General features: G+C 35.6%; 4 protein-coding genes across 5 annotated transcripts; 3 read left to right on the forward strand and 1 right to left on the reverse strand.

Annotated features, from left to right (window-relative positions):
* Positions 1-2,342: 2,342 nt before the first annotated feature.
* On the forward strand, positions 2,343-74,154 carry DNAH12 (dynein, axonemal, heavy chain 12). The gene is made up of 73 exons (XM_010573668.1): positions 2,343-2,416; positions 4,624-4,714; positions 5,000-5,026; positions 5,977-6,166; positions 8,041-8,116; positions 8,979-9,137; positions 9,840-10,035; positions 11,222-11,410; positions 12,493-12,643; positions 12,753-12,844; positions 13,110-13,288; positions 15,306-15,441; positions 16,293-16,418; positions 18,112-18,246; positions 19,243-19,436; positions 20,327-20,567; positions 21,729-21,914; positions 22,276-22,476; positions 23,586-23,780; positions 24,026-24,147; positions 24,276-24,558; positions 25,187-25,306; positions 25,694-25,850; positions 26,086-26,258; positions 27,731-27,883; positions 28,299-28,538; positions 29,607-29,852; positions 30,158-30,277; positions 31,016-31,125; positions 32,048-32,231; positions 33,364-33,504; positions 34,417-34,500; positions 34,584-34,772; positions 35,455-35,574; positions 36,433-36,621; positions 37,302-37,453; positions 38,719-38,857; positions 38,945-39,111; positions 40,191-40,446; positions 42,603-42,902; positions 44,099-44,277; positions 45,871-46,063; positions 46,154-46,315; positions 48,291-48,485; positions 49,300-49,433; positions 49,776-49,938; positions 50,392-50,472; positions 51,666-51,842; positions 52,684-52,815; positions 53,262-53,351; positions 54,905-55,045; positions 55,181-55,422; positions 55,765-55,912; positions 56,769-56,914; positions 58,270-58,484; positions 59,442-59,634; positions 60,490-60,682; positions 61,609-61,781; positions 62,291-62,431; positions 63,391-63,549; positions 64,573-64,717; positions 65,550-65,700; positions 66,029-66,282; positions 66,850-66,990; positions 67,831-67,968; positions 68,887-69,120; positions 69,546-69,731; positions 70,207-70,310; positions 71,414-71,618; positions 71,814-71,951; positions 72,422-72,513; positions 72,770-72,837; positions 73,964-74,154. Exons 1-73 carry the CDS (start codon positions 2,343-2,345, stop codon positions 74,152-74,154), a joined length of 11,787 nt encoding a protein of 3,928 aa, XP_010571970.1.
* Positions 74,155-77,297: 3,143 nt separating this feature from the next.
* On the forward strand, positions 77,298-87,807 carry ASB14 (ankyrin repeat and SOCS box containing 14). Its single transcript, XM_010572525.1, has 9 exons — positions 77,298-77,425; positions 77,936-77,986; positions 79,946-80,082; positions 80,180-80,338; positions 82,213-82,458; positions 84,116-84,287; positions 85,234-85,777; positions 86,641-86,794; positions 87,601-87,807. Exons 1-9 carry the CDS (start codon positions 77,298-77,300, stop codon positions 87,792-87,794), a joined length of 1,785 nt encoding a protein of 594 aa, XP_010570827.1. The 3' UTR covers positions 87,795-87,807.
* A 4,105-nt stretch (positions 87,808-91,912) lies between these two features.
* On the reverse strand, positions 91,913-120,902 carry APPL1 (adaptor protein, phosphotyrosine interaction, PH domain and leucine zipper containing 1). The gene is made up of 22 exons (XM_010572535.1): positions 120,715-120,902; positions 115,935-116,033; positions 114,793-114,852; positions 112,783-112,854; positions 111,868-111,955; positions 110,232-110,273; positions 109,342-109,400; positions 108,705-108,851; positions 107,138-107,220; positions 106,873-107,031; positions 105,333-105,521; positions 104,794-104,836; positions 103,006-103,062; positions 101,130-101,221; positions 100,362-100,544; positions 97,958-98,007; positions 97,400-97,574; positions 97,260-97,296; positions 95,604-95,750; positions 95,300-95,350; positions 94,845-94,934; positions 91,913-94,266 (listed from the first exon to the last, which is right to left on the reverse strand). Exons 1-22 carry the CDS (start codon positions 120,766-120,768, stop codon positions 94,117-94,119), a joined length of 2,127 nt encoding a protein of 708 aa, XP_010570837.1. The 5' UTR covers positions 120,769-120,902; the 3' UTR covers positions 91,913-94,116.
* Positions 120,903-123,688: 2,786 nt separating this feature from the next.
* HESX1 (HESX homeobox 1) lies at positions 123,689-130,679 on the forward strand. Of its 2 annotated transcripts, none has more exons than XM_010572546.1 (5): positions 123,689-123,792; positions 128,351-128,609; positions 128,722-128,927; positions 129,240-129,341; positions 130,310-130,627. In XM_010572546.1, the coding sequence occupies exons 2-5, from the start codon at positions 128,396-128,398 to the stop codon at positions 130,406-130,408; spliced, it is 621 nt and encodes a 206-aa protein (XP_010570848.1). In that variant the 5' UTR covers positions 123,689-123,792; positions 128,351-128,395; the 3' UTR covers positions 130,409-130,627. The 2 variants fall into 2 exon arrangements, with proteins under 2 accessions (XP_010570848.1, XP_010570856.1); XM_010572554.1 differs by having other exon boundaries at positions 123,695-123,792; positions 128,527-128,609; positions 130,310-130,679.
* The last annotated feature ends 7,588 nt before the right edge of the window (positions 130,680-138,267 follow it).

A 138,267-nucleotide genomic window follows, 5' to 3' on the forward strand; every position in this document is an offset into this window, starting at 1 on the left:
CCGCGCCGCCCGCCCTCGGCTGCCCGGCAACCGCCTCGTTGTCCTGAGCCGTCTCCGCGCCGCCGTCCTGCCCGGCGGCCCCCGGCCCCGGGACCGCGGCCCCGGGAGAGGTGAGGGCAGCGTGGGCGGCGGGGCGGCCCTCCGTGGGGCTGGGGCGGTCGCGGGGGTTGATGCTGCTCTTCCCCCCGCCACACACCGGCAGGGCTGCGGTCCCCGGGCCTTGCTGGGCTGAGGGAGCCGGGAAGGCGTGATACTGGCTCGGCTCTCTTTATCCGAGCTGTATTTCTCTTGATGCCTCCAGCACCACCCGTTTTAATTCATTTCTAGGACGTTCGGCTTGTTTAGGAGGTAGCTTTGGCTTTCTGCTCCCCTGTGAGAACCTATTGAAATGCAGGTGTGAGTTTGTGCCTCGTGTTTCCAGGGGAACCCTGGCGTCCATCTTCTGGGATAGCCGTACTCAGCCACGAGCAGGACTTAAGCCGCTATAAAAGGACAGTCTTTTAGTGAGCCTGAGCCCAGTCACACAACAGGGTTTTTTCTTTATTTCCCCTCTTTTTTTTTTTTTTTCATTTTTCTGTCTTTATACCAGTTGATTATCAAACTTTTGTTGCCAAGTATCTTTAACCACGGTTACCTAATCATCTGCTCCACATCTTCATCCTGCCCCCAGACTAGGATTATTATTTCAAACCCATAACTGTCGCCACTTTCATGTTGCAGAGCCCAGCTACCCACAACTGTGGTCATAACCAAAACTACCATCTGCTTAGCTTGAATCCCATATCTACCCCCCACCAAATTACAAGCCTTCTTTTCATTGGGAATCTGCATCCACAAGCCAGGGTTTAGCCACATCCCCTCAGCCACATTAACATCTTGCTTGCCTCTTCGTTTCAATAATCTCAGTTTAGTCCTTGCTCAGTTTAGCCTTGCTTCTGACGATGAGCACCTTGGCATACTGTAAGTGAATATTATCTAGAGAGCTCGGAGTTGGTGCAGTTTAAAAGAGTCAAGTACTGTCAAGCACCTGCTTGGTATTTACAGAGGCACTTGTTCTGGTAGCTCAGATAAACATTTCCAGACAGGCAGTTGAAATGACATTGTGCCCTGCTCTGCCTCAGGTAAATACATAAAGCACTATCACTAGGGCCTATTGATGGAATACATGTTTATATGCAAGATAGGGTTCTTAAGCAGCCGAAGTTCACCACAAGACATTAAGCACCAAAAAATTATTTCTGAAGTCTCCAATTTTACACTGCTTTTTACAAGATGATCATGCAGTTTCTTAACCTTTCCATGTATGGAACAGAACGTTTAATGTCTACTTTGCACATAAAAGATAAGCCTAATTCTTTTTTCCCTTGAGAAACATGAAAAGAAGACTAGGGTGCTGTTTTTACATAAATGCTCTCTTGATAATTTCCTGCACTTTGTCTCTCTCTAACAGTGACACAGTGTCTAATGAGTAACTTTCTCATAATTTTGCTCCCATTTGTTTGACACTGTGGTGAAGCTATAAGTCTATGTTGATGTCATTATGATTTTGTTTCTTTTCCTTTAAAGACTGCCTCTCACTTCAGTAGAATTCTAGGATCTTGTATTCGAAAATTTGCTGCAGCTTTATCTTCACAGTAATACCAAACATCCAGGATGCTTTCGGGCATTTTTTTTTTTCCTCAGAACTTTAGAGGCCATTGTTGTCTGAATTTGTTCCACGTTATCTAGTATGGGTGGACTTAATGAGGCAGTAACTTTTTTTTTAGTGACCAAACAAGAAAGGAGTAGTTAGTCACCTACTGAAGCCACAGGAACAGCAACGCTGTCTCAGGCCCCATCAGAACAGGAAATATGCCTAGAACAGGGCCAGTCAGGTGCAGCCTGCTGGGGGGTTTAAGAGGCTGCTTTTCTGGTGTCTTCTGTGCTGTGTACAGCTGGTAGATAAGCACTTAAAGAGATTTGTAATAAAACTTGACTTTTATGCAATGTGCTCATCTTGAGTTAATAGAACTGTACCATCATTTTTTACTATTGCAGACTTTGTACACGCTTTACGTTGAACTTTACCATTTTAACACATACAGTATTTTTCTGTTTTCTGAAAGCTAAACTTTCATACCTAGATTGCGGAAATCCCCGAGACTTCCTCATTTTATATCTTCTGTACATTCAACTTAATACATGCATCTGTTAAACTGCTTTCTCTACAGGATTAATTGTATTCTGGAATCTTGGCTTTGTTATGGTTTTAGATGTCGCACTCAGATGGAGCACCTTCCAATAAAAAGACTTTGAGAACTTCGTTTCTTCCCACTGTTTTACCTTCGTCAGTCACATCTGATATGTCACCATTACAGAATAAACTACTGACATACCGAAGATGCAACGAACAGCAAAAGATGCTTAATCAGTTACTGTGAGTTTCATGTCATTCAAGAAATGTTGAAGTTCAAATGAAAGAAACATTGCACATTTGACATCTGAGAAATAATAATGGTGTTTGTTAATTTTAGAGGTTTTTGATGTCACTATTGCAGTGCTGAATACTTTCAATCTGAAATCATTAATAATAGAACATTTGATAGAATCTCTGATGTTTTTTCTTTTATAGCAGCTAAAAATCTGCTTGAGGTATGTTTGTTGGGGTGAGTTGTGAGGAGAAAGTGACCTTCACGTTTTGAATGTTGTTTATGATAGACTGAAAAACAATCCTTTCTCTTTATGAAAGCCTTTTTCAAAGAGAATCAAAGTCTGGATTACTTGCTTGATTTTGTATGAATGATCGAAACGTGGGTCTACTTCTACCAGGCTTCTCTGTCACCATCTTAATGCATTTGCTGCTGAGCTTAGTGATCTGTGTTGCTGCCAGAGGAGCACAGCTGCCAAGATGATGGGTAAATTCACATAAAATTGTCTTTCAAGATTTTAATTTGCAAAGGAGGAAAGACAATAGGAAGGGGCTGCTATCATGTAATTGTTGTAGGTCTAATAGAAAATTAAGTTCTTTTTTAAAAGTTTATTATTTTGATAGAAATTTTTTCCTGAAATACCTACATTATTTTCAGGAATTTACTGAAGAATCTCTAGACATGTTGATTATCTTAGCCCACATAATCCTTTCGTATTTATGCCAAGGTTGCATTGTTTATAGTAGTATTATGAAATATATAGCAACTTGCATTTTCATGTAAAAGATTAAAAAGATAAGGAAATCTAGTGGTATTTGAAAGGATTAAAAAGCACAGAAAGAAATTGTTTGGCCCTTCAGAAGAAGAAATGGAAATTAAAGACCTACATACAGTCCTAATTTAACCCATTTTAGATACTGTCACTGATGTAAATAATTTTATTTTTGTTGGTGTGGGTTTTTAGTGATTCCGTTTGCTGCGACTAGATTTGGTGATGGTAACCAGTTATTTAACTAATTCCTATGCAATTGATGTTCTACTTCAGTGGCTAAATTTTTAAGTGGCCAAGTATTACAGGTTTTTTTTTCTCGAAAGATACCTGTATGTGTCCCAAATTGTTGGCTTCATTGGAGGTTGGCAGTGGTGTAAAACTAAGTTGAAAGATCAAAGTCTGAGAAGAATTGATCACAGGAGCAAATCTGATTTGTGCCAAAGATAAGTGAGGGGGGTGTTGCGTTTTCTTTTTCTCTTCTCTTCTCTCCTTGTCCTCTGTCCTTGTGCTCTCTCCTCTCTTTTATAGTTATAGAAAGCAGTTAATCTATATAGAAGTTAAAAGCAGAGAAGGATGTTTCTTTTAACAATTTAAATGCTGTTATAGTACAAATCTAACAAACAAGACGACTTTTAATTTTAGCTCTTGGAAAGTAAATCCTGACTTTTCAATGATACCTCCAGTGGCACAGTGCAGTTTTTAGAATGCAGGTGTTCAGTATGCTGAAAATGTGAACTATGTTGTAGTGATAACTTCTGTGCAGTAAGGTGACTGCTGACCAGCCACCTCACAAACAGTGAATATTCTGCTGGAACATTGATTCAGTGACATTTTTGTACGAAGTGAACTGAAGTAATGATTTGAGTGTATACTTGAAATTGGCAGTCTAACTTACACTTGGGAGTTTTTAGCTGAGTTATATTGAGATAAGGCTGAAATACTCTTTGCAAGATAGGTACAGAGTGCATCCCAAAAGGGTGGACTGAAATGTCTTAGTGCGTAAGGTCAGCAGGAGATGCCGACATTAACAGTTTAAAGTTTTCTGATAGTTATTTAGCAACTTATAACCACAGGCAGTAAAAAGGAGCTGGTGTTAAAATAAACATCTTTAGGAATTTTGTTCTGCACTTTTTTTTTTGTTTTCATAATACAGTTGGACAAGAACTGTTGCAGTTGTTTGAGGTGAAGTAAGGTATAATCCTAACAGGAGCACTGGGCAATTGGATGAGGTGAATCAAGGCATGTATACATTGCGATTGTGGTCAAGACAAATGTGGCTCTTTACATAAGAGAAGACAGAGTATGCAAAGGCAGCCTTAGCTTTTAGTGATCAAAGAGTTGGTAAACATGACAAAACAGGTTGCATCAATTAAAATGATAGCGTTATTTTTAATATATTATTTGTAGTTTTTCTGCACTTCTGACTTGTATGTTTTACTTTAGAATTGATAGAGCTTTAAAAGTTTGTCGTGTATCAATGGAAGAAAAATATCACAGAGATCCTGTACCTACTATCCCGGAACTGCCTTCCACTGTGAGAAAGTATTTCTTTAATATTTTAACTGTTGCCTGTTTTGTTCTTTGTTATTGGGGCATTTATGCCTCTTATTTCTTAGTATTTACTTAAAGATACTTATCTCAATCCTTAGTAATTCATAGATGTATTTGTATGCTGAAGTAGTCCCATTGAAATTGATTCCTGCATATCTACAGAATAAAGTCTTTATTTAGGAATAATATTTGTTAAATTTTATATTTCTGATTTTTTTTTGTTTATACATTCATAATACATTATGATTTTCTGTTCCTTTTTATACAGATGAACAGTGAGCAAAAGCAACGAAGAGTGAGTTAAATTCTTTCTTCTGCTTTTTTAGAGTAGAAGAGTGAATGGTCTCTATTCAGTGGGGTTGAGTATGTTATGTGGAATTGATGGTGGTTAAACAGGAAAAGCTTTTTCAGTAGTCTTGTTGGGGAAAAATGGAATAGGAAGCAAAATAGGAATCTTTTCTTGTGGTCCAATAGAAGGAAAGTATTTTTCTGTCATAGAAAGTATGTCCATCAGTAATTTCAGTTTTGATCTAAACCTTAGCTAAAGATCATTACTTAGAAAAAATTATAATAGGCTTTAGGATTTTTTCAGTTGAGGTCATAGATCATACTTTAGCCTGTACAAAAAGTAGTCTTTGACATTGATCACCTGATTTGAGGAACATGTACAAATCCTGGAATTTGTGTATAGCTTTTAAAATAAGACTTTATCTCTGAGAGCCACTTTAAACTCAAATTAGCATTGAAATATTAAGTAACTTAAGGGAATATCTGTTTTTCCTAGCCAATGTTAGGTAAACTCATTCTGAAGACTATAGCAATTCAGATCCTTTTTTGTTTTATAGCAAAGCCATCACTCAAAAGCATAAATACTTATTTCTTTGCCCCCCCCCACCCCCCGCCCCCCATTTGTGCATTCTTTTTGCCAGATAAATGTTTGTCCAAAGAACAATAACAGGAACCTTGAACTGTTTTATCATCATTCGTAAACTTCAGCAGAGAACCAAGGAAAATGCTGTACTAAAAAGTACAGTATTTTGTATTTAAGCATTGAGATAAGGAGACCATTTTACCCACCATAGAGTAGCTTTTAGTGTAGTAGTCAGTAAACGCTAAAAAGATTAGATTATGTTGCCTGTCCTTAAGCATAAGAAATGGTGAATAAAAAGAGACTTCATTGTCAAGCCTAATGCAAAAATACTTACATAGCCAATTATTAGACCTCTGACGATATTGTCCTTTCAGACAAACTATCTCTTTATGAAGAAGTGCGTGCAAAGTAATCCGGTGGTTCCCATTCAGCAGCAGTGGCTAATGTCCGTGCTCGCATTGGTGCCACAGTCGCTTATGGAAGGCAAAGATAGACAGCTGCTAGCTGAGAAGCTTTTAGGGGAGATAATAAGGGATTATGAAATGAGCATGAGAAGATGCGTGGGTAAGTACCAGAAACTACACAGTAGTAATATTAGTATATTAATGTGTATATATATGTTATAAGCTGCTCCATGTTCTCCCACTGAAAATATTTTTTTCTAGATTGTTCTTTCAGCCAGGCATGATCTTTGTAATTAACCACTGATTTATCTTTTTCTGCCTCATCAAATGTGCATTTGCCATAATGTTTAAGGCAAAACTTGCTGACTTTATTTGGACTAGTAAAAAGTTAACCAGCCAAAGGTATAGTTCAAGCAAAAACAAAGGCAACTGTAGACTTCATGAGAAAAAGGTTGATTGCTGATGACCTTATTTCATCAAGTTTTTAACCTGTTTAGTTAATTTGATCCAAGAATATATTGCTGTTTTCTACTAAAGAAGGTAGAAACTTTTTATGTACTAGTCATTCTTTTTTTTTTGCCTCTTCAGGAACAGCAGCTTTTTTTAAGCTGTTCATCCACAAGCACATCCATAAGTTTTCTGATGCTGCCTTCTATGCATGAGGAAGCTTGCAATAAAAATCTGCAAGGATAATTAGCAGTTTTCGGATATCACTCATACAACTTACTTTGATTTTTAAACCTTTTTTAAGAGAGTCATGAACTGGAATTTTGTTCCTGTGAAGTCATGTATTACTATCTTTTTTATTTACATTTATAGTATTTGAAATCTGAAATTGAGCCAAGTTATATCAATATTTTGGTGGATGGCTGATCTTTTTAAAAATGCAGATTAAAAAAATACACAATTTAACATGGGACTAACTTCTTCATAATGTCATCAGCGGGATAATTATGGTATCCCACTATAATTATGGCAATTTTGTTCAATATAAATACTTAGAATTGTAGACTATCTCAAGGAAGGGACTGTCGTGGTTTAATCCCAGCCGGCAGCTAAGCACCATGCAGCCACTTGCTCACTTCCCCCCTGCAGTGGGATGGGGAGAGAGCATCGGGGGGAAAAAACAGGTAAAACTCATGGGTTGAGATAAAGACAGTTTAATAGGACAGAAAAGGAAGGGAAAATAATAATAATAGAATATACAAAACAAGTTATGCACAATACAATTGCTTACCACCTGCTGACTGATGCCCAGCCAATCCCTGAGCCACAGTGCCCCCCAGCCAACTCCTCCCAGTTTATATACTGGGCATGACGTAATATGGTATGGAATATGCCTTTGGCTTGTTTGGGTCAGCTGCCCTTGTTATGTCCCCTCACAGTTTCTTATGCACCCCCAGCCTCCATTGGCAGGGCAGTATGAAAAGCTGAAAAGCCCTTGACTTGTTGCTAAGCAGTGTTTATACTAACTAAAACATCAGTGTGTTATCAATACTATCCTCATCCTAAATCCAAAACACAACACTATACCAGCTACTAAGAAGAAAATTGACTTTATTCTAGCCAAAACCAGGACAGGGACCTATAAGGATCATCAAGTCCAACTCCCTGCTCCTTGCAGGACTACCTAAAACTAAACCATATGACTAAGACCATCGTCCAGATGCTCCTAGAACTCTGACAGGCTTGGTGCTGTGACCACTTCCCTGGGGAGCCTGTTCCAGTGACCAACTATCCTCTCAATGAAGAAACTACTTAACAAAGTATTTAATTATTTAAACACTAGTCTATCTGAAAACCTTCAGGAGCAGGGGACAGAACTGGAATTAAGCCACCTGAATCTGTATATATATTTAGCAGAAGCTGTGATTTTGAGTTACTTTTGAGAGAATGTGTTTTGAAGACTTGGATGATAGTTACCTTTCTATCCTAATATGTGCTTGATTCAACCTGGAGAAAGACTGAGGAAGTACAGTGCCTATTGAATATGGCTTAATTTTTTTTTTTTTTTTTTTTTTTTTTTTTACCTAGTGCGAAATGTTCTTATTAAGCCAGATGTAAAAGGACTTGAAGATGAAGAGGAGGCACCTTTGCCTTTATCACCTCTGTGAGTGGATTAAGTTAACAAAAAACCCACTGGCAAAACAAACTTGCTTGCATGAGTGAAATTCTCATTGAGCTGCATGAACAGAGTTACGGCACAATATTAGTTCTGGAGTCCCTTAATGAGACTTTTTTTTTTTCTCTCTATAGAGGATTTTACATTTGAACATCTTGTATTTGAATGCTTTACAAAGTTTTAGCACTGACAGTGTTCTATTACTGTTTTTACAGTTACATAGAATAGCACTAATGACTGCAAATGAGACTTCTGGCTCTGAGTGCCCAGACACTAAAGTCGTATTGCAGCCACCTCTGGAATGAAGTGTATGTGTACAGGGCAGCTTACTGGCAGACAGCAGCATTGTACAGTACTTTAACATGCTAAAACTGCATCTAATGCCAAGGTTTCATAGGACTTTGGTGTTATGAGGTGAAACCTTGAGACCGAAGGAAAGGCTATTATGCTCTACTGAAATAGAAGAGGAATTCAGGTAGACGGAATATAATTATCTGAATTGCACAATTTGCTGAAGCATCAGAATGTGTACCATCTAAATACTGATGATAAACGCTTCCTGTTAGCGGTTGGTGAAGTTAGAAGTTTACATTGAAAGAGCTTCAGAAAGAGCAGGTGACCTGAAAATACTCTGGAGTATAAAACATTGTTGATCAGACAGGGTATCTTTATGGATTCCACTGCGTCATATTGAGGATATGTGTATGGCACTTAAATTTCATGTTAGGGAATAAGCTTTTTAACTCTACTTCTTATATGTAAGAATGTTTTACTCAAGTATTACTTGAGCTCTTAACTTTTGTTTGTTTGGTTGGTTTGGTTGGTTTTGTGTGTTGGATTTTTTTTTCAGAGGCTTGGATTTTTCTAGACCATGGCATAACAGTTTTATCCAAGCAAAAAATAAAATCCTTTCCAATTTGCATATTCTTCACCCCACAATGAAAACTCTACTGGATTTTGGTTATGCAGCATTCTCTACCTGTCTCATAGTAGATTTCTCAAGTTTCAGGTAAAGTCTGTTTTGGTGAATTATTAACCCATATAGATTTTTGAAGCTAGCAAAGACGAGTTTGTTCGATTCTGTTATTCATCATAGGTTTTTTTATGTAATAAATTTCTTCAATGTGTCATTTAATGTTCTTTGAGTAGGTTACTTTGTGTCATGACACAATTAACTTTTCTTCTCTGTTAGGTATAAGTATTTTATCAGTGCTTTAATTGCCAGTAGTATCAGCCCTTTTGATTTATGTTTTGCCTTTAATTCTGTAAAGGTTATGTTTTGCCTTTAATTCTGTAAAGGTCTCATTATTTATTTAATCTTAATGCCATGATCCCCATAGAAGTCTGGTTGAAGTAGCATTTGAAAAATTGACTTCTAGTAGTATTACTATCTGTAGGGACTTCTACGCTAACCCTAAAGATCAGATTCCTTGCTGATTTTCATCAGTTGAATTTTATTTTTAATCTTGGAACTTTTTGGTTTCATAATTTTCAATATCTTTTTCCTCATTATTTCTTCTGGTAACTGTTCTTTATTTTCTGGGGTATGGGGTATTTTTTCCTCATTTAAGTCTACAGAAGTGATGCTTAGGTTCTCACTGTGCTTTCTGCTAAAAAAGAATGGGTTTGTAATACAGTATATATTACTATTACTTTACTCCATGGGTTTTTAAATTTTGTTTATAAAGTTGTCTGTAACTTTCTTTTCTAGATTGAAAGGGCCTGTTGACTGTGAATCTTTAAAGACTGATGTCTCTCTAAGCTGTTCTAAAGCAGAAGAGAAGATACTGAACACGTGGTATCAAAGAGTTATCAGTCTCTTTAGTCAGAAGGCAGCATTGAATGGTGTAAAGTTGGATGAGGTTGACTCTTTTTATAACTGTGTGGCTATGCTTATGTCTAATCAGGTAAAAATCTTTCTTCTCCGTGATAAACTTAATGTGATATTTAGGTAATTTTAATGAGTCAGCACATTATGTGATATGGGGCCTGTTTAATTAATCATTGTTAGCTATCTGTTGCATATAATCCAGTAAAGTATTCAAAGTATTAAATGTTGTCAACTTCCCTCATTTAAAATAAATACGTGGTCTTGTCTACTTCTTTTTCTTCTAGTTTTTTAGATGCAGAAAATTTATTCATTCTACCAGCTGCAGTGTAATTAGCTTAAAGAAGGAAATATCTCAGTATTCTCAGGACCCTTCCTATCGCCAATCTTGGCACTACAGTTACGTCATATATTAGCAAAATGAACAAAACCTGGTCTCTTTCCCTTGAGAGTAAACATACTTACAAAACCAGACTGAAAGTCCAGCTCTACCAACGTGTGTGCAAGTGGCTATAGTTCTGCAAAATTTCCAAACACTTTTTTTTCCAGTGGAAAATGATACCACAGTGCTTTGCGAGTTAATTTTTTTTTTCTCCCTGATTGTTTATATCAAGATGGAAGTTACATGAAGTGTTTCTCAGTTAATTTTTTTTGTTTTAAGGAATTTCCAATTGTTTTATTTCCTAATAATAATAAAACGAGAACATTCAAATGAAATCACTGATTTCAGACTGAGACAATTGTTTTTCAAAGTTCTTGGTTTACTGAAAATTAAAAATCCATTAACTTCCAATTAACTTAAAGCATTTAACAATATAATAGTCAGTGGGAATATGTATGTTCAGCAGTTTGAGAAGGCAATAATTTTTAGGATTAAACATTTATTTACTTAGTAGAAAAATAATAGTACAATAGTCTAATGAAATCATTGTCATATTAAAAAAAAAAAAAGTAGTCAGAGGAAAATGCATTCCATAAATTTCATTTATACTTAAAGCATGTATTAGTAATAGATTTACTTTTGTAGCAAAAATAAATGCATGGGCTTTACTGAAATGTTTGTTTACTTGTTCATTAGTTTACATCTTTTAAGGGTTGGGACTAATACCCACTGAAGTAATCAGAAAAATTCACACTACTTCAGTTATCCATGAATCAGGCCACAAGTACTAAAATGAATGGAAATCCTGGCTAACTGAATGAAGGGAAAGCAGGATGGGGCTTTCTGTTCTTTCAACTAATATGTGATATATGTTAATACCTAGCTGAAAGAATTATTGAGAAGAACACTTGAAGCTTTCGTGAAACTTTTTGATCCTGAAGACAGAAATTGTCTACCTTTATTTAAGATGGAATTGATTCTTGATGAAAAGAAAATGGAGTTTTATCCAAGCTTCCAAGACCTAGAAGAAGCAATTCTGTTTATAGTAAGTCGTATAGGACAGACTCTCCAGGTATGCTTTTGTCTTTATTTAAATATGTAACTGCCAAGTTGTGCAGTACATGAAAATATTAGTAATTTAGGACTCTGACTACCACGGTAATGGGAAGCAGAATGAAACTTTAAGTATTTATTTTTCATGAGCATTCTGCAGGTCGCATCATGAATCTTGATGCCCAGCGGAACTCCAGGCTCTGAAACTCATTCTGTTACTCCTTATTCATAAAAAAAATGGTACATCTGCTGCTGATTGGTTTAGTCTGCTGTTTTAATCTGCAAATCTGTGTGTGTGTCTACACACTGATTGTCTGCTTGTTCATTAAATAGAATTCAAGCTGAAAACTTACCCAGGACAGAAAATTAGCTAGAAGATAACCTTTTTGTTTTCTTCTGTGGTAATTTTAGAAAACCTGAGAGTACTTTAAGTATAAGTAACCACATATTCTAATTTATTTATGTATTTATTTTTAACCTTGAAAATCAAGTAGGTTTGCAGTGTATACTTCCTGTGAACTATCATTTTGCACAGAAATATAATTAGCACCTTATTTATATGTGTGATGATTTACAATAAACTTGCATTAATAGTTAAGATCCCCAGAGAAAGACAAGGAAAATTAGAGCTGATAGTCCTTTTCTTTCTAAGAAAAAGAAAAGCCTCAGATCTCTAACAACTAATATATACAATATCTAAAGACTTCTGTCTTGGGAGCCAATCTGTGACTCCAGGGAAGACAGCCTTTCTGTCAGCTTTAGATGTATCCCTGTGGACTGAGTATGGGCCTTTAATCGTACATGATGGCACTTTCAGAGAAGTGTTTTGGATTTAGTTTTGTGTGTTTGCACATATGATAGAATTTAACTTTATATAAGATTGGATAATTATTTTTTGTCCGTTTTACGTGCTTCCTGTTAAACTTTTTGAATCCGGAAGAGTCATTCTAGGTGTGTATGAAGCACCTGGCCTTGGTCACGATTAGGGTCTCATGCTTTTCTGATACAGTGTCTTCTGCAGATTGCAACTTACTTTTAAAATATATGTATCATTGTATTGCTTTTTAAAATTCAAATAATCAGAACTTGCACTTCTATTAGAACATCCAAACGGTACGTTCTTGGCTAATGGGAGACACTACAACTCTGGACACTGAGCTTCCTAATCATGTCATAGTATGGGCCACATCTACACTGAGCAAGTCTATCAGAGACAACTTAGAAGGTCCAAAGGAATATTTTGAAAACTATGGTGAGTGATAGAAGAGTGTTTAAATAATTGTTTAAATACTTTGCCATAAGTAACTTACTGTACAGTGTATGTGTTATAATAATATTAATACAATACAATTGAATTCTAGTTGAAAGGTATGGCTGGCTTGTAGATGGAACTGCACAGGCACGGATAGAAAGATTTGAAGCAGAAGAACACAGTTTTGATGAATATACTGCTGTAAGTTTTAATTCTATGTTTTATATGTATTTTTTACTATACATACAGCAATAATAAAAAGGGAACAGAGGATAACAGGTGCTTAGCCTTTAGCTAAAAATTATGCTAACTACCTACAAATCTACAACATAAGTGTTTTCTCCCTTAAAAGACTGTGGTAAATAGAAAAAAAACCTATTTATTTTCTTCAATGTGTAGTACTTATTCATGTAGCCAAGTATTTCAATAACAGCTCTGAAGTGTAAAATCTAATGTTTTTCTGAAGTTCATAGATGAATTCTTCACCCACAAGAAAGAAATTTTGAGTTTACCAGAGGTGGCTCATTTCCCTATGATCTGTTTGAATTGTGAGGATTTAAAGCAAGGTTTGGCTAGTAAGGCAAACACCTTTGCAAAAGTGCTAATGGACAGAATAGTTGCAAATCACAGAGAGGAAAATGAAAAGTAAGTAAAATTTTCTGCTTGTGAATGCTGTATGTGTTAAATGCATAGTAGAAACATGTAGAAGAAATGCAATTACACCATACTCCTGTTTAATGAAGACTTTTGGCTAACTAATGATCTCATGCAAATTGCACCAGCTGATGTATTTTTTTCCTCTGTTTTAGACTCAAAAACTAGTTGGGGACCTTACTAATAGACTTGGATACAGAGGAGCTAAAAGATCAAAGAGCTTCATTACCATTCTGGCTTTTTAAATGTGAAATACAGTAATACTGCACTGTCAAAGGAAAGACTAGCTAGAATCTCTTATTATATGATAGATACCTCTAGGTTTTCATAGATAACGGCAGAAAATAACACTGATCAATTAGAATAGAATAGACTATTTCAGTTTGAAGGAACCTGCAATGATCATCTGGTGCAACTGCCTGACCAATTCAGGGCTGACCAAAAGTTAAAGCATGTTATTGAGGCCATTGTCCAAATGTCTCTTAAGCAGTGACAGGCTTGGGGCATCGACCACCTCTCTAGGAAGGCTGTTCCAGTGTTTGACCACTCTCTTGGTAAAGAAATGCTTCCTAATGTCCAGTCTGAACCTCCCCTGATGCAGCTTTGAACCCTTCCCACCATTCCTATCACTGGACACCAGGGAGAAGAGATCAGCACCTCCTTCTCCACTTCCCCTCCTCAGGAAGCTGTAGAGAGCCATCAGGCTGTGCCTCGGCCTCCTTCTCTCCAAACTAGACAAGCCCGGAGTGCTTGGCCATTCCTCATAGGACATGCCTTCCAGCCCTTTCACCAGCTTTGCTGGCCTCCTCTGGGCACATTCGAGTACCTGAACATCCTCCTTAAATTGTGGGGCCCACAGCTGCACACAGTGCTCAGGTACACCAATGTACAGCAGGATAATCCCCTCTTTTGTCGGGTTGGTCGTGCTGTGGTTGATGCACCCCAGGGTGCGATTTGCCCTCTTGGCTGCCAGGGCAGGCTGCTGACTTCCACTGGGCCTGCTGCCAACCATCACCCCCAGGTCCCTTCCTGCAGGGCTGCTCTCCAGCCGCTCCTCTCCCCATTTATACTTGTGCCCAGCATTACTCCATCCTATGTGCAGAATCTAGCATTTCAAGTTGTTAAATTTCATCCCATTAATCATAGCCCAGTGCTTCAATCTATCTAGATCCCTCTGCGAGGCACCCCATCCCTCAAGAGAGTCAACAGCACCTCCCAGTTTGGTATCATCAGCAAACTTTCTAATCATGCATTCAACTCCTGCATCCAGTATGTTGATAAATATATTGAACAGAACTGGCCCTAGAATTGAACCCTGAGGAACACCACTGGTGACTGGTCACCAGCCAGATGTAGCCCCATGCACTACAACCCTTTGAGCTCTGCACTTCAGCCAGTTCTTCACCCAGTGCACTGTAAACCCCCTCGTCCCACAGTCGGACAACTTGTCCAGAAGGATGCTGTGAGGGACAGTATCAAGAGCCTTACTAAAATCCAGAAAAACTACATCCACCACCTTCCCTTCATCCACTAGGCGGGTGAACCTTATCATAGAAGGGTATCGAATTAGTTAAACAGGAGGTTAATTTGGAGGTATGGATTAAATATGAGTGAAGTCATATTAAATTGTTTGGTTAAAATGAACAATTACAGTCAAGTTTTATAGTGATTCCCCATTACCAAAATGGCAAAATATTTACTAGGAAAGTGTTTGCGTGTATGCTAATGATACTGTACTTAAGTTCATGTACTTACCAAAAGTAATTGAAGCATTTATTGCAAAAGAATACCCCAAAATCCAAACAAATCAATTATTGCAAGTTAATAAACAGTATTTTTCTAGACTGACTTAGTCATATTCCCTATTTAGTTTCATAAAGTAATAGAGTTAGTGCGGGCATAATACTTAGAGAAGTAATTTGAACTTTCAATTCCATTAAATCTGTGCTTGAAGCTAGTCAAATTAAAATCTTAAAATTTTGATATTTTATGTAAAATAAATTTATAGGATATGCAGGGAATTTGAAGCGATTAAGGAACGTGCATTAAAAGTTCCTGAGACAACAGAAGAAATGGTGGAAACAATAGCTTACATAAAGAAGGTCAAAACCAAAGGTATTCAGGATCTGTTGTTAAGGATCAAGGTAAATGACTATCTTTTAATTCTTAATCTTTTACCAAACATGCTGGCCTATACAAATACAGAATTCGTTCTGGAGCGCAGAGTCTTTTGTCTGATCATGCTGCACGTATGAATAAACTGTACCCTCAGTGTTACTTCAGACAAGTGGGAAGTCCAGCTCATTCTTTGCCATATGCCTTTCCTTCTTATTCCCCATTCCTATGTGTTCTGCATGTCAGTGAGGAAATGCAGCTTTTAATAAATCATAGCAGATTGTAAGACACTCAGTTTATTGTTTGTACCTAAACACTTCAGGGCTGCTTAAAAAGCTACTTGTGAAAATGTAACACACAAGTGTAAAGAGAATTTTATGTGTAAAAAGAGTCATGACTTTGAACAAGCAAGAAGCAATTTACTCTGAGCAGAATATAGATGATGTTACATTAGCAGTAGTACTTGTGTGCGCTCAGAGAACAAAACTGAAAAACTGTGTAAGGTGTGGGTCAGCCAAAAACATTACTGCATAAGAAGCTTTTTGCTATTATATTATGATATGTATCAGATTTTCTGTTCTGGTAATAGGTCTGTATAACACACGTTTATTTTTTATATTTTTAATAATATTAGGATTTTTGCATGTAGATTTACAGACCACAGGAGTCATATTTAGAGAAGTAAGCTCACGAATGGGGCAGGGATTTGAATAACTTTTTATATGTACTTTGAATATTAATATTCAATTGGCTGAAGTAGCTCTGAATTCAGAAAAGTCCATGAAATGTAGACTATTTTATCTTTCTAAATAATATTGTTCTACCCTATATTTTAAACAGACCTATGATACCTAAAGTTTTGTGAAATCTCTTTTTATAGGAGTCCTGTCGGCAAATGAATTACTTCTTAGATGTTTTTTTATTTGCTCCTGAAGACATCGCACTGAATGCAGAAGTTCTATTATGGCCAAAGAAGATTAACCCTATTTTTGATGAGCATGATGATGTAAGAGCATTTTCTTAATTTACGGTATATTTTTCCGTGTTAGACTTTTCACTTTACTTGAGCTCTTTATTTCCTCAGCAGGCTAAATGTCTCTACACATATAACATGAACCATACTAATTTAGACATGCATAAATAACGTATTTCCAGATTTTTATATCAACAGTGGGCTTTTTGTGGAGTAATTTAAAAATTTTCACTGTAACTTTAAACCTTCAGCAAGTCTTATTATCTATAATTTGTTTGTGGTCAGTATTAGGTAATTAATTGGAAGGTGAAAATTCACTACACTGCGGTTGACTAGTACTGAAAATGTAACTGGCAGGCCCTTAATAAGAGTTAGTGCTCTGGACAGAAAGTCATTTTTTTTAAATGATATTTTGTTCTGTTAATAAAAGAACAGTGGGAATTGTGGTTTCTAGGTAGCAATCGTTAATAGAAAATATGCAACATCTAATTTTCTCTGTGTGACTGTAGATTACTCTTTTCTACTTGTCTGTATTCTTCTTGCTAGCATTCTTTCTCTCTGGCTATGATACAGTAAGTCAAGCCTCTTGGTGTTCTCTTGCCTCTCTATAGTAATTTAGCGCAGATTTAATAATTACTTCTAAAAATGTTTCAGAATTAACAATTGACATTTTTTAAAATAAAAATACCTATTCTTTAAAAATCACAATTGAGGATTTCTCTTTCACTAAGTCTTATTTAAATACTAAGGAGTATGTCCAAGGGCAGTAAATATGCCTCTGACTTAAAACATACCCAGCTTTTGGGAGACTGCTATGTTTGTAAAATATTTTGTTTGCATGTTATCATTCTTTTAATCCCCAAAAATGAATGAGTGAAATTAATTTTCTACTTGTACACAGGGAGTCCATGATGTTTATTTAAATTCTTTTTAATGAAAATGGTAGTACAGAGTGTATCTGACTTAATGAGAGTCCCTCAGGAGTATCTCTTTGTAGTTGACTATCTAGCAACTTGCATTGTGCTAGAGCTTGAGGACAAGAATAGTTTCATATCAAATTTTTTTGAGTCTGCGTATTCTCAGATACGAGTCCATTCATATTCTAATGCAGTAGGAAAAGACAGGTTCCTCCTTTGGAGAAGTTCTCCTTGTCTGCTTCACAATTTTTGCATGTCAGTAGGTGTCCTTGTCTTAAGAGTTCTTCTCTGCCTCAGTTGATTTCTTGTTTTGTACCTTAAAAATAATTCCTCTGTGTGCAGACCCTGTGCTTTGGAGTGGTCTTATGTTCTAGAATTTCTGCCTTTTATAGCAGTAGATACATGTGGGACAGCATTGGCTTTCAACAACTCTAGGTGTCTTCTTCTGGCAATAAAACACTAAATCCCAAAGATGAGAAAATCTCTGTTTTTTTCTGTAATACTTTCCTATTTTTTGTCTGATTGCTGAAGAAGGCCTTTAAGGCACTCCTAACTGCTATGATTATTGAGGTAAGGGTTCCATGTTAACATATAGAGGTTGCAACCACTTAAATGGAACATATAAAAAGCAAGTCCTGAAGAAATTTCTGTTACTGTAAGGATAATTATTTATCTGTATTGTTTATTTTCTGTCTGTTTGTGCTAAATGTTTAATTTAGGTGTGTTGTGTATATTAATCATTGAAAGGAGTTACAACCACTTTTGCATTGCTTTTTTCCGTTTAAAAAAATAAATCGATTGTTTTGTAGCTGATTGAACAGTCTAAACGTAAAGGAGAGCAAGAACTAATACATAAATGTGAGAAACTGATGGTGGAATTAGACAAGCTGACACGTTCTGTGATGGAGTTTGAAGAATACTCAGAACTGGACTGCATGCAACAGGTCTCATTAACACTCAGTATAAAATGGGTAGAAATGTTTTTTTATGTTTAATACACAGGGGTCATGGAAGAAACTTAGAATTAAAAGTAATTAGTTATTTTAACATGTGAACTAAAACGTTTATTATCCTCTTGCCACAATGAACAAACTCATAAAATGACCCCTGCCCCCGCCCTTTTTGTATTACATTGGCAATAACATTTGACTTAAAGGAAAGTTTACTGTAAAGTTGTGCTTAGATTAGCTGATAGGTAATCCCAGTAAGGACTGAGATACTACAGATGTATAAAGTGAATGATTTTTTTTACTCTGGTTTATATAAAGCGTGGAATTCTGGCCCCAGTGACATTATTTGTAAGTAACTTCAGTGAGATCAGAATTTCCCTCCCTGTTTTTGATATATTGAGGAACTGAAGGAAAAAATAGCAGGTTCGAAAGGCTGATTGGTAGCAATTTGATTTTTTTTTTCCTATGAGCCTCAAGACTTCATTTTTCTGCTAATGAAGAGCAGACCACTGATTCCAAAACTTTGCAAATTTTTAGAACTATTTTATAATTGCCAGAGTATGTCTTGTGCTTTGATTGGAGGATATCACAATTGTGCGTAGTAATTTTGTTTTTTTCAAAAAAAACCAAAAAACACTTCAAAGCACAAAACAGAAATCCTAAGCTAATAAATCCCAGTTGCCCATATAATATGTCAGGTACATAAAAATGTGTATACCTGCCTCTTGGAACAGTGAATTTTAAAGCTGAAACATTTTGAAAATGGTTTTGTACTCTTGAACTCAGTAATGATAAAACCAACTTTATTTTTCTTAGTGTTAATCTGGGTTCTTCAGAGTTTATCTACTCAGGGATAAGACGACAACTTTTTAACTCATGTTTTCTAAAATTTTAATAAATACAAAGACATTATATTTTTATATCTTATTTTGATAGCTGTTCAGAGCATAACTTAGTTTTCTCTCAAGACATACAATTGTTTGATTTCAGTATGTGGCTGACCTGAGGGCATTACAGAAACGCATACAGGAGGCTGATGAAACAGTAGATCTTATTAATAAAGAAGAGACTCTGCTCAAATGGAAACTGAGTGACTTTCCACTCCTCAACAACTTAAAAGTTGAGATTGAACCATATCAGAAACTCTTTCATCTTATACTGAAATGGCAACGAACAGAAAAAAGGTAATTCAGCTCCTGAAGCTAAATGAGGGAGAGTGGGGAAAATGCTTATGCTGGTTTTGTTCGTGTCAGATGTAGAATACAGATTTGTTTTCTTATAAACATTTATTTATTATTAGCAATCCAAATATAATGTTAATATAACTTACATATCAGGTTGTTATTTTTAATTCAGCTAGAAAAAATGTCAGCTTTTTTTTTTTTAATGCAAAGTGTGTATCGCATACTGGGTTCTAACTGTATTGGTTATGCTGGTGAAGCCTATAATAAGACAAACTCTGTGAAAGAAATGTATCAGGAAGAAAAAATTGGTTAGTTGTGAGCCATTTTGTATAGCAGAAAAGGAAGAAGTTCAGCTGGAAAGCTCACAACCTGTATGTAATGAAAACCATTTTTAACCTAACAGCTGTCCAAAATGCTATGTAGATGTGCTCAAATTATTACATTGCTATCTGGTGGCTAGATCCTACCACAAAAACTGTAGTATGTCTGAGTCTAAATTAGGTGAGATTGTCTACCAGTTCCTGCACTCTTTGGAAGTTACGTGATATGGCTAGAAAGTATGGATTTTTTTGAAAATACAAAGGCCTAGTATATTTTGATGTCATATGTTGATCTCTGTCCAGAGCTTAACTTAAATTTCTCAATCCATGCAGTTACTTGGTTTCAGTACATGACTGACTTGAGAGAATTACACAAATACACAGAAGAGTGTGATCAAGCCACCTTTAGTTGTGCATTAGTGTTTTGCATAGAATGACAATAATTGGAAACGAGCTTTGTTCTAATTTAAATAACTATTAATCTACATCTCACTTGTGTTGCAAAACAAAGTGTTAATTATTTGTGGACTATGTTTGTTATTCTGTTTTCTAATTTTGTGGTTTCCTCAGATGGATGGATGGTACCTTTTTGGAGCTAAATGGGGAAAGCATGGAGGCTGAGGTTGATGAGTTTTTGAGAGAGATATACAAAGTGTCAAGACTCTTCCAACAAAAGCAGAAGAAAATTCAACAGGAGTGGAAAAAGACATCACAACACAGAACTGCAGAAGAGAAGACAGAAGAAGAAACAAAGGCAAATCCAACTCTTTCAATGTGTTCTTCAGTTCTGGAGCAGATTAAAGACTTCAAGGTAAGAAAAGGTGAGGGATATTAATACTTGATGCTGAGGGACAAATGTGAAATTCAGCAGTCTGTATAGGTAGATGATGCAATGTCAGAGACTCCTATTATTACAGAGGGAGAGAGCGCTCTGAATCACCGTTTCCAGATTGTACTGTCCCATTGATTTTAATAAAATTGGATTTTGGATATCTTTGTAGTTTTAGGACTGTGAATTGTTAAAGAGTGGACACATACAGGAGAAAAGTAATTTTTTGATGCAGAGAAACATTTAAGGATGTAGTTGGGAATTTTGAAATGGGACTATATGTTATGTTAATGGAAGCCCAATTTAATATAACATAGCTGAAAAATTGTTCCTTTTCTCTTTTCTGCTAAGACTGTGCTTAATAGTTTTATATTTCTTCTTCAGTAGTTTACTACAATTATTTAGAAATGGAATGGATCCATCTGCACTTTTCAGAAAAGATTTTCATGTCATCAGCTACTGCAACAGAATTTTAAGTGCACATCTGTTGTGGTTTAACCCCAGCTAGCAACTAAGCACCACACAGCCGCTCCCTCCCTCCCCCCCACCCAGTGGGATGGGGGAGAAAATTGAGAAAAGAAATAAAACTCAGAGGTTGAGATAAGAGCAGTTTAATAGAATATGAAAAGAAAAAACTAATAATGATAATGATAACACTAATAAAGTGACAGCAGTAGTGACAAAAGGATTGGAATATACAAGTGATGCACAATGCAATTGCTCACCACCCACTGATCAACACCCAGTTAGTCCCCGAATGGCGATCTGCTGCCCCCACTCCCCCCAGTTCCTATACTAGACATGACATCACACGTTATGGAATACCCCATTGGCCACTTTGGTCAGCTGCCCTGGCTGTGTCCTGTGCCAGCTTCTTGTGCCCCTCCAGCTTTCTCGCTGGCTGGGCATGAGAAGCTGAAAAATCCTTGACTGTAGTCTAAACACTACTGAGCAACAACTGAAAACATCAGTGTGTTATCAACATTCTTCTCATACTGAACTCAAAACATAGCACTGTACCAGCTACTAGGAAGACAGTTAACTCCATCCCAGCTGAAACCGGGACAACATCAAAGATTATTAAAAAGTTAAGAAATCATGCACATCACAATTTTTACCTTATAAATGTTTTTCCTCAATTAGGAGAACATTCCCACTGTGACTATCTTTTGTAACCCTGGCATGAGAATTCGTCACTGGCAGCAGATGTCAAGTATAGTAGGATATGATTTAACACCAGACTCTGGAACTACCCTGAGAAAAGTTTTAAAGCAGAATCTAGCCCCTTATTTGGAAGAGTTTGAAGCTATAAGTGTAGGTGCAAGCAAGGTAAGCGTAGAGTTTTGATAGTGACAAATACATCAGGTATCTTAGTGATGGCTTTTATGGCTTACTAGAATTTTTTTGTCTTTGCCCTTATGCGACAAAAGAGATTTGGTGAGACTTTGGACCATTAGATGATAACAATGGGCGTATAAACATTTGTATCTCACGTTACATTTTTAGTATTTCCTGAGCATACTGTTTTCTGTGCGCTAGAAAATGATATACTAAAAAAAATAACAGGAAGTTAGTTTATGCTGTTAGAGCAAAATAGATTATTCAGCTAGATAAGTTTATATATTGAATTAGTGAGCTGGAAAAAAATAATGCAGTGACTATAATAAACTATTTTCTTCTTAAACTGTAGGAATTTTCCTTAGAGAAGTCAATGCATGCCATGATGGAAACCTGGGGTTCAATTTCCTTCAATACAAGTGTGTATCGTGAGACTGGTATTCATATTCTGTCTGCGGTGGATGAGGTTCAAGCTGTTCTCGATGATCAGATTATGAAAACTCAGACAATGAGAGGATCACCTTTCATTAAACCATTTGATAAAGAAATCAGGGTACGATGAGTACTTTTTTTTTTTGCTGTTTTTATTTGCAGGATGACTATAATGTAAGAGTATGCCAATTGTATTACAGCTTTATTGTTTGACTTATTAATGAAATGCTTTCATTGATTTTTCAGCAAGATTCTTCTAAGTTCATATAAGTCCTATTTACATTATTTCTGTGTTGGAATTCCCTCTTTCATTCAGATTCAAGTGCAACCAAGAGAATGTGATTATTTTTTCACATATTTTGCAAAACCACTATTTCTGTTAGTGTCTTTAACCTTGCTTCTTAATAACTGGAAATTATGTTTTTATTATTGTTAATAAGAACATTTAGTGACTTAATCCTTGAGTTTTGGACTCAAATTTTGAACTATAGTGTTTTCGTCTGGGCAAGGAAACTTCTTGAGGGCTGGGAGGTTTTTTTAATCAGGCCTCAGAACAATGATGGGATTGGTTTACACCTGCTTTTGTATTTTCAGGGCTTGAGTAGTCTTTGTGTTGCTAACACTATGACTATTGACAGGAGAGAAGCTAGTGAAATTGCTTTGCAGTTACCCTCCCTAGTTCTTCGTTGGTTTATGTAGGAAATTTTCATGTTCAGGCAGGCTCAGTGAACATAGGTGGTATTTACCCTTTACAGGGAGCCTCTCAGCCTCTTCCAGAGGTATCTGCTATTGTCCACTTTAGGAACAGGATACTGGGCTGGCTGCATCTCTCCTGTGATGTAGTGTGGCCTTTCTGGTATTCTTGTGCCTCTGCTGTAATTAGGGTGCAAACCAAGAGCTCCTTGCTGTGGGGAGATGAAACAGAATTTGCCACTGGTAGCCTCCTGGGTATTAATTAACCATTAAGTTGTTAAAAGATCATAGCACTAAAGTGATAACTGCATTTTGGAAAATTAATTTCCAGGTGAGTTAAACTTACTGATATTTTGGCCATCTGTATACAGGGAAGAACATAAATACTTCTAAATATTTTTATTTTGTTTACTGCTAGACATTTTTATTTTCTCCTTGGGAACTAGAGTACCACAGTGTCTACCTTTCCTGTATTTATTCTCTCTAACATTATTAGTTTGGAAATATTAAGGTAACATTCTTTAAATATTTATTAAGGAATGGGAAAATCGCTTAATTCAAATTCAGGAGATTATCGATGAATGGCTGAAAGTGCAAGCACAGTGGCTTTATTTGGAACCCATTTTTTCTTCTGAGGATATTATGCAACAGATGCCAGAAGAGGGGCGACTCTTTCAGACTGTGGATAGATGCTGGAGAGATATTATGAAGTATTGTGCCAAAGACCCAAAGGTAAGGGAAGTATACAGTACTAAAATGAAACAGTAGCTTCTCTCTCTCTCTTTTTTTTTTTTTTTTTTTTTTTTTTTTTTTTTTTTTTTGTCAATGCTTTTGTTTTCAGAATATATACAATGAACTACTACATCAGTTGCCTAGGCTTTCTAGGAACAAAGCCATGTTGTACATTATTCAAATAACTTCTACTGTTTGAATTATCTTATTTATAACTTACAGTTTGCATGTGTGTGTTGTTACAGGTTCTTGTTGCTACTTCCTTGATAGGGTTATTGGAAAAGCTTCAGAACTGTAATGAGCTTCTTGACAAAATCATGAAAGGGCTTAATGCTTATCTTGAGAAAAAACGTCTCTTCTTTCCCCGGTATGATGAGTTTTGGCTATTTAGAAAACCAAGATTCTAAATGTTTATTTTGTTGTGAATAAGGTCGGCCTTTGGAGTTGCTTGATAATACATTTGCCTTTTTTCTTTTTTCTTAATTTTTTTTTTAGCTTCTTTTTCTTGTCCAATGACGAAATGTTGGAGATCCTGTCAGAGACTAAGGATCCTCTCAGAGTTCAGCCTCACTTGAAGAAGTGTTTTGAAGGCATTGCTAAGCTACACTTCCTTCCCAATTTGGATATTAAAGCAATGTATAGTTCTGAAGGCGAGCGTGTAGAACTGATTTCAACCATTTCTACTTCTGAAGCTCGAGGTGCAGTGGAGAAGTGGTTAATTCAAGTAGAAGATACTATGCTGAAGAGTATACGCGATGTTATTGCTAGATCAAGAATGGTACGGATTTTGTAATATTTTAATAACTGTGGCACAAATAGACCTTTCTTTATTTTAAGGCTGTCTCTTGGCTTCCTAAAATTCTTCCTGAACACAGGAGTTGATGAAGTTATGGGGCCAGGACCAACTTAACATGACTTGTATTTATAGGCCAGTGAGATAAGTAAGAGTTTAGTTTGAATAAGAATCAAGTCGTTTTCCTGTAACACTGAATATAAATTCTTTTAAAAGCTTGGCAGCAACACTGTGTTTATAGGATATCTCACCTGACGTAAATAAATTATTCAGTTTTTTTATCTAATTACAAGTTAGAAATGCAGCACTTGTAATATGTTTGCTCCCTCCTAAGAGAAAGTCATTAACCAGGAAATGTTTCTTTGTATAAAGTTAGCAAGTTGTGAATATTTACATAACATGGAAAGATAATTGCAAATATCTTTAAAATTATTTGATAACAAATTGCAAATCTAAGGGGAAAAGAGCATTTAGAAGTTTGTTTGGGCTTTGAAAATAGGAAAATAATATTTTTTAGCAAAGAATAGGAATAGGATCACATTGTATGCTTCTGTATTACATTATGATATGTAGGCACTGGTACTGTATTTGTATACTGTATTTAACTCTTCAGGCCTATCTAGAGACTGAGAGAAAAAGATGGGTTCTGGAATGGCCTGGACAAGTAGTATTGTGTGTGTCTCAAATGTTCTGGACAAGTGAGGTACATGAAGTTCTTTGCAGTGGACCACAGGTACTTTGTAATGCATAATCTTTTTTAAAAATCTTTATTAATTTTTCATTTCAGCTAATGTATTTAACTTAAATATTTTTCTACAATAAAAATAAAATTTGAAAAAGGATCAGCATATGCATTTGATATACATGAGTTTATGTACAGTGATTTATACCTTTTATTCAGGTACTTGAATATTCTTGTTTAGAGCAAGCATAGATTAGAATATAGCTTTGCAACAAAAATGAATAACTGTAAATGAGAGAGAAGTTGATGCAAAAACATGACAATGTAAAAGAATAGCTTAATAAGCAATCTCCATTAAGATATTTAGTCAACATGAAGAAGTCTGGAACACTTGAAACTGTCATATAATCAGTTTCATAATTACCCTTTTTCTCCTAGGGTTTAAAGGATTATTATGATAAGCTTCAGCTTCAACTCAATGATATTGTAGAGCTGGTAAGAGGAAAACTGTCGAAGCAAACAAGGACTACACTGGGTGCCTTGGTTACTATTGATGTTCATGCTAGAGACATCCTCATGGAAATGATTGAAAATGGTAATTATCTTTTAAAACATTTTTCTTCACATGTGTCTTAATACATAGTTAATTAAAAATAGTTAACCAATCTGATTTTGCTGCCTAAACTACAACAGTATTAAGATATGTATGTGAGTATTTGGATGTAAGCATCAACATGAGTAATTTCAAAGCTGTTTTAAATGTAAACCTAATAGAAAATCCAGTTACCTAAAATGTCTTTTATGATTGCTTTCAATTCTGTGTTTATCAGGCGTGCAGAGTGAAACAGATTTTCAGTGGCTTGCACAACTACGATATTATTGGGAATTTGAGAACGTTCGTGTCTGCATTATTAATTGCAATGTAAAATATGCCTATGAATACCTTGGAAACTCACCACGCCTTGTCATTACTCCTCTTACAGACAGGTGTTACCGCACCTTGGTATGATCTTCCACCAGTGCTACTAAATACTCTATTTACTGTAGTATAGTATTTCTCACACTGTTCATTACAGACATATTTTTAGGGCTTGCAGTTGCTGTAAGACTCTGGTATTTCTGTTAAAATGCAGTTTCAAAGATTGTAATTTCTATAGAATATCAAACGTGAAACTGACTTTTAACAACAAATCTGGACAGCCCACCAATGTGACTGAAACATTAGTGGATTGTTCTGCTGTGGATGTGTTTGTTAAAATACAAACAGAAAAAATGCCCAATATTTTTATTGCTGTCTAGATTACGAGAACACAAAATCCTTTTCTGATGTTCTGTGGTTGCTAAATAAAGTAGAGAAGGACCCACTTGTGATCATATTGCTCCTAAGGCTAGTGCAACAGTTTGGCCACATTTTAGTATCCCTGCTCTTGTTAGACATTTTTGTTATTGTACTGGTCTATCCTCAACTAACGTGGCAACTGAAAGTTACTGAAGTCATCTCAGATATGGCTTTTCTGACTATCATTTACTGCAGTTTATTTGGCTGGAGTTTCAAGTTTTACTAAGCACCCAGCCTCCTCCTGTTTTAAGATGGTAATTTTCATGCTGTGAAGACCTAATCACCAACTCCGTAGGGTTTAAGAAAGAAAAGGTCTGAAAAGACCTGACTGATGCATCTGAAGATATTTTTTTTGCCCTCTTTGTAGCTTCAGTTTTTATGGTATGGTTGTAGCTGATGCTTGGTAAGTTTGTCAAAACTTCAAGGTACATTGCTGTGAGAGGGCAATGCAGCTGGTAGTTTGTTTCTTTTTTAGGCTGACAGACCTTGAATCCTGGAACAAAGCAGTTGAAAGCCTGGCACTCTGGCAAATGGAAGTCTTATCCTTTGCCCACCAAGGTCTTAATACAGTATTCCCAGAGCTTGTCAATGTAGATGTGTCCCTGTAACTGTGGATTGGAAGCCAAACACATCCGAGTTTTTGTTTAGAGTCTGCAACTTTATTTTTTTCTGTCAGATTTTCCTCTTACTTCCATGGAATATGGTAGAGAATATGGAATGGTAAATGGAATACACATGCAACAAAGGGAGACAGTGTGGGAAAGAAAAAGAAAAGAGGAAAAAAGTATATTAAAGGAGAAAGAGGGATAGAAAAGAGTAGCAACCAACTAATTGCATCGAGTTTAATTTGAAAGATGTATCTAAGCAAGGACTGAAAAATTGAGTCCAATAAAGTTTGAGTAACTAATTATGGTCACGATGATAATAAAACTAAACTCTTCTAGGGTCAAAATTCAATTCCCTTGTATATATTTCCAAGCCCTAAGTAAATTTTTTTAAATTAGTATAACCATACTCTTTATGTCAGATATGACTGTATGAAAATATCTAGTACAATTTAATTTAGCATTTTCATTCAGAATAATTTCATATGAATGAAGTACTAATAATTTCCATAAACTATTTCTGTTTCTTAGATTGGAGCCTTTTATTTGAACCTCGGTGGTGCCCCAGAGGGTCCAGCAGGGACAGGTAAAACAGAGACCACCAAAGATTTAGCTAAAGCTCTTGCTGTTCAGTGTGTTGTCTTCAACTGCTCTGATGGCCTTGATTACCTGGCAATGGGAAAGGTAAATAGAAAATAAATGTATTTTGTATTTTATTTTTTCAGATTAAAATTGTAGGGTCCCTACTTTGCAGAGACAAATAAATGTGGCACCTGTGGTCTGCTACCCTTGGACGCTATATACTAGTCTCTACTTAGGTTTAATTTTCTGTGCTTTACGAAATCCTATTAAGTTGCTAATTAAAACATGAAAGAAACAAGAGTTCACAGGATCAGGATCTTCTGATTTAGCTTTCTTTAGAACCAAGAGAAGACTTTGTTCTTCAGCACATCACTGATCTTTGCTCTAAACAGGCTTAGATATTATTATCATAATTGTATCTTTCATGTAATTAAACTTCCAGCATGATACTCTTAATTTCTTTTGAATCTTCTAAGATTCTGTTAGCGATATTATTGCTATCTTTCTTTATTTGCAGTTTTTCAAGGGTTTGGCTTCATCAGGTGCATGGGCATGTTTTGATGAATTCAATCGCATTGAACTGGAAGTACTGTCTGTTGTGGCACAGCAGATCCTTTGCATCCAGAGAGCCATACAGTTAAAGCTAGAAACATTTATTTTTGAAGGAACTGAACTGAAACTTAACCGCAACTGTTTTGTAGCTATTACTATGAATCCAGGTTACGCAGGACGTTCTGAACTTCCAGATAATCTGAAGGTAAAATAATAAAATACATGCTTCTGCTTAAGAATGAATTTTTTTTAAAAATTGAGGGACACGTGTATTGCTGGTTTTAATTCAGATTGTACCACCTGGAATATAAACATATACATGTTATACAATTTACACATACTAAGCCTCTTTTTTTCTTTTTTTTTTTTTTCTAAGTACTTTGTTCATTTTGAAGGAATTTGAAACATTTTTTTATTGTGTCTATTAGAGTTTTTCATGATTATTTTTCCAGGGCAAAGGCTGTAATACTGTAGCAAGTAAACTGGCAAGTGTCCAGCTGTGGGGAGATGATACGATTTGGATGCTAACTTTTTTAAGATGGTGTGATAGTTTGCAAGAATGCTTTAAGAAAGTATTTTTACATTGCATTCATTGTAGTCTTATTTAAAAGAGGTGTTGGCAAACTACACTTAATACATGTAATGAATTTGCTTAGATTACCTGATGAAATAAAATCTTTGAAATGATTGTTTTGACTAGATTAGCTATTTCATTGAGGAGGCTTGGCTTTAGCAAAGTAATCTGGAGCTTTTTGGAACAGCATCTATTCCTTAAGACTCAACGTGGCACAGAGCTATTACTTAAAGAAAGGAAGTGCATTCTCTCACCTGCCATGTACAACACCTTCCTTGGCTTACTGCTGTGTTGGATGTGTCAGTGTAAGGGACAAACTGCATTCTTGAGACAGTGGTGAGGGAAAAGAGCTGGGAGAGAAAGGGTCTTTTCTGCACTGGATTGTACATTGAGATGGATCTTGATGGCAGCTTGCTTACATTAGCTTCCTAGTGAGTCATAAGCTGCAAACAATGATAATTCTTCTATTTCATTGGCTGCCAAGCGTTCTGCAGGCCACTGCTTAACAGTGTAACTGTTTTAAATGATCCACAGCTTACCTAATCATACTAAGCAGTACTTAATTTAAAATGTTGTTACTGTTTTCAGTTAGAAATGCTGTGATGGGATGAATACTGATCCATCACCTGCAGAAGTTCTGAGTCACTTTCCATTCCTCAACTAATTACTTAAAGGTATTTCTTTGGGTATGTATTTCAGGTTCTTTTCCGAACAGTAGCCATGATGGTTCCTAACTATGCTCTGATAGCAGAAATTTCTCTCTATTCATATGGATTTTTGAATGCTAAGTCACTGTCAGTGAAGATAGTAATGACCTACAGGCTTTGTTCAGAACAGCTTTCCTCTCAGTATCACTATGACTATGGTATGCGAGCAGTCAAAGCTGTGTTGGTGGCTGCTGGGAATCTAAAATTGAAATTTCCTACGGAAGATGAAGATATACTGGTGAGTTCCTGAGGGAGTAATTCTTAAGGAATTTTACAGATGCACGTAATTCTGAGCTCTGAACGTAGTTCCACCATGTCTTGTCACATCCCTGATCCATGTTTCTTAGTTTGTGAAATTAAGATAATAAAATACATGCTGTGCTTTCCAGTGCTATGCTGATGATTGCACAGTTGTGCTTAACTACTTATCAAAGGCACCATTTAATTAATTAATCTTTATTACTTATTAGATTATTTTAATTGCTGAACAGTTTATTCTGTGTTTTTAATAAGAACAGTAGAATGTATATTTGTTTCCTCTAGCTTCTTAGATCAATTAAGGATGTGAATGAGCCCAAATTTTTGTCACATGATATACCTCTGTTCATGGGTATAACTAGTGATTTATTTCCTGGAATCAAGCTTCCTGATGCAGACTACAATGTAAGTACACTTGTAATTTTTCCTTGGTCATAATCATTGTTGGTTGTTTTGTGGTGTTTTGTTTTTAACTAAGTGTAATTAATACAGTAATTTGTGAGCTATTGCAAGATAAGGAAAGTTGCTGAATGTTTGCAGTGAAACTTAGTACCAAAGAAAATTCTTGTATCTGTTCTGAGTATAATCCACATCTGAGTTCCCTTGCATCCAGAAGGGTTGTGTAAGGCATCCTACAGATTGGAAATTGATCTGTGATTTTACCAAATTTTAGAGTCTTTTGCTGATTTCTTTCCTAATTTTTGGACATAATTAAGTGAGATTAAGCTTTGTGTTTTTATTTTCTTTTGTTTATAGCAACAATTAAAGCATAGCTCCTTTGTAGGAAGATAGTTGGGAAAAAGAGGAGCATGTTGGAAAAGACAAAGTAGATTAACTTTTTAAAGATTTCCAGTAAATTACTAGAGTCTTGTTAAAAGCATAATGTTCCAAAGCACACTGCTGTTTTCCTGATGGTGATATGCCTTCTCAAGATAAAAATTGTATTTAACTCCTGTTCTAGCATATGAAGTACAGAAGTGATTTTTTTTTTTCTCCAGGGATGTTTGCTATGTTCTGATTAATAGTATTTCAGTCATTAATTACTTTGAAACTCTTATTTATGAGCATAAGCTGTTCTACTGTAGTCCAAGGCAGCAATTTAAATTGTAGCAATGATAAAATTACGATCTATTTTGATTTTAGGATTTTCTGGAATGTGCCAGTGAATGTTGCATTCGACATAATGTCCAACCTGTAAAAGCTTTTATAGAGAAAATGATACAGACATATGAAATGATGATTGTTAGACATGGGTAAGATTCTCATTACTGTTTCACAAGCAGTATTTGTTGTAATTTTGGCTTATACCATAGTGGTTATTTATATCAAGTATAAAAGGTCTTAAGGGTAGCAAAATGTTTCTGTTTGTATTTCAATAGTTGATCACCAATAATGCCTTTACATGTACAAAAATTCCTGTGAATGTATGTCTGGTGAATTGTACTATTCTTGATAGCAGAAGTAGCCTCACCTGTGTAATGATTTTAGGTGCAGCTATCAGAATGGTGAAGACTTAGGACTGCAAAAGTTTGTCTATATTAAAATATTAGTTATCATATCTCTGCCATTTTATTCCTAGCTTTTATTAGTGAATAGCAACTGTGTGGAGAAAATTTATTTAATATGACATTAGCCATATGATTATTAATAATCAGCTCATTAATTCGTCTTTTCAGTGTGACGTTGTTATAGTTGTATCCTTCTGCTGGGTGACTAAAAAAGTTATTTTGAAATGTGGGTGAAGATAGTTTCATGATTTTATTATTATTATTATTATTATTATTATTATTATTATTATTGGGGGGGGGTATAGTACACATGCTTACTGTTTGTATTCTTCCAGAACTTTGTTATAAACTCTGTCTAGACTGAAAAGAAACTAGAAAGTAATCTTTGATTCAGCAAATAAATTAACTAGTGTGATGGTAAATCTGTGTTTTAGAAGACAACTTTTGTACAGTGGCTGTGCAATCAGATTTGCATGTGCAAATAAACTGGTTTTGCCTAAATGAAGTTTTGTATATACTGACCAGATTTATTTGCTCTGCTTTTTGAAAATTAGGTGGAAATTAGCTTTAAGCATATGAACAATGCTGTTGGCCTTCATGTGGTCTGTAAGACTCTAAATTGCAAGACAAATTTATTAATAGCTTTTTTTTTTTTTCCATCTAATAGCTTTATGCTGGTAGGGGAATCTTTTTCTGGGAAGACCAAAGTTCTACATGTGTTGGCAGAAACACTGTCTCTTATGAAAGAGCGTGGTTATGGTGAAGAAGAAAAAGTAATTTTTAGAACTGTAAATCCAAAATCAATCACTATGGGTCAGCTTTTTGGGCAGTTTGATATGGTATCCCATGAGGTAATGTGTGTTTTTAAAATAGTGTATAATAATTGCCCACCTTTATCTGTTTCTTCCTCTCTCACCTGCTGTGGTTTTCATGGGGTTTGTATGAGTGCACTTGTGTAAGTATATTCTAACTTCAGGTTAACTCATGGTGTCATTCCCAGTTATTTTCAGGGAGCAGGAAAAGCAGTTTACAAGGCTCCTGCTTCTGGTTTTTAAGTCCCAATCCCAGACAGCATTTCTTCATCTTTTCCCTGGACTCCAGACAGTGTTTGTAGGGCTGTGCTATAAATGAAATTACTGGTGTGGTTTTAAGAAAAAGAAGCAAACATACCAGTGTGGGTTCAAGACTAGAAGCTAATAATCCTGTCTGTTTTTTCTGCTTTGTAGTATTTCTAGTGCTTTTTTTTTTTTTTTTTCCTTTTCCTGTATATGTCAGACCTCCATTATTCTGGATAGTAAACCATTGAAATCATAATTTTATGATTTTACAATTTTAAACACAGATGAGACCACAATAATAAGTTTTATTTTAACCAATACTTTTATGGATTGTTTTAAATTAGTGTATTGAAAAAATACAGTACCAAGTGTGTATGCACTTATGTAGGCTTAAATATGCAAAAAACCCACAATAGCATTCTGAGGGTCATTGTCCTAATATAGTTGCATCTATGCTAGGAAATCATACCACATTTAACTGTATTCATTTCTCTCTCTGTTCCTAACCAATATAATCAAAGTAATGCAAAAACTATCTAGAAAAACTTAGGGACTCACAGGTCCCTAAGTGTGAAACGTAGGTTTGGAGAAAAAACTGTATGAAAAAGTGAATGTGAAATAGTGAAACTTAGGGTGACTCTGGGGAGAAACAGATGCAAGATAGAGCAGAAGCACTTCTAAGTTTCTGTAAACTGAGTTGCTGTTTGTTACAATATTTTTTAAAGTGAAAAAAACACTACTTTAAAATTTGCTGATGTTGCATGACTCTCAGTGAAAATGCAAAGTTATGTTCTGCTCTCTGCAGAGCAAGAGAAGAATAAAAGAGAGGAATAATGAAGAGGAAATGGAAGGTTTTTCTGTTACTTGCAGTTTAAATTGAACTATGTGTAGTCTTACTTTTCATTCGTACGTTCTCCCCCTCTAGTGGACAGATGGTATAATTGCTAATACTTTCAGAGAATTTGCATTATCTGAGACTCCTGAACGCAAATGGGTTATCTTTGATGGCCCAATCGACACTCTGTGGATAGAAAGCATGAACACAGTTCTGGATGACAACAAAAAGGTATCAGTCAGTGGAAATAAATGCCTAAATAAAATAATGTGACATTTTGAAAATATTCTTCTACATATAAAACCACTAATGCAAACAGCAGTGCCTGGCATTTGAAAAGAGTAAGTGCAAAGTGGCTTTGGTAACAAGTTGTAAGCTTTTCTTGGTTGTTTGTTTTTGTTTTTATGACTTTAATGGAATCATAATCACAGAATCAACTAATTGCTGTAAGACATTAAATATATATTTCCTTAATGCCCTATTGTAAGTTTGTAACATAAAAAATTTAAATTTAAAAGATTACATTTAATTATATTTAATGTAAATCCCACGGTTTCAAAACTTGCACAAACTTAGGCACTTGCATTTAAAGGCAATCCCAAGACACAAAGGATTGTATTTTCAAAATTAATGACTTCTGAAGTCAGTAACCTTACAGCACTTCTGGAAATGGGCCTTAGGAGTCTCAAAGTGAATATAAAAGTTAGAGATGACATTTTAAGTTCTGGGTGATAGTGTGTCAAAATACTCAAACTGGACTTTTATTTTAGTAAGTAGGAATGGTGGGTCTCCAGCTGGAATGCTTCAATATAAGCAACAATAGCAGCAGATAGCCTTTCTTTTTTCTGCTTGCTGTCTTTTTGCAAGATTTCCTGTCATACGCAAGATTGATAGTTACCTGTAATGAACCTACTGGTAGGATAATGTGGAGTACTGTGGTTTAAGTGAAGAATTTAGCTAAAGCTTGAAAAAAAAAATTATTGCTCCAAGTGATTAAACATTTTATGCGGTTGACCTTGCCTTTGGTTATACTCGGTTTTGCTGATTTTCATATAGAAATCTCCTGTGATAGGATGCATAATTTACAACTAATTTTTTTTTTCTAATCTTGCTTGTGATTATTTTTTTTTGTTATTATTAAAGCTTTGTTTGATGAGTGGGGAAATCATCCAAATGTCCCTTCAGATGAATCTTATTTTTGAAACAATGGATCTTTCCCAGGCATCAGTAAGTTTTGTATTTAATGAAAATATAAAACAAAGTTCAATATATTAAATGTATAATAAAATGAGTTTACAATTTTTCCTTAGCCTGCTACAGTCAGTCGTTGTGGTATGATTTATTTGGAACCTTCTCAACTCGGCTGGAGGCCACTTGTTACCTCTTGGTTGAGTAAACTGCCTGAACCTCTTAACTTAAAGGGACATCAAGATCTTCTGCAGGGACTTTTTGATTGGTTAATACCACCAGCATTAAGATTCCGTCAGAAACAGTGCAAGGTATTTTTTGCCATTTTTTTTCCTGCAATAGCTAGGTGGCCATTTCTATTCTGTTACCCTTGGTAGGGAGGGACTGTTCTCTCATGACAAGGACAATTAGAATGAATATGCAGCAGCCTCCTGTTGTTTTGAGAAGGGCAACTCTTGGGTCTAATTTGGAAAGCTAAAATGAGAATGTTAAGCAAGACTTGTATTGTGAGTTGATCATAGTTTTCACCTTGTTCTTTTCAAAAGTAAAGTAAGTATTTAAAACACTGATTGAGAAGTCTTCCCAAGATAATTTTGTACATTATTTTTTTCTTTAAAGATGTCATGTTGAATAGGGAAGTACTTTTTTAAGTGTTAGGGGAAACATATGTGTAGTTCCTTGCAAAATCTGTGTGATATAGCACTTAGGCGTTTGCTCATTTATTGCTGTAGTTACTTCCGTGGGTTTTTTTTGTTTTAGGATTTATGATTGTAGTGGCCACGTGGTAGCTGTGAACATGGTTAACAAGCTAAATGTCTTGATGTTTCAAGGACAGAGGAGGGCAAATGATCCTTTGATAAAAGTCAGTGTAAACCTTGCCTTCAAATATTTGTTCAGAATTAGCTAATTATCTAATTATTTTAGTATTTTAGCTCCAAAAGATAAACTAACTGAACACGTAAAGTATAATACCGATCCTTTTGTATCTCATAGGAGCTGGTACCTACAAGCAATACCAATGTTGTAGTAGCTCTTACGCAGCTTTTTGAAATGTTGATTTGTCAAACTGTGCAAGAAGATCCCACCAACAGAAATATCTGTGCATGGATTATGGTTGGTTTTTTTAACCTGTAGAAAAATGTATATCTGTTTTTGCATATGCCAGTCTTCAAAAATAATTGGACTAATCAAAACAACTTTAGTTTGGGATAAGAGACATGTGAAACAATTTTGCTACCTCTTTGCTCCTTCCCCCAAACTTTGGAGATGCCCAGATGAGACGCAGGTCTTGCAAGTAACAAATATGATTAAACATTTTACTGTTTTTCCAATTAACTGGGGTAAATAGTGTTTTTGTTAAATGTGCTTTTTCGCTAACCAAGTAATTACCTAAGGCAAAGTGTCTTGTTTCCCTTAAAGAAAATATGTTTTCATGTAAGACTGATGGGCTTGTTTGAGCAAAATTTCCTTGGGAAGTGTTTTCTGAGAGTTGTATTAGTTGGATGCTCTGTCTGATCTTATATGATTGTTCTTATGAAAAACTGAAGAAAACAATGTAAAAGTATTTATTTAAAATTTATTTAAAATTTATAGAAAATTCCTAGATCCAGGTTTGCGATTAGAAATTCTTGAGACCACATGATTGAACTCTTCTCGGGCTTTATCATGGGACATAATGCTTTAGTCAGTGGCCTTTATTTTTTTGTCATCTCTCTCTCTCTCTCTCTCTCTCTCAATATCTAGATAGACAGATAGATAGATATATCTCTCTGTATCCTTGAATAAAGTTTTTGGTTTATTCTGTCTTTAATCAGATTTCTAAATCTCTTTGGACCAGGGCTATCCAAGGGTACCTTGTAACACCTGTCTGCTTAACAGTATTTTTCAGAACTATGTTTGTTAATCAGACTGTACAAGGTTTACATAACATGTCAACTTTTTAGGCAGTTGCTCATCTTTTTGCTCTTGCAGGGTTGCTTTGCTTTTGCCACAATCTGGTCCATTGGTGGAACTTGTGATGGTGACAGCAGGATAATTTTTGATACTTTCTTGAGGGAAACTGTGGCTGGGAAATCTGGAATAAATCCTGTACCAACAAGTGTGGGAAAATGGGAGTGTCCCTTTGAAGAGAAAGGCTTGGTCTATGACTACATGTATGAGGTATGATTGATTGCTTCTGTGTTGACTGAAGTAGATTCTTACAGTCTGAATGGAAGGAAAATAAAGCTAGATGGATATTTTAACTTTACAAAGCTTGTTGGATGTTGTAGAGTATTGGTGTTGGATTAAATCCCACAGTGCATTTTTCAATTCTTTTTCTTTGTTGAATGCTAATGTGCTGACCAAATTTTTTTAGAAAACACCAAGATGTACACATCAGTTATATTTATAATGTTGCCACATTATAGTTATTCTGTAGCTAAAGCTAAGCTGATGGACTCAAATCTGGTTTCATATAGAAGAAATGTGGACTGTCTAGAAGGAAAGCAGGATATTGAGCCCATAGGCAGTTTGCTTATATTACAGTTTTGTTTATGGTATCCATTAGAAATGTTAGATTATAATTACACTTTTTAATTTTTGCATATGTTCTTCTGTTGTGTTTTTGTATGGTTTGTTTGTTTTAGCTGAACAATATCTTTAAGAAAAGGGGTCTAAGCTTATGTATGTACTTTAACACTTTATTAGTGAGATAAAGAAAACTAAATATATGCATTTCTGAAAAAATTAATATTAATTTATTAAAATTTATTATTTTCATTTTTCAAAAGTGAGCTAGTAGAGAAAACCTTCCATATGTCTAGAAGTAACACCATTCTATTTTACATCTGTATTTCTAGCTGAAAGGCAGAGGATGTTGGGTTCATTGGAATGGATTTATTAAAAATATTAGTTACAGTGATAAAAACGTGAAGATTCAAGATATTATAGTCCCAACTATGGATACAGTCCGATATACCTATTTGATAGAGCTATTCGTTACCCATGGGAAGTAAGTTACGTCACTTCATTGCAAATTTCTGAAATATTGGTCTGTCCTGGTTTCAGCTGGGATGTAGTTAACTGTCTTCCTAGTAGCTGGTACAGTGCTATGTTTTGAGTTCAGTATGAGAAGAATGTTGATAACACACTGATGTTTTCAGTTGTTGCTCAGTAGTGTTTAGACTACAGTCAAGGATTTTTCAGCTTCTCATGCCCAGCCAGGGCACCTGACTCAAACTGGCCAACAGTGTATTCCATACCATGTGACGTCCCATCTAGTTTAGGAACTGGGAAGTGGGGGAGGGAGGGAATCGCCGCTCGGGGACTGGCTGGGTGTCGGTCGGCGGGTGGTGAGCAATTGCCCTGCGCATCATTTGTACATTTCAATCCTTTTATTACTACTGTTGTCATTTTATTAGTGTTATCATTATCATTATTAGTCTCTTCTTTTCTGTTCTATTAAATTGTTCTTATCTCAGCCCAGGAGTTTTACTTCTTTTCCTGATTTTCTCCCCCATCCCACTAGATGGGGGGGAGTGAGTGAGCGGCTGCGTGGTGCTTAGTTGCTGGCTGGGGTTAAACCACGACATGGTCATAGGTAGAAATATCTCTTATTCTTTCCATTGACTTCATTGTTTTTATCAAGCCCTCAAAGGTTATTTGGCCTGTTAAAAATAGACATTTACTACAACCAATGCAATTTGTTGCCTTAAAGTGTCTTTTTGGTTTGTGTTTGTTTTTTTTTTTTATGAAGCCTTATTATAATCCAGTTTTAGTATGCTTGTTCTGAGGATGCTGTTAATGACAGCCCAAAGAGTTTTTGTACCCTCTGTCTTCTTTGGTAATGAATTTTTTTTTTCTTTGATTAGTCCTATCAAAATCAGTTACATTATCTATGGTCAGATCATATAAGAGAATGAAATATAAAACAGCCTCATATTAAATTTCAAGCCTGAAAGTTTTATAAAGTTTAAACTACTGCAAGACCTATCAGAAGAAATTTAACTTCCATGTATGTTCATACATACTCCAAAGCCAGTAGAATGAGGGAATGAGAAATATCTCTTTCACTTTGTCCCCTTTGTCTTGTTGGTGGGAGCAAACTAAAATTATGAAAGGGTTATATGAATGTGTTAAAACATTTTAGTTTCTTCTTAAGGTGTGTAATGTTTTTAGAGGCAGAATAAGCAGGACAAATTAGTAAAACCTTTGACTTCTAATTGCAATTAGTTTACAGTTTGTTAGTCTGTATGCTTTATTTCTTTTTTTGTGAAGACCACTGCTTTTAGTGGGACCAACAGGTACTGGGAAATCTGTGTATGTCAAGGACAAGTTAATGAACAACTTGGAAAAGGAGCGCTACTTTCCCTTCTTCATTAATTTTTCAGCTCGAACCAGTGCCAATCAGACCCAGGTTAGTAGAATAGATAATTTATGTTTCAAAAAGATAACATGTACGAATATTTATTCTGTGTTTTGTATATTCCTGTCTGCATTATAGAACATTATTATGGCCAGGCTGGACAAGAGGCGCAAAGGAGTCTTTGGCCCTCCAGTGGGAAAAAAGTGCATTATTTTTGTAGATGATATGAATATGCCTGCTTTGGAGAAGTATGGTGCACAGCCTCCTATAGAACTTTTAAGACAGTTCTGTGACCATGGATTTTGGTAATTATTTGAAATACAATTTAAACTTTTTTGTTGCTGCATTTCCTGTTATAATTATTTATTCACTTGAATTTTACTTTCAAAACTTTTTTAAGCTGCTTTGTGGATGTTAAGATAGCTTTGGTTTATATAAGAATATGTTATTTAAAGTTAGAGCAACTTCACTCTTGCTCTTTAAGTGACTTTTCAGTTTAAGAAATTGATGATCAGATTTGTTTTGGTTTTTTTAGAAGATTTTATTGCTGAACTTTAGCAGTATTTGTATGTATAAATAAAATCATTCTTTTACACCTTGATTTTTTTGTCTACATTTTTAATTGTTTTTATTTTTTCAGTGCAGTTCGTTTCTTTCCTTTCTTTTCCTCCTCACAGTGAATTGGCAGGTTTTTATATATATATATATATATATATATGCAATTATATAAAACTTTTGATTTTACTCATTGCATTGGTTTTTACTGTCATCCAAGATCACAAATTTTTTTTTTAACAACACTTCAAAATAATTTTTTAAAGTAACAATGGAATCAGCTGGTAATAGGCATGAAGAAAACTAAGCTAAAGGTATGCCTTGCTTTTGAGGTTATTGGCTCTGTTTATATTGGAAGATTGGAACAGGTGGTCTCCTGAGGTCCCTTCTAGCCTGAATATTCTGTGATTCCAGGCACTTCTCAAATACTGTTACTTTTGTGATTCCAGGCTCAAATGTCTGTTACTCTTGAATAGAGATAATACATCTCGCCACGTTACAGTTTTAAATACTTGCCTCAAAATTTCATGTCAGGTTTTATGTAACCCAGTTTAGATAAATATTCTTTCTTTCAGGCCAGCATGATGTGTTGAGATTAACTGGGCCATAGTTATAAGACTAGTTGTTCTTGGTTTTTTGTTTGTTTTTTTTTTTTAAATATAAAATATATAGAAAAAATATAGTATGTAATATATGTAATGTAATATTATATTTTTAAGTACATATGGTATGCGTGCACAGAGTGCTCTGTAATATAGATGCATCTAAGCTGTAACTAATGTGTTATATCTGTAACTAACTAAAAGTCACATTGCAATTTATTTTGAAGGTATGATTTAAAGGACACATCTAAAATTACACTTGTTGATGTACAGTTACTTGCTGCTATGGGGCCTCCAGGCGGTGGGAGGAATCCTGTTACTCCTCGATTTTTGCGACACTTCAACATTTGCGCTATTAATTCTTTTAGCGATGAAACAATGGTCCGCATCTTCTCTACCGTAGTAGCTTTCTACCTACGGACTAGTGAATTTTCTGCTGAGCTCTTCACAACTGGAAATCAAATTGTCACTGCCACTTTAGAGGTAAGAGGCAAATACCTTAATGGAAGTTTCCTTTAACTTGTTCAGTAAAGTTCCACTGGCTCTATAATAATTTAATTGGTGAAGTAGAGATTTTAGATATTTTGTTCCTTCTTATTTTTAACATATAGCCTCACCTGCTTTGACAAAAGTGTCTTAGTTTCATTGTTGCAGTAACTGTCTTACTCTAGGAAAATTGTCTTTAAATTTGTGTTAGTATGGGCTCCCTAGTACCTGTCCACATAAAGTCAAGTAGGTGAGACTGGAATCTCTTTGGGGTCAGACAGGCACAGGGAGCTGTCACACACACGCAAAGACAAAATTAAAATATCGATTACAACCCTTCCAAAATTCCTTCTAAGAGAGACTAACAATGAAGAAATCACCCTCTCCACTTTCCTCCTTCCTCTCCTAGTTTTTACGCTAATTATGGGCACATCACAGCAGACTAGGGAAGCCAACACGAACATGCCGCTTTGTAGAATCTGACTCCAGTATGACAAAAGACATCACAGAAATGTTGTGAAACTGAAAGCCATTGGGCCTGGCTGTGTGGAATTTATTAATGTTTTGTGAAGTTCCATGTGACAGATTTTAGCCAGTGTCACATTTGCAATGTACTATACATGTAAAGAAAGGAATGGCAAATCGTGACATTTTTGCAATGAAGCATTAAGTTGCAGACATAATATCAAAGTATAGCTTTGCCGGCTTATTACGTAGCAGAAATCATTAGCAGTGTGAACAAATCTATTGCCTACCATAAGTATTCATCATGGAAATGCATTAGGTAGCTAATATTTGACCGATGAAAAATCCTGACAGAAAATCTGGTCAGCTTCAAAGGCAAAATCAAATGGCTGAAGTTTCACAGGGGATGTGACTTCCTTCTACTGCAGAGCTGAGGCCTTTCTCAGACTTTTCCACTAGTTCTGCTTATACCCAAGGACATATTCAAGATTGAATCCATCTCATTCCAAGGATTTGCAGAGCTGGTGTTTCAGAACTACTCTTAGATAATACATTCAATGTATGAATCACAAGGCTGACTGACTACTGCCACTAGAAGTCTTTTTGTAGGTCCAATTAATCCTTCCAAAACAAACACACAAAAAAATAATTTGCAAGAAATTCACAAATTTTGCTTCTTTAAATAGAAAATAATAGTAGCAGCTACCTGCGATTTGAATGCATTTGACTACATGTTTAAAACATTCAGTTTTGTCAGGATACATCTTAGACCAATTTCAGAGTGTTGTCTTTTAATAGTGATGCAGTTATTTCTCATCAGACTGCATCAAATTTTGTTTATACTGTTAGACTCATATGCATTTACCTGCTAGAGAATCTGTCCCAACGTGAATTTTCATCCTGGTAAGCAATACCTTCTAATTCCTAGGATTAAAGTATAATGCAAGAACTGGGCTTTGGACATGGGACAACAGGTGGAATGTGTACTCAGTACCACGGATATAGTCAAGCCTGTAACACTTGATTTCACTGTACTTTTTTTTTTAGCAGGTTGATGTTTGATAATTGTCTTCACCTGTGAGTGTACAGAGACAGATTAAAAGTTTCCTCTGTCAGCATTTACTTCAGCATGTTATTTATGTTCAATGTAATAAGAAATGACACTGTTTCTGTTATAACAGCATGAGCTAACCACAGCTGATGCATTTCACATTAGAGCAAAATATAGTCAAAAGACACTTTTCTTGATCTGCCTATTCCTTCAGCATTTTTATTGACTCCATTTTTGAGTAATTTGTAGTTATGCAAACAAATAGATTTAAACAACTGAAAATCTAGGAAGTTACCATTACATATCATTCAGTCCTTCACTTGAAGGAAGATATCATATAATTAAAGGAAGTCAAGAGATCTGATTGGTATTCCTGGTCCTACAGCAGATTTCTTTACTCTTGCTACAATTACTTTTTCCATTTGCAATTAGGTTAGTAGTACCTAGTTCCAGAACTGCAGAAGGTGCATCTGATACATTCGGAGGACTTTGAGATCTTTAGACATTATTAGGATTGTTAAGTGTGAAATGTTTTTCTTGGAGAAATACAATTTTAGAAAACATTTAAGATTTATTGTAATAATACAGTCGGTGTTACTGTTTTGTTGATTTTGTTCTTTGTTGTTATTATCTTAAGGTGTACAAGAAAGCCATCAAAAATCTTTTGCCCACACCAGCCAAATCTCATTATACATTCAACCTGCGTGACTTTTCACGTGTTATCCATGGCTGCTTGCTCATTAAGAGAAAATCAATTGAAAGCAAACATGTAATGCTTCGGCTGTTTGTACATGAGGTATTTCGGGTCTTCTATGACCGTCTAGTGGAAGACAATGATAGAGCCTGGCTGTTCAATTTAATGAAAGATATTGTGAAAGAACATTTCAAAGAAGCATTTGATTCAGTTTTTGCACACCTGAAGCAAGGAAACACACCTGTGAGTATTATGTTTAACCTGTCACAAAACAATTGCTTTCCTTATAAATTCAGGACTAGTAAGTCTCTCAATCAGAGGTGAAATTTTGGATCAAAGGTGCTTGAAAATTTGAGTTGAACTTGGCAAAATGGCTTCTTTGGAAAAAAAAAAAGAGTAAAAATGGTTGGAAGGGTTTAAGTGTTGTACATAAGCGTTCTTTTCAAAAGTATTTCATTTAAAGTGTGGATAAACTTATTATTTTTCCATAAAAGAATTTTGTGTATTTGATAGTGAAACAAAAACTTATTTCTTATTCAATTAAAAAGATAGTGCAACATTTTTTCAGATTTACCCCAAAACCCCTGGGTGTTTATATCTTACGAAATTCAATTTATCAAGCGTAGTGTTTTATTAAGCTCCTAGATGCCTGCACATAGAAATAAAGCATCCAATTAATCAGTAGGTCAGCAGAGCAACTTTTCAAAAAAATTCTGTCACGTCTTTTCTTGGAGCTGTAACACCACATACTGAATCTTTGGGCAATGGGAGATAAGGTAACAGAAACAACTGGAGTAATTTATAAATCACTACCACAAAAGTAGCTGTGATCTGCACATACTATTGTGCCTGCAAGGAGAAATACAAGTATAAATACTCTTCAGTGGACTTCCAGAGACCTGCTTTACAGGATAAAGAAATATTCTCTTTTAAAATTTAGCCTGTGACTGAGTTACTGTGTGGTAAACAGCATTCTGTAATTGTTATGAAATTTTAGTTTTTAAAATGTTGTATGATCATGTTAGACTGTATGCCCTGTCTTCCTTTTTCTGTTTTTCTTTTTTTTCTTCCACTGTCACTTCACTGATGTATAGAAAAAATAACTTTGTGGTCTTAGTTATCCATTTCATAATATATTGAAAATTGCTAAACATACATCTGTATAAATTTGGTGTAATCTGAAGGTCATGATTGTGAGACCGTTAATGGCTATTTGAGCCAATTATGTTCCAAGAACAAATTAAGAGTAAGTATATTGTTTAATATGGGAAATAGAGAATTTTGAGGTGGGTATTATCTGTGAGTCAAAACATTTCAGAGTGCTTGTTTTGTGTCTTGAATATTTGTCTAAATTCTCCTTTGTTGTCTAAAATTCCAGTGAGGGATATGTTCATTAAATATTAAACTTGATTTCATAATTTGTTGAATATTTACCATAGGTAACGGAAGAAAACATGAGAAGTTTGTTTTTTGGTGACTACATGAATCCAGAACTTGAGGGAGATGAAAGACTTTATGTTGAAATTCCAAGCATTCAGCTGTTCAGTGATGTTGTGGAGCAGTGTTTGGATGAATATAATCAGACCCACAAAACAAGAATGAACCTTGTAGTTTTCAGGTGCATTGATCTGTATTATTAAGAGCTTTAAGCAGTAGTTGATAATTCAGTATATCCAATTTTGTGGGCTGTGGTTTTTGTATGTCTCCTCCCCTTTATGCATCCACAAAAGTGTGTGTGGTGTTACCCTGTTCTGGATGGAAGTGAACTGATTTTTCTCTTATGCACCTGCTTTTTCTATCCAAAAGTAAATAATGAGAAGTTTTTCTCCTAAGGGGCTTTGAATACATCCCTTGGTTGTTAAAGAAACATTGTGCACCAAATCAGGTGGGTGCTCTACTTCTGCTAGGCCTCTGTTAGGGGTGAAGATGGATATCAGTTTTGTCTGCAGCCACTGGACTTCCATTTCACCATGGACAAGGATTCTATGGTTGTGAGGTACAGGGTGAGATATAGCACAGTCATCACTGCCTGTCTGCTCCGTTGTGATGCAGCACAGCCGTGCCCCACTTCGGGGTGTGTACCTAGCCTGGTGCTGTAGCTAATCCTATGAAAGTTTAGACTGTGCGGGCTGCTATTGTTACCTTAACTTGTGATCAGGCAGAGCTACAACTGAGACAGATTGGGAGGTCAGAACTCCCTCCTCCCCTTTATTGCTAGAGATTACTGCCTCTTCATACTTGCCAGTGTAACTTGACATGTAGATGCTTTGTGAAGGTAATTAGGGGTAGTTTAAGCACTTCTAACAGCAGTTTATTTCAGTCTAGGTCATTTTGACAAGCTGGATTTTTTACTACCTTTATATACAGCTATGCTGGGAGTTTGAAGAGCTGGTGACCTCTGATCAGAGGGCACTTCCTGAGTGTAGAAGCAATATCCCAGTTACCTCACTGAACAGCAGCTGGGAGAGCATGTCTGACTGTAGGCTTAGAGTCCAATCTCATGGATAACATCTGGATGTGACTCTCTTATTTTTCTAACCAATCAAAATAAACAAGAATTTATCTTTGAAATGCCTTAACCTTTTTTTGAGACCACTTTTAACTACTACTCAGCTTACTTTAACTACCCCGTGCCTTGTGCTTAAACAGGCCATTTCCTGTAGACCTTGCTGCATATTCCAAGATAAATTGTACTTTTGTTTTCACAGTAGATAGAACTCTCAGTAATGTGCAGATACTGCTTTCTGAAGATATTGTTCCAATATCTATTTCACATGTAAGTTATAAAATACTGCCAGAGGCAGAGGGTGTTGATATAACCCATTTTTCCCCAGTTATTCCTTTAAAAGTATTTAAACTGTTATACTTCAAGAAAGCTAAACCATAACAGTATTATCAGTTTTAAAAGTAGAGAATTTCTGTTGGTTTTCTTTGACACCTTTATCCATATGGTGCTCCTGTTCTCACCACTGCCTATTCCTTTCAGAAATTTGTAGTAATTTGTAATTTAGCTAAATACTGATGTTTGTATAATAGAAGAGTTGTAAGTTTTATTTTATTTTGTGGTGCAAACCCACTCCCTTTCTTCCTCTTCCCCACCACCCCACCCTGCCTTCAGAAATTTGTTTTGGAGATGCTACTTCTATACGTTCACAGATTTATATGTATATGTATTTCTGCCATTCTGGTAATCAGCACATTTCAAATACAGGTATGTGTTGGAACATTTGTCTCGTATAAGTCGTATTCTGAAGCAGCCAGGGGGTAATGCCTTGTTAGTTGGAATGGGAGGAAGTGGACGCCAGTCTTTGACTCGTCTAGCAGCATTCATGGCAAAAATGTGTGTTTTTCAACCAGAGATTTCTAAGACCTATGGTACAAATGAGTGGAGAGAAGATCTGAAAGTGAGTATTAATAACCTGTCTGCATTTTGACTTAATTCTGAGGAAGGATGTTTTGGAATATACAATATTTCAACTGTCTTGCATTTTTAGAGTCTTCTGAAGAATGCTGGTGTAAAAGGCTTGAAAACTGTATTTATAATCACAGATTCACAAATTAAAGAAGAAAGCTTTTTAGAAGATGTTGACAGTGTCCTCAACACTGGGGAAGTACCCAATCTTTTTGCAGCAGATGAAAAACAAGAAATTATAGAGGTATCTTTAGAAATTCTCTTTAATGTCACCTCCCTTTTAAGGTATATTGTCAGTTCAGTGTGAAGTGTGGCCTTTGGATATATGCACTTAATTCTGTGACTTTTTTTGAGACCTTAGATAAATCAGCCAGTTATTATTAAACTTATGGGGTAGCTTATAGCTACTACTAGCTTTAGTTCTGACCTGGCATTCTGTTCGCAAACACATTAAGTTGTGCACGTAGGGAGCCTTGATTGTTCACAAACACCCTGTGGCCATAATTATTTTTTGCAGTTTATTGTGCACAAAAAGAATGTACCTCATAATGTTTTCATTGATCAATTAAGGGCAAAGACTTCTTTTTTAAAAAAACACAGCCTGCATTTGTCAATAGACCCTTGCTGTCTAGGACACTACTGTTTAGACAGAATTTCAGTCTTGACATTTCTACTCAGAGAAGTTGGGGAAGGGTGCTCCATGAATTCAGGCTCAGAAGTAAAGATGCAATGTACTCAGTCAATTTTTAAAAAATTTCTAACTAAAATCAGGCTTAGATTTTCAAAATAGCAGTCACCAGTTGGGAGGGAGGGGCATCAGTCTTTGTATACATCAAGCTGGAAACAATGTTAGGTAACAATATTTGGAACTGTATGCTGTGCTGTCTTCATATCTCTGTAGTATGTTTACTAATAAATTTCTTAGGTATGCTTCTATTGACATTCAAAGTGGTTCTTAGTCCATACACAAATGTTTTTTATTGAAATAGCTATGTCACTTGATAAATGTTACTGTATTGTTTGTTCTTGTGCTTAAGTTATGGAGCATGTTGATACCTGCATTCCATGTATTTTGCAAAGAAGTTAGATTATAATTCTAATCATCTTTCTCTATTACTGTTTCATTCTTGCCAGGTATATAATAACAATATTAAGATAATGTGGCTCTCTTGCAATTTTATAGTTTGTACAAACATATTCAATTGGTGTATGCTAGAACTTGGTAGCTATCCATAATATGCCAACTGAACCAAAGTTGGTTTTTATTCATTTAAATCTGCTCCATCAAAATATTTCCACTTTTACTCTATTGCTACTAAACTAATTTTTTTTCATTTATTTTAATTGTGGGATTATGTAAAGTATACATGCTTTTGTGGAAGAATAATTTGAGTTTTAGGGTTTGTAGTCAGTGTTTTGTGGATTGTTAATTAGTTGAGGATAATAATACTTTTATGAAGTAGTCTTTCATTTCAAATCTAGAGGTTTCTTGTTTTGAGAGATTATTGGTTTTGGTAAATGAACAAATGGAATATGTTTTGATGTTTGAAACTTAAATATTCCTCTCCAATTAGGTAAATACAGCATGTTTTAGTATAATATTAAAGCTAAAAAAGTTCTTAGTAAGTAAATGCCTTGAAATATCGTTTAGGGGACTTACGTGGCACTTAAAGCGTAGGTGATGAGAAAAACATTTGCTTTATTTTGTAGTGGCTTTTGTGTAATGAAAATAGTAATTTGCCTCATCTGTTTCGATATCTTCTAAATCTTTGAGTGACTGAAGATTGATTGTAGTTAAACCTGATAGTTGTATTTATCATTAGAAGGGTTTGGCTCTTTATTTCTTGAGGCATCTGATTATGAATTTTGATTCTTCAGAATGTCTTAATCCTCTGTCTGATCTTAATGTGTCTTATCCATCTGGAACTCATCTTGGGATGGATTTTTAGTTTTTGTTCTGGTGTATTCTCAGTTGCTCAGATGATCGTTTCTAGAATGAGTTGTCAGGGTCACAGATAAATACTGTAATCCTATTCTCAAATAGTATTTACTATTTTATTTACTACTTTATTTACTACAGTTTTTCTAGTTTATTCTGTTTCATTTATCAATAAAAAATTTGCTTCATGGTGATGCTCATTAACAGGATTGCTATAGGACTTTAGAAGTGCTTAATGAGAAATTATATAACAGTTTTTACACTATGTGTTATTCCTAAGGGTGTTCGTGCAATAGTTCAGGCTGGCAATAAACATGAAGAACTCAGTCCCTTGGCCTTGTTTGCATTTTTTGTGAACCGTTGCAAAGAAAATCTCCATATTGTGGTAGCATTCAGCCCAATTGGAGATGCTTTCCGCAATCGTCTGAGGCAGTTTCCCTCACTCATCAACTGCTGTACTATTGATTGGTTCCAGGTATGTGAAAGTATTTATACTGTTTTCTCAACAAACTACTTCAGTTTTCTAAGAATCTGTATTTTTATGTCCCATTAGATTTTTTTCTTGACTTCTGTGTAGAAGTACTCCATGTTTTTCAAAATTTTAAAATAGCATAGGCATTTTTTGTAATATTTTGGGAGCTCTTTGATATGCAATCTAAGCATTTTTACAACTAAGGAAACTTAAATTTTGTTGCTACAAATTTTACATTTCTGAATAGTGTCAGTTTGGTGATGGTAATTTGTCATTTTATTGCATAGTATGTGTATTTTAAAGGACGAGAGAAACCATTTCAACGTGATTGTAAAATGATCATAATTTCTGCTCCCTGTTAAGAGGTCATGCATCATGGGAATGACTAGCAAATGCAAGTCCTGTTGTTTAAAAGTAGATCTTTTATAGCAGAATAAAACTTGGAAAATTACTGTAGTTAACAATCCTCGATGTAATGGGTGTTACTCTCAGTGAAGTGCAGTTAGCTCTATAGCTTGGCCTGGTGCTGACATTAATTAATTTTTCTGCCAAAGGATGACATAGACACAGAAATCTTTGGGTAGAATGGCAATATGTGGCTTTTAACTAGAAGGTCAGCCTGGAGTTGCCAGAAAAGATTGCATGGGTAGTGACACTGCTGCCTGATCTAACCCTCATATCAGTTAATTTTTCTTGAGACATAATTGGGACTACTGTGTCTCATTCTGGTGGTTTGAATAGTAAAAATTGTTTTTAAATTATAAAGACTGCTAAGAGCTGAATTTTAGAAATGCTTCTCTCTTCACTTCTCCCTCAGCCATGGCCTGAAGATGCCCTTGAACGTGTGGCTAATAAGTTCTTAGAAACACTTCAGCTCACAGACAGTGAGCGTCAGGAAGTTGTGCCAATCTGTAAATACTTTCATACTTCAGTTTTGTCACTCTCTGTAAGGTCAGTCTGTTTCTGTTGAAAACAACTCATTAATTTATAGAAATATTAAGAGGGAAAAGATTACGCTGTTGAAAGTAGTAAATTGAGCAACACAGAACTCAAAAGTTGAATTTTTAGAAGCAAGAAAAAACAATATAGTAGGTGATTGAGTTTCATTGCTACTAGTTTCTGGTTTAAAAGTTAATGTATACTATCTGTGTGCATAAAAATATATAAAATTGTCAAAATTGTTTACTCCTATTATTTGTCAAACAGTTACATAACTTTGCTAACAATAGTTAAACTAGAAAAAGAAAACAAAACTTAAAGGTACTCTTTTTTTTTTTTTTTTTTTTTTAATAGGTTCTTGCAAAGTCTGGGGCGCCATAATTATGTTACTCCTGCTTCTTATCTTGAGCTTATTGCTGCGTTTCGGAAACTTCTTACTCAGAAACGAGACGCTGTAATGAAAGCCAAGAAGAAATACGTGAATGGACTAGATAAACTAGCTTTTGCTGAATCACAAGTGAGTTAGGACAAAAATGGAACTGAAAATACAAAATGTTTGGCAAAAGCTGGTCTTTTCCTGGAGAAATCAGTCAAAAGCATTACTTCAGATTTTGTTTAGCTTTAGCTTCAACAGTAAAACTGTAAGAAATTTATTTTACCTTTTCTTTCCTACAGTCATAGCAGTTGTGCTAGAGGCCACAGACCTATAAGCATGTATTGCTTAGCAGTATGTGAACAGAACTTCCCTTTGCTAAATGGTTAACAGGTGACTGTAGGTGAATGTAGTTCTTAAAATTAGAGATTGCACATATGAGATAAAAAATAAGTCTCTGAGGTGTTTTGATTTGAAACAATGTTATTTCCTTCTATCAGTAAATTAGTCATTAGGTAAAATCTAGGTCTTGTAGAATTTGTTGGAAATTGTACTTGGCACTTCTGAATCCTACTTGATTCTTCTGCATATGTATAGGTTGGTGAGATGAAACAAGAACTAGTTCAGCTGCAGCCCAAACTGGAAGAAGCTAAATTTGATAATGCAAACATGATGAAGGTAGAGTTATACAAATACAATTTTGTGGTTTTTAATGTAAGCATGTGTATGCTTGGGATCCATAATTTCACCTTTGTAATAATTAGCTTTGAATGAGGAATCTTAATCATACAATGTACTTCAACTTCAGTATCTCAGCTGATTGTAGTCAGGTTCTAAAGACTATGCCTGTATAAGGTTGCTGATATGTGACTTTCAGAAAATAAGAGTTGAATTCGGGTTTTTGAGCTCACTTCTTGTTTACTGGGGTTTGCAGTATTGTGAAACTTGTCACTATTTATGCTTATATCCTTAGAACTGGAAGAAAATTGTGTTTTTTATGTAAGGTACAGGCTCTGGATGTACAGTCCTTGCCTAAGCTCCAGGCTGAAGGATGTTAGAGGAACTTTCATGCTAATAGTGGTTAGGCTGGATTTCCCAAAATCACTCACAAACATTGCAAAACCCACACATAGTTCTTCAGCATGCAAAATAAACAAGAACAGTTTTGCACAGTCTGTCTTTGCATACACAGGGATTACACACTTGATTTCTAAAAGAATTCACTTCATAGAAATTTAGTGGGATGTAGGAACCAATCTCTTGCGTGTTTTTGAAAATTCTGGCTTGCGAAAATACACTTATCTAATATGTTACTGTCACATCACAAAAAAACAAGATTTGATTGACGTTTTTATGCACTTCTGCTTTGTAAGTGTTTTTAGATACAGTAATCTCTCTTCTACCTACTGTTACAAACATACAAGAAAACTAGATGTGACTTATGTGGAACTGAAAAGGGAGTACTTGTATGAAGTCTTGACTCATCACTGAAAAGAAAATAACTTTGAGTAGTCAATGTTATAGACTGTGAAGCTATGAAAACTCACTGTAAAAGCTAGTCATTTTTTAATTGTAGCCTGATCCACAAACATTGAGTTTGTCTCCTGAACTTCAAACATACTTTAAATAGCTTTTATTGACAGTAATCTGATTACATGCAGTTCACCTACTGTTAAAGCTCCATGATGATTTTGCATTATGCTAAGAAACAAATTATTCCCTTAATATAATTTGAAAATATATGAAAATATTAAAATAGTTCAATCTTTTCTTTATATTTTAGACTATTCCATAAGTGCTATACTGGGTAATTTCAGTTTATTTGATCATTCCCTGCTCAGTAGGAAGCTCACCCATGTGTTTTTCTTTAGACTATAGAAATAGAATCTGCAGAAGTAGAACAAAAAAGAAAAACTGTAAAAGTAGATGAAGAAATTGCTACAGAAAAAGCTGAAGAAGCTCAGACATTGAAAAATGAATGTGAGAGTGACCTGGCAGAAGCAATCCCAGCCCTGGAGGCCGCACTTGATGCTCTTGACACTTTGAAGGCAAGCTGATCTAAACTTCAGCATTTGAAAGAGTTATTTAACATGATTAAACCCTTCCATTTATTTGGGAAAGAATGCACTAAGATGAAAAGAATTTGAAAAGTGTTAAATTTCCTTAGTTTTGACGAAGGACAGGACCTGTACAGTCATTGTTCAATATATTTCTTCTTCATGTACTCAGAATACCAATGGGAGGGCGGCATTTAAAAAAATTGTTTATTTGCAAGAAAGCCCACTTGTGGTAAAAGTAACCAAAACCTGAAGTTGCCAGCAGTGGTATCAGCTGATTTCCTCTTTGAGCGAAGTTAATGTTGACTGCCAGTGTGTAACATGGCATTTGTTTATAGCTAAGAATTATCTCTATCTTTGGTTTAAAGGTTTTGTCCTTGTCATGACTTACACATGATCTGAAAGCAGAATTGTTGGGAAAGTCCTGCAGGACTTTAGTATAGTAGGAGGTAGTTTAGTAGGAGTTATGAAGTATATGAGATGTCTTAGCTGACACTTATGGAAGTGTATCAAAAAATACATGGACTTTTAAAATAAAATTAAAAAAATAAATAAAAAAAAAACCCTGGACTTTTTAAACCATAATTTTAATTAATCATTAGTTTACAGTTACTAGCATTTATTTCATTTTTATTTCCCCTGCATAGGATACATTGATGGATATTGTTAATTGTCTTGTTAACACTGTATCATCCCATCGAAAAGTCCCCTCTAATTATGTTCATTGATAATGGTGTTATAATTCCCCCTTTTTTCTGTTAGTTCATTTATCTTAGTGGTGAGAAAAGCATAACATTTGTCATAATTTTTTTAAATGTGATTTTTATTTAAGCCTTCTGATATATCAATTGTCAAATCAATGAAAAATCCTCCGTCTGGTGTCAAACTTGTCATGGCTGCTGTCTGTGTCATGAAAGATGTAAAACCTGAGAAAATTGCAGATCCTTCAGGGACTGGAGGCAAGGTAAAATGGCAGACAATAGTTTCAAATAAAAGTGTAATTCATGTTCTTCTCAACACAGAGCACTTTTCAGTAAACAAGGTCACCCAAGGTCCACTAAAGTAGGCAAGTACTTACAGCCTCCATCCATTATTTTACTGAAAACTTCCAGAACTCCAAATTTTTAAAGTTTTGTAATGTGCAAAGACAACACATTTAACTTGCTTGACTCTATATCTAGAAAATAGATAATACATAACTCTTCTCTGAGACACTCTTCAGTTTTGGGGTTTGGGCATGGTTTGGGGGAAATGTTTGATCTGATAGACTTTCTCCTTTATTGACGTCTCAAGGAGATACGAGGTCATCAGTATTAAATATACATGAGTTTTAGTTAAAAGAGATTTGTCATTTTTTGTTTGTGTGTTTGTTTGAAAGCTTGAAAAGATATTTCCTACTGTATTTTGTAGATTTTGGATTACTGGACTCCAAGCAAGAAACTGCTTGGTGACATGAATTTCTTAAAGGATTTGAAAGAGTATGACAAGGACAATATTCCAGTAAGACTTCTGTGTAATTTCTCAGTGATTTTTACCATGTAGACACTTTCTTGCAGGGAAAAAAATAAAATTAGAAAATACTATTATCAGAGGCCCCATTTGTCCCAAGTTAGTCAACTTCTGTTATGACCAAGGATCTTTACAATATGATAGGGTATCCCTATAGGATGAGTATGATCATGGAAAGTGAGTCAAAATTCCTCACAGTGTGCATTCCAAGTGGCATTTCAGAAGGTTTTAGAATTTCTTTTGGAAGACAGCCTGTCTTCTATTTGAATGAAATGTCATTCTGTGCACAAATGTTTCTAACTTTGCAATTTATGGGTAGTATCTCATCAAAAGGTATAAATAACACATAAAAACCCCTGTATCAGAGTAAATAGTCTGTCCTGTCCATTATCCTGTGTCCAAAAATGGCCATAAGCAGGTGCCCTGGAAAGAGTAGGAACAGCATATATGATAATTTCTCCAAATATTCTTCCAGCCTCCAGCACTTTAAGTGAAGGACTTCCAAAGCTGGATGTAGTTTCTGTGTGTTTAGTAGCTGTCAGTGGATCTCTCTTCTGTAATTTCTCTAGTCTGCTTAAGCCCATGTAAACTTTCTGTATCTACAAGATCTTTTTACAAAGCATCCCAGAAGTCTACTTTTAGTGGTATGAAAAGGTATCTCCTTCTGTTTCTTCTGAACCTGGGCCCTTTTAACCTCATTTCATATATTCTGTTTTGGGGTTTGGTTTGGGTTTTTTGTGGAAGCAGGGAACATCTGATCCCTCTCCAACCTTTCTATGCCTTATTTTGTACTAGTTTTTCTAAATCAATTACTCTGGCATTATAAACTTTTTTCTATTTTAAAATAACTGCCCACATTCGTGCTTTTCTTAATGGCTGTTTCTAGCTGTATTTTGATTGAATGAACGTTGGCAAAATGGGTAATGTTGTGTTAAGTATACTAGAAGAATATAGAGTAAATGTAGAAATGTACTAGCTATATAACTTTATTTAAAATATGACCATCTCCCTCGAAGACCTTACTATATGAGAGTGTGATTCTTGCTGTTTGCCGAATTCAGTGGAAATTGAATATAAAAATAGTCCTTTATAAAAAAAAAAAAGCGCCCTTTATAAAAATAGTCCCCCAAAGTAGGCACAAGCAATGTAATTCATTTAGATGTTGTCTTAGATTAGTAGAAACACGTTTTTATAATGATCCCTAACAGCTGTGTTATGAGAAAAGACAGCAAATAATGAAATCGGCATCTTTTGCACAAGAGACAGTGTAAATTAAGGCTTCTATGTGACTGTAATGCTCTTAGCACTTAGGTAGCTGCCACATGCAAGACATACCAAAGGCATAGGACAGGATTAGGATGAAAACAAGAAAAGACCAGAAAGCGTGATAGGAAAAATCAAAAGAAACAAATGAGCAGTGGTTTCTACTACAATTAACACTGAGTAGTTTTTTCCTATTTCATTGTGTAGAGAAATGGCAATCAGTGTAATTTTAAAGTGTCAGCCACAAGACTTTGATGAGCTGTAATGCTTTTGTTATCCAGGCAGCTGTCATGCAGAAGATTCGGGCTGAGTACTTGACTAATCCTGAGTTTGATCCACAAAAGGTGGCTAAAGCTTCCTCAGCAGCAGAGGGTTTATGTAAATGGATTATGGCAATGGAGGTGTATGACAGGGTTGCAAAGGTGCGTTTTTGATCCTAGTCCCTCAGTGCTATGAAATCTTTCCTTAGCTTGGTATATGCACCCTAAGCATTGTATTAAATAATGAAGTTACAAAAATGTGCTTTAAGCATTTGTGTATTGGTTGTAATTGAATAGGTGGTTGCACCCAAGAAAGATCGTTTAAGAGAGGCACAGCAGTCCTTAGCAGAGACACTGACACTCTTGAATCAGAAGAGAGAAGAACTTGCAGCAGTTGAAAATCATTTGGCTGCTTTGGAACGAACCTTCACTGAGAAAACTGAAGAAAAGGCTCGTTTAGAATTCCAGGTTGATCTGTGTGCTAAAAAACTAGAACGAGCAGAGAAGTTGATTGGAGGCCTTGGTGGAGAGAAATCAAGGTCAGGTTAACATTCAAATGTCAGATATGACAGCCATTGTTGAAACTGAATTTGAACATCAGTTCCCTGAGCCTTTAATGCTGTATCTCTCAGGGCCGTACTGCTGAAGACTGTAACAGTCTGGGCCCTTGAAAGATTTCTAATTGTTTGTAATGTAAAAATATGGGCAGCAACATTAAGAATTGTAGAGAAAGTCTTCAAAATAAGAAAATACGTAAACACAGTGTCCTTATTCTCCACCTGAATTTAAGATAACAACAACAAAGGTTGATTTTTACTGTCAATATCATTAATGTGGAGGTTTCAGCACCATTTTTTTTCTGTATTTTCTGCTTGTTATAGATGGAATAATGCTGCAAATGATCTTCAGGACACATATGATAATTTGACAGGAGATGTTCTGATATCAGCTGGTGTGATAGCATATCTTGGAGCTTTTACTGCTGGATTTCGACAAGAATGTACCAAAGACTGGAGCAAACTGTGCAAGGTTAGAAGGTTATCTTAGATTTAAATGACTGTTTGCTTTTTTTCACACTACTGCGAAAGGCCTCAAAAATAGCTTGCCGTTTATTTAATATTAGCCTAGTAAAAATTAAGATCAATGGGATAAATTCTGCTGATCCAATATTCTGTAAATTTGAATTTAATTAAATCAGTTATTTTACTCTAGAGTTAAAAGTACCATATCAGAAACAAGAGCATCATTGACTTTGTAAGGCTTGATTATTACTTAAATAAAATCTCAGAATTTTCTCTTTTTGCCTTTAAATGAAAGAATTAACTTTAAAATGCAGTTATGTATAATGTAAAAAAACTTTCTATAATAACTTGCACTGGCACATATTTATATGTTAATTAAATGGTCGATTATGCTGTTTGCAAAGGGACAGTTCCAACATACTTATACTAACACCATAATTCATAAATCAAGTGACTTGAAGTCACTGATTGTGGCTGTGACATTCAACAGTAACAAACAGCATTGGATTACTATATTGAGTTATTGGAAGATATAGTCATTAGAGGATTTCCAACTGTGTGTGAGTTTCTTAAGGTAATGCATTGTCATAACTTTATGAAACAAAATCCCCACATTTAGAATGTACAAAAAACTAGACAAATCCTGCAAAATCTGGAGAGAGAGAGTAAATACTCAGTGGGAAATATAGTTAGCTGTTGAAACTATGATGTTATTTTTCCCAGAATTTTTCTTATAGTTGACCTATTTCAGACTCTTAAGGAATTGCACATAGTCACTTTGGATTTAAGTGGCATTTAATAAAAGATGTAAAGAAACATGGAATAAAGTTAAACAGGGTTTTCTTTTCTTTTTTTTTTCGCAGGAGAAAAATATCCCTTGTTCTGAGAATTTCTCTTTAAGTAAGACTCTTGGTGACCCAATAAAAATAAGAGCCTGGAATATTGCTGGTTTGCCAACGGACATATTTTCTGTAGACAATGGGGTCATTGTTGACAATTCAAGACGTTGGTAGGTGACAAAAAGGTTTAATTTTCAAATCCAAACAAGCTTTCACTTTTTTTAAAAAAAAGCATACAATGTCTAGAGACAGTGTAGCTTCTGTTTAGACAATGTGATTGAAATCAAGAGTGGAACCTTTACATCCAGCTCCTGTGAAATTTAAGATGTGTAACACTTTAGAGAATTGTGTATGTAGTTCCTTGAAAGCTTTCCTCTCAGGAGATGCAGTGCTCTTGGATAAAGTTTTTTCCCCCCTCCTTTCCCCCCTCCTTTCCCCCTCCTTTCCCCCCTCCATTTTTTTCTAATATTGTACCTTGTTGTCCTATTACTAGCTAGCGAAACATTTATAAGAATTGATTTTAGAACTACACATAAATCCTCATGCTTTACATGTTTAATGATAAGACTCAGGTTACGTAAATTGCAGGGTCCAGATATATCACAGTCCACTTCAGGTTCTTATGGTTATAAGGCTATCAGATGACATTTTAATGCTTTATAGATATTTATTGTGTGTGAAACTCTCATCTATATAAAGTATTATTTTAGGACCTTTAACAACTTTTTTTTTTAATTCCAACTGAAATTTTATTTCAAGGATGGTATCTATTACATTATATGAAAACTTGTGATAGCTGTCTGCAAATAATCTGCACTCAGTAGAAGTACAAGATTATAAAACTTTCTGGTGATGTTCTTGTGATCTGTGTTCTCTTAAGAATTAGTCTTTGTGATAGATTCAGATTATATTCAGCTTATAGTGTGTAATTCCATTTTTAGAATGTTGTTTAATTCTTTGAGGGTGCAGTTAGAGGAGGTGTTTGATATCATTCATGCCTCACATTAAAATACATACATATAGATGAAATCAGCAAGTACAAAGGGGGTCAAATGTGTTGAACAAAATTAAAATATTGTCACCTTTCCCTGCCCCACTTATATTTCCAGCCTTATACTAGTTGATATACCAACATATCAGATTTAAATTGCAACTAATTGTTGACTTTTTTTTTTAATGAAAAAATGTATGAGAAAGAACTCAAAATTTGTAAAACTAAATATATTCTAAATACTGAGAATTCCAGGGGAGAGGCAGAACAAGATTTTACAAGAATTCTGCATTCTGGTGTATTTTATAAAAAACGTTATGAACATTTTTTGCAACTCTTAAAACTATTTTTGGTATTACTTTTCAAATTATGATAAAACATCTATACCCCCATTTCTCACTGATCTGTTAAAATAACAGAATCAAAATTGTATCATTTTTTCCTTGACAGCCTGACACAGAAACATTTTTAAATAGTTTAAATTTTTTTAAAACTCCTGCAAGCACTGAGAAAACTGTGTCTTGTATGTTCTAGGCCATTAATGATCGATCCTCAAGGTCAAGCAAATAAATGGATCAAGAATTTTGAGAAGGAAAACCGCCTGAATGTTATCAAGGTCAGTGACACAGATTATATGAGAACCCTGGAGAACTGCATTCAGTTTGGAACTCCACTTCTGCTAGAAAATGTTGGAGAAGAACTAGATCCATCACTTGAACCTGTGCTACTTAAACAGACTTTTAAACAAGGTACACAAAAATTAATTTTGAACCCTGAAGTAGATTACATTAATGTTCATCTTGTAGTCTATGGTACTGTCTGATGTTTTTCTTATTACTCTCTGGTTTACTACTGCCTGTGGTAAGAGGAAGGTAACTTCACAATGGCCTGAAGTTTTATTTTATTTTTTAATAAATATCATTCATGTATCACGTGATAGTAGTTTTGTGTGAAAACCTTCACCATGTCACTATAGGAGACTAAATGAAGACACTTGACTCTGCAAAGGGAAGATTCTCAATTAAATTATGTTTTGGTTGTTCATTCTCATATGTTTTAGTCTAATACTAATATTTACTAAATTTTGCACAAATCAAGAAAAGTTGTCAAGACATGTTGGTTAAGGCACAATTTTCCTGTGTTTCTCTGGAACTTGCTAAGTAGCTATGAATTTGGTTTTAAAACTTTTCTTTGTTTTCTCCTGGATAAGGAGAAAAATTGCAGAATAGCACAAATATGTTTTCCTTCCTTCTTGCATAGTTTACCTTTCCTGGTTTTCACATTCATACTTAAAAAAAATAGAGAGAGAGAGAAAAGCTCAAACACTTTTTATCCCTTTGGTTTTGTTTTTTGGGGGTTTTTTTAGTTTCCTATGTCAGACAGGTAATTCAAGGAAAGAATAGTCTGTAAGAATATCATGTTTAAGAATAATTCCATGGTGCTCTGTTGCCATCTCCAGTATTGTATATGCACATTGAAATTATGGTAGTAACTGGATTGACTGGATTTCATCTGCTAAGAGTAAAATGTGGCCTCACTGAAGTCTGTGAGAATTTTTCGGAGTATCAGATTTATTTATTTATTTGTTTGTTTATTTATTTATTTATTTATTCATTTATTGTTCCTTCTCAGGAAATTTGTCATTGACAAGAAATTAGCTTTTATTTAATCAAAAAGTTTTTTTTTTTTTCTTATCTCAACTTTAGGAGGCATGGAGTATATCAGGCTTGGTGAGACCATTATTGAGTATTCCAGTGATTTCAAGTTTTTTATTACCACAAAACTGAGAAATCCACATTATATGCCTGAACTTGCTACAAAAGTTTCTTTACTCAATTTTATGATAACACCAGAGGGACTTGAAGACCAATTGCTAGGTATTGTCGTAGCAAAAGAGAGGTAAGTCTCTCTTTATGGCAAATAGCCATTTAAAGTTTTTATGGCATAATTCCAAGGAAATGAGAGATTAATTTATTGGAAAGCAAAATGAATGTTACATGGTGTAAATGTTGCTCAGTAACAGCTTTAAAAAAAAAAAGAAGTTGTTTTTCTAGTTGTCGTATCTAAAAAGTTTGTTAGGAAAACAGATTGTCTTGTTTACTGTGGGTTAAGTGTCCACAAGTTAATTAAAATAGCAGATGTAAAATCATTGTTTTTTCATGGCAGTTTTTTCCTGAAATATTCCTTTCATGTTAGAAAACTATTTAAATATTATTTGAAGTTTAAGTCATTATTGTGATTTTTGCAATTTGACTGAGCTTCCAGACAAGGATGCAGAATTATGAGGATTTAGTTTTAATTTCATATGAAAGAAATGCACACTACCTCTGAAACTGATTATGGGTCTTATCTGAACCCTCACAGAGATACAGAGAAGTAGTTTGTAGGTTGTACAGAAATGGCTATACAATTAGGCTAAATTCTGTTTGCTAAAAAAGCGTTTCCAGCAGTAAACTTACTCCACATATCACATGGAGTTTTTTCAGGAAGAAGAGATACAATGAAGGAAAACTAGGATGTACTGACATGTGCAAAATGCTATGATGTTAAAGTTTGGACCATCATTTCCAAATACTGAACTGAAGTTATGCAAAGAAATCTATACTCAGAATTATAAACACATGCTGAACAGTAACAACCTATTTAAACTGAAGAGAGCATTCACAAATATTTATTCTACGAAGAGGGAGTCTTCTTTACAGTCAGTGGAAGATGAACATTGACTGTTTTTATGGTATTTGTTTTTTTCATTAGACCAGAATTAGAAGAGGAAAGAAATGCTCTCATCCTTCAATCTGCAGCCAATAAAAAGCATCTAAAAGAAATTGAGAAGAAAATTTTAGAAACCTTACATTCATCTGAAGGGAACATTCTGGAAGACGAGACTGCTATCGAGGTCTTGGATTCTGCTAAAATAATGGCTAATGAGATCACAAAAAAACAGCAGGTGAGGAGTGTGTATATGTGTTTTTGTTAACAGTACGTAGAAATTAAATGTTAAAAGTTGCAGCTAGCAGAAGGAATGCAAATTAGATGCAAAGTGTAAGGAGGAAATTCTGTGCTTGTGAAATGTGAAGAGAAATAAAATTAGATCCCTTCTCACATCTTCACTGGTGGTTTATTAAGTCTCCAATTAAGAATATTTAAATAATATGTATCTATCTGTAAGGACTGGGTGAGAAGTAACAAATTTTGAAGTTAAGGTAACATGTTAGGATAAAAGAAGAAACTAATTTTTTAAAACAACAAAAATATTCAGGGAGACATTAATAATCTGGGTGACCAACGTAGGTATGCAAACGCAGATTCTTTTGTTATACTTAATGCAAAAAATACCAGCTGAACTCAATGAGAGCTAAATAACATTGGTAAGAGAATAAATATTTTTATTTTTTTTAATTACTATAGACTTAACAGAAATCCAATAGTAGTGTTTCCTTCAAGCTGCTGTTGGCCTTTCTCCTCTTTGTTAATGCCTATCAAATGCAATCTCAGAATATGTCTGATGGTCAAATTTTGAAAAACTTCTTTATATTCAAAGTATTGTTTTGAATATTGCAGAGATAAAGATTGATACTTTTGGTGCTAAATGATGCATTGAAACCATTGTGCCTCCTTTGTCCTTTGTTTTGTCTATTGCATCCTGTAGTATACGTAAATAGATCAGGCAGTACTATGTTAAGGGCAAGTACTCATTTTACCTAGTGTAGTTATCACTTACTGTGACTGTGCATTTTGGAACATAAAAGTTGTCTTACTCTGGCATTATAAAGTGCTGTATGTAAGTATTTTAATAATGTTATTAAGTAGTAATATTTTTGTACAAAAGAGAATATTGAAAGCTTTTCTTTATCAACTACTATTCATATTTAGATTGCAGAGAAAACAGAACTTAAAATAGCCGAATCTCGAGAAGGTTATCGGCCTATTGCAACGCATTCATCAGTGCTGTTCTTTAGTATTGCGGACTTGGCAAACATTGATCCCATGTACCAGTACTCCCTTAGTTGGTTTGTTAACCTCTTCATCAACTCTATTCATGATAGGTAAATACAGTCTTTTCTGGTGTAAAATAAAGTGTTTTCCTTCTCTTCTTATAAACAGTTCCCTCCATTTTGAAACCATGTACCTATTATGCCTTGTTAAATGCAGGTTTTTGAAACAAAATGTGATTTGTTAATGAAGTAAATGCTCTTTTTAATTACTGTTTGAGCAAACAATGAACTGTAAGCATGTGCTTTATTTAAGTGTTTTTAAGAATGTGACTTACAGAACGGGTGAAGTCTGATTCTGAACTAGGCTCCATTACAAACACTATGAGTGCACCACCTAACTGGCAAATTGATTTCAGATCATTATTTTGCTTGGGACTTTTAAAAGAGCTGTAAAACATTGGGTATAATTGAAACTTGGGTGAAATGGGCATCTAAGACCATTGTGGAGCATGTGGGCCTAATATAATTCCTCTGCAACCCTAAATAGATTTAGAGTTCTTAACTGATTTGCCTAAGTTATTCAATTTGAAGTCTCAGTTTCTCACTTCTTTTCTTTTTAGTAACAAATCCAAAATTTTGGAGAAGCGACTTCGATATCTAAATGACCACTTTACATACAATTTGTATTGCAATGTGTGTCGTTCACTGTTTGAAAAGGACAAGCTGCTCTTCTCGTTTTTGCTATGTTGTAATCTTCTCATGTAAGCCCATTTTTGTGAAGTCTCTTTTAATAACAGAAACTAATGATTTTCTTATAGTGGAAAAAGGTATTGCTGAGATAACGTATTCTCGTGCATATTGATAATATAGCCTTTGGAGTAATATCATGAATATTTGGGGTTTTCTAATACTGATAATATTTACAAGTGATGGAGAATGTGAGTACATGCATCACTACTATGTATAGGCTTTGGACATTTTACATAAGGAATGTTCCTATGCTTATTAAAATCAATGGTTTTGTCAATGATACATCTTTGACTCCCTTTAAAGGACCCGGGTAGTGCTACATAGCATCCTATGTCAGGAACAATTGCTGTTATTTAAGAAAACGTTTTAGAAAGAAATCTGACAGTAATGTGCCATCCCAGCAAGCTTTTGTCTTTGTTTTTAATTTTCTCTCTTCTTTCTCTTTTATCCTTCTGCATACATCATGAGGTCTCGCTTGCAGTCTTCCCTCTTCCACAGGCTTTTCAGCTTAGTCTTCCTGTTTTTTTTGTGATTTTGTGTGACTACATTGTGAAAGGAAAGATAAGTTCAAAATTGCACGATCACAACCATCATGTGCATACTTATTTAATTACAATGTGTACATGTCTGTATATGGACCATTCTTCCTGGGCCAATTTGTAAAGCTACTGTATTCCCAGAACCCATTATTTTCTATAAAGCCTTTAAAAATCAGGAATAATTGCACTTTTAAAAACAAATAAGCAGATATTTACCATTTACCCCTTGAAACCCTTACTATAGTCTTAATCAGTCATTTTTACCATACAGTTTTTTAACTATATAGAATACTGAGATCTGATTTCAGCTGCTACTGCAGTAGAAGTATTACTAAATGGCAGTGAAGTGTAATTAATTTTAAACAACTCTTTATATTATGTAAAATCGTATTTCAGTAACTGAATATTATCCATCTTTTTTTTTAATATAGGGCTAAAAATGAAATAGAACATCAAGAGTTTATGTTCTTACTAACTGGGGGTGTGGGTCTCAAGAATAAGTATAAGAATCCAGATCCATCTTGGCTACCAGATAAGAGCTGGGATGAATTATGTCGTGCAAGTGAAATCCCAGCTTTGAAAGGACTGAGGTATAGTAAAATGTTGATGTGAATTAGCCTTAATTGTTTTTGACCAAAGCATGTGTAACATGCTGAAAGAAATATTTCCTGTATGTTTTCCAAACCAGTGCCAGAATGCCAATATGGTAAAACCAGCCCCTTTTTTATCATTAGGTTTGCTTCACTTAAATAAGTCAAACAGTCGGTTGGCTAATTGTAATATTATTTAATTAAACTATTTTTCTAAATTATTTGAAGCATTCCCTAAAGAACCTTTTCTTTTGGAATGTCTCCATGGTAGAGAAACAGTGTTTCAAGGGGGTCAGTGGAGGCCAAAGGAAGTATAGGTAGCAAAATTCCACTGCAGTGCCAGGCGAGGAATTTTTCTGGTAAAATCTAATCTCTTGAAATCAGGACAATTTCACCCTGGATTTAAATAGAATTTAACCCTAAATTCTGGAGCCAGCATGGCTGTACAAGTCTTGTATATAAATAGCTGACAGAGCCCGAATATTTGGAGGATTTGGATCCAATTGTGGAAACACTGCTCTCTTAGAAGACATTGTTTGGGGCTGTTTTGTGGTTTTCCCCCTTTGAAGTTTTAGTAGCAATTTGGATGATGATCCAGTCTTTAAACAGTCTGGAAGTTGTCCCATTGCAGAGGACATACTCTGCATGTTGCGTGGAAAAAAAAAAATTTTTTTCCCTGGTTGAATTTCCTGGTCATTTTCTTCAGGTAAAGAGTAGAGTTTTCATGAAATAGGAGAGGCAGAAAATTCACCCAGACCTTTGAAGGTCCAAGCAGTGCTGGCTGGAGGAATAGGCAGAATTTATTGTCAACTCGGAACCTTTCAGGTGGAGTCTTGTATGTCTGCAATAGCATGGTGGGAAAAGATTTTTCACTTTTCAGCATGGAGAAGCTCAACTGTAGGATTATTTGGTGATGTAGATGTGGAGTGGCTTGTTTGACAATACAATGCAATTGGCTTCTGATAAACATCAGAAAACAGACTCCAGGTATTTACAGTAATTGCAAGTGCTTTTTTTCTCTAGGAGTCACATCTCTGAAAATATAGGTGAATGGCAAAAAATTTATGACAGCAAAGAGCCACAAAGCTTTCCGTTGCCAGAACAATTGAGTAATACATTAAATGAATTACAAAAGATGATAATTCTTCGGTGCTTAAGACCAGACAAGGTAACGTGATCTGTCATCAAGTGTTTGTAGACTGTTCCGTGTCTTGTAGCGTAGTTTGCACTGGTTGTTAAAATAACTAATCTGTTGCTTCATTAAGAAAATAAATGCTGTTCTTATTTTTCAGTTGAGCAATACAAACACTGCAAGCATCAGCTGACATCTTTTGTCTGACGTGATTTAATGCATCTTTCAGAGTATACTCATTGTTCTAGTTTTCTTCAAGTGCTTGTTCATGTTTAGTCTGTTATATACTTGAGAGCAGGATATATTAGCCTGAAAAAATACACAGAGTATCCAGTACCATCTGCTTTCATACAAAGGGTTCCAAGGCAAAGAGAGATCAAATGTGTTTATTTGAACAGCCAAAGTGAATTTTTAACACATTCTACCTTTGGTGCACTTAGCAAATTGTATTGGATGTACTTTAGGAACAATCAATGTTAGGATTTAAAGTATGTATTGCAGTTACTCCTTAGAATGAATTAAAAATAATAACATTAATATTTACTAAGGGGGAATGTGATGGTCCTCCACATCAGGTAAAGCCTTAATTAAAGTCTTACTGTAATTTAATATTGGTTATATGAGGTACGTTATTTTCTAAAAGCATTATTTTTCCTCTTGTAAGGAAAAAAAAAAAAGAGGGGGGGTGTCTACAAGAGGTGAAATCTTTGCTCCTGAAGCGTTCTGCAAGACTAGTCTTAAATCTGTGCAAAGCAGAGAGGTGTCTGTAGGCTCAGGAATTTGACTAATATATGGTACATAAAAGGTGCTGTCAAATATCCAGTTATGTTTAATTTATGTTAATGGTTTTATTTACTTTTTTTACCAGATTGGTCCAGCTATAACAACATTTGTAACTGATAAACTGGGGAAGAAATTTGTAGAGCCACCACCTTTTGATCTAACAAAAAGTTACTTAGATTCAAATTCTACAGTCCCTTTACTATTTGTGCTATCTCCAGGAGCAGATCCCATGTCTAGTAAGTATACACAGAAAGAGAAAGCAAAAGCGTAGTACAGCTTTTCAGATTAGGGACCTGAATTTCCCCTTCAATACACAACGAGGATTGTTTTGCACTTAGTGCAAGTAGATTTGTGTGCCTCATGTCACACTGGTAAAATTCTTTGCTCCCTAAAAATGGGAATGGTATTTTAAACTGAATAAATTTTACACTCTATATCAAAGTTGTACCATCTTATTAGATGTACCTTTTAACACAATAGTAATAAAAAAATTTAAATTTTTTTTTTCCTGACATAACTTTTTTTTAATGAAGAAATGCTAAAATCTTATGCTTTCTGTTCAAGGCCTCCTGAAATTTGCAAATGACAGAGAGATGGCTGGAAATAAGTTTCAGTCCATCTCATTAGGACAAGGACAAGGACCTATAGCTACAAAGATGATTCAAAAAGGAATGGAAGAAGGAACCTGGGTTTGTTTACAAAATTGTCATTTAGCTGTCTCCTGGATGCCAATGCTGGAGAAAATATGTGAAGAGTTTAACAGCGAAAAATGTCATCCAGTCTTCAGACTTTGGCTTACTAGTTACCCTTCACCAAAGGTACATGCATTGCCAAATATTCTGTATTTGGGGAAAGGAAAAGTTGATGATATTTTTTGGAAATATTCGTATCCCTGAATGAGCTGATGATACAGAACTTTTCTGAAATACCATGAGGCTGTTGAAGAGATAATTTAATTAAGAAAGTACATTTAGAAAATAATAATAAACATAGTAATACCAAGCTTCCTTTTTAATATTTTGATATTGTGATATGTAATATTTTGTGTACTAGTGAATGGAACTGCATTTCGCCAGCGTTTATAATAAGTTTTTATGCCATCACCGAGGTTTTGTTTCACATAAATTAAAAAAATTAATTTTGCATTTTATTTATAAGGTGTTGAATACCAAGAAAACATTTTAAAATATAGGTTTGTTGTTTACAGCAAGGTCTTACTTTCTTTATGCCTTTGAGAATTTTTTCTAAAAGCTTCTAATGTTTAAAATGTAATTTCTTACAGATAATTGCTTATATAACAAACACAGAGTAATAATATATTGTTATAACAATATAGCATCTATTCCACACTTTCTGAATGGAGTTTTGCTATTTTTTATTTCTAGTTTCCAGTAAACATTCTGCAGAATGGAGTGAAGATGACAAATGAACCTCCTACTGGTCTCCGGTTAAACCTACTGCAGTCATTTCTTTCTGATCCTATTTCTGATCCTGCATTCTTCTCTGGATGCCCAGAAAAGGAGCTGGTAATGTACCTATCTTTTGACAGTTTTATTCTTTCTTTTTTTTTTTTTTCTTTTCCACAGATACACTGATTTCTGTCCAGTGAATATTATAAGCTAAAATTTTTACTATGGTTGTGAGTTTAGGTTTTGCAATGATAAAGATGATTAGTTGAGAATTACTGCCAGGTAGTTTCATGTGGCAATATTTTAAATGGTTTCTTAAGCTTTATTAAATTACATACCAATTACACACACATATTACACAATGTACTTAAACTCTGAGCATTAATTAGTAGGGCATAGCTATCATTATTGAGATGGTAAGCACTGAAAAGGTCTTTTCTTGCTACCAGGGACCAGTACTGCAGTGCCCATACATCTTACTAGTAAGTGATAAACCACTTAGCTAATCATTACCTATGAAGGAAGTGAAAAACCAGTGGGATTACTCAGAGATATGAATGTGGTAATCAATATACGTAGGTATAAGTGGGTGCATCTAAGGACTTATATTAAACAATGCATCTGTATTTTGTGTTTGTCTAATGAGCCTTAAAAGTAAGTATCTGGTGCTATTTGAATTCTTACAAAGTCAGCTGCCCTTTACATGGAAGAAGAAAAGAATCTTGTGTAATGGTACTTGAGGAACTAGCTAAATGTGCTTGCATATGTGGCAGCTATGTGTGTATTTGTTCCCAAGTCAAATAACCACAGCGTACTTAATAGTTGCCTGTATTTGTACAGTATTTGTACACACAGATGGAGTGTGTTAACCAAATGGTGTGTTTTCTATGTAAGTTACAGACTGGCATGAGCATATAGGCTAGTTAATAATACTTTGTTGTTTTGTTTTTCTCAAAGGTATGGGAGAAACTGCTCTTTGGAGTTTGTTTTTTCCATGCTCTTGTTCAGGAGAGAAGAAAATTTGGGCCTCTTGGTTGGAATATACCCTATGGATTTAATGAATCAGACTTGCGAATCAGTATCAGACAGCTGCAGGTAGAATCTTATATTACTACCTTTAACTCAGATCTTGCGAAGCATAGGAACAAGCTGATAGTCAAAAAGGAGCAATACACTTATGCTACATCAAATGTTCCTAGATTTTCATGGCTTCAGTTCAGCTACAAAGGCAAAGAATGTCAATCATATTATAAATACTTTCAAAATTACAAATGAAATAAAATTTAAAATTGTCCTTTGTGAGATTTAGATTCATATAGATGTATGGAATATAATGAGTATATATGAGTATAACAAGAGTTAAAATTGTCATATATAAGACTTCACTGTGTTTTAAGTAACAACATGTCAGTGACAGTCACCTATTATGGTGTTTTTTGTGGTTAGGAGGAGGAATTATTTTTTTCTACATATAGACTGTTAGTTAAACAGAGCCTCAGACTGTTCTCCTTCCCTAAAACGAAATTCTGAACACTGCTTGACCTTGAGTCTTCTCCAGACCCTGTTTAGAAAAGTCAGTAGAGCTAAACCTGTGAATTACAGAAGCTGAGGCTGAACAGTTGGAAAAGTTATCAAGAAGTTAAGGAAAGAGATCAGAGGGTTCTGAAAATTGGAAGAAAAATTACATGAAATGCATATTTCTTTATGACACAGAAAAGTGTCCATCTAGAAAGTTTAGACTGGAAAAACTATCCACTTAAAAATAATTAAAGAATTACTTGAATTACTTACTAATTTGGATATTTAGAAGAGGCTTTTACTACTAACTCCTCTTTATTTTAAACAGAAATTTTACCTGAAAAAGGGTTTCAGAATTCGAATTTCCAACACTTAGGGCGAAAACTCCATAAACTGTGGTTTTGCATGCACTATAGCTTCCAACCCTTTAGTCTGTAGGTCACACTTGTTCTGCAGATATTTTGTCTCTAGAATTGCTCGTGTCTTCTGTTTCAGTTATTCATAAATGAATATAGCCATGTTCCTTTTGAAGCTGTGTCTTACCTAACTGGTGAGTGCAACTATGGAGGTCGAGTGACAGATGACTGGGACAGACGTTTACTGCTGACAATGCTGGATGACTTCTACAATCCAGATATAATTGAGAATCCTCGTTACACTTTTTCTCCCAGTGGCAACTATTATGCTCCACCAAAAGGCACATATGAGGACTACATTGAGTTTATTAAGGTAAAAAGTAGCAACAAGATTTTGAACTGTTAAAATGATGATGCACTAAAAAACAATCCTTAAAGGCTTCTCTGTGTTGAAAAGGTAGTTCTGCAGCACATTAAACTGTGTGTTTGGCTTCTTGCCTAACTTCCTTGTATGATCCTTGCCATGATCTAGAACGTTTCTCAGAGGGAGTCAGTAGGTAAACAGGAGGGCCTAGCATAGATAATCAAGAATTCCTTGGAATGGAATGGCTTTCTGTAAGTGAGGTGATGGCTCTATCACCAATAATACTGTCTGCAAATACCTACCATTAAGGTCCTTATCCACCTTCAATTAAAGTCAGTGGTAGTTTTTCACTCTGCTTCTTAAAGAAGACTTTGATCTAATTCCAAGCCTGCTGCTTTATCTCATGTAGATGTTTGTTGTTTATTTTGTCTTAGAGTCTTCCCTTTAGTCAGCAGCCAGAGGTATTTGGTTTGCATGAAAATGTGGATATTTCAAAAGATCTTCAGCAGACTAAGATCCTCTTTGAATCTCTGCTTTTAACACAAGGAGGAGGCACTCAGGGAACTTCTGGAGGTGGTGACAGCACTCTTTATGAAATTGCAGATGATATTCTCAGCAAGGTATTGTATTACACCAGTGATTCCAATTTATCTTTTTACAAAGCAGAAATTCTTTAACTAGAATCTTCAGTGTCAAATTGATTTTGTGTTGGAGGAAAAACCTCCTGGGAGGGATTTAATGCAACATGAAAGTAATAAATAGATAGGAGATGGGAGACAGAGAGAGAAAGCAGAGTAAACTTTGGAAGAACAGTGATTTATTCACGTGAACAAGATTAAAATTAATAAAATTGAAATGTATTCATAACTTTTCATGGTATGAAAAATTCTAGGTGGTTTTTAAAAGATAAATATCACTTTAAAAAACCCATAATTTTTGTTTAGATTGAACTGCTAAATACTGTATTGATAAGATACTCATCAGAAAGTTTAATGGTATCTATTACCCTGCAGTTTTTTACATCTGCATACTTTTAATATAATACTGATGCATAATGATATATGGCATGATTTCCAAATATGTTGTCATTTACAGCTTCCAAATGATTTTGACATTGAAAGTTGCCTAAGTAAATATCCTGTGAGATATGAAGAAAGTATGAACACTGTGTTGGTGCAAGAAATGGAAAGATTTAACAAGTAAGAGTGTTATATTTTATTTAATGTAACCAAAATCTTTCCATTTGCAGAAAAAGTTTTCCTGCAAATCGTACGCTGTAAACCCCATGTTGTGTGAAATATTTTATTCATTTATTTGTTCCCTTCTAATTGTCTGCAGTGATATCTGCAGTCCAAGCATCATTATTCCTTGTGGAAAGTCAGAATGTAGGATAGATGTCAGGAAAAATGATCTAGTGGCAAAATGAACTGAAAGAGGAAAATACATGACAGAAGAAGGGAGTCTGAGGAGGCACTTGGAAAAGAGAATGTGAACAATATTTTTATGTTTGGAGTTTTTTTTAACTTCACTTTCTCGTTCACCATCTTTATCTTCAATTATATTTTATTTTCTTCGTATTTATGACCTGTAGGGTAAAGGGGTTAGAAACTATAATAAACGCACAGTTATAGTTTAAGAAACATTTTCCTTGATAGTTGGAAATATTTCTGCTTATTTCTTGTCTCATATGCTTCTGCTTTAAATTATTCCTTTTTTTCCCGTTCCCTGATGCCTTTCTTCCTATACCTTATTTTCACAATTATTCTCCAAGCACTACAAACTTATAATCACTTTTATTTTTCTCTTTGGGTCCCCAGTCTCTCTTTTGACTTTGTTTCCTAATTTTCTTTCTTATCTTCACCTGCTCCTCCATTCTTTCTTCCCCCTCTTCTATTTGTCTCTTCATGTCTCCCACTTCATTTTCTCCTAAACTTTCAATAATGCTCTCTGGCCTTCAGTCTCCCAGTTTTCCTTTGTTGCAGACCCTACCCACCTCTTCTTTTGTAATCTAAACCTTTTTCCTTCATCTAGTATACGGTGTATACATTTGGAGTTCCAAATTTATTCTCTTACCAACAAATACAGAGTATTATCAGATATAACAAAATAATTTATTAAACTGTTCCTAGTCTTAAATGAATTGTCACAAATGCACAAATCCATGACTTTACAGATGTGGCTAATTGCGCAGTTATATAGCAGCTATACAAGTTCTGTAGATGGCTTCATAATCCATGGAGGATGTTGTGTTTTACAGATCATGCAAAATGTGTGAAAATTTTGTTTTATTTTTAAATTCTAGTTTAATCCGAACTATTCGTATTACGCTAATTAACCTGAAGAAAGCCATTAAAGGACTGGTTGTTATGGATGCTGAACTGGAGGCTCTGTGTGGCAGTCTACTTATTGGAAAAGTTCCTGAGAATTGGGCGAAACGTTCATATCCAAGTCTAAAACCATTAGGGAGCTATATTCTAGATTTTCTAGAAAGGCTGAAATTTTTACAGGTAATGTACAAGAGGCAGTACTACCAACTATTTAATCTACGTCTTCATATAATTTGTAATTTACGTTAAAGGAGCATTGGGAAAGGAGTGATAGATTTCGCTTAGATTTTCTGAGTACAGTTATGTAGAAAATGGTCAAACAATACTGGATTTGTCTCTTTCTGATTATTGAATGTGTCATTTTTCACTTTCCAGGATTGGTATGAATTAGGGAAGCCCACAGTTTTTTGGCTGTCAGGATTCTATTTTACTCAAGCTTTCTTAACTGGAGCTATGCAAAACTATGCTAGGAAACACAGGATCCCTATTGACCTTCTGGGATATGAATTTCAGGTAGGGAGAAATTATAAATGCATCCTTTGTTAATCCGAGTCCTGATTTTGCAGTGAGATGTAGTAAGTAAATTCTGACTGGAAGGTTCATTTTGCAGCTAACTCACTGCAATTTGAAGACATACATTTAATTCTTTGGTAAGGTAGGCATGTTAAATAACATCCGTAAAAGAGTTATATTAAAAGTAGTTTTCTCATTGGACCTGGACCTCCACTCAAGAAAATAGCCTATAGAGTAACATGTTTGTCTGTGTGATTAAAGCCTTATTTTCTAACCTACAATAAAGGTAATTAAAAAACCCACAGAAATCTGCTGTCTTTATAGTTTTGTATAAAAGTGGTACTGAAAGGAAGGTATTACTATATTATTCTCAGTTTGGATTGATCTTCTGAAGAGTGGCTATTAGCATAATACCTCAAAAAGCAAACAGCTGTGAACGTTTAATAACATGGAACACTTATTTCTCCTAGGTTATTCCTCAGGATACTGCTGATACTGCACCAGAAGATGGTGTTTATATCCACGGATTATTTTTAGATGGAGCTCGCTGGGACAGGACCAAGTCAGTAACAAAGTGTTTTACTATGGTTCTGGAAAGCTTTCCTAGGTGCTTAAACAAGATTTGTTTAAAAATTTTAAGTGATACTTTTCATATTGTTGAAATAACACACCAAATGAAATACTCTTTCATGCACGGAAAATGGAGAAGGAAAAAACCAAAAAACCCCAAGCAAGTAATAACCAAAAAAACACACACCAAACCCCTCTTCAGTTAACACCAAGCCACAAATAATTACTTTGTTGCTTTCTCTCACCAGGGGAATGTTAGCTGAGCAGTATCCCAAATTGCTCTTTGATATGATGCCAATCATTTGGATAAAGCCAAGTGAGTATAATTTCTCTGAAGTGTGAGCTATTCAACAAGAAGTTGCAACAGTGAATTCCTTTTTTACAGATCGATGCTCCTACCCTCACCAAAGTTACCCAACTGTGCACAGAAGTCAAGTGCATCTGACCTATGACTTTTACATTAAAAACTGGTCCTACTAGCTTCATCTCATCTGAGCAATAGGCCTGTCCCTTTCGCCACAGATGTTTATAATTATGAATTAGATGAAAGGACTAGCTAAATGAATTTTTTTATAAATATGTTTAGGTGCTGCCCAATCTATTTTTCAACCAAAAATTAATTTGGGTAGGAAAGCACATGGTGCTTGAATTCCTGGCTCTACTCAAGTTGAGGAGAACTTTTAGTTGACTTACAGAGACTCAGTGTTTTACCTCACATGATTTAGCAAGGTTTGCTCAGGTTATTTTTAGCTGCTATGCTAGTTGTCTGTCATACTAGTAAGATATTTTCCATAACTCTTGTTTTCTTTGATCAGGAGCAGTAAATCCCTGGTTTTGTTTATTCACTTCAGCAGGACTTTCTACTGCAACTGTTACAACTTACATGTTATTAGCTAATAGGCAGTCTTATAAAGTTTCCACTTTTTCTGCCCCTGCTTTCTCTTACGGTTGGATGAATCTGTTCAAATATGCATGACTTTAGACTTTGCACGAGTTGCATGTAAGCAGTCTAGGCATACAAAGAGTTCCTGCTGAGCTGCATCCTTGGGATCTCAGGTGATTGAATTGCAGTTAGGTTCTGTGGCTGCTGGACCAGAATTCTTGTGGAGCTGTTAAAAGCTTGCGTATAAACTGTGCTTTAAATAAGTAACTGTTCAGATTTTAATGTGTCTTTGAATGATTACAAAGCTGGTAGAATCACAGAAAGGCATCCGGTCCTGAAAACAAATTGTAGTTAAATTAGTTGGGTTTAAAACCAAAACAAACTACAAAAGAAAACACACAAAAAAGCCAGATAATTTTATTATGTTACTCACAAAACAGTTTTGCATTTTTACTTAGCTTTAAGGATGTTACTGTGAATACTTAATATTTGTATGTAGATTATGTTTCTATCAATAGATCTGCTGAATGTAGTATATTATTTTGGTTTTTTTTTGAAGCTGCAAAATCGGACATCAAGAAATCTAATGCGTATGTTTGCCCACTCTACAAGACAAGTGAGCGTAAAGGAGTCTTATCTACTACTGGACATTCTACTAACTTCGTCATTGCTCTGATGCTTAACACGGATAAACCAGTCCAACACTGGATCAAGCGAGGTGTTGCGTTGCTCTGCCAGCTGGATGACTAACTTTGGACAGTTCAGATTCAGACTTCACAAGATCCCATTCTTGTCGTTGGCCTATAGAGGAAGTAGAACATCCTGTGTAAAAGAAACATCTGGACTTTTTTGATACTAAAATATTTTCTGATCCTCAATATTTTGTCTTAAATAATTATGTATTATTATTAGCATCCTTACAATCTATAGAAGATACAGCTAGGATTTTAGCCTTTGGTAATATTATTGATGGGTAAACATCAATTTTATGCATTACTTGAATACCACAACATATATCTTAATGGAAAATGAAAATAGTCTGCACTTTCTGAGAGAAACATTACAGGTAATGAACTTGAAGCATTAAGAGTGCTGAATTATGTGAGTGGAAAGCTAGTAGGTAGTAAGTTTTGGGATTTCAATCTGGATTTCTGTATAGCCTATGTTCTGTCATAGCAACAGTGAAGACTGCAGTTTGAGAAATTGTTTAACTGTCTATAGTCGGTACTTCTGATGACTTCATTCCTCAGCAATTTAATCCTTTCAAGATTTAATTCAGATATTCTGATTTTTGTAAGTTTTTTTTTCCAAATAGTTTCTGTGAAGAATAAATGATAAAACCTCCCTTATGACCACCTGCTATAAAATGTTATCTGTTTCCCTATTGCTCCAGAGAGGCAGTCCAGTTTCAGTTCCTTCACTAATTCTGCACTTTTGTTTCCTTAAAAAAAAAAAAAAAAAAAATTTTCTCATTCTTCCTAGATCTCCTCTAGCAGAGAACTATTTCCACCTTGCATTCAGCCACAGCCATCATAATTTTGTTGTAAGGATCCCTCTGTAAAATATGGTAGGAGTAAACTAAGCACATGAAAGTCTCACTCCATCCTACCGTCACTATTATAACTAGGCATCTATGTCCTTTGTGTCTGTGCTTATTGTGTATTAAACCAGCATAAGTTTTCGGCGTAGGTCTGTCTTTCTGAACCTGTGCTTTTTCGTTTAAAGACTCTATATATTTATCTTTTGTTTGCTTTTCTATTTATAAGAATTGTGATTAAGCAATCAGAAACACATAGTAATTTTTCATAGCATTCGTACTTGGTTTTATTTGCTTTTTTATGTTTACTTTTATTGTTTTTATTTTTTCTTTTTACACTTACTCTTTTAAGTAAGTATCTACAGTATCTTCAGTTCACTCTCTTAGGAAAGCACTAAAGAATTTTCTGTCCATAATGTAATAGCTACTATTTAGAGTTCTCATTCTCGTTCAAGAAATTTTAACGAGTGTTTTTACAAAGAAACTGGATTTTTAATTCCTTCTTTTCCTGACACCATTTGTCAGGTCAGATTATTAAACATAACTAACCTATATGAAAGAAACATGGAGAAAGTCCCAGAGTATCTTATGATCGGGTATTTATAGTGAGCTATTAATGGACATAGGCTGCACTGAGATCATTTTCAATCCTGAAAATATCACTTTCAACTTAATAATCACTTCTTCAAAGTGTGAGGTCTTCCCTCTTTCAGAAGGTGAGGAAAACCAGTATATTTTCTCAATTCATATGAAAAATAAGTAGTCTTTTTACAAAAAAAGAAATAGTCTAGATTTAAAATGTTTATATACTCATTGTACTATAGATTTAATCGAATACTAACAGTTACTTGTGTGTATATTTTGTTACATGTGCAATTACAGAGCAAGCCCTTGCAGTCAACACGTTAGGTGGATCAGGTAACAGGTGATGCAGATTTGCTATGAATTACTGCTCCTCAACTTTAAGATGTTTCTAGAATTATTCCAAACTTTGTAAGTGGCATGTTGACAACTTCCTTCATTTTGCTGTGCTCATTCATTTTGCAAATTTATTTATTTGCTTTCAGTTTTTCTTATGACTTTTATGTTAGTTTGCCTTGGTTTTTTTGTTGGTTTATTTCAGGCCAACTCTCTTGAAAGACAGAAGTGGGAGTTTTGATAAGGTAAAACAGATGAGAGGTTTAAGCCTAACAGAACATCTGTGATTTTAAACTATAATAGCACATAGCTGAATATACAAAAGAACAGTGGGACTACCTATGCATATAACAGTATACATCTATACACATTATACTATTTAATGATTGATTTGATTGTTAATAATTTTTTATTATTTCTTTTATATTTTAACATCTAGACTTAACAGATAGTATCAATGGGATTTATTTCTATGCTCCATTGTTTGTATGACAATCTTAAAAGGGTAAAAATATTTTTGATTGAACCGTTTCAATTTGAGGAACTCTTTAAAATTTTTTTTTTAAACTAATGCTATTCTTAAGCTTTTATTTTTATTATTATTATTATTAACTCCATTGTGGTTATACCACTGTGGTTTATTTCTGCCTGTATTTGGACATATATTATTGCAGTATTTTATATATATATCCCTTACAAGTATTAGGAAAAAAAAGGCATGTATTGAGGAAGAAAATGCAGAATTGTAAGTTTATCTGTCCTAATGGCTGTAGATTATGTAGATAAGGTGGTAAAGTTGGTCTTTTTCTCAAGCATGGAGTTTGATGTTGTTTCAGTTGGAAGGCTGATGCACGTAATAGCACAAATCTACAATACTTTCCTGACTACAAGATATAGCCCTCATGATATCTTTATTGAAACAGTTTGAACAAAAGTGATTATTAAAAACTTTCATGTCCTTCACTTGTCCTTCACTTCCAGGCCTTCTGTGAACAAACTGAAAAAACATCATAGCACAATTGTGATGATATTTAAGTGTCTAAAAAACTTAGGAGGGAATGAGTATTTATCTGAAAACTAGGTTTTACTTAGTTTTGTTGCTGTCTAATAAGTAATGCCAGAACAAGTAGCTATTCTGTATGTTCAGTCGGTGGAACAGAGATAAAAGCTAGCACATGTTATTGGAATAGAAAACCTTTACTCTGTTCTAAATAGAATAACTCTTTGCAGTGCAAAATTAAAATAATTGGGAGAAGGCTGAAGCTTGAGATGGAGAAGTTCCGTGTAATTTATTTTAAACTATGTTTCGTTTCTCTTGATACTTAACCAGCAATTGCTATTTCTGTTATTCCAGATTTAACCTGAAGATTTAAGATCTGCTTCCAATTAAAAAGCAGGGTTTCCCTTCGAAAAGTGATCCAGATTGTGTTGATTTGCCATGTATAATTCTACATATCTGTTCAATGATGATTCTGATGATGAAATCCCTACCCAACAAGCTATTCAAGATAGCTTACAAGATAAGCATAAAATTGAAACCAGTGCCAGTGCAACAGAGGATGAAAGGTAGTAAGTTACTACTTCTATTTTGGGTGTTTTCTTGACATTACTATAAGCATGTAGTAACCTTATTTTCATTTGTGAGTCCGTATGTTGTATCGCTCAGACCTTGTCTAATGGACACTGGAAACCACTGGTAGCTCACTTGTTCTGAGTTCTCCCTGAAAAAGTATACCCATTTCCTTGAAAATATGGAATGTATGATGTTTTACATCAATACCTAAGTGAGTACAAGGCTTTATGAAGAAGATAAGTACGTGATGTAAAAATAGATTGGTATGGTAGCTTTCCCTCATTTTAGTATTGAATTGTTGTCTTTGTGTGAAAAATCCAATATTTATAGTGGCAGGGGAAGACCAACAAAAAAAGTGTTTTAATGTGTTAAACCCTGACAAAACCTACGTAACTTACAGAACTTTAACGTGTAGTCTAGACTTGACTATTTAAATTAAGGTATAATTATATCCTGAACCTCACATTTTTACTTATCTCTTTATTTTTGTTCTGTTTATGCAGTTTCCAGTATATTGCAAGCAAAGAACATGGAAAGATAATTGCAGCAATTCGGACAGTTAAGTAGAAATACACCGCACTAAGCCTGTACTCCGAGGAATCACTTGGATATTGCACTGTCGAGTAATGCCTACATTTTGGGTGTTTGATCACCTGATTTAAGTACACTTTTTCTTTATATAGTCTTGGGAGGAGTAAGGCAACTAAAAACAGGACACCCAGAAGCTAATTTATTAGATGGGAACATGGATTCAAATATCACTCCTCTCAGATTCCAGTGCTTCATCTCCTGGAATTAGGGGACAATGCCAGACCTTTCTTGTAATATAAACAACAGGATGGCAAGGCCCTCAGTCAGTTAATACTTCATAAAAGCATTTGCCACTTTGTGAGATACCCAGATTGAAATCCCTTCTCTGCCTCAAGAGTGTTCCAGAATTGTTCCTTAATTGCCAAACTTTAGTGTATTCCAGCATGAGATGCTCTTAGTCTGCTCCTCTAAAACTTCTACTTTTTGTGGTATAATCAATTTATATCTCCGAGTCACAGAGATAACTAAACAATGAGCATAAGTAGTACAGTTGTTTGGACAGTTGTCTGGCAGTGGGAAACTTTCATTCCAGTCCTTGCACACATCGTAGTAGTTATAGAGATACTTAGTGGAGTAGAAATCAAGAAGCCAAGTCTTTTCTGGAAAAGCAAATGCTATAAATGTTCCATACACAACGGAGAATGTGTCTAAACTCTAGTTACACTTGCTGTCTGGCCTTATGAATATATAATTCTTTCATATGTAGGAGAACTTCAGCAGCAGTGATTAAGTGTCCCCTCACCCTATAGTTGTAACTAACAGAGAGCATACTGCCTTCTCCCAGGAATGATGGGATAAAAAACAAGAGCAGAAACCAGGCCTCTACTTACACAGGCTTTCCAGCCAAGAAAGTTTTGCTGTTTCTTGATGAGATATAAAATTGAAAACATAATCACTTGTGTTGATTAAAGATCCAATAGGATTGTTAGTAAAAGTAGGAATAACAAGATAAATCTCATCCCTATTAGATCAGCTTCATTTTACTTTTTACTGTTGTGTCCTTATTTTGGCTGGGATAGAGTTAATTTTCTTTCTAGTAGCCGGTATAGTGTTATGTTTTGGATTTAGTATGAGAAGAATGTTGGCAACACACTGATGTTTTCAGCTGTTGCTGAGTAGTGTTTATACTAAGTTAAGGATTTTTCAGCTTCTCATGTCCAGCCAGCAAGAAGGCTGGAGGGGCACAAGAAGTTGGGAGGGGATGCAATCAGGGCAGCTGACCCAAACTGGCCAAAGGGATATTCCATACCACGTGATGTCATGCCCAGTATATAAACTGGGGGGAGTTGGCCCGGGGAGGATCGCTGCTTGGGAACTAACTGGGCATCCATCAGCAAGTGGTGAGCGATTGCATTGTGCATCACTTGTATATTCCAATCCTTTTCTTATTATTATAATTTTATTTTTGTTGTTATTATCATTATTAGTTTCTTCCTTTCTGCCCTATTAAACTGTTCTTATCTCAACTCACGAGTTTTACCTTTCTTTTTTTTTTCCCCCATTCTCTCCCCCATCCCACTGGGTGGGGGGGAAGTGAGTGAGTGGCTGCATGGTGCCTAGTTGCTGGCTGGGGTTAAACCGTGACATTTTGCCAACCTAAATATTTTTTCCTACAGTTTCACTAGGACACCTGTTTATACATTAAACTTGCATGCACTATTGTTTATGAGAGGACTGTATTTGAAATATTTTAATCGTACTATTATAAGCAAGTTTTTTCAATGTATAATTTAAAATGCTTTGTGAGTCAATGTCAATCATTGATTGTTCTGTTCATATAAACCAGCCTCTCAGAAAAAATTGCTTTGACAAAGCAAGTTTTTTATTCTAGATACACTGATGGGATAAATGGCACTCAATATATTAGTTGCCTGAATTTTGTTTTATGATGAGTAATGGGATATGTGTCTGTCTTAAAATTTCACAGGTCAAGAAGAAGCGTTGATGAAGTTGGTAAGGCACAGTTCTGCTTTTGAGGAAGCAGATCAGCAAGGCTGGCTTCCTGTGCATGAAGCTGCAGCACAGCTAAATAAGAACATCCTTGAAATAACTTTGAAAGGTACAGAGTCCTTCTGGTTTTCCATCAAAAAAGTTTTACAAAGTCGGGTTTGATGAATCATCCAGCTTCAAATGTGTTCTGCTTTTCTGTATTTCAGCCTCCCGTGCCATTACGTGGGAACAGACCACTCTAAAAGGGGAGACACCTCTCTTGGTGGCAGTAAGAAATTGCTTTGTAGACAATGTCCGCTTTCTCCTGCTCAATGGCTGCAATCCCAATGTTAAGAATGAAGAGGGAGATTCTCCTTTAGTTATAGGTGAATACCTCATTTAGGGGTGGAGAGGTGAGGGAATGAGATGAGATTATAGTTACACATTTTAGGTTTCAATTTGACATATTTGACTTCAAATCAATATCTAAAATATTTTGCTATAAGGAGCAAGAAATGTTAATCTCAGTATTGAATGTGTCTGTCCCCGTCCGTTTTTCTTAAACAAAATCAAGGCTTTAAATGACCTGACAATTCCAAGTTAGGGACTGTTACCACAAAGTTCTTAGCATTGTTTGTTAATTAAAGTATTATCCTTATTGGTCTACTGAAGTGTGGGAAACATAGAATTAGGAGGAGCTAAAAATCTTTCCCCAAAGTCTGATCCAATGCAGGGAGCTCCAGATGCCTGCCATTTTCTGTCCCTCAGTTGCAAAGAGTTTGAGGTTCAGGTTGAACATACATCTTTTTATTCAAAGAATCAAATCGCTTTCTCCACAAAGTGCAGAGTGTCATCCTCTGCTTTCCTTGGCATCATTTACGCAGTGGTGCCAGATAACCAGGTTCTCCTGCTTTTTCATGCTATTACTGTCTTTCATGTCTGCAGGCATAAAACATTCATATTCTCTGCTTACATGGTATCTCTTTCATTGCATCAGCTTCTCTTTCTCCAAAAACTAAGGTAATTGGTTTTGATTTTCAAAAATTATAGCAAACCAGCCTGATTTATCTGCATTACGTAGAGCATAAAACAGTGTTTGTCCCTATTCAGACATTGTTGGAATTAATCCAAGTATGAGAAGTGAAGAAGCTAGCCAGGCCTAAATTCTTGGTTCACTTCTCTTTGAATTTTTTTAACTGAAGAAGAAGGTCCCATACCTAGTATCATTCTTAATGTGAATGCCATTTTAATTTGATCATGTACGAGAACTGTAATTCTTGATTTGTAAGGAACCATATTTTTCCAAGATGCTTTTAAAAAATGTTCTGTGTTCATTTAATTTGCTTCCCTCAATTTGGGCTGTGATGCTATTATTCTTACTGAGTCCTAGCCAAAAAAAGGAAAGCGTGTTCTCATTATCTGAGTTCTAAAGGAGCACTGTAAGTTTCCTTACTGGACCCCGACTCCATCCTTTTGAAATGACTAAAGCTTCTAGTCAGGGCCACCTGCTTAGAAAAGATGTAGAGAATTCCTAAATACTTTTGAAGTGCAGTATATTAAAATGCACCATCCCCCAAGAAAGGGATGTATGGGATATATCTAAAGCAGCTGTGTAGGTTACAGATAATGGGATATCATGGGTTATAGTATGCTGTCAATGGTATTTCAAGCAGCTGTGGCACATGAAGCTTCTCTGCCTAATCTGTCTCACTGTTCTACCCTGCACAGCCTGGGAGATCAAAGAGAGAAGGAGGGAAAGGTGTTGCCTATTCATTCCATCCACTGGAGCCAATGCAAATTACTCTTTTAAGATCCTTACTGACTTAACAGATCGGGCTTATTAAGATATGAAGGCATATGACACAGTCATTTTAAACTTTGTTTCATATTATGGTAACTGTTTGTAAAGATCGAATAGAGCTGAGCAGGCCAGCTCCTGACTGCACCAAGTCCCTGTATAGGATCTCCATCTAGTGGCAAGGAAAGTTGCATTCTGTTGCATTACCAAACGCAACAGGGGATTACAGAGAGAAAAAGAGATTACCATAAAATTATTCATTTGAATAGTTAATGTTCTTCTGCAAACAAAGAACAGACTTGTTGATAAGTAAAACCTTTCAGTGTAGTGTGACATTTCTCGGTGTATAAATAGGACTGCCAGGAACAGCTCGAGCTTTCCTGGGCTGCCATGTAACAGAAGCCATAGTGCATAGAATAGTGTTGAAACATTCTGGCTGATACTTTGCTTATTGTCTTACAGCAATTAAACATGACTCGTATGAGATTGCCTCCTTGTTGATAAGTTCTGGTGCAAAAGTGAATTTGCAGTGTGTCCACAAGAGGACTGCTTTACATGAGGCAGCCAGACTAGGCAGGAAGGATCTGGTGAAGCTGCTTCTTCGTTCTGGGGCAGATCCTGACCCTCGCAGTGGATATGGGCTTACACCTCTAGCACTGGCTGCACAGATTGGACATACAGAAATTATGGAGCTCTTATTGCAAAAAGGTGAGACTTTATTACATAGGATGTTACAGGAAGGGAACACTCAGGGTGGGGGTCTATCTTGCCAGTGTTATAAGTATCTGATGGGATGGTGTAAAGAGGACAGAGCCAGATTCTTCTCAGTGGTGCCCAATAACAGGACAAGAGGCAATGGGCACCAATTAAAACCTAGCAAATTCTGTCTGAACATAAGAAAACACTTTTTTCTGTGAGGGTGGTTGAACATTGGAACAAGTCACTCAGGTTGTGGAGTCTCTATCCTTGGAGGTACCGTAAACCTGACTGGACACTGTCCTGGGCAACCTGCTGTAGCTGACCCTGCTTGAGCACAGGCTTGGACTGGATGATCTCCAGAGGTCCTTTCCGACCTCAGCTATTCCGTGGTTCTGTTTTACAACTCAGTAGATTGATTTAGTAACATCTTGGTTCTGTGGTAGTAGTCTTCAAGTGAGTAGAAATTGTAAGCCATGTGTGTTAGTACTGAAATGTTTAAAGCTCAAATGGGAGAAAGTGTCCAACAGAGAAAATTATTCCTAAATGCAGAGGCAAAAAATTGTTCTTAGCTCAGTAGCCAGTAAAACTTCGCATAACTGAAGTGAAAGAAAATGGACTGTTATCATGCTACTGAGTATACAGCCTGTATTGTTAATAGATCCAAACATATGCAAAATATATTTTTAAAGATTACTTACTTGTAGCAAACTGTAGTAGTAGTCATCAGTAAATGCTTTGCAAAACTGCAAGCAAATCTGACACACTGCAGCAGATATTTTGTTTGCATTTTTGGATGGCATCTCAATATATTTGAAGAATTTGACTCCCAAATCACGTGAGTTGAGGTCCATCTAAAGAATTCCTAGCATCTTAAATTTCATGTTATAAGATATGTATATATGTGTGTATATATATATATATATATGCACACACACACATATATTCCCTCTAAAGTAGTTAGCCTATTTACACACATTTTTATTAGTCTTCTGAGAGTTCTGTGATTGGATGAAAACTGGTTATTGTAAAATACACCTTCGGAAATAGCAGCAGAAGTAATTTCCCTTACTAAAGAAAATTAAATGCTATCTGCTCCAGGAGGATTGTTGTGATGTAGTTAAGTAAAGGCCTGATAAAGACTACATTTTCATAATATTCAAATAATATTTTAGTGAGCAGTTGCAATTGTTTTTAAATGCAATATTGTTTTCTCATGTAGACAGGTCACCTTAGGGAAGGCCAGATGACATTTGTGGTGGGGAATTTTGTATGATGGCTCAGCAGTGCTGGAACCGGATTGTATGAACTGTTTTGATACTGGCTTCTCTCATATTTAGTTATACTTGTCTTTGTAAAGTAGAAGAATTGAAATGCATTGTATGTAAGCCAAAAAACAATTGTTTGTATAAATAAGAACCAAACCCCTTCTTTGCCCACTCCTAGCAGCAAGTCTTACTATGTGTTCAAAGCAGTTTGGACCTTCTTGTTCCCAGGATTACATAAACACATCTAAAATTGAGGATCCAACATGAAGGTTTATGCCCACAGTGGTTTTATTTGCTTAAGAATAGAATTCACAATACTGTATCACTGGAGGGTTGGAGATATTAATTATTGCTGGATATTTACAGTGACAACTGTGAAAATCCTTGATGCTTCTTTCCAGGTGCGAATGTTCTTTCACAGGCAATGGATTGTGCTTCTGTTTTATTTGAAGCAGCAGGAGGAGGAAATCCAGATTCTCTGAGTCTTTTACTAGAATATGGGGCTGATGCCAATGTACCAAAGCACTCGGGTCATTTGCCAATCCACAGAGCTGCATATAGAGGACACTTTCTGTGAGTTAATATACCTAAAAATCAAGTAATGGTGACATGAGAAATATTAACTTTGTTAATTCTACGTTATTCAAAGCAGGCAGCAAATCTGTAGTTTTGTAGAAGGGACTCTTTTTGACTATGTAAATATGAGTTTTCTGTGTCTAAATGTAAGAGACTGGTCAGGCTAAAATCATCATCATTTTAGGATGAACATACTAATTCCTACAGTATTTCCCCACTTGCCACAAATAGTAACACTGTCCAGTCTGATGTTGAGGTTCTTGGGACGTCCTCACTCTCTTTGGGTATGCCTCATCTCCACCCCATCACAGGAAGTTAAATGTACTAAATGAACAAATAGACTTAGGGGATAAGGTTATCCCTATTTTAAAGACAGGAAGGTTACTGGAAGATAGTTATGCTAAAATCACAACCAGTAAGTGAGAAACAAGTCTTCAATACTAGGAATGTTGCATTGTGGTTAAGAATCTGAGGATTCTTAATTCCTATGTTAGTATTTTATATTTATGTTTAAACCTAAATGTATCATATATATTAAATTACATATGTATTCATGTTATATATTCTATTCTATTAAATTCCCTAATATCTATAGGTTAAGCAATAATACTGTGCTCTCGACATTCAGGAAAAGCTTCTATTGAGAAGGAATCATTATTTCGCTAGCAGGGAATGGGGTTGTTCCTGAATAATAGTATAATATAATAATATTTTATGCATAGTAGGTGTGAAGTCAGTATCCATTGCTGGCTAACAATTTAATCATTAGCAATTAAAGTCAATGCAGTGGTATAGCATGCCATGGTACTGATTTGGTAGACTAAGACAATTGTATACAGTCATGATGAATTCTGAAGCTCAGCAACACAGAGAAATTCAAACACTGAGCTAGGTGAACCGGTATGTTTAAGATTCTGAGATTCTTCTTTTTTTAATTCTTTAGAGCCCTAAAATATTTAGTTCCAGTTACTAACTTTGATGCCATTAAAGAAAGCGGGATAAGTCCAGTTCACTCAGCAGCAGCAGGAGCACATCCTCAGTGCCTTGAGTTTCTCCTCAAATCTGGGTTTGATGCCAATTTTATGCTGGATCAAAGAGTTCGCAAAGGCTACGATGACCACCGGAAATCAGCGTTGTACTTTGCTGTTTCCAACGGGGATATCTGTTCAGCACAGTTGCTGTTGAATGCTGGAGCCCTGCCAAACCAAGATCCCATCAACTGTCTCCAAATAGCCTTGAGAATGGGCAACTATGAGTTAATGAATCTACTGCTCCGACATGGGGCTAATGTCAATTACTTCTGCAGAGTGAATACAACACATTTTCCGTCAGCTCTACAGTATGCTCTGAAAGATGAAGTCATGTTAAGAATGCTGATGAACTATGGGTATGATGTGCACCGCTGCTTTGATTGCCCTCAGGGAAACAGTTCGCATTCCCAGTATGTGACTGATGGATGGACTTCTACTGTTATCAAAGATACAATGGTAAGTATATAAGATGGCTTCATATGTTGTTTTACTACCAGTATCCTTCCTAAAGCTAAATGAAAATGTACTTAATGCAGTGTCAGAAAAGTAAGTTTTGAAAATGTAGGACAGTTTACACCTAAAGGTAGGAATAGACAAAATTAAATTGATGTTGTCAGGAGGCCTGGTTCATGACAGCAAATGATCATAAACAATATTTTTGAATCATGAAAATATAGCTAATGATATGCTAATGATCAGTACAGAATTGGCTCTCCAGGGCAGTCTTGTCCATGCTGTGAAAGCAGGGACTTGGAGGTTGGCTCGCTGGGTTGTCTTGTACAGTACATAACACTAGTACTGGAAGGCTGTTGCAAGGACCCCCTGGAGCTGGCACAATAAGCACTGAGCAGAAATTAACAAACCTGGACCAGTCTAAAGAGGATCCTAGAGACACCCATCAGCATCATTGTTTTGTAGTCTGCAAAGCCCACTTGAACCTAATAAACCCATCTTTAACCTGAAGATAAGGGGGTGTGGCATGCACTGGACTGGTGGGTCCTGTCACCAGCACATGGGGACACAAGTCTAGATTCCACTTAGTGAGTGGTAGCACTTCTTTTTAAGCACTTAGTTACTAAATATCCAGCTACTTAAGTTCACTTTTAGATCTAGTACAAAATAACCATCTCTCATATTTTCAGATTCTACTAGTGAGGCTTAATGCAAGCTGTGACAACCTCTAAAGCCCCCCTTACTGACAGAACACTCATTCTTTCTAGCGTTCTGCTGTAGTTATTTAATTGCTCTTGTCTTGCAAAGGTGGAAGTAATTTACAGGAGTATTGAATATCATCCTATTAAACATTTTGTTTCTATCAGTTCTGTGAAGTGATAACCTTGTCATGGTTGAAGCATCTGTCTGGGAAAGTAGTGCGAGTAATGTTAGATTATGTTGATCACGTCAATATCTGCTGGAAGCTAGAAGCAGTTCTCAAAGAACAGGAACTCTGGCCAGATATCAATTTGATTTTAAGTAAGTATCTGGTATTCAAATTTGAAATGACAAACAAGCTGTTTTGGGATTGGGGCCTTTTTTGTTGGTAGTATTTTAGTTTTCATTTTCTTTACATCACACTGGTGCTTTTCTTGACCCTTGTTAGGCCAAAAGTTATGTTTTGACAGTAAGAGACCTCTTAAAAATCAATCTATGCAGGGTTTCAACTAAGTTTCTTTCAGAAGTCTGACACACAGTAACTGCATAATTTATGTAGAGCACTTGGAACTTTAATTACAACGTAGACAACACAGTCCTCTTCAAGGGGAGAAAAGCTTTTCCCCCTGCCTCAAGTTGATGGAACAAATCTAATCAATCACTATTTTTGAGTGATTTAATTCTAGTCTAGATTAATTCTATGTCCTTTTTGCTTGTACACAGATTAAGAAGTAGTGACTCAAAATTCTACTTTTAGTAGCTTCTTTAGGTTGACCAAAGACTGGCACCAGTTATTTAGGAATAAAGTATATTCCCCAAACTTCACTACTTAAACTTGCATTAACCTATATTTAGCCAACTTGACAGAAACAAAATCTGTTGATTTAGCTGGCAATGATTGTAAATATATAACTGAGAGGTGTATGGGCTAAGATAAAAAGGCTAGAAGATCCAGACAGGTCCGGTTGTCCAGGGACAGTCACATTCATTTTATTTGACTATTTATAGAATGAATATGCAGCAAAATTGGGAACAAAGCTTTTGAAAGGTAGCAGAGTACTGAATAAATAACCTGAACAAAATTTAATAACTAACTTACTAATACAGTCTCACCTTCTCATTTCTAGCAAATCCTCGCTCTCTGAAGCATCTTTGTCGTCTGAAGATACGGGAATGCATGGGCCGGTTGCGTCTCCGTTGTCCAGTCTTCATGACCTTCCTTCCACTGCCAAACTGCTTGAAGGATTACATACTGTACAAGGAGTATGATCTTTATGGACAGGAAAACTTCACAGGAATCTACAACCTCAACTGTACATAATTAGTAGTTCTCTATGTTGAAGGGAATGTTGACATGGATAAGACTGTTGTGCAGCTGCTTTTTTCTTTTGGGATTTTATCTCGTATGTATTAAGGAATACCAGCATTTCCCCCTCACCCCTCAAGAAAACTGGGAGAACCCCAAAATGTAAGTATTGGTGATCCCATTCTACATATCTACTGGAATATAAACTATCTGAAAGTTATGACAATAGTCTTTTAAATGCTTAGTGTGAACAGTTAAGAACTGTAAAATGTAGGTCTGCAAACCTGGTGTTATTGCTAAGTTAAAGCTTGTCATAACTGATAACGCTACCCCCCACTGCAGGGTTAAACTCAGGGTTTAGTGAAAGGTCAGGGATTTAACTAAAACTGGGAAGGGACATACTTCTTTTTTGTCTTGTACTTCCCTTTCTCTTGCCAAGAAGTAGTTTTTATTTGTAAAGTCCTACAGTGAAGTTCTGAAGAGCAGCTTAAGTAGATTTATTTTTTTCACCCAATTAAGCAATCCCACATTCTAAGCAGTGAAATGGGATTAGCAGCTATAGAAACCTCTGCTTAGCACAGCAGCTAGTGTGAAATACCGATGTTTCAACAAGGCGGCACTATTTCTGAAAGACATGTTAGTTCTGCATCTCATTCTCAGGTACTGGTATGTCTCATTCACCACATACTTTGATTGCTCACTCTAGAACTAGGTTTTCCTTTCACAGTGCTGTCCAAAGGCATGCTTGCAATTTTTGAATAGTTGGAGCTTAAGCTTTTGGAGCACTATCTGTCAGCAGTCACAGTTGTCTTTCTTAGAAGTCTTACATAGTACACAGACCCACAGCATGCCTGTTCTTTCTAAAAATACTGCAGATGTCAGTCCATATTTTAGAACAAAAAAAGTTCATCAACACACTTGACATTAGTAGTATTTATTCCTTCATTATCAAGTAAGCATAGATTTATTTTTTTTTCTAGTTATACATGCATCTTTATCATGGAAGTTACATAATTCAAAAGTCTGCTTTTCCCCAGAAAAATCTACAAACCTTATAAAATACAAATTTAACCATAATGTAGTTATGACCCATTGCTTTTTACATGGTGTTTATCATATAATAAACTAATGAAGCCCGTGAAGATGTGTATCGGTACCCACGTTAATGGTTGTGCTGGTATAGCCTCTGTACATGTGAATTCTGATCACTATCGCAACCACAGCTCTGCATAGTGCTACACATTGTCATGTGGCTACAACAACGTGTGCACTATAAAAAGCCAGCTACAATGGTAAGGATTTTCTTCTTCTAATGTTCAGTCTTTGATTGTTGCAAAAATAAGATATCAGCGTTCCCAAGTACAATAACTTCCTCTGAGGTTATCTAGCCAATACAATTAAAATTAAGAAAATTGAGATACACTTCAACAACAGAGGGATAGCTGAATGTTAAAACTTTGTTTAATGGAAGGGAACGCATCCTGTCAGCAATAATGGTACTTCCTGGAAGTCAGTATTATGAAAAATGCAGGAGGTTTTTGCAACAGTACAAATCCCACCCAGAAAGTTACTAGAACTTAGCTTTTATTTAATCTACAAAATGCTGACTGGCATAATATGTTTACTATCCATGTTTTCCAAGATTAAGACACGACAATCAACATTGACGTAAGTATGCCATTGGAGGTTTTTAATACAGCTATTCAGGGAAAATGTGTAAGTCAGTCTCAAATGTTGCAAAAATCACTTACACTTCACTAGAACCGGACCAATCCAGAATAGCATTGTAAGAATTTGACCACTTCACTCTATTATAAAAATGACCTGAAAGATTGTACAAAATCCTTGGCTTGCAATATAAACTTCATTAGGAATACAAGTGCATTCAAAATGACACACCGACTTACTCTTGTCATGACAACCTGGATACCACTGTGGCAGGAAAAAAAACCACAACTCAACTTACTGCTTGATTAAAAAAGAAAAGCCTTGGAGGCTAATTGACTTGCAAGAAATTTTGTAAAATAGAGCAACAGAAAGAATATAAAATATTAGCTCTTGCTATTAGACTCTACTAAATTCACTAAGCAGAGGCAGGTCGTATTTCTCTACGTGAATTATTTCCGAAATAACAAGAGACTATATCATAACATAGTTTTCTCCATTGGCTTCTCCTAAATTCTGTGCAACTAGTTCATCAGAATTTACCTTAAACATGCGCATAGTCAAATTTGCTTCTTTATATCAACATACATAAATTATATCTTCATAAATAGCTTCAGCTGTTTCAGGATTTTCAGCTCTGGGTTTACATCCATATAAAGATGAAATCTGACAGCACTGTAGAGGGGGAATGCTCCTTAACTCTTAAATATTACTTTACTGATAGATAGTAAGTTGTCTTGATACAATTTCAAACCTAAACAGATTAAGGAAGTAATAGACTACCAAATGCAGATTAGTTTACACTACCTGCTCGTAACCAGTTATATATGGCTAAGTTGTATATGACTCTTAACTTGTCCTCTGATTTAAACTTGGAGAAATCTATTAGTGGCCATAGAGGAGTGCTAGGTATTACCTATAATGCAATAAAATGCATACCCATAAGCACACTTTATATATTTTGATATTCATGCCATTACATACATAAAGAAGACTTGCTTGGTCTGCAGTGTGTAAATCTACATAGTGTAACAAACTTAATATCCCCTTACCTAAGGGAAAAAAATGTGGCAGTAACTGAGGCTGCAATCAACAACATAAAAAGTTAGTCCTAAACAACACTGCTGATTCAGTACCTATGCAAAGTCACTTTAAAATCATGTACTTGAAAGAATATTTTCAGGAGTGTCTGAAATAATAGTAGATGCACATGAAGCAAACTACAGCTTCAGCTGGAAGTGCTTGAAAGATCAATCTGTAAGTAAAAGGCAACAGGAAGTATTAAACAGGAGAAATAAATTACAGGAGAGGAAACCAACCAGTAATTTACTTACAATAATAAAATGCTCAGGTGGTGAAATCCTACCGCAGTTTTTCCCAGGAGAACATGAGCTGTTTATATTAGAAGTCATACTCTCTAGGAAAATACTAAGCACTCTAATACTTTTTAATGAACAAAAATATTTTCCGATGAAGTAGTTCTAAACCTCACAGGAAAAAAGGTACCAAATAGCTTTTTATTTTGGGGAGGAGGGCATGGATAAAACCTCAGCAGCTGTTTTCTGCCTTGAGGTAGTTCTAATTACAAAGCCATGTGCTCCTCCCCTTAAGCAAAACTCAGTAATTCTCACCCCACTGCTACTACACTGCACCATTACCATTTAACTTCCTCATCTCTTCTGACCTGCCATTTGCTCTTGCAGCTTTCATCACTCTCCCAAATGCTTTTATATCTTTTTGCCCACTTTACACCAGTGAAAATCTCCTAAATAAGCACACACCCCCTTTTCATTCATGCACATCAATCTGTTTTCTTTTAACCGCTCTCTTCAGTCATTTCCCCCTTTTTTAAGGGTTAAGATGAGAATCATCCAACACAAATGAAATGCACTTCGCTCCTATGCTGTCTGTTCTATAAAAACTACATGTAATGACATAGATGGAAAGCCTGAAAATCAAATGGAATAATTCCAATCACATATTCCTAAATCTAAAAAATCCTGTATGACAGTAAATTCATCTGCCAACTTTATTCTCCTGCTTTCGTCCTCATCTTTGCAGATTTATGTCTAAAACAGTAATGGTAGGTTTCAAGAAAAAAATACAGTAATTCAATTTTCTGACATTTCTTCAGTAAGGCTAATGCAAAACAGGCTACACATGAGAAATGCTTTTTGATGAGATTGCTAATCTATTATCTGTTTTCCATATGGAGCTAGGGCTATTGCAGCTAAACTGGTTAACATGTTAATCAGTCCTACTCTGACAAGCTGGGGGACTAGATTCTAGAAACTGGAGACCGCTGATTTCAAAACTACTTCGTATTCAGCATGTACTTGAGGAAGATACAGTAAGACACAGTAACCTGGAGCTATGCTGTCATATTATTTGATAGAAAACAGAAATATCAGTAAGTAAAAAAAAAACCCAACCCCGAAAAAATGAAAGAGAAAGAAACATGAACTGGAACGATTTGCAGAAACAAACTGACTGCCATGCACTATCTGTATGCCTAGATTTAGGCACAAAAAGGGAAAAAATTGGATTTGCTGCCTCTGTCCGTCCATTTTTGTTGTCAAGAATAAAAACAGCCTCTTGAGAGCTGAGAATAGAAGACTGTATATGAAATAAAAATGCCACTCCTCTTTAGAAAAAAGCCTCGGATTTGTGTGGTCCACCTGACAGTGTGCTAGCCAAATCTGGCCACAGGGCAATGCCATTTGGCCTGACTGGGCAACAGCAAAAGCAGGTATTTCTGCAAGTGACTGGCTGGCTACTCTGGGGATGAATATGTACTGGAACAGGAGTTGCTAACTAAATCAGGAAGAGAACCTGGAGGGTCTCTGCTGCTCCGCCTCCCCCTCCACCTCCTCTTTTAAGGCAGGGGTAAAGTGACCCCTTCCGAGGCTGCTCAAGCCCTTCCCTAGGCTGTGGTGCCAGTAACATCTGCTCCAAGAGCTGCTCTAGCTCCTGCTGCCGTAGCGGCCCCAGTGCAGCGGACTCTGTTAGTCCTGCCCAGGCGCTGCAAGGGCAGGCGCTGCTCCCCCTTCTCTCCTGTGACAGGAGCCAGATGCAGTGAACTTCTGCATGGAAATTTGCATCTCTGGCATAAAGGGCAGGAGGAGAGTGCCGCCTTTAGGCAACACCAGGCCACTCCAGTGCATGAGGAGAGCTAAGGATACTGATGCCTCCATGCACCTACAGCCATCTACCAGAGAGGTCCTGAGATTCCTCACTTACTTCATCAGCACTGAGCAACTCCAGCTATGAAGGTCTGGGCCATCATCAGCTGACAGGGAGATACTCTGGAAATTGCTTCCATTCCTGAACACTGGAAATGCCCTGCAATGAACTCTAAAACACTCATAACTGTTACACTATATCTTGGAGTATAATTATATTCTTCTCTTTCTACATTTCCTGTTACTTTCATGCCACTATTAGAGAGTTCTGTTCCACTGGATTTTAGTATTTATAGTAATTAGTGCAAAAATAAATATTTATCTTCAAACAAGTTTTCTCTTCTGGATCAAAAGGTGAATGCATATTTAGTACTATACAAAATAAATATTACACAGTGTATGGAACACGGAGTTTAGATTACAAGCTGTAAACAGACACTGCTTTGAAAAATGCTTTATGGGATTGACTGTAGGATGTAGATTAGCATAGTCTTTTACTTCAGAGCTAGTAAATTCTGTTTGCAAAATCAATTTCCATAAAGAGACTTAAAGAGCCTCAACTCGTTTTCAGTAAATGTAGTGTACTGGTGGCAAGGCATTTACATATTCAGAAGATTTTTCAAATTATAGACTTCAAGATGTTCCTGCAACTCTAAGCATGTTTTATAAGTGAACTCAAAGGCTTACAGCTTTTAATTGTATGTACTGGGGAAAAAACAAGAACATGGCACTTGTGCTACAAGAATATATACATTATTATCATTTGATAAGGAATGCTTTATACATTCCTCAGCAAAGTGCAACTGCATCTCATCAGCTCTTACCTAGATCTCAACAGGAGAAAAAAAATACTGTCAAAGAAGTCTTTCAGCATTATATTCACCAAAAAAATCAAGACAGTATCATACAGTGCAATATGAAATAAAAAGCAAGATCTTTCTGTCTAGAACTATTGCACATCTCACTGATGTTAATAAGGATTTTTCTTTCTAAATCTAAGAACAGTTATGTGCAACAAATTAGATAAAGCTTAGCACTGTCTTATTTGGACATCCACTTTTGTTTCCAGCAAGGTGTTCTCCATACTGCAGTGTAAAGAAAAAATTTCAGTGTACTGCTGAAGTCCAATGAGAGTTTAAGTTTTGCTTCAAGAGCAGTCAATTGCATGGAGAGGTAAGTGGGGAAAAAAAAACCCCACAGTTTTTTCCATACTGCAGAGAAGCCTTGAGAAAACATAATTTTGTAATAAACATGGTAGCATCACCATGCTTCATCTGGCGTACAGAAGAGAAATTATACTGACATGAAAATGGAAATCACTTACTTACTTACTTAACTGAGAAAGAAAAACCAAGGCATAACAGGGTCTACATATTGTGAAGTATTTTTATATAATACAACAGACCCTCCACCTACATTTCACTTCTTGTAGAACTTGTGCCATTTCACCAGATATACCCATGATTCCAATTTTAATAAAGTAGGCAACCTTAGGCTTCAGATTCTCTCTTCTTCTTTCCATCTTCTCCTAAATCACTGTCTTCCGACTGACTACTGCTAAGCACTACAAATTGTCCTTCTCCGCTGCTCTGGTTCGATCTGCTGGAAGCAGCTATCAACCGGCTTTGCTCCTCTAAGTCCTAATTTGAGAAGGAGGGGGATCAGAAAAAGAGTGTTAACTTTAAAGCCATCTACAATTGAAACAGGATACCATTTTTGTGATTTCTAAACTATCTTTTAATACTATCAATGGACAGCTTTCTGTACAGAGGGAATTAAAAGACTGAATAGGAAACCAAAACCTGTACATTTCATTAGTTGACATTATTCGAACAGCTAACACATTAATGCATCTGTACCTATAGCCCACAAAATGCAGCCGGTCAGAACAAGTATCTTTGTCTACAGCCCCTTCCTCACTGTGTAACTGAACCCTCGTCAGCAAATGAAATTATTTTGGGCCTGTGAAAGGTGTTCCTTCAAGCACTGCTCTTAAATATTCCTATAAAGACATTTTGTGGTTTATCTCCTCAGAAGAGCTCTTTTAAAAAACTACTATAGAAAATTATACAAAATCTGCACAGGAAATAGTCCTATTAATTAACTCCATAATGTTTTATGAACTTGTACTAAAGAATATGATAGTGGAGCTTGGAGTACAAAACTGCAAAAGAAAGTAAGTAGAAAAAAAATATTAGGAAATAATGATGAAATGTACCTTTTCAATTTGTTTTTGTTTATTCAGTTCTTTTTGTTGTTTCTCTTTGACTCTATCTATTTCTTTCTGCTTTTCTGATGCTTTTCGATCCTAAAGGGCAAAAATGTAAATAAAGTAAGTAACAACAGCCTGAGATGTTTGATACACTACTGATTTATAGGAGTTTGCTCAAAACTTGTTATACCACGGTTTTGATTATTCTTCTTCTAAAGGACTGGTATGTTTGTTAAAGGTAGCAAGCTGAATCCTATCATCTTGAATATTGTTCCACAGTAGACATTGGTCAGTCTTTTTATCTTGGGTTTAAATTCTAGAAAACAAATCCCTTCCTTAAAATACACCACAACAGCATTACTGCATCTGTAAGCATCTTGTAGAATACATTCTATTGCACATATTAAATACACTCTCTCCCTTCCATTCACAAGTATCCCTTGCCCCCAAAAGATTCTTACCAGTTCTGCATGAAAAGCTATCTGTTTTGCCAGTCCAACAGAGTCACAAATCTAAACACAAAACAGATTGGAAATAATCAAAAAGCTCTAATAAAAATGCCTTTAAAATTAAGCCAGATTCCCAAATTAGATATAATAGCATATTAAAGCACTTGCAGGTACTTAAGACTGTCAGGTTTAACTGGTTTTTGGTACATAAACAAAATACTCTTCCACAGAAATCCCTTAGACAGCTTGAATGGATCTAATGTCTTAGAATCCACATCAGGCTCAAAACTCATACAAGTATAACCATCACCAATACCTTTTCCCCTTCATTATTTGATTCAAATATATAGCAGACGGAAGTTTGGCGGCTCTCAACTCTCCCTCCTGAAGTTCTAAGCACAAATCCAAAAAGGCGCTTATTCTCCTGGTGCGTAGCATACAAGACTACATTGGGCAAAGGAAACTGCCAAAAGGATCAGATACGGAGATATTAAAACTGGTTCCAAATATTTTCTATATGAAGTTTCAATATACTGCACATTAATTACTTCAATATCATAAATGCACAAGCACATCAGAAGTTAACAACCTGACCAAACATGTAAATACGCAACACAAACAGTAGGTCAGAAGGCAAGGACTAAATTATTCAAAAGATAGGAAAACTTCTAAAAAACACATTCCATGTAAGAAAAGGGGACAACATTTGCAATGCAATGCAGTCATCTTTCTAAATGTGAATATACTCCTTTTCTTTTTTATTTTAAGAGACATAATTCATACAAATTACATTTGTGACTAAGATTTCAATATTTGGTGCCAGGTGAAGGCACTACTCCAAAGCCTTTACTACAATGAGTTCAGCTCTCCTGAATTATCTAAGCAAGAAAAAAAAAAAAGAAAAAACCCAACCCCAAATGAACAAACTGCATATCCTCATTATTTTGTTACAATAAAACTATTTTGCATTCTTATTCCTAAAAGAGGGTGGACTTAGAAATTTCAAATGTATCTTTTTAAATGTAAGTTTTTAAATTCTGAAAGCCCCTATAACAAGCTGTTATAATCTGATAGGATGAGTTTTTCCTAACCTGAAGTGTACACATTTAGAATACAGGACATGCGCTCAGTTGATATATCTCACCTGTAAAAGCTTACAGCTTTGCGGCAGGTTTGAACTTAATGCCACAAAGGTAAAGAAAAAAAGCTCTACTTGAAATATCAAGATATTTTCACATGCTTAGGATTTCCTTTTAAGGAAATGAAAGTAATTCGGAGTTCCCAAAAAACTGGATGTTTTTAAAAGAAGACCCAAAGAAATTAAATGACAGACCATAAATTGTGCATAAAGAAAAAGAGGGGGAGGGAGGAACAGTTTTGAAATACGAAAAATAAAGACTGCTATTACTGAAAAATTAAGATGGCCTTATTTGATATCCTACGAAGAATTCCACTTATTTCTTTCAAGTGCATTTTTTATAAAGAATTAGGAAAAAACACCCAAACCCAGAAACTGTGCAACACACTCAATGCAATTGTACATTAAAAACCAATTATGCATTAAAAAACAAAAAACAAAACAAAACAAAAACACCCCAAACACCAAGCAAACCCTTTTGGACTTCAGAACTAATTAGACTCCAACCTTATTGTTACCTCTCTACTAACAATATAAATGTTTATAATTCAACACATTGTTAAAATAAAATATTCTGTTTTCCTAAGATTTTACCCTGTCAAATCAGGGGAGAGAAAGTTTCAAAAGCCTCTTTGACCTACTGAAATCACTTCCCTTAAATCTGATTTGCTAGTGTTTTTCTGTCTATTTTTAAATGTATGCATTAGTCTCCTAATATCAGTGGAAATTTTTCTGGAAATCTCATGCTGTCAGTGATTTTTGCTAACATCTAGTAGTATTAAAGTAGAAGAATTACATTGTTGGGTATTTATCTTAAAATGTAAAGTTACTTACTCGTAGTCTTGTAACTTGTGTCTGTGGATCAATTAACCTAAAAATTTGTTTTTAAAAACAAACCAGAAAGTAAATTTTACCAAAGTGAAAGAAGATCATTCTGTAAATAAACATCAGTACAAGTCAGGAAGCAAACTTACTTTAAACAGTCACAAGTCACTACTAAATGTGATTCTGTCATCCTGAAAACGTTATGGATGGCACGAGCTGCTAGTATTTGACGCATCGTTTCATAAACAACATCTGGACTTTCATCAGACTTCACCTCCATAGAGCCAAGAAATCTTACAATAAATAACTGATGAAGAATTGAATCTAAGACAAAGAAAAGTATTGAAAAAAGTGAACTCCCTTTGGGTCTTCCATTCAAAACCAAAGATGGACTGCAGTCAGGAAAACTCCAAACTTCTACTAGCTTGGAAAGAGATTGCTCACACTTAGGAATTAGAGGTACAATTACTAAACAGCAAGTCACACATCTTTTCATTTGGTTTAATGCATACAAAAGATGCAATGAATTATTTTTAAAACAGACTTTCAGACAGTAGGCTGATTTAACTCAACTTGTCTAATACATTGCTAATATAACTAAGCATTCTAAAACAGGTGTTAAATTAGGAGAAGCTACAGATGAAAATACAAAAATAATTTTCAAATGATATTTTTTATTTTGCATTGAAATAAAATTTTTGTTTTACCTTCTGTTTCAGATTTTGAGCCTCCAGATTCACCGAAAGGATTTGTGCGTCTATTAAAAAATGAAAACATTAAACCAGGAGTCAGATTACAAGAACCACTAATGAATAATGTAGTAGTCTCATGCTGCATCAAATAAGAACATGTAATGATTTCACAGATGTGCAATCTGGAGGAATAATGTATGATAAATCGTAAGGATAAGCAATTTAATCAGGACATAAATAGACATAAGTTGCTATATTCGAGGGCTCAAATTATGGGAAAAATACCGGATATTATTGTCCTATTGCTGCCATAGAGAGTTTTGCTCACATGGGGGTTTTTTATATCTGAATTAAGCCCAAGTCAAAACCTTGTTAATATTTGAAAAGGTACAGTTTCAGGGGATGAAATTTCACAGAACAGCTTCAGGAAGTACAACCAAAAGCTAGTTCTTTCAGAACTCCATAGGAGCACCACACTTCTCATAACTGTCTCAAGTTGTTGAATTACTTACTGAAGAGAAGTCACTGGTTTTGTTTCAAATGCAGCTTTCTGAAAACATCATGGGAGTTTTACTCCTAGAGGGTCAAGAGAAATGTGGCTATTTCTGGCTCTCAAAGACAGAATTGCTATCGGTTACAATGAAAAGTGAAAATACTCTAGGCTTCCAAGTCTACATTTTTCAAAAGCAGTAAAGCAATGCTGAAAAGAGTATGGGAAATGGGGAAATTTTATTTAAAACTTCTGAAGAGGAAAAAACCCTTTCTTCTTTGGTTAACTGGTAGCTGAAAAACAGTTGTCAAGGGTTCAATAACTTCAAATTAGGTTTTATAGGGGAGTAATGAAGGTGTCACCTTTCATTAGCTAGTGTTCTAAAAGTAAATTTCAGAACCAAGAGAAAAAAATGTCAGTCTCTTGTTCAGTTACATGTCATACCAACTGCCAGTTTTATCAGTGAAATCTTATTAACTGAGCAATGTCTAGTTTAAAGTAATAAAATTGTTCTAGATTGAACTCTGAAGTCAAGATGGCATTGCTACAATGTTTATATAACATGGACTCAATGAAGAATCATCCCATTAAATGTTGACCTGTGTAAATAAATACTAAAGGGAAATTCTTTTTATTAGCATCTTTTATTGCTCAGACTTTTATTGTCATTTGAGATTAGACTGGAACAGTAAATGCAAAATCTCACAGAATCTCTCAAAAGGCAAAAGTAAAATTTAAATATATGTCATCAGCATCAGAAACTAAGTCTTTTTTTTTTTTTTATTAATTAATACTTCTAAAGTTGCATGTTGCCTATCTGTACAAACACTGTGGTTCTTTATTGAAAGTGATGGTTAATTGAAATACTGAACACAACTCTATATAATTTCTACTATGAAAAATATGACTTTCTAGAATGGAATTATAACTGATGACATGAATTTAGCTGAAGTATTAACCTTTCCACTTCCTGGAATACAGCTCAAGTCTACTTTAAATCAATGTATTCTTAAGGATCTAGCTAGTCAACTGATTATCCTGCTATACCAAACAACAAAAAGAAAACTGCCAAAAAAAAGAAAAAAAAGAGTTGAATATATGTAATTTTAAATCTTATGTATCTGTGAGGTGCAACTGAAAATTCAAGTATTTTTCTAGAGGGCAGGGGGATACAACACATTATTGTGACTAGAGTCACATAAATTAGTTGTCAGCTTTTTAGCTTGCTTTGTTGTTGTTAAGAGCAGCTGGATCTGCAAATATATTTTCTTAATGTCTGAATTCTGTACATATAGTTCCAGAAATGCAGTGCAGATTTACAGGTTTCTATTATTATTTTTGAGTGGGAAGTTTACAAAAAAACAAGTAGGAGAAAAAGTTTTTATATTTTGGGAAAAGTCTAAAGCTTTAGACAATTTTAACTTGTCTGTATTCTAGATTACTCTAGAAGCCTAGATCATTTTCACTCACCTTTCAGGTTAAGAAGAATGTCATCGTATGCCATCATCACCTGGAGGCAGGGCTACCAAATTTCTCTTGAGTTTCCAAGAGGAAATAACCCAAGCTGCTGGGTGAGCAAGCAATAGGAAAGGAAAATACTTTGTAAAACCAAAAGATTAAAATAAATCAATAAATAAAAGCATTAGCTGTTAAAGCAAGAAAAGCTACTGCTAAATAGAAAACTACACCTTGAATCTAGTGCATGTAATTAAGCCAATGTTTTACAAATTGAAATTTAACAATTTAAAAAATTGTTTTGCTTCGCTGGCCACGGCAAATTTTGTGACATGAGTCAGGGTAAAGGCAATGTGTGTTTTGGAGCTGCAGCCTAAACATGGTTTTCTTGTTTGTTAGTTAGTTAGTTAGTTTGTTTTAAAATTAGTAACATTAACTTTAGGAATTTTTTTTCCTTCTCTCTACATTTCCTACCTGCCCGATTGCCCTGAAGATTTTGCTTGACCAGGCAGATCTTCACTAACTGGAGATATGATGTCAAATTGTATAGGAGTGTCAGGGGCAACAAGTGAATCCAAGGAAAGTGCCGATAAAGCTGCTGATTCAGATCCCAATGACCCTGTGCTGCTAGTACGAGCTGCAGGAGGACGAGATTGCCTAAAACAAAACAAAAAACCAAAATGAAGATATCTTAGTTTCAGGTTGGTTGATAATAAATTAAACCATATGGGAGACCAATACAATATTCCAAAACGTGGATGTAAACCAAAACAAAAACTAAAAACCTGAAGATCAGGGTATAGTAAACAAAAATGGAGTCTGCATTCCAAGTCAAATTTAAGTAAGTTAAAGTTACTACTTGCATTAATAATTGCATCAGACTGTACTATATTTCATATGTGATTATATGTTAATGTTAAAACAATCTGAGGTCTGCTTCCAGGAGTTGGACACATTAAAAAAACAAATCTCATTATGCATTACTACAACAAACCAGACATATGATGGAACCAACAAAACTGTCTAGTCAGCTGGAAATCCAGATTACTTGTAACAGTGGATGCTAAACAATGCTAAAAAGGTGAGTCCAAGAAACTTTCCTCTAGCCTATCAAAGATTTCATTCTGAACATAGAAGGTTTCGTTGGTTATTTTGTTTTGTTTTGTTTTTTTTTCCTGGAACTTTATCCAGGATTCTCTTTATAGATGTGCTCTTCAAATGACCTATAGTTCATTAACTTACATAGTTGGCCGCATACTCTCATGCCTCTGCTGAAAGGAAGGAGATGGAGTAACAGCCTCCAGAGCTGTCTGATTTACACGTGCAGCAATTTCCTGCAATAGAGAGATGGGAAAAAATAACTGAAAAGATTTTCCTCAAAATAAGCTTTAAGATTTTATTTTTATTTATATGCAATTGACAGAAGTTATAAGCTCAACCTTTTGTGAGAATCTTCCATTCCTAAATTTTCACCAACATAGTTGTATTTTCTTCTAACTTGCAACACATTTCCTGCTGTTCACTTTCTAAATTTAAATGAATACACTTGTTTTATAATACTGCAAATGTTAATAAAAGCCAGCAATAGAGAAAAGTCCCAATGACAAGTCTGACAAAATAAGTGAATGTAGCCAGGAAGAAAAAGAAAAATGTCATTTGAGAAATGCAGTCCTCAACTACTAACTAAAAAACACGAAGATTCAAAAGGCTGCACTTGAAATTTGGGAACACTTAAATTTTTCTGAAAAAACAAGATACGAACAACGATCAAGTAAGGACTATGTAACAGTGTTATTTCAGTAAATAATGGACCATTTACCATTGAGGAATACCATTTTAATCTTTCATTGAAATCACTAATTCTGAAGTATCAGTATTAATGCTGATGGCTTCACTTCATGGGGTAAAGCCAATAGCAAAGTCCTTGAGGAAAGAGGATTTTTGGAGAGAGAAAGTGCAGGAGACAAACAATGAAGAAGCAACATTTAGTGTGAGCGTATGACTCAGAAAATGAGAATGACTATAAAGCCATTGGCAAGTGAGGAGAAGGCACTAACATTGAGGTGTAAATGCACACACCTTCACTGAGGTAAGGGAGCTGCACCCGTTTATGCCATGACTAAACAGAACCTCAGCTGTATATTCATCAGAACATCTGCTTTAGGTAACTGAGCTCTCCACTAAAACTGTTTTGTTTCTCACCTGTATAGTTAACTTAAGACAGTCAACCAGGTACTTATATTATCTACAAAGTTGTATTTAGTTCCTAAACAAAAAACTGGCATGACACACTTTCCATTTCACCTTGATCTTCCAGCTCATTTGGCAAGAGCCTTGTGTTACGTAGGCGAATGATAGATTCCTGTATTATTCAACTAGCTGCCTGTTGACTGCTGCATCTACAGTTCTCATCTCTGGTATATGATCACTGGAAAGTTTCCTTTCGAATAACCTGCTTCAGACCTCAGCAGGGACACCAAGGAGTACAATTTCACTTTCAACACACTTTATATAGAGATAAATGCTCTGTTATAAAACAACAGATTTTGTTGGGCCAATTCCCCTAATTTAGCAAGTAAAAATCACTATGTAAGTTTGTATCAATACAAATTTACTATATAAATGTAAATGTAAACCATATAAATGGCATTACCTTACCCAAATTCTCTATAAGACACAAATAAACAATTTATAACTGTTCAAAAGGCAAATAACTCTTTCATGAAGTGAAAATGTTTTTCCTACAAAATTGCTAATGCTCATAAGATTCATATTCATAAAATTGTCAGTTCCCTCTAGCAGAAATTAAATGGATCCATCTCGAGTATTTGTCATATTAATTTGTAACAAAGTATCATATACAAAATACAAATACAGGATCTTGAAGATGTCAAAAAGTTATACCAAATATAAAATTAATGTATTTTTAATGCTTTCTATATAAGCATTTAGATGAAGGAGAAAATGAACTGTATGCTTCCATACCATGAAAAGCTTATAGTTAGACATGTAGGAAGTACTCAGCTTAATTCTGTGCTATCCAATTAGATATCTTTTTAATCTTGTGCATATCTACATCTTAACGTATTACTGATACTATAAATTTTAGTAAAGTTACCTCAGGGTTTTCACTTAAATATATCTGTTTAGATATGTTGTTTATGGTGCATATCCACTGAAAAAGAGAGAGAGGAAAAGAAAGAAAAAAAAAATTTAGTTTTTCACAGTTTTTTGATGAACTTGATTAAATACCTGAGTTGGCTAGTTTCAGCACTTTTTCCACTTCCTTTGTAACTTCAGAGAGCCAAACCAGTACTCTGCGCACCCAGCTTGTCACTAAATTCACTACTATCTGCATACTGCACCTTACAATATCAGATTTTACTTGAAAAAATTGTTTTAGTCACACTAAAGATCAAAACTAAAGCAAGCTTAAATCATGACTCTAGGGAATTAAAAAAAAAAAAAAAAAAATCAGGATTCTCCGTACCCCATTATTCTGTGACTGCAGAAGACATTGTTTGCTCAAGACATTATGAAGATACCATCTGTCTTTTGTGGAATTTGCCCATTTCTTGCATCTGTAAGCTAGAATCTACTTTCTCCCTGTGCTATGGAAAACCGTCTGCTCTTGCTTCTTAGTTTTCTCCTTCAGAGAGAAACTGAAAAGCAAGTGGATTATATGCATTCTATCTGTGCTGCTCCACTGAACCCCAGCTTGTTTTTAGGGTTGTCAGAGGAATTTGAATGCAGGCTGAAAGTACCCTATTTTCTGTATTTCCTTATCCAGCTGCTTGCTCAAACATATCTTAAATCAACAGTGCTTTTAAAACATTTTCTTTCCCATCCTGCCCCTTACTGAAAAGTCTATATTGAATAACAATACAAACAGACATACCTTTTTAATTAACAAATACTTTATGTCAGTTAGTACATTTGTTCCCTTGTTTCTGGACAAATCTGTATTCATAGACTATGAATGTAATGAATCTATCAGTTTGGCCCTTCTGTGCAAGCCTTTGGAAAGCAGTAAAAAGCTGTCCAAATAAAACATAATTTCTAATAACTAGAACCTTCTTTGTTAGACACATACAAGCCTATAACATTAGGCTATTATTTGCAAAAAGTCTAGAGAAACTTCTTATTTTCACCTCTAGAGAAGGCTAAAAAAAGTAGGGAAAAGATATCCCTGCTGGTTGGGTGGGGATTTTTTTCCATTTCCTTTCCCCATCAATATTTACTACAACATATAAGGTTGCTGACCTAGTATTTGAATACTGACATTTCTCAGCTGGTATTCATCCACTGCAAGTAAATCTGCATCACCAGACTTAGCAGCTCTTTGGAAATAGTGATCACTAGCAGCTTTGAAAGCAGTCCAAAACCAAACTATTTCACATTTCTTGATTCAACTTGTTCATGAAATAGAAACATGTTTCCCATCATGCATCAGGGGCAGAAAAACAGTTTTTCCTCATTTCTCAACTGCCTGTATCATTATCTGTGTCCTAACCTAAGACTTCCTTTATTTTCCATTCCTGACAAGCAGGTAGGAATTAAGATGGTTAGGAAGGCATGAACAGGAAGAAGGAGAAGCAGCATTTGTCACAATTCCATTACTGCCAGCTATTTTGCTGTGGGCTTTTTTTTTCTTTTTCCCTTTGTTTCTTCCATAATACTGAAAAGGTCTTAGTGGCAATCATAACTACATTTTTTTCTCTAGGATTTAAACACAGTAATATTTTGTCAGACTTCCTGAAACCTGTCATTATGGACAGGATGAGTTAAAAGTTCACTGCTTCCCATCTAGAGAACATAAAATGAGCATTCCAACTATTGTTATGAACATATTACTTCTGTGCAACAGAAGATTATTGAACTCCATGAGAACCTCCTATAAGCTTACCTCTTCATAATCTTTTTTACTCTCTGCCTGTAAGATTGAAGACCTGAAAGAGGAGAATGGAAAAGACAATTTTGTCTATTTAAAATGCCTCACAAATACATTCAGACAGGAAACTCCATTGTCATGTTTGTACACTGCACAACAAATTCAGAAAGGCTGAAGATTCTGTGTACATGCCAAGTGCAGTCAACATTTAATTGGGGTGGAGAAAAAAAAAAAATTATATTTTCATTTCAATTTAAAACAGAAAAGGAAAAAAGATTCTAACTGTGCCCATGTAACACTTAAGCATTCACAAAATGCAATAGTACACAACTGTAAACTGATTATGGTAATTTTATTCTGAAATACCACTCATCTGCATTATACAGCTTATAAACAAAACCCCAGACATTACAAAGTTAAAAAGACACCCCAGATTTTGCTTCTAAATACCCCCCAAATCCATCAAGCCATAATCTGGCCAAAGGTAGACCATCCTTCTCTTAATTAGTGAGTACAGTATTACTTACAGGTAATAGTAACATAAGAATACTTACTTTTTGCCATCAAAAGATGTTATCTGAAAACAGTACCGTCTGTCTTCACAGTCCACAGCCATTACAGAACAATTGTCTATATCCATGACAAGTCCCCCAGCTACATCACCTCTTGCCTGGCTCATCAGATTTCCACCTTGAGTGAAGTAGAACTGTCTCTCCCAACTAGAAGATACCAGCCCTGTCTTACTAAAAGATAAAAAGAGGTTCTTATTTAGTAGATTAGGAATTCAGCTGAGCTGAAAATCACTTGGAACAAACCATCTAGGCAGTTAAGAAAACCTTTTTCCCCATTTAATGTTTTAGGTTAGCTTTACAGCTAAATTAGTCTCTTTCCATCTGTTGTTTTTTTCATGCTAAACCTATTGCTGGGCAAAGGCTACATAAAATAATAATTTCTTTATTAAATTATGTGAAACAATTTAGAATAAAAAGGCGTAAGTACTTCAGTTTTGATGATCAGCTTTTATGGTGTTGCTTTATACAATATGCATATTCAAATTATATGCATTATCAATATAATTGATAATACCTCTGAACTCTGCACTGACATTGTTAAGACTAAGTTTTGAAGAGCTTTGTGTTAAGAAGTAGCTTAATCATGTAAGATACCTCAATTCTCCAAGTACTTTGTACCATTTAACAAGACTTCCAAAATTTTGCTTACAGCATGTTCCTTTTTTGTCTGTTTGGGGTTTTTCTGTTTGTTTGGGTTTTTTTGGTTTGGGTTGGGTTTTTTTTTAGTTTTTCCCTGAACAACAGAAGAGGAACAATCTGAAACTAAAAATCAGTAACACTTGCAGTTCAGCCTCCCTTTTTGTTCAGATACTTTCTTCAATATTAAGTGCTGCAATTGTGTTCTACTACAGAAATTCATGCCTCATTCAGTGAGTATTTTACTCTAACTGTTGTTGTAAAAGTAATCTACATTTTTTTAAAAACTGCTTGGAGCTTATTATATAAATTACCAAAAAAATCTGAGTGTTAACGATTTATTTTAGTTAACTATAAATATCAGCGGCTAGACTTTAGTAAATAGAGTAACAGCTCCCTCCAGTGGACAAAAGACTACCTCATGAAACTGAGGCAGTCATTCAAAGTGTATTTCAGTTAAGAGAGAATGTTTTGCTTGTGTATCTCAAGGTCGTCATATTTTATTAGCAGCTTGAATCCCAAAGCTTTAACAGATACTTATAGAACAATCCCAATAGCTGCAATCTTGTTGTTTTCCAATTAAAATCCAGTGAAATTACACTCTGATAAACTTTTTCTTTTTGCTGTGAAAATTCAGGCAAAGTTAGACTAAAATCACGATAACTATGCCTTACACCTGAATGACACAATTTCAGTGTAACAGTGAAATTAATACTAATTAAGTGAAGGAGTCCAAAGAAAGAAACAGAATAGCTCCTATGTGACTTACTTAACTAAAGTATGTAAAATCAGCATAGCTAACTTCAAAAAAATATTACATACGTTTTTAGCTTTCCTTTCCCAAAATTAAATATTCTGGAATTTTTAAGTAACAAGTTAGTCTTACTTTCTTGCATTGAGATAGCCAGCCTTCCGTGTTAGATTTCTATGAACAGGAAATTTCGTAGGATCAGGATCAGGCAAATACAGTGGATCACTAGCTACTTCCAAGTCCTCTATAGTTTGTTGCATGTTTTCTACTTCACACTCCATTTCCCTGCGAACACTAAGGTAAATAATGTGTTATTAACAAAGATAATTTATTAATAAGTAAGAAACAGAAAAAAATAATTGTCTTGATAACAGTTCAAAATTCAACAAAAAAAACTTACTTCTGTACACTTGTGCCAATATTGGTCAAAAATTCTTCCAATTGATCAGTAAGATTTTCTGAACCCATTTTAAAAAAACTTATCTTTAAAAAAAGAGGAGGAAAAGGGAGAATTTAGTCATTAATAAAACTACATAAACAATTAACAGATGAAACCACAGGAGGTTAAAGTTTCTCAGAGAAATCTGTTTTCATTCTTCATTCTCACTGAAACCTCTCAATAGAAGGAGCAGAATACACAGTTTTGTTTGCAAGTGAAGGTTGATGCTGACATTGCAGTGAGATTTCATTGTGTCAAGAGGATGTACACAGAGTCACCTGGAGGAAATACAGAAATCTGCAGAAACTGCCCTGGAAAAGGAACAAGATTTGATCTTTTAGTGGTCCCAAGGTGTCTCTATACTTTTTCAAGCCCACCAGTCTGCTAACTGTTGTGTTATGGGTGGGGTTATTTGCGAGGCATAGGAGAGGGGAAACCTGTGAGGACTTGTCCGGGACCATCCTCTAACTGTGGACACTGCCAAGGGGAACTGACAGTATATATCTTAAAAACAGTGTACTCCATATTGGTCCAGAAAAACTGCCACATCTAAATTGAGTTTAGCCATATGAAATCTCAGAGCAGGAAGCCACAGGACATGGCCCTGCCCTTCCCATTCTTAGATTCAGCAAAAACCTGTACCTAAACAACAGGTTGCACTATCTACTTTGTTACAGAAAACATCCAGAGTTTAGTTCTTAAATACAAGCTGCAAAGTTTCAAAAAGAAGCAAGAGTTCTTCTTAGACTCAGAAAAGCTTTCAAACAGTATGTAGAAGTTAATTTCTACTCAGGACACTGTGACAGTGCCACATGCTGGAAAGTTTGACTTTTTTCCTTTTTAAAAAAAAAAACTATACTGATGACATACTTGTGAAAATACAAATTAAGACTCTCCAAAGAACTTGTTCATAATTTTATTTTCTATTGCACCAATCCTCAAATAAACCAGTCATGAACTCATTTACATTAAACAAAACCAAGCCAGAATGATTTTTAGCATTCCAGTTCTTCCACACCCTTGATTTAAAACAGTAGAGACTATCTCATCTCAGAATAGCTGCCACAGGAAAGAGTTTAACTGTCTCCACATTACTTTCTAAGAAGGTACACCTCCATGTGGACTTGCATGCATGAAGTTTTAATCTGCTATTCCCATTAGTGATTGAGTGGAAAAAAGTACCTAGCAATGAAAGTTTAGGCAGTGAAGTAAATTTAGCCATCTGGGGTTTTGGGTAGGATTAGACCTTTATATTTGTCACCCAGACTTTCCTAAAGGATTCTCCGATAGGAGTGAAGGCATGTCATGCTGAGATTCATATACTGAGTGGGAAATGACTAGTGCTAGCTAATGACAGTGTTCACAGCACCAGCTACGACAGCTACAGGGATGAGAATGGGGTATGTCTTTTTCTCCATTTGCTTCCTTGGATTGCAAAAGAGGTCTTGCAATGGATTTCAGTACATCAACTTTCATTAAGTATTTTACGTCGTCTTTCAGACCTACAGCTTTCAGAATCTGAAATTACCTGAGCTTGCATGTATCCTAGCAACGGTTCTAGCATAGCAATTTTCTTTTTGTACTGAAGAGTATTTAATGCACAGAAATAATGCATCATAGTCTGATGCTGTTTTTTCCTTGAAGTATATACATCTTCTGTAACTTCAGCCTTGATCTAAAGAGACACAGACAGGGGGAGGGAGAAAAAGGAATGTTTGAGGCTTGGTATTCATCATATGCCTTCTGGACAGCTTTACAGCCAGCATGGAAAAAACAACACAGGAAATGTTCTACCTTCTATCATCAGCAATTGCATATTTTACCCTACAATTCTGCTTCTCTAACTTATACATGAGAGATACATGAAAAACAAATACAGCATTCTTTTATCCCTGGAAAGGGTGGTTATTTCTTTAAAAAAATAAATTGAATATAGTATCACAATCTTAATCCTAGAGCATTTTCAGTGTTACAAACACAGGCGTGTATTGGGGAAATCTGCTTTTCTGCTCTGAAACAAACCGTCTAGACTACTAAAACATAAACTATCAAACTTCAGCTGGAATCTGCCATACATTGTCTTCCATCATACATATATGTATTAGATGAAAATTACTTCTTATCTCCTCTAAACATCTTTATATTAAGTATTTTATTTTACAAACCTTTTCATTTTCCCTTCTTTTTGACAACCGACTGTATCTGGTAATGGCAGCATCATGGTCTAAGCAATGAAGAGAGAATTTATGATCATTTTGATAAATTAATGACTTATGAAACAGCAGAAAACCTTTTATATCACTGTGTGTTGCACAGCCAGCTGAATGCAAAGTTCTGTCATATTAAAACCTCCAAGAATTGTTCTCGCCTGTTTATAATTACTTCACTGCCACAAATACTTGGGCTGTAGAAAAATACTAACCAGATGCAAATATGGCCAAATTGTTACAAATTTCCCTAAACATCTAATATTCTTCAGAGACAGAAGCTTTCTGTAAGTAGAGACAACTTTCCATTATGAAAACCTGTATCTAATCTTTTTTGCCTCTAAACCAATGAAGCAATTTACATTGAGAGAAGCAGAATCCTTACTTAATCCTTACTTAAAGAATATGTTTCTACAAGGATATAGTAGAGTTAGCTAAAAAAAGTAACTTCCAACAATAGGGAAGAGAACTATCAAACTAAATTTAGGGAGGTAAAATTTATTAATCCAGTCCTGACTTTAAGAAGTGAGCTAGCACCTTACTGCTTTAGTAATTTTGGTAGCATAATCCTAAGTTATTTAATAATTATATATACATTTTAAGTATTGTAAAAAAGATTAATATGTAAAAAAGACTAATACTGTCAATTTGCCTTAACACTTCAGTACACAAAGCAGGGATTTACAAGTGAACCAAGGAAAGCTGGGTGCCTAAGTATCACTGAAAAGAATTACACCTTAGTTAGTCACTTTAAGCCTTACAAATATCTTCACTAGTTTTCTGAGTAAATAATCTACAATAATACTGTCATCTTGTAATATCTATAACATTAAGTATTTTACACTTACCATTGCTTGCAATTTGGAAAACTTCTTTTAGAGTTAATATCTCTACAAAACAACATATCACAATTTAAGTAAGTTGTTATTAACATAACATTTATATATTAAGGTTTCTCATGCAATGTTTCACTATTGAACACTTGTAGTTCACACTTTGTACCATACTGAGTTACCAGTACAAGCCCTATGTGGTCAGGAAAGTCTGCTCCTAGTTAAGGCCCAAGTATCACTTATGTGGCTGTCCAGCTTACCAAAAAAAGATACTGTACTGTACTAAGTTAAGGAGGAACTTCTTTTCAAAAGACTTTGAAAGACATCGTCAATACAAATGTGTCACCTATGGTTCTGGTCTGAGCTGTGGTCTGAGTTGGGGAACTGGAAGCACTGGAGACAGGGAAGTATCACTAGATCAAAGGAAAGCCCCAAACACATTATGATTCCTCCTACCTAAAATTAATCAAGTTCTAGATGGTTACTTAGTCTCACTGTGTCAAGGAACAGAACACAGTACAATACTTAGCACTTGTTCTGATCTTGACTGTGGTTTTGTGTCATATTACAACATAAACAAGCAGAGAGTGGTGTTCAGCTTTATGGTAAAGCAAAGACAAAAAAGCATGGAAAAGCTTTACAGAAAGTGTCTATGAAGTCGATAAAGAAGTATGGTGTCATTAAATACTACATCAGCTGGTGGTTAAAAACTTCCAGTGGGAAAATTTAATTTGCGATTATTGCCTCATGGATGCTTTTTCAGTAAATATTAACAGATTTTTCCATGTTCTGAGGAGTAATATTAGCCTTGAGATACTCATGTTCCCTTGCTCAAAAAGCATAATCTATTTAATCCATAATTTTGTAACAAACTATAGCCAAAGAAGTATTTCCCAAGATTTGTAAAGGGCTACAAGACTTATGGAAGAGTTATAATTTTTATTTCAATTTAGACTTAAAACGTTCATATGTTACATATAGCCACTCTAGGATGTTCACATTAGGTATTTAAGTTATTTTGGTTTTAACTCTTATCATTTATATTTTAAGCCCATTTGCCACACCAGTCTATTCACTTTGGCATCTCGAGTAAAATCTATCAAAATCAGATACATTATATATTATTTTAGACCAGGCAGAGTAAGATACAACTGTTAAAAAATAAGAAGTTGGAAGCGTCTTATGCCTGCATATAAGAAGCCACCTGTATTACCAGCAGAGTTAAAGAACCACCTTACTAAATCTTAATAATATAATAAGTACTACAACTTTGGCACTTTACCTTTTGAGTTTAGTCCAGCCATCATATTGATGTCATGGTATTATTATATATATAAATATTTCCTGAGCATGCAAATTATCTGCAAATTATTCTTTCCTAATGTTTACAGTAAGTGCAAAATTTTCATCTTGAATAGAAGATAAGTGCTTCCATAATATAATATTTCTGTGTTAAAGTTCTTCAACCGTAACGATCTCATGAATAGAAATAACTTACTTTTTTTTTTTTTTTAATTGGGAGATGCATACTTTTGAGAGCTGAAAAATACGTGGCGTATTCTTTTTAGTGAAACAAGAGCTATGGAGATTAAATGCTATGTTTTTGTTATTGCTGCTGTTGATAAAACCAGTATTTGTTCAAGCACTCTACCTTTTAGATCCCTTTCTTTAAACTGGGTAATAGGAAACATCATTGCATCCGCAAGTTGAGTTGAAAGTACTGCGTGGCAAGAGCTGAGCTGTAAAAGACAAGAGAAAGAAAGAAATTTTAGGAAAACAGTGCTGAGACTAAATTAAATCAAATTAAGATAGGCTGACATCAATTTCACTCAAAGATGACATGTACAACTCAAACACAATTTTGCATTCATTTTTTTGCAGCTATTCTTTTTTAGGTTCCTGATCTTATCACTAGCTTTTTATATAAGACCTTTAGAGTTTAGCATTTGTCCCTACTTTTCCAACTTTATTCCAACTTACTGGATCATGTCAGAAGTGGCCTCATACATTCTGATGACTAGTCAGTTTATTTCTCAGTTTGCCTCCAGCTACATCACAGCCCATCTTTCACAGGTTAGAGGTAGAACAACTGTGTTCTTCCTCCCAAAATGCTGTCTAAGCAGTGTTAAGTGTCAGGGATCACAGAAAAAATCCCAATTCAGATCTTAAGTGTGCTAAGCTGTCTTTCGTAAGAATCAGTCTCTGTCTCTAATACAAACAGCAGGAGGTTCATTTGTCAGTCAGGTATCTAAAATCAGACAATACAAATACCTTCATGAAATTATAGTTTCTAGCTGCCATTCTGTAATGTTTTTTGTTTGTATCTCCAGTACATTAAACTACATTTTTTCTCAACAGTGTATCCTCATTTTGCTGAATTGATTCTTTACCTTCAGGTTATATAACTTCAAATATATGCTGCAATATACAATTAAGTGTTACCTTATTGACAAATGAAAGCCATTTCTGTACCTCCTATCTTAAAAAAAGGCTGGAATGATTAAGCAAGTTAAAGTCTACACATGACAACATTAGCAAAGTAAGTGAAACAAATACAAGTACTTGCCTCATCTATCACTTTTGCAAATTGTTGTAGAGTGGAAGTCATAACTTCATCATCTCCCCCTAGTGGGAAACGCTAAAGGAAAATAAAACAAGGCATGTTGTTTGCAGTGTTTTCTGCCATTCATAAAACTGTATTAATCATGTCTATGAATGTATTAAGTGTTCCATTATTTTAAAATATTATACAGTTAAGATACACTGAAGCACTTCTTTATTGTCCTGTGAAGAAGGAATATTTGGGGGTGGCAGGAAGTAATAAACAATTCTCATTTTTTAAAAAAATCTCTTTAAAAAATAGATTAATTAATCTAATTAATGATCTTATAAATTAATTAATATATTGTATTTTACAAAATCAGGAAAGACCCAGACTTGACATGTATGAAGATTTTTATCCAGCTTTGCATATTATTTTAAAATTATTAAAAATTAAGCAATATTTGGTGTTCATCTTAAACTTCTAGATCTTACATTATTTGAAATTTTTAAACCATCCAGAAGAGTGTACTTCTCTAATGCCCTGATGGAGGCAAAACTATGACCAAAATGGTCACAACTGAGAAAGAAATAATTCAGTTAAAACATTATTTGTGTATTTTTAAGCTAATCTCCTGACTGGGAAAAATGCAGTCCAAAGGAGACAAATCAGAAAAATAAGTTAAAAGGTCCAATGCTAATTCAATTCTTCTTTTCATTTACAGCAGCTATACATAAAACACTTGGAAATATAAAAAACACCCAACTTTTTTATTAAAAATTTTGAGCACCTCCTTCCAGCTTGTTAGTTCCCCCTCCTTCTTATCAATGAATCTAACAAACTGTACTTGAAATAAGGATATTTAGTGTATATTTTGATATCCGTAACTGCTAGTGAATAAGAATATCTTGCCCTAATTGGTTCTTCTAAGCTGAAACTAGTTCTTTTCATTTTGATTTTGCAAATACTATATTTTTGCTAGAAAACGGCAGAAACAGTGCCATTTATTAAATAGCTGTGTCATTAAAGTCACTTTGGAATTGTATCAACAATGTTAAAGCAATTCAAATGACAGTACTGCAGCTACTTCTAAACAACAAAAAAAAAAAGAAATAATTTAATTCCTGCTATAATTCAGAGTGTGCACACACATCTTAGGCAGCATTTCCAGTCTGTCATTAGGAATATAAGACTTCCCCCCCCCCCCCCCCCCCCCCCCAAAAAAGACACTTTACATCTTTCTATTTCTCCATCTCTTCCTAATGGGACTACTGTAGGTATGAATACTCACTATTCTTTTGGATCAGCACCATTGTGTTTTTGATCCTATCTGCATTACACCTATTTGTTAGTAACAATTAGCAAAGGAAAAACAAAGTGTCATCTCACACCTCTAGAAAGACTCACGAAATCAAAATAATTTGTAACTAGTACTTTTTCCAGTTCACCTCATTAGGTGGAGAATGAGGATAGGGAATGCCAGCCTCCCTAGAAGAAGCGACTTTTTGTTTTTAGCGTGCATCTGAGAAAGGGGGTCCCAGCAGCATAGCTCCAAATAGGAAACCCTTCATAGTACAGGCTACAAGTGGAGAAAGTTATGGATTCCACAATCTGTGCTTTCAGAGATGGAGTTATTCTCATGCTAAGAGTAAATGATGGTTGTTAAATGGAGACGGCTATGCAATCTCTTCTCTTTGTGACTAGTAAAAGTAAAGCACTTAACAGTAAACAGCCTTATAAAACAAAACCAAAACAACACCACCACCCTAAGCAGCCCCCAAAATGCTGATCCAAAAGTAAAATACTTCAAACTTACTAATATTCATCACAGTTAAGAGGAATTTCATTCTGTTTTAGTTGGAAGAACTATGATGAAGACAGTAGATTCTTTTGGCAAAGATTTGAGCCACCAACTACAGAAATTACTTTATCTGGACTAAACCTAAATACATTCTACAGTGTGCTCTGGCAGGTAAAAGACTACAAAAATACATAGTCCTGACCACACAATGACAACAATGATTTACACAGTACCTGTTTCTCATATTCCTTCAGAAGCTTTGAAGTCAGATGAGTTGCTGCACTTAATTCGTTCTGATTTAAAACAAACAAACAAAAAAACCAAAATCAAGCTTGTTACTTTTGGATTTAAATTAATACTAAAAAAAAGACATATTTGAAGAGGAAACTATTACAAACATAGAACTTAAAATCTGACTACAGATTTTCAGAAAACCTAAGTTAAGCATCCTGCCCTTCCATCTCTCTAACATTATTGAGAGTTACAGGTAATTGGTATTTACAAATACGAAGTTCACAACCTGTACTATGTGCATCGATCTCTGCATTTTTTGTGTTATGCAGTGCATATCTGCATTTAATTATTTCAAATTAGCTGCCCTACTTACTGAGTATTAGGAATTTGTTATCTGTAAAGGAAAGAAAAGATTACAATGAACCTCAGTACTACTGCATTACAAACTGCTCTGTACTTGTACACAGACAGGACCTAATTAGCAGATTCATGGTATCGAACAACTTCATCTTTCATGATGTAGTTGAAGCAGAAGGCACAGAAATTAAAAGCTAAGTAGAAAGGCAGTAAAATAAAACATAGCAGCAAACCTACAATAAACACAGTAGTCATTAAAGTAAAAACAACAGTAAAATAAAAATATGAAAAGCAAGAGTAACAAATCAGTAAAAAAGTCAAACAGTTCAGGTATAAACAAATTAAAAATACAGCCATAAACTCAGTTGTTCAGAAAAAACATACAAAATAGATTCTGTCTTTGGCATAGAAGTGCAGTTACTTATAGATGATGAGTGAAACATGAATATATTATGGGTAAAAAATAATCTCCCACTTGGTACATACTATTATATACACTAAAATCATGATGGGAAACATTTTCAAAGCACATGGGAAATAAAATAGAACTACTAAAAGACCAGAAAATCTTTTTACTTGTCATAAGAAATTCTGTTGCAAAAGAAATCACAAGAATTTAGTCTTTAGCACTCCCTAACATACAGGAAAACAATAATTTAATTATTTTATTTCACTTCCACATTTAAAGAATGTGGAATTTAAAAAAAAAAGCTTATAATAATTTCAAAAAAAGCAAGAGACATGAAGTGCTTTGTAGTGCCTTCAAGAATTTCATTAACACTACCTGTGCATCATATATTCTGTGCATAGCTTGAAATAACTGATTGATGTAATTGGAAATTGCAGCAGCATCTTCTTCAAATACTCCCAGCAAAGACCGTGTCTGCAAAAATGAAACAGCCAAAACACTAACATGTCAAGTTAGAAAAGTAGTATTTAAATGTCGCAGAAATTTAAAACTTAAATAGCATTGTTTCAGGTTTCATTACGGCAAAGTTTATAGACCCTCCAACACTGTTTGCAGGAATGATACCTGTTGCAAGCCAGAGAATCTTAAAGATATCCAAGCTCAGCCTCACTCCTACTGTCAGCTTCTCTCCAAGTTAAGACAAGTACATTTTCAGAAAGAAAGGACCAAGGGAGACAGATAAGTGTATAAAAAAGTTGGAACCGTGGGCAACTACTGGACCCACTATAGTACATCTCTAAGGAAAAGGGTAAAGATAACTGGTATTAAATAGCATGCCAGGTATACACATTTCTTCTGCAGTGAGATCAAAACAAAGGCTGTGGCTTTCTGATACTATCCACCCTGCACGAAGACAGCTGCTGGCTGTGCTTGGACCTATAATCCACCTGGCCAACAACAGTCAGTTCCGTGATCAAAAGGCTGAGGAACTAAAAGCCAAACCAAAACACTACAACCTACATCTTATTGTTCTTAAGATACATGTTTCTCCCCCTCACCACTCCACGGTGAAAGGGATTGAAAAGATCTGTCCTTTTGTCCTCACCCCAGCTTGTCAGCCAGTCTGTTCCTTAGTTGGTGTGGTGCACAAGCTTGATAGCTATGCAACCTATTGCACTGCCTGCATCACTGATGAAGGTGCTTAACAGTATTCACCTCAAAATCAACCTCTTTATCACTGTCCACCGATTAGACTTCAGTTTTTCTACCCAGGTCACAGTCCTCCTGCAACACCATACTTCTCTGTTTTGGCCAGATGAATGTTAACCAGAGACCGTGTCAGAATCCCTGCTTAAGTCAAGGTAAATGACATCCACTGCTCTTCCCTATGATGAAATGACCGACTCCGGATGAGAAGGCAATCAGGTTGCCATAATTTGCTCTTAAGCTTAAATGAGATGCTGACTCAGTGTTCTTACATCCTTTTTGCACTTGGAAGCAATGTTACTCCTCACCATGAGGACATCAAATAGATTCCTTCCACCAAGACAAAAACCCAAAAGGGGGAAGAGCAGAGAATGTACTTATAACTCTGCACAGGCTACATTTGCTTTTCTTAATCTAAAATATTGGTTGAGATGCTTGGATGTAGAAACTGGAGTATCGCTTGCAAGACCCACAAAATAAACCCTTTAACTCCAGTAATGTTTTAGCAAGAGGACTGTGCTTTCTTTTTAAGTTTACACTAAAATTTATGTACAGACAGAAAATTGAAAGAATTGTAAGTACATAACTGGGTTTTCCTCCCAAAATTATGACTGTTAAACACTTGAAATGGGAAGTTCTCTTTCTTGGTCTTTCCTAGGCTAAGTAACTGTGGTTTCCTCAAAAAGGGAAGGAACTTAATGGGACCTGGAAAAGAATGGAAGACTGACACAAGTCTGGACATCAGGAAAGCCTCTCTCATGAGATCAGTGAAAAGCACTGGATCACACTGCATATGAATTGTGGAGGTTTTATTATTAGGGGTTCTTGCTGTGTCAAAGACTTGTCTTGAAATGACTTAGACTTTAGCCCATCTCCCCTTGAAGCATGGAGGTCTTTTTCAGCTACTTTTCTGATTTTCTGCTTTTAATGATAATCAAGGAGTACATATCAAACCTGTACAAAGTATATTATTTGACTATTCTTTTGACATTAAATTCTTTTATTTAACTTGAATTAGATGCCTGGCTGTCTCACAAATATTATCATACCACATAATGCCTACAAGATACTTAAATATTTAAAAAAAATCAAACATCATCCTCAACACAATAAATCACTTTAATGGTGGTTCTAGTTAATAAAACTAGAAAAGAGGGGTAGAGGAGGAAAAAGGTGGAGGAGAAGTCAAATGTTTGCCAAGTGTGGCAACACATTGTGTCATCCTAATAGCTGTGACTCTCCCATTAAAGGAGACATACATGAATGAATGAAAAAGAAAAAATTACGTAGTACCATAACCACTGAATTATATACTCATGACCTTTAAACCTCAACATAAATAAACATGAACTTGTAATTTTAAAGGAGTATCATGTGAGGTTTCTGGATTATGCTTACTCTTTAAAGATGAACACTGTGGAATAAAAGCATTTCTGTATTTTATTGTAAAAATAACAGTTATTGATGTCTGGACTTCAAACTGATATTGTATGATATTGATGGAAAGAAAATAATCTGAAACTGTACACAAGTTATGGCAGACTATTCCTTAGCAAAAAAATTAGAGGAATTATGTATTCATGTTTCTATTAAAACTTTGCATCATTTTGCACGTTCTTTAAGATCCTTTCAACCCATGTATATGAGCAGGTACACTAGAAACTGCCAGTGATAAGCTGCACAAAGAAACAACCTAGTTAGAAGTCAGTGAACTGTTAAGCATTCTATGTAATCGTATGTATGGTAGTGTAAGTGACATGAGATAAAGCCTGTACTATCAAGTCTCTTGGCTTTTTTATTGTGCAATGCTTCAGATATGCAAGTAAGTCTGAGCAAAAACTCTCTCTAAATATATATATAAACACTGAGTATGTGTGTAATATATGTCTTAAGTTAATATTTAAATTGCACTGCTTTGCACAGCAAAAGACAATGTAAACTTGCCTTTGGTTTATGTCTAAAAACACAGTGGTTACATTTTTATCCTGTGACAAAAGGAAATGAATGGGTTTTGCCATTTAAGGAAAGCCTTTCCTTCCCTCAGATTAAGTTTGATATGAGGCTTATAGACGTAAAGTTTGTGTCTGAAACATGTCTAAATGTGCAAAACTCCAGTCCATAGTTCAGTACTAAAAAACAACCTAGGCTGATGATCTTTTTCAATATTACAGCATAAACACATCAATCAGAAAGTCATGGCAACTCCTAAAGAAAGCAAGGTTTTATTCTTTCTTCAAGCAACATTTGTTGCCATTTTCACTGTACTGATTTCAAAATAATAGAAATGAACTAATGTAATAGAAGACCACAGAGTCCTTGTTATGTCCTTCTACGAGGTGGTTAGCCAGAATTCATGTGATATATTAGGTTGACTGAAGGATGTAAAATTTTGTACCTAAGATAGAAGAAGATATTGGCATGACTAATAATTTAAGCACATCAAACTCAATCGGCTGAGTTAGGCTTTGCTAGTCTATATCACAAATAACCTCAAATGGAAGATTCTAGAATTTATAATCATGTTCCAATTTCTTCCATGTGCTTCCCAAGTGGAATTCCAGTCTTGAGTGCTTGGAACCGCCCCCCCCCGCCACTTTTTAGGGATCCTAAGTTTATCTTACATTCGACATTTCCTATAAATATGGATAGTTCTACCTTCTGTATACTAAGAACAGACCTTCAACAGATAATTTTGTTAAATTACTACTATTATAACACTTTCAAAAAATTTTCCTCTTCAGGGGAGTACATCATGTTCAGTCTCTGGGCCAGAGACCATACTACAGGCTAGATCTCATCTAACATCTAGTATTTGAGCTATATGGGGCACTGTCCTTCAGAAAGCAATGATACACTTTCTGCATGGCCTTCTTCTGCTGCCTTTTCTAATTTGTCCCTCCACTTGATGGAGATTTGTTAAAATGGTTGTCATTTTAGGGGCCAAAATTCCCTATTAAGCAAGTGAAGGTTTCTCTTCCTGTGGTTGAGGAATCAAAACTACCCATGCGTATGTTATTACAATATAGGAAGTCTCGTTCATCTACATAAACAATGCAGCAAACAATTCAAAAGGCTGTAATAAAAGGAAATATATTGTAAACTTTTTTTTCCATCTAGGAAGAGCAGTACAAAGTACTTGCTGTTGTTGCTGCCAGCAGGAGAAACCAGTGCAACCCAATAAAGCACTTCCTTCTTAACAGTAGTATAAAAGAAATGCCAATGCAATATATGGCATGACTGATGAAGGTCAAGTGGCAGAATGGAAGTGAAGGTATCAGGCCTCTCAGCACCATGGGTTTCCCACCTACTCACAGCATTAACAGCCGCCACGATAATCTCATCCAATAACTGCTTTTCATATGTATCTATTAAACATTAACGCGTTTTTAGTACGAGACTAAGATAAGAAAAATCCTCTTGAGAAGTAAGGCGGGGTTTTGTCGACACGAGGTCTCCAAAATAAATCACGAATGTAAACGTGGGGTGGGCAACTAAGGGAGTCAATGCGAGCTACCACCCTGGCGCCCGATGCTGAAGCACAGTACCTCTGGAAAATCGTTACCGAGCTCGCTGCTCTACGAACAGCTCATCAGCCCGCCGCACACCTGGGAGGAAGCGGTGATGCAAACGGGAAGAAGGCGTCGCCGAGACTGGGGCGACCGGGGCGACTGCCGACGCTGACAGCCCGAGAGCTGTCAACTCCTGGCCCCAAGCCCCTGCCACGCCACAGGGGCGAGGAGGACAGGAAGGCACCTGGCCGTGCGCGCAGCGTCCCTGCCCCGCTGCCGGGGAGGGCTTCCCCCTCCTCCCGACCGCCGCCGAGGCTCTCCAACCTCTCCCCGAGGGAACGCGGGGGCAGGGAGCGAGAGGGGAGCAGCGCTAGGCCCGACGCCCACGGGTTGGGCCCGAGCTGGCCTTCACCCACCGGCCTGCGTCTTGCCTCTCGTACCTGGGGGCTGTCTTCCAGCGTCTCCTCGATGGGGAGCTTGTCGATGCCGGGCATGGCGGCGGCCGGGGTTGACTCTGCGCCGCTGCAGCTCCCGCACCCCACCGCACGCCCCGCTGGCCGGACCCCTCCCCTTCTCCCCAGTCACAACACAGCCGCCCCCGCCCCGCTTCGCGCCGGATGTCCCGCCCTTCCCCCCTCCATCCTCCCCCCTCCACTCCCCGCTTGGTCTTTCTATTGGTTCTCCCATCCCGCCCGCCCAGCTTGTTATTGGCGAGCGGGCCCATCTGTTTGCGTACCCGCGCGCGTGGGGCCGTTGGCGCTGAGAGGTGCGTCGTGCTTCTGCGTGGGCGCGCGGCTGCGCTCCCGCCCTTCGCCGTGGCGGCTGCCCGGAGGGGGGTGGGGGTGTCGCGCGCGCTGCTCCCGCTCGCGCCCCGGCTCGCGGCCCGCGTGCCCCTGCCGCCCGCCGTCCCTCAGGGCTGGGGGGGCGGGGGGGAGGGGCAGAGGAGCGCGTCCCCCTGTCAGTAAAACGCGGGGCCTTTCGGCCGTCAGATCAGCTCCCGCTTCTCCCGCCGCCCCGGGCCGCCCCCGGTTCGGGGAGGTGAGTGGGGAGCCGAGGCAGAAAGGGATGTTTCCACGCCGAGGTGTCTGTCTGGCGGTGCCGCGGGCAGATGATGGTGGCCAAGCGAAGTTGCTGGGAAAAACCACGCAAAGTCGGTTTTGTTTTTTTTTTTTTAGCTTTTTACCTTTTCAGTTACATGCTCTGTGTTACAATTCAGTATGTCCCCCTAGCCCCGTTCGTGCTGGATGCTGCTGTCTTCTGGCTCAGAACAGATAAGACAATTATCGGGGGCAGAACCACAGTGGGACTAACGCTGTTCTGTCCCTGTCATGAGGGAAGCATCTTTTGCACTCTTTTGGTGTGACCTGGAGTGTCTCTTTTGAGAAGTCCCTTTTTATCGCTGCCATGTTTTTCTCCACCGTCCACCAGGGCTTCTATCAAAAAAGTATTTCTATCCCTAACTACCGAGGACTTTCTGTTACCAAGTGATAGCTTCAGCTGCGGACCTGGTGTTCCTGCTTGTGTCTTAAAAAAAACCAAAAACATTGCTGACTGCCATTTTTCCCGTTCAGAAGCAAGAATATAATCAGTTCTAATGGACTCCCTACTTCCTTAGGCTGGATAAGCTTGGTGCTGTAGGTTGGTGGCCAATTTTAAATGCTTAAAACTACTGTGTGGGCTCGCTGGAATTGAACCAGATCGTTGTGCACTGTTTAAAGAAGAGCGTATTCTTCAATTGCCCTCTCTGATTAGTATGTTTTGACCAAAGTTATTGTACTTTAAATTATTCCTACAGGTTAAGCAATTCATATTTTAAGAGTAGGTCTCTTAGGATGCGTTGAGTATGTACAAATTGCTAATCAAGAATATCCGTCTAAATTTCCATTAATTTAAAATCAGATTAAAATATACTGTGTGTCAAACAAGAGGCTGCATAAAATTCTCACACTTAAAACTAGCAAAAGCAAACCCAAATTTTACATAATATTTGAATTTGCAAACTGGTTCAACTCTGAAATTATTTGATGATACTTCATTTCTGCATTTTAATAGATGATTGGTAACGTTTTAGATGCATCTATTATTACAGCTTAAAAAAAAAAAAAAAAAAGAGGGTGCTCCCTTCCTGGTTTTGCCTTTTTGTGGCCAGGTGAACTTAGTATAATATCAGATTAGAAAGTATACCAAGTCATCTGGCAGAGCAAATGATTAACTATTGTGCAGTCTTGCTGTGGAGACCTTTCTTTATGTTGTGTCAGATCATGTTTTACCTTTAAAAGCAGATAAGGGAAAAGGCTGGTATTAAATTACAAACAAAGTTGAGGGGGGGAGGCGGGGGGGGGGGTGCGGGTTTTTTTGTAGGGAGTGGTGAGGAAATTTCAAAGTTACAACTCAGTTCACTCAGTTCATTTACCAGCTCAGCTGGTGGTGACTCACCTGTCTGAAGCAAGTCACACCACTTCTCTCTTTCCCTGTCATATGAGGGTAATAATATAGAGTTATCTTACAAGGTATTTTAAAGACTAAGTCTTGTATCTGTAATTATTATGTGACAGAACGCTAGCATTGTTTCATGACCTATATACATGTGCATAGCTTTCTGGTTTTGAGATGAGTTAACTTGTGACTAAGTTTTACAGCAGTCTTCTGTAAGAAATGCTCTCTGTTTTGTACTATAAGATGTATTTCCCTAGCAGAATTCAGGAAGGTAGTGACGTGAAATGGAATTGGTTTTAGTTAGCCTTGTATATTTACAGCTATAAGAAGCAGAGGAAAAAAAGAACTTTACCTGCTATGAGTAGAGAACAGCTCTTTGACAATTAAATGTTTTGTAGAAGAAAAACCAAAACACTAATAAATATATCTTTAATGTGTAGAAATGTGCTTTGGTATCTCAGCTGGCATATAGCATAAAAATGTGTCTTGTTCCTGTTGATCTTAGCTATTCAGTTTAATGATTCAGTTTGGTTTAGTAGCAACAGAGAGGCCTTTCTAATAATTTCGTAGCATACCAGGGCCTATTAGTAGTCGGCTTTTTTAATAGAGCCCTTATGTTGAAACATTCTGTAAGATATTACTACTCTTGTTCTTACCTTTTCCGTATGTTTTTTACAAGTGTTACAAAGAATCAAAAATCTTTATTTGAGATACAAATTTGACAGCAACAGATGAGATTTGACAGTAATGAATTTAAGAATCCCTCTGAACTGTCTAATAAGTGTGTTTTTAGTGTTACACTTTTTTCAGCATTGTGGGGTTTTTGTTGGTGGGTGGGGGTTTTTTTGGGGGGGGGGGTTGGATTTGTGGGGTTGTTTTGTGAGTGTTTTTTTGTTGGTGTTTTTTTTGTTCTTCCTGCAAAATACTCACGAAGAGGCCTTAAAAATGGGGGGAACTAACACTTGGCACTATGTAAACAGGGAAAAGAGCAGCCAACGTCTCTATAGAGGATTCCAGATGTGTCCCCCAATGGAGAGAACATTTTGCCTCTGCTGGAGGGTGAAAGTAGCTGTCTGGATAAGGTAGGCTTTATTCGCATGTTACCCACCGTTTCTCAGACTTCTGTTAGTTAGTGCCACCCTTGGTTTTACCTTGAATTTATCTGTATCTGTGTTCACTTAATCTCCCTGGATAAAAATAGCTTTTACTTCAGCCAAGAAATAGCTAACTGCTTTTAGTCATGTTTTGTGAAAATTGGTGTTAAGAGTTTTGAGGTATTCTTGCCTAAAAAAAAAACCCAAACAACCCACAAACTAAAAACTTTTGAGTTTTGAAGTTGGCTTTGAATATAATCTTTGTTATTCATGTTCAAAACATATTTGAAAGTGAGCTATATGCAGCAGAATATCTGAGGTGGTGAAATACTTGTGCAGTGGGGTAAAGAAGCTGTGGGAAAGGTGAGTTGAAAGGCAATTTTTTTGAGTGTGATAAGTAATCAAGAAAGATCATATATGCCATTTATACCTTCTTAAAATGCTGAAAATATTGCATAGGTTGTTGTGAAAGGTGACCTGGCAGTGGAGTAGCAATGGGTGAGAATAGCAAAAGGTAGCAATAGTAAGCATTGGGGTTTCAGACCAAAGCCAGCAAGAACTCTTGGTGTGGTCTCTTCAGCTGGTATAATCAGAGTCCTTAGAGGCTTCACATCTCTAAAGAACAAGAGCTTCATCTACTAAACAGATGAACTCTACTGTCCCTGGGCAAAAAAACAGTGGTACAAAATCTGAAAGGGACATTAGTTTGCTGCCTCATCAAGTATGTGATGCTGTAAGAGGATTGGATTTGCATATCTAAGGAACAGTGATTTCTCCTATCATTGATTACTTAGGATTTTCGACTTAATGTTTGTTGTGTTGCTCTAATTACCCCTACAATGGTGTTTAGCTAAAACTCCATAGGTAGTTTCATATAGGTTGCAGGGGAAGTATTGATCATTTCTAATGGGCCAAAATAAGGAAATACAGTTTTTGAGTGAAAGCTCAAGGTCTATTGACACTTGCAGTGGGAATTCCTAGAAATTTACTACAAGGTATTCTTGGATCTAAAACTTCAAGTTTTCTGCCCTGTGGAAAATACATTTTCATCCTTATTTCTTAGAGAAAGATTTGTTGACTGTTTATCTTGATAACAAATAGCTTTCTTCTACAACTAAGCAAGCTGCTGTTCAAAGAAATCTAGCAACATTTGAATGCTGGACCTTCAGCCAGACTTTCCAGTAGATTTATCTCTACATATATGTTGTTTTAGAATTATAGAATGGTTTGGGTTGGAAGGGCCCTTTAGAGATCATCTAGTTTCAACCCACCTTTGGGACATTTTTCAGTGGATGAGGTTGCTCAAAGCCCCATCCAACCTGACCTTGAACACTTCCAGGGATGTGATGGAATTTTGACATAATGCAGACTTCTTATCTTTAGAATAATTTCTCTTTTCTTGTGAAATTTTCATAAACAATTATGTGGAGCTGCATTAGCATTATAAAGGTCTTTTAGATACATGGTGTTTCAATTTCACTGAATTTCTCAGAAATTGGAGAGCATAGTGTGAGCATCTACCTTGTGACCTTCTGAATTGGTACTTGCTATTCCTATGTGCAGTTGCAGTCATGAACTCTGTTTAAAAACAGGAGTGTTGATATGTTTCAGTGACTGCATTGCAGTCTCCAGGTCTGATTCAATTCAACATTGAGCAAATGAACGTAATATGATTATTTTAATAATAACACTGTTACTCGGATAACATTGCTGAATGAACCTAACGGCTAGGCAAGGCTAAACACCAGGTGGCAGTATTTGGCGAGCTTCTAACCTGTCCCTAGCAAATGAGTTAACTGGTTTTGGCCTATTTTATGAAAATTCTTCTTGAGAGTTACAAAGACCTCTTTTCCCTGAAAAGTCATTAAAAACTCTGAAAGAATGAGTGTTTCCAACTGGGAATTAAAAGCAGACTACCCTAAAGAAGGTTTTTTCCATCTTCCACAATCTGAGAGACCAAAAATAAGTTATAATTCTTGGTTTACTTAATGGTTAGCTTTGGGAAGATACGTGCCTCTCATAAATGTGTCTCTTACCACCACATATGCCTGTCTTTACTGATAGTTCTTGATAGCTTCCTGAGAAGAACACCTATTAAGGTATTTACCACTTTGAGACTTGAAGTATGTAGTAATCTGAGTCTCAGCTGTGTGGCTCAGGTTAATGTCATTCATATTCATCCAGAAGAAATAAATATTTTCTGAAACGTTTTGTATCACTGCTTGTGTTGGTTTTTTTTAAGTTCTTAAAAAAAAATTAGTGGGCTGTATTTGGAAACTAGCTATTTATATTATAATTATTAAGAGGTTTTTTGTATTATTAAAGTTTTTATCCATTAGTTTCTGGATTCAAGAGGCTATGTCTCTATTCGCAATCATGCTTTTCACCTCTTTGAGACAGAGCAATCGTTAAGGAGCTCCAAGTTCAGTACAGAAGGAGATGCATTGTTTTCTTTTTGACTTAATGTGTTTTGTGGGAATTTTTTTTTTTTTTTTTTAAGAACTGGTGTTCTATGTAGAGCCTGTAGAGGCAAAAACTGATCTACCAGTCACTGCTGTGTAAGAGGCTTTGCATTATCTCTTTAGTAACCTCTGGACTTGGTGTGCAATCTAAATACTTAAAATAACTGCCAGCAATCAAGAAAAGGAGTCCTGTTGCTTTGTTAAGGTCATAGGTTGCCTTGTTGGGAACAGCTGTACTGAAACATAAAGGGCGGTAAGGCCCTTGCTTAACAGGGTTTCCCGCTGACCTCTAGTTCACCAAATATTCCAGCAAGCAGTGGTTTCATACATAGGTCCTTATGGCTTTTTTGTGTGTCTACACTTTGTGGTTGCTGAGGCTGTTAAATGATGGTTGGAGCTTAGCTTGCCTGTGGTCATTGCAGTTATACTGATGCCACTTCAAGATCCATTGATATGTGCTGATAAGGTATCCTTAGTAAGATGACTTCTTGAATTGTCACTCTTTGATAGATTGGTTTGACAACAATATCACTGCACAACACAAAGTCAGTCCAGTAAGTCAACATCCTTCAGCTGAACATCCTTCTGATATAAAGCCACATATGGATTGCATTTTTCCTCTGTAGAATCTCCCTCAGCACAGTATCATCAATTCTAGACTGCGCCATTTCTTTAGCAATTTTCCTGCTTCTGTCTATTCCTAAAGGTTAGTCTTGGGTTGCTTACAAATGTACAGAAAATCAAAGTGGAGGTACTGTTTATTTCCTTAATATTAGTTGGTAGCCATGCGAAAGTGATGGATTACACAGAATAAACTACTCTGAGAAAATGGTAAAACAAGAAAAAATAGAGGACCAGATTTTTCCTCTAAAAGCATACAGTCCTACATGCTCATGTGCTCCTAAATAATGTGCTCCAAATTAAAGGGTTTATGTAAGAGGGGTCACTTTTGCATCCTGAAATTAAAATATTGTTTTCATTTTTGCATGTTATAAAATAAAGCTTTGTCCAAAATAAGAAAAGGAGGAATCTCTGTAGAGAGGTTATCCTGAACCAAAAGCTGGTTTTGAACATGTGACGTGAATTGCTGTGTGGCTGACACATGATAGGTGGAATATAAAAATGTTATAGTTGGTACTTTATAATGAATGAAATCAGAATTCTGTTTTCAAACTTTGAACCTCATTACAAAACCTTTACCTCCTTTCTCCCTATTACTCATGATTTTTGGTCATTTTAAGTGTTTGCTCTGTAGGACTTAAATAAATTTCTATTGGTTATAAACCTACAAGAAGGAAGGCATATCTAGCAGTAAAAGGATGTTTTTAAACCAGTAAATTTGAGCATACTGCTTCTATTAGTGTAAATTTTGTTTTTATGTTGTAAAGAATGATCAGGAAATTTCACATACGGTATGTTTCAAAAAAGCTGCAACAAAGTTATTTTAATAAGAAAAATGAATGCATGAATTATTTAAAATAGTTGGTGCAACTGTTCCTGTTAACTAATCCAGGCACTCGGAAGGCAATTACACTGAGCTTTGACAACATTGCCAACCCGCTGCACAGTGCCTTATGCCAAAAGCTATTGTTGTTCTATTGACCATGTTCACCATTACATATGCATATGAAAATACAGAGGCATTTTCATTGGGATTACCCTAATAGCATTAAGAGATTATTTTTTAAATTTCCTTGGAAGGAAATTCACTTAAATGAGATTACTTATTACTTGACTGGTTTCCTATCGTGCTGCTATGTTTAGGTAAGTGGAGTCCATTAGAGTATAAAGTTTTTTAAAAAACTGATTTTATACATTAATGATTTCAAATAAAAGAGAGGTACTATATTTGTGCACAGCTTCTTTTGAGAAAGTTAAGTCGATGTTCTGGTTAGGAGAGATAACACTTTTTGTCCCTCTTGGTGGCCCCCCTAGTGTCACCATTAGTTGCTAATTACTTGCAAACAAATAAACAATTAACTCCTCGTGCCTCTTGGTGGGAGAGTTTTCATTGACATGCTAAAACTTTCTAATAAAAGATTTTAATTAATGACGTTGCAAATCCAACCCCCTTGTCAACATAGCTATAAGGAGGACTTGTGGAGAAATTCAAGTACAGTACACATGCTATGCTGGCTGAAGGTGAAAGCATGGCAAGTACAACACTACGTGCCGCTAATACATCAGCGTCTCAGAATCTTCAGAAAGTGTCTGGTTTTGTAGAAAATAAAACCACACCATGCTCGTTTTCCATTGAAAGTATTTTGGGACTGGAGCAGAAAAAAGATGGCATTCCAGCTGTGAAACCTCACAGACCATGGATGGATGCATGCACCAACTTGGGTAAGTCAGTCTGTTTTGTAACCTCTCAAGCTTTTACTCCTTTAAAAATGTAAAAAAGTAGTTTCTACTGAAAACAAGTAAATTGAAACTCTCATTTGCTTGCTTTTTCTAGTTTTAGGTGATGACAGTAATCCTCATCTGCAAATCCCTGTTGTTTGCTATGAAAATCCTTTATTTCATGCTAACAGTAATCTGGTGCAAGAGGAGAAAGTTTTGAAATGTGAAAAATATTTTTCAGTCACTGAAAGGCTATCTTTCAAACGAGAATTGAGCTGGTACAGGGGTAGAAGACCAAGAACTGCATTCACTAGAAACCAGGTAGGGATTTTCTCAGTATTTAATAAATGAATAACAATGTAGTTGAGTAAAATGTTGGTAGAAGCCTATAATAGCTGAATAATTCAGTATGATGTACCTCTGCAGAGAGAAATGTAATCAGGAACTACTGTAAATTAACAGTAATTTTGCTAATTTCAGCAGACCTATGTTTATGCATGGAATCAGAATTGTGCAAACACTGCTTAGAAGTCTCCTATTGAACAAACTAAACGCTTTTTTGTATTTATTTTCTTTTATTACTGCTATGAAGGTAGTGATAACTATTCAACAAGTGTGTTTTAATCTCCTCAGATTGAAGTCTTGGAAAATGTTTTTAAAATGAACTCCTACCCTGGCATTGATATTAGAGAAGAGCTAGCTCGCAAATTAGATTTAGATGAAGACAGGATCCAGGTAATTAAAAATGTATTTGAACTTTTCTGTAATTCTATCTATATGTACTCTCTGGTTATATAAATAAGTAGTTCGATAGCAGTAGCAATAATTTTAATAATCACAATTTAAAACAATGTAAATTTATACATGTGGTATGCCCTCAATGATTTGTGAAATGGAAGCCATTGAATTCCTTCTGAAATATGAAACTTTCTTCCATAGCATTGATGAGGTATTCATCGCTACAATGTTTGTTATATCTGCTCTGTTAATCTCTAGTTATGTGCAGAACTTGATATTTGCCTCCACATTTTAAAATCATGTTTATATTATGCTTGTCATCATTAGAAAAACAAATTTGAAACAAATATTGAAATAATTTGTATGAATGTCTAAGTATTTTGTGAGACTGTCAGTAGAGAGCATACATGTGTTAAACCAATGTTTGAGCCTATGTCTTCATCTGGCTAAAAGCAAAATCTACTTGGGGATTTTAATTATTGATTTCCGGTAGTCCAATGTGATAAGAAGCATACCATAAACATTAGAATTTGGGCCTCACCTTGATGTTTATTAAGCTTTTGATGCAAATATTATGTTAGGGTTGGTGGGAAGCTTGATGTTGCTATTAATTAAGCAGCTGAAGGAATAACACCTTAAGACTTGCGTGTGAATTCCAGATGTTCAGGATCTTCCAGGGTCTGATTCAGTGTCACTGAAGTTAATATTAGTTTTTATAGTAATTACAGTGAAGCTGGTCCTCACTTTCCAGTTAAGCTGGGGGTATTATTTTCTTCATCTGCGGTGTTAAAATTATTGCAGGTAGCTACAGGCCATCATCTGCAGATTTTAAATTTGTATTGAACTTCCAAACTAATGTCATTACACAAAATACTGTAAAGTTGTGTGAGTATTTTTAAGTTTCAAAGCTTATTCTGCTTACAGTGCTGTATTTCTGAAAAGCACGCCTTTTCTTTCAATTTTAGATCTGGTTCCAGAACCGTCGTGCAAAGCTGAAAAGGTCACACCGAGAATCTCAGTTTCTAATGGTGAAAAATACTTTCACCTCCAGCCTGCTAGAGTAGAAAGAAGGATGGTTTGCTGTTACGGCACTACAACAGCACATGAAGAATTATTGGAATTATCATAACTTGTATTAAGTAGCGGTGATATATTAATTATGACTTTATCCCCAGATTTGAAAGTTTATCATAATTTTCATTGAAATAAACTAAATACTTAAAGTTATTATAATCTACTTTTTGTGGAAAAAGTAAACTTTTCCTATATATTTTAATAAGTATTTTCAGAAGAGTTTAGATATTTTTGAAGTTTAAAAAAATCCAAACCCTAGGTTGCACAAGACTTTCAGCTAGTATGAATTACAGCAGCTTAACTGAAGATGACTTAACAAAGCTTCATAGGTTTAAAAAAAGCCTGTTTAAACACTGAAATACACAATATGCAAAATAGAATTTGCTACCTGAAACAGTTTGTGTGCTACATTGGAGTTTAAATAGCTTATTTATAAAGAGTATGATAGTTTTCATAAAGAACATAATTTTTAGAAAAAGGTGTCCTAAATGGAAGGGCTAGTATTCAACAGACTGTTCAGTTTAGAACAATTGTTTGGTTTAAAGAAGCTGAAAATTATAATATTTTTATATCATATTTTAATTAATTTAGGATAGTTGCCTATTTAATACTTGAACTTGGCTATTTCCAAGTTAAATTTAGGGTGTTGAATTCATTTTTATCAAACAATACATGAAAGTATCATATTTGATATTCAGCCTGAAGTCTACATGCATAAGGAGAGCCTTATACAAAAAAATCCAACTCTTCCTGGCCACGATGTAGGAAAACATTGTAAGTATGCATTTACACCGTTCCTTGTTCAGCAGAGCTTTAAGCACTTGCTTGAAGTGCTGGTGTCCTTCAGTGAGACTTCAGCCTGTGTTTCTTAATAGAGATATGTTCTACATGGGCCCAGCTGTATATACAAAAAGTCATTTTGTGTTAGGCTGATGGTTCAGCAGAAGCACTGACTTTAAATGATATTTCAATCCTTAAACCTGAAAGAAGTAGTAAATCCCAAAGAATTTAGACATAAAGCTTTGTTAATTGCGTTTTCCCACTTCGCTGACTTGAAAAATAAGTTTTATTTTGAACCAAAAATATTTTTACAGTAGTCAAAAAAATGAACTGACTCATTTTATCTGATTTTAAAAAAAAAAAAAGCATAGGGAAAAATTTTGAAAACTAGGGAGAGGAAATCATGTGAGTGCTTATGACGTTCAAATTGTTTTTATCTAACTCAGAGTATAGATCTCAGACTAAATATCCCACATTGAAGGAATGCTTAGCCACTGAGCTATGATGTTGGTTTCCAGATTTCTTGTGGAAACACTTTATACAAAGTACTTTGATATTCACTGGAGGAAAAATTTGAGCCAGTCTTTAGTCTACGTACCATAGCCACCAGGCTCATTCACAGTCTGACACTCAGCTTCTATGAACTCAGTTAGGACACTGAGGACGTAGAAGTCAGCATATCATTATTAATATAGGCTAAATATAAATAGCAAAAAAGCGGAAAAAAATCCATAGCATCTTGTAGTGTTTTAGTAGTGCAAATACAGTTAGATTGTTCTTCACTTGCACTTTCGTGTTTAATAAAATGACAACAGATTTTTTTTTTTCTTGGCATGTTACTTTCAATGTAGTATAGTCTCTAGAAGAGGTAGGTCTTAAAATTTTAAAGACCTATCTCTACTGCTTCCAGACAGTTTTTGATTCCTATAACTCTTCTAACATGGTCTGTTTTTCCTTCGGTATGTGTTCTTTCTTACGACATCTCTTTACATTTCAGTTGTTACAATGGATGATTTAATGTAGCTTTGCTGAATGTTTGCAAGGTATTGCGAAATGGAGTTAGTTAGGATTTTATGAGATAACGTTGTACCTGTTATATCATGAACAAACCAAGTATTGCTCTTCCTTTCTTGATGCTTGCATCCATGATATCTGCTGTCCTATAGAATGGAAGGTAAGTTTGAGAAAAGCTGTGATAGAAAAAGCTTAGTTTTATGTAGTCTCATATTAGGAAGACTAAAGGGGAGGGTTATTTGACCTCAGTCCTTAGTTGATATTTTGGATGATAGGTTGAGATATAAGAGTTTAAATAAAAAACATTTCTATATTTTCTGAAAAATATTACTGAAAATCTGCATTGCTTTAGAACCAGGCTACAGGTAATTTGCCATTTTGTGTCTTTAACTTCATGGGCCCATTGCCTTCATTTTTGTAGAATCTCTAAAATCTTGAATTGTTTGACTTTGCTTCTGGAAATCCTATTTCAGTGTGAAAATAAAAACTTTTATCCAATATTGAAATGTTAATTATTCATGCTTTGTTGGATTCAGGAAATAACATTAGTAACAACTTCTGTTGTATCCTGCATTCAAAAAATGCTAAGGGAAATGGAACCAAATCCATTAGGAATAGTTTTTAGAGAAACTGGAATCTCAATTCAGATGCCTACCTGATCTGTTAAAGGTAAAGACAATATTGGGAGTGCATGAATTCTATTTTGTTTTTCTTCTCACCCCAAAACATATATTGCCCATAGCTTAACCTTACTGCAGGTAATTTGAAACTATTGTCTACTTTACTGCTGGAAACAAGGTTTCCAGCAGCAACAGATTAGACTAATCTGTACAGATTGATGCCTAAGAACCTTACTCTATTATCTGGCAAATACCTAAATACACCTAATGTCTCTTATAATGGAGCTTGTCTCAAGTGACGGAAGTCTGACAAAGCAATTTAAGAGGAGTAGAATAGTAGCAGAATAATAATAGCACCAGCCCTGGTATCCAGCTCTCAATTAGCAGATGTTACCAGAAGGATGATTGGTGTAAGGTAGTACGAGTGTAGCACATACTCCTGAAGGGCAGAAAGTTTAATATCATAATTGCATTATTTGCTTCGTCTTGGCTTAGTTTGTTCTTTCCAAAGTAAATGCATCAAGAAGTTAAAGGAGAGCCTCAACTTTACATTTATACCTACTTTGACCAGCATGGGGTTAAATTGTGACCATCACTTTCTCAAATACAGCTGAATTTTTTTTCCACCTTAAAAAAATATGCCTGGACTTCACAGGATTTTCTAATCTTGTACTTCCTGATAATACACAGCTTTCTGGGCTAGCTTGGTAATACATGCAATACGTGATGTTCTCTGTCTAGGCACAGCGAATCCAAGTAACAGTAGTGGATGAGACTGTCAGAAGAGGCTACCATGCGTGCTGAAATCTGGTCCCACTCCCGTTTTTGCATACTTTGCCTTGCAGTGTTTCTGTTTGTCTATCTACCCTTCAGAACTGTGATCAGAAAAGTCTCAGTCTTCTTGGTTCCTATTCTGACAAGATTTGTGAAGCCACAACCTCCTTTACTTCCAGCCATGTTGCCTGGCATTGGTTCCAGTGATCAGTCGACCCTGTGATAAGCTAATACATTTACTAGGATGGTGAAAAACTGTTATAGCAAAAAACCTGGCTTGTCGTAATACCTTAATATTGGCAAGCTGTTACGTCAACATCCATCAAATAGGTCCAGTTCCTGTGACCCTAATTGGGATGCTGGGCTGCATAATTATTTGTTTTAAATTGATGTTCTTCTCTTAATTAGTGTCTTTATCTTTGATTATTTTTTTTTTCCTAACCACAAACTTCAGCAGTGCCCAATGCTGTCCAAAAAAGATGAACTATGCTCACGGTCTAAAAGCAGATTCAAATTAATTTATACCAAAGAGCCAATGCTTCCAAAGTTCCATTGTAATATTATTACTTGAAGCATACATAAAAGCATAGTTTGAAACTTAAGTCTGTAAATTACCAGTGTTAGCATTGAAAGCCCAGATTTAGAACACCATTCATTAAATTGTCACTTAAAACTTTGAATTTGCAATTATTTAGTTTATCAAGTCTGTGCTTACAAATAGGAAGCTAGCACACCAGCGAGCTGTATGTTATAGTTTTCCTGGTGTGTGTGGGTACTTCTACAATTTTCTAGTTCTTTGAAGTTTTGTATTGAAAATACTTCCAGAGCAATGAAACCCAGGACTTTTTATAGTTATATGTAAGAAGATTAATGCTGTGTTCATAACATTATTAAAAGGAAATGTGGCTTTAAAAATCATCCAGCATTTATGTGACTGGATTTAACAAAAGACTTGCACAAAAGTAGCATAAAATCATTTGCAAACACCTTCAGATTACCTAACATGAAATTAAGCTAATTTTAAAGTTGAGATTAACTCTCTGCGTTAACTAGCAATTATAAAATCAAAGCTTTTCAGAAATTAGTTGTAAAATAACCTTTTTTTTCCTTTTTTTTTTTATTCCTTGGATTCACTTAGTTTCCCTATCAATTATTAGGTTGGTGCTCTTTGTCCCTTCGTTTTAACAGACTTAATATTACATAATAGGATGGGAAATATAAGATATTTTATTTTCACAAATACTTTTGAACAATAGCGATTGACCTACATTATTATTTCATGTCCTGTTATTTGTGTCATGGATTCATCTTGACTCAAAATCATATTCTGTTACTTTTATTAGAGCTATTTAAAATATCTTATATACTTATTTGATAATGGAACAGTAAAAAGACAAAGTAGTAATGATCATTATGTGAGGGGGAGCTGGGGCTGTTCAGCATCTTGGGGGGAGGGAGTATCCCATCTGATTGCATGACAAAGGAAGTTCAAGTGGTCATAATGGGCAAACAATTGTTAGTGAGGGAGAGGAATCTAGGGCTGTTGAAGAGCCATCAGTTCTAGATTCCTTTGTGGGGGAATAGTCCCTTGACTTGCATGACTTCAGGGGGAAAGGGTTAGACAGAAAATGTGGAAGACCAGTCTTTCTACTTTGGGCACGCAAAGCTGATATTGGCATGGACTGGCAGTATTAGACCAAATCAGGAGAATCTCAGAAAGTATGAGGTGCCATGTTAGCATGCTGTTTTACTTACATTAACTAGCAAAATAGAAAACTAATTGTATATTTGTTGTGTTTAGATGAAGCAACAAATTGAATTTCTTCTAATACCTGTTTTTGCAGGATGCCGTTTATTAGTAATGAGGCAAGAACATGATCAAAAATGCTTAGGCATATACAGGCTTTGGTGTAGTTGTGATGTAATTGCCGATGACTTTCATACCACCATATATGTTTTATATTTGATCGTATGAATGTGGAACAGTGCTGGTATTAGAGTGATAGAACAAGTGGTGCATTGCCTGTGCCTTAATTAAAAAAAATTTTAAAATGCAAAGAAGAACAAAAGAACAGTGAAATAATAGATTTTTCAAGTGTCTTTTGATCCATGCTGCGAATCAGTTGGTGTAGTCTAGTGCCTTTAGCAAACAGAATGTCTGTTGATTCAAACAGGGCTCAAGTAATGCTTTTGATACCAATTTTCAAGCATGGTCATCTGGTTTGGGATATGGGAAGGATCTGTATGTGTGGCCTGTAAATATGATACCATACCTGGATTGGGAGGGAAATACATATTCCTTCTTTTTGGATTTACAGTCCAATATTTTGTTTTTCCTAGCTCCTAAACCAGTTTTTCCTCTGTCACTGTGATGGCTGGAGAACCCAATGAGTATAGTCTATCACTCTTTTCCTTAATATTGTGCAATTTGGAGCAAAAAGGACAAAAGTCAGCTGGTGGAATTAGATAGTCCCCTTCATTAAAAGTTACCTACATTATGTTATTAGTCTTGTTACTAATCACTGTAAAATTTGGTGAATTTGCCATTTTTAAATTGCATATGTAAGCATGTGTTTCAAACTTGTTATCTCATGGTGATCTTTTTTAAAAAAAAACCACAACTGTAACTTTGTACCAACTTAATTACAGTACATTATTTTTCTCTAATCCTTTCTTGCTCTTTTAACATAGAATTTTTATTTTACCAGTCTGTATCATTTTACTACTTCTAAGGTGATAAGTGCCTGTCCACAATTTCTAGATTCTGGGGCAGTCTTCTGTCTGTGTATAAACAAATTATGTTTTATATATTAAATGAAAATTTATATATATTATTTTAATGATAGATTTTACACTCTTTTAATATTTGGAATAGTATTGCATCAATGATAGTAATACTCCAAAATATCTTGGGATTCAGTTTCTATGAATGGTGCCATACTGAGGAAATTAGAAGATAGCAGATCAAATATTCTGCATTAAAGATTGTTGGCTATATATTAGCTGCATCTTAACCACTTTGATTTTTCGTTTTAAATCAGACTTCCTAAATCTTGAAACAGTGATGTCTGTATTGGAAATGCCTATAAAAATGCTGGGCTGCTTTTGCCCTCTTGTGGCTAGATTTTATAATTACAGTTCTACATGTTAAATTAATTTTGAGTAAAATCTGCAGTCATGAGTTAGGCTGTAGGTAGACAGAATGCCAGCAGGTGACTACCTATTTTAATTGTTGTAAGAACTTTGTGACAAAATTTATATTGTACGTGCATACAAATGCTTGACATTGGGCCTGATTTTCAAATGTTCTGAGTGATCAATGTTGAACTGAACCTAGTGGAAATTGGCAGGTGCTTAATATTTTCGATAGTCTGAACATTTATTAATAATTAGCTATTACCTTAAGAATTCAGTTGTGGGCAGCCAACCTTTTAAAATCTTGCTTCTAAATTAATTTAGGCTGCTTTCATGAGTACATGTTTATAAGACTGCCCAACATAGTCAATTTATAGTAGCAAATCTTTTTACATTCCAGAAGGCATTTGACAAAGTGGCCAGTAATTCTAAAAAACCCACCCCTTATAGTGTAAAACTTAGAATAACTTCTGATACAGTATCTACTAATATAATTATTTTGTGGTAATATCAAAGTTGACAATGCAAAGGTTTGCCATGCAGAAACACTTATTACTACCAGACTTCTCGTTTATCATTGTTTTATCACATTAGAAGGATAAGAAATGACTTTGTGCTGTTTAAATACTGTGCATCTCTTAACAGTTTGTCTTGAATTTCAGAGTGTTCAGTCAGGGTAAAATATTAAAAAAATGTGATAGTATCCACTTTAATTCCTTTCTTGATTCAAATATTTCTAAGTTACCGGGTAGATATTTGGATACGAGGCATACAGTGAAATGCAATTATCTCACTTCAGAGTTGGAACAGCATCTTATTCTATGCTACAGGATGTGTCTATCTGACAATATAATTGCAAATTGCTTTAATTCATTTTGACAGAGAAAAGAAGTCATAGGGAAGCATTGCCCTTAGAATGCAGGTGGCTATGGATAGATGTAATTCAAGGTTAATATTCAAGGGTCACCTCTTCCAAGCTCAGGAGCAATGCATCCCAACAAAGAGGAAATCAGGCAAAAACGCCAGGAGGCCTGCATGGATGAACAAGGAGCTCCTGGACAAACTCCAACACAAAAAGGAAGACTACAGAGGGTGGAAGCAAGGACAGGTAGCCTGGGAGGAATGCACAGAAATTGTCCAAGAACCTAGGGATCAGGTTAGGAAAGCTAAAGCCCTGATAGAATTAAATCTGGCCAAGGATGTCAAGGGCAACAAGAAAAGCTTCTATAAGTATGTCAGTAATAAAAGGAAGACTAAGGAAAATGTGGGCTCTTTCCAGAAGCAAACTGGAGATGTGGTTACCCAAGACATGGAGAAGGCTGAGGTGCTCAACAACTTTTTTGCCTCATTCTTCACCAGCAAGTGCTCCAGCCACACCACCCAAGTCACAGAAGGCAAAGGCAGGGACTGGGAGAATGAAGAACCATCCGCATCTAAGGAACCTGAGGGTGCGCAAGTCCATGGGACCTGATGAGATGCACCCATGACTCCTGAGGAAACTGGAGGATGAAGTGGCTAAGCCAGTC

This window comes from Haliaeetus leucocephalus, unplaced genomic scaffold (genome assembly GCF_000737465.1).
Source record: "Haliaeetus leucocephalus isolate CR32 unplaced genomic scaffold, Haliaeetus_leucocephalus-4.0 Scaffold2, whole genome shotgun sequence".
Classification (NCBI taxonomy): Eukaryota; Metazoa; Chordata; class Aves; order Accipitriformes; family Accipitridae; genus Haliaeetus; species Haliaeetus leucocephalus.

Excerpts from the sequence above, each read along its gene's own strand:
- APPL1 (XM_010572535.1), bottom strand. The coding sequence starts at position 120,768 with ATGCCCGGCATCGACAAGCTCCCCATCGAGGAGACGCTGGAAGACAGC. Across the intron at positions 114,853-115,934 it reads ACAGAATATATGATGCACAG|AACGAATTAAGTGCAGCAAC; the intron begins GTAGTGTTAATG and ends GTTTTAAATCAG. Across the intron at positions 107,221-108,704 it reads TAGGATACATGCAAGCTCAG|ATAAGTTTTTTTAAAATGGG; the intron begins GTAATTTCAGAT and ends CTTTTTTTAAAG.
- HESX1 (XM_010572546.1), top strand. The coding sequence starts at position 128,396 with ATGCTGGCTGAAGGTGAAAGCATGGCAAGTACAACACTACGTGCCGCT. Across the intron at positions 128,928-129,239 it reads CTGCATTCACTAGAAACCAG|ATTGAAGTCTTGGAAAATGT; the intron begins GTAGGGATTTTC and ends TAATCTCCTCAG. Across the intron at positions 129,342-130,309 it reads TAGATGAAGACAGGATCCAG|ATCTGGTTCCAGAACCGTCG; the intron begins GTAATTAAAAAT and ends TTTCAATTTTAG.
- ASB14 (XM_010572525.1), top strand. The coding sequence starts at position 77,298 with ATGTATAATTCTACATATCTGTTCAATGATGATTCTGATGATGAAATC. Across the intron at positions 85,778-86,640 it reads CTGTTATCAAAGATACAATG|TTCTGTGAAGTGATAACCTT; the intron begins GTAAGTATATAA and ends TGTTTCTATCAG. Across the intron at positions 86,795-87,600 it reads AGATATCAATTTGATTTTAA|CAAATCCTCGCTCTCTGAAG; the intron begins GTAAGTATCTGG and ends TCTCATTTCTAG.
- DNAH12 (XM_010573668.1), top strand. The coding sequence starts at position 2,343 with ATGTCACCATTACAGAATAAACTACTGACATACCGAAGATGCAACGAA. Across the intron at positions 29,853-30,157 it reads CGGAAGATGAAGATATACTG|CTTCTTAGATCAATTAAGGA; the intron begins GTGAGTTCCTGA and ends TGTTTCCTCTAG. Across the intron at positions 52,816-53,261 it reads CTTCAGGGACTGGAGGCAAG|ATTTTGGATTACTGGACTCC; the intron begins GTAAAATGGCAG and ends TGTATTTTGTAG.